Source organism: Ictidomys tridecemlineatus, chromosome 9 (genome assembly GCF_052094955.1).
Source record: "Ictidomys tridecemlineatus isolate mIctTri1 chromosome 9, mIctTri1.hap1, whole genome shotgun sequence".
Taxonomy (NCBI): Eukaryota; Metazoa; Chordata; class Mammalia; order Rodentia; family Sciuridae; genus Ictidomys; species Ictidomys tridecemlineatus.
In genome coordinates, this window is record NC_135485.1 from 81,267,361 (window position 1) to 81,411,539 (window position 144,179).

A 144,179-nucleotide genomic window follows, 5' to 3' on the forward strand; every position below is an offset into this window, starting at 1 on the left:
TCCCCTGAGAACCTCTGGAATCATCTGTGCCTCCTTTCTGTGCTTTCCCCTCCCTTCTAAGGCTTTCAAAGTTGGGTCAGGAGGGGAGGGAGGAAACACAACTGTTTAAAATCCAGTTTTCAATCTCGAGGAGAAGAGGAAACGTCACAGCTATGAGAAGAGGAGACAAGGGAGTCAGGGAGGTGCATCCCTCACGGTGCAGTGAGAACCGACCTCAGGAGGGAAGCTGCAGGGAAAGGCCAGTGTAGACTCTGCTTCCCACTGTCACTGGACCGTCAAGTCACATTTGAACTTTAAAAAGCGGACTTCAGGTCCCGCCTCCTGTGGGTTCTAACATGGCTGGTGTGGGGTGTTCTTGGCACCAGGGTCTTTGAGAGCTCTCCAGGGAGTGGACCCCTGCCGTGGGGACTGAGAACCCCTGTGTCCACCAGGGCCCTCTGTGGGCTGGTGCAGCCTGTAGGAGGTGCCAAATCTGTATTTGGTGGTTGCCATTTTCATGTAGAGACTGACAGTGGTTCCCAAAGGCTATCATTTGGATCTAGAATGTTCCCCAAAGTCCCATATATTAAAGGCTCCATCCTCAGCCTGTGACTCTCTTGGGAGGTAGTGGAATGTTTAAGAGGTGGGGTCCAGTGGGGGATCTTAGGTCATTAAGGGTGTGCCTCTGAAGGGCATGTTGGGACCCTGGTCCCTTCCTGGCTTTCTCTTTCTACTTCCCAGCTGCCTTGAGGTGAGTGCGTAGCTCTACCATGCATTGCCTGCCATGCTGTGCTGCCTCACTACAGGTCTAAAGCAACAGGGTCAATCAAATGTGAACTGGATATGGAAACTCTGAGCCAAATAAACTTTTTCTCTTTATGAATGAGCAACCTCAGGTCTTACAGTGGCAGAAAGCCAACCAATACACCATATGAACTTGAAAAGTATAAAGTGTTGGAATGGGGTGTCTAAGATAGGTCACATTCTTGGGTTGGATGAAAAGAATTTGTTTTCTGGGAAGACACAAATGGCTTTAGTACAAGTAAGCGTGCTTACTACAGTTCATCTGCTGAGAACAACATTTCCCAAGTGAATGGGCAGGAGAAAGAAGTTGCACAGTAACGGGAAGGAGGGAAGTAGGCCCAGAAGGCAGAGTAGAGGAGATTGCAAGTGGAGACAGATGTCAGAAATGTGCCTCCTCTTAAGGCAGGGAAAGCCTCGAGAGCACTTCTGTGGGCTGTCTGGAGCAGGCTTGGTGTTACAGAGCCTGAGCAGATCTTGACAACCAGGGGTGTCCCGATGGCCAGGGGCACTGGAGGGAAACCTGTGCTGGTCTCATTAAGGTCTGTGTCTGGGTGATGTCTCAGGGAGATAACCCCCTGGCCTGGCTCCCAGGGTAGTGGGAGTGGTTTTCCCCATCCTCCCTCTGGAGGGCCTGCGAATGGTCTACCTCAAGCTTGTGAGTGTCAAAGGGCTCCTGTCTCAGGGTCCAGTCATAAGGATGTTAACAGCTTCATTTTTTAAATTTCTTTTCCTGGGTGTCAATCAAATCCAGGCTTTGTACACGCTGAGCACACACTCTACACCAAACCCTGCATCATCTTCTCAAACCAGGAACAGCAGCAACTTTAAAAAGATATTGCTGTAAATACTTTTTTAAAAAGTCAGAATGCTTTGCTGCCCCAGTATGACCTTTCTGAGGTTTAATAGGACTTTATTTTTTTAAACATATATTTATTTTTTTCTTTTTCTTCTTTAGGCATAAAAGACAGTAGAATCTATTTTAACATTTATATAAGGTAAAGAATTTTCTTAAAGTTGATGTGCATGCACTGAAAAAGCTAGAAACAAATCAACTCTTATTGATACAAGATGTTTTTACCTAAAACAGAATTCTAAGAGTATACTGGGAAACTATTTATTGCTCAATATTAAAGATGCTTGATGGAAAAATAATTGATATTAATAGTTTTCTATTAATATTTTATTAGATATGTTAAAGAAAAATGTATAATGTGTCAAAAACATATATAGTGCATCTTAGGTTTTGGTAATGTGCCCTGGTGAAGTGTCCTCCTGCCCTGGAATGCGTGAGACTCCCAAAGCGATCCATTCTTACAGCAGTGAATCCATCTCTAAGGATATGGTTCTGCATCAACTTTTAATTCAAGCATTTCTTTTCTGTTTGGATAATTTTTAACAGCTTTTAACTATGATTTTAAACAGCTTTTTAACTATGATTGACCATCTGCATACAGTTGGCAATCTTTTGACCCTATGAATACGTGATGCATTTTTAAGATTAACTTGCCTGACCAGTAAGAGACACCCATTCAAAACAGGCAGGAAGATGGCTTCTGTTTACAGTGGATAGCTCAGGCAGTCAATTAGCTTATCAGACTATTTTTCTTTCTGAAGTCTATGGAAAGGGCTAAATAGCTGGTCAGTGTGTGTATGTTCTTATCTCATCGATGCAGAATCAGAATGTGAATCATCACACAGGGAGGCAGCAGTCCTGGTCCTAAGGAAAGGCAAACAAAGTCTCTAGAAGCCCCTTTGGCTGGTCGGTATTAGACACTGTTTAAAATCACATCACCCTTAGTGACAAGCAGGAGAATGTGCACGCACGTGTGTATGTGTTTGAGCGCGCGCACATGCTTACCTGCACAAGTCTTCTTTCCCATACCATTTGGAAGCCTGTGGGATATCTATGTCTTCTTTCATCAAGAAGTAATGCACTTTTTTAATCCTACAAAAACACTCATAGGGCCCCAAGATATTTATGTGTGCATGTGTGATATTCTTGTGTGTGTGTGTGTGTGTGTGTGTGTGTGTATAATATACAAAAGAATGTTGAGCTGAGCACATTGGCACACGCCTGTAATCCCAGCACTTGGAGGCTGGGGTAGGAGGATTGCAAGTTCAAAGCCAGCCTCAGCAACTTAGCAAGCCCCTGTCTCAAGGCGGGGGGTGGGGGGTGGGGGGAGGGGGGACTGGGGATGTTGCTGAGTGGTTAAGCTCCCTGAGTTCCGTCGTACCCACCTCCATAAGAATATGTAATGCAACTATGTTTGAATAGAAAAAAAAATGAGTACTATCAGAATGATAAGTTGCTTGTTAAGAAGAATGCAACTCTGTGTCCTGACAGGGGGATAAAGTCCAGAATATATTGGCTGAAATGTGTCCACCATGAGTTACATGAAAGCCTTGTGACTGGTTTTCAGTTCCATGTATGTATAGAGATCTACCTTAAGTAGATTTGGAAGACATGGATAATTCACTTGTCAGATTTCGCCTCAAAAATCCCTTCAATTGGGCTGGGGATGTGGCTCAGGCGGTAGCGCGCTCGCCTGGCATGCGTGCGGCCCGGGTTCGATCCTCAGCACCACATACCAACAAAGATGTTGTGTCCACCGAGAACTAAAAAATAAATATTAAAAAAAAATCCCTTCAATCACCCACCAAGTGGCTTAAATATAATTTGGGGTTTCTATACCTGGGTTTGTGTGCATATACTCATATGTATATTTGGACAGATGCAACCTTTATTGATGTGTAAATATGCCACTTAAGCCATGTACATATTCTGTTCAGTGCTTTCTTATTTTCCTTCCTCAAATGAGAACCTGTATTTGAGTTCTAGAAAATGCAGTGTGCATGTGGCCAGCTCTGCTGCAGGATCCTTGGTCCCAGGGGACCCACCAAGAAAGGCACCTATGGCTCTGCTGATGGTGGCAACCTCTAGGGAGCTGGGCTGGAGGTGGAGGGGCAGGGCTCCCCTTCATGCCTGATGCATTCCAACAAGGAAAAAGCAGTTTAGTTCCTGTGCTGACGTTTTCTCCCTTCCAGAACCTTCTCTTGGAGCTGCCTATGTTTCTGATGCCCAGTACAACAGGAACGTTCCATTCCAAACTTCCCCTCAGGCTATCAGGTAATTTAATCATCTAGCTGTCCCACTTGTCCACCTTAAGTTCTAGAGGTTGAGACAAACCTGGAGGCATTCTTTCTACAGAAACTTTTCAGAGGGGTCTAGGTACGGCACATAATTTGGGTAAAACCCAAGAGTGTTTTGTTCTGCGGTGCTGGGAGCCGACCCAGAGATGAGCCTGTGCTAGGCAAGCGCTCCTCCACGGAGCTGCAGCCCAGACCCTGAGCCTGGTGGTTTGGGTTAAGTTCTAAGAGCACAGTATCCCATGTGCAGGGAGCATCCGGTCAGTTAAGAGCAGATCGGGGGTAATGGACACCACCAGGGCCAGGAGATGGAGTGCCCAAGCTGGACGCACATGGCCACCTTTCTTCCTAGACAGCGTCACCTGGAGTGCAAGGGAGGGCTTCTCTTTTTCCCTTCTGTCACCTCCTAATGCTACCCACACATTCACTCCTTTCCTGGGAATCCAGCCTTTTCTATCTCCCCCTAAAGTTTCAACTAAGACCAAGCCCTTGGCTAGAGTAAGGAAAAACCCTCTCTTACATCAGCGCTCGGTGTCAGGGTCTCCAAAAGCAACAAACACCTCATATGCCCAGACGGCCAAGCAGCAGTGGGGGACTGTTCCACCCTGCAGAGATCTGGCGTGTGGCAGCCACATCTGTCCAGAGTATACCGCGTTGAGACGGGCTGTGCACATTTTCACATTGGACTCAGCTATGCCCACATGGCATTAGGTCACTGTAACTGAGGGTTCACCTTGTCAGTCTCTGGTTCAGAGTGTTCTCTTATTACTGTCACAACAACTCCGTGAAGAAGGTGCTAAAGCTGGCTGGAGACTGTCCACCAAGTGTGCTTTGAGATATGATCATCGTCTTGATGTTTTCTGTTATTGTTTTATAGTTTGAGCTCAAGTAATATCACCCTGCTCCTGAGAACCTAAAGGGCATGTGACCCATCACGAGTCTTATTTATTTATTTGTTTATTTACCTGTTTATTTGGCAGTGCTGGGGATGGAACCCAGGACCTGGTGCATGCTGGGTACTGCTCTACCACTGAGCTGCCGTCCCAGCCCCGGCCCCTGTTCATCTTAGCACAGAAGTTTGAGTGTTATATAACTCCTGCTCAGTGGTTATAACCACCTTTACTGTTTTTCCTCTCCAGACTTTACCATTTTCATAATCACTGGGCCATGCGGATGGCCACGTACTTCTTCATCTGTGTCAACTTCTCTCTTGCCTTGTTTGAGAAACCAGTGCTGTTTCTGCTACCATTCTTGGTAAGCATTAGATAAAAGATGTTCAACCAGACCTTGTCACCAGTGAGTGGGGCCCCTTGCTTCTCCCTTGTTTTCCTCAAATGTCAGCAAATAGGAATTTGACTTTATTTTTTTCTTGCTGGGGCTTCAGAGAATTCTGCTTGTTGGCTGATGTGCCAGTCATAAGGGATTTTGAGGGCAATGGAACTTCAGAATAAGCTGCTGAATTTGTAAAATGAATCAATTTTTAAAACCCGTCAATATGATGTCTCTGGGTAAGGTACAACAAATATATGTTTATTCAGTGCAACGTGTTTGTTTCCTTCAAGAAAATGTTTCCTGATACATATAGGCCAGGAGCCAAAACCTGGAGACTTTCTCAGTTGAGAGAAGCCCGAAACTTTGTGTTTCATTGGAGAGTTTCTGCCTAAATCTCAGAAGCTGGACCTCAATGACACGATCTGATAGTGGGTTTATTGCATAATGTCCCCCATTCCTAAAATGATAGTATGGACCATATCCTGCTGGGCCAAGGGTACTTTTGGCTTCTGCCTTCTATTTGATGATATTTTCCCCTCTCTGCTCCCCCCAGCTCACTCTTGAAAGGCCTTCTGTTCTGCCAGCCATAGTGACATCTGCTGGCGGATATGGGAAGTCACAAATCTGAGGGACCCTCTCAACCAAACCTTGTTAATGCTGCCATTTATCACAGGGGGAGGGGTGCGGGCTCTGGAGGGCTGGGCGTCCTGTCATTTCTCCCATACCCTCTCCCAAGAGAGCAACCATGTCTCAAGCAGCCAGTTCCCACCTTCCATTCGCAGAACTGAAAGTCAGGCAGATGCAAACCCCAGTGCTAGCGTGGGCCCTGGAAAAGAAGCCACCACTCCAGGTGACAATAGACTTGACTGGATGCTTGGGGACTGAAGCAAGCAGTTCTCACCCACCTCTGCTCCCTCCTCATTTTCAGCAGGCCTCTGCCTGCGTTTAGGAGAGAAGTGGAGCTCTGTCCCCCACCTGGCCCCGCTGTCTCAGCGCTGCTTTAAGGGCAAACTTGCAACTAGGTGAGTCCAAAGAGGATTATTCCAATTCAGAGTTTCTTTCCTTCTGAACCAATGCAGGAGATGTCTACTTTGCGTTTCTGAGAAGTTCATGGTGTCCTAAGAACTCCACTTCACTTTGGCTACTCAAAGTGGGTTCGCTTGGTCAGCAGCACCAGCATCCCTGCTCAGAGCTTGTCAGAATCGCTGCCACTCAAAGGTGCTGGAGTTTTACACTGACAGAAGCCACCTTTGAAACAAGCCCCAAGGCCATACATTCACACACCCAAGTTCATGTGCTTGTACTCCACACTGGGTTCCTCACCTTAGCGACCTTGGCCCATTAGGCCAGATCCATCTTAGTCTGCAGAGATCTTCCCCGTGCAGTGTAGACATTCAGCAGCACCCATGGCCTCTACCTGAGTTTTGCACCAGAACCCCTGACTTGTGATAACACAAAAGGTCTCCAGGCATTGTCAAATGACCCAAGGGGAGGGGGAAAGTCACCTGTGTTGAGACCCATCACCTTCATGGTCACCTGGGATCTTGTTACAAACACACATTCTCAGACCCTGCCCCAGATTGGCAAAACCAGGAACTCCAGTGGGGCCCAGGAAACTGGTTAACTCTCTGTGAGACACAGGCACTCTGAGGTGGAAGAGGACTCGGGAAAGGCCCTGCAGTGAATCACTATTTGGTGACAGACCAGTCACAGGGGCCACAGCATGACCAAGAGGTTGCAGGCCGTGGGTGATAAAGAGCCCAAAGCAGTAGCCACCTGGGAGGGTTTGCAGCCAACACTTCCCCCTGTGCTATCTCCATGACCTTGGCCAAGTGACCTGATCTTTCAGTGCCTCAGTTGTCATCTATGGAAAATGGGGACAACCAAAGCACTGTTCCTCTTGCAACTATTGAGGGATGAGGAAGCTTTTATGATAAAGTGCTTAGAAGAGTGCTTGGCTCCAAGACCTTTGGACAAGTCAACTAACTGGTCTTGTCTTCACCATCACTGGCCTGTCTTGCCCCCGACTGTTCCCCTACAAGCCAGCCAGGCATGTGCTTCATTCTCTGCCACATCCTCAGCAGGGAGCTCTGCCTGGCCTGGACCAGGCTCTCAATGAACATTGGTGGAGAAAGGCATTGCAGTGCCCATGATGACATGAGGACACCAGCAGAAGCCCTCTGTCTCAGGGGCTTGAACTTTGCTGTGGATCCTGTATGTTCTGCAAAGGGACCCCAGCTTCCTAGATTCAATTCTATTAGAAGGTGTCCTTGCAAATGTGGCAACTGGGCAAAAGTGAGCTTCTCCATCCGTGTGGATTAGACAGGACCTCAGGTAGATCTACAGGCATGCTGTAACCAACAGTCAATCAACATACGCTTAAAAAATCATGGAAAGACTAAAGATGGGGGTGGGGTGCTTCACAGATGCCAGGTGTATTCTTCCTCTATTTATAGGATTCTTTCTATTCCCCTCCTGAAGTCAGGCATACAATTATCCCCATTTCAGATATGGAAACACTGAGGCCCCAAGAGGTTACAGAACATGCCCAAGGTCATTGTCTAGTAAGCAGTGAAAGTGTTCTTCTCATGCTGGTCTCTGATTCCAAACCCACACCTGCCTTTCTTCCCAGGGCACTTCCTGGTCTTCACACAGGGATTACATGCCTAAAGATTGGGAGGACAATCCTAATTTCAAACTTTCTACCTCACATTATGCTGAAGACAATCCTAAGCAGCAGAGCACGTGTCTTATTTGGTTTAAAAACTCCATCTCTGGTAGTAATGAGACCTCTCTGCCACAGCCCCACCAGACAGCCACCTGGGAAGAAGGCAGAGTGACCACAGGAGTGTGGAGAGAGAGGAAAATATTCAGGAAAGTGAAAAACATAGAAGCAAGAGCTGAATATAGTAGAACAGACAGGACTCGTAGAGAGGGCACAGCTGAGAGGCCTGGAGCAGGGCTGGGGCGAGCCAGCGCATTCCACGGGTATTGATGAAGGTCTGCTGTGTGCCTGGCACTATGCTGAGAAGTAGACACTGCACTGAGCACAGTCTCTGACCTTGCCCTGCTAAAGATCCCAGTCTGGGGATTCAAAGCTGGATGACATTGTCCAGCACTATGCCATTTGTTCACACTCCAGCTGACCTCCAGCCCCCAGCACCATGGCCCATTTGCCTACAGTGAAGGCCAGCAGCAGAATCCTGCCATGGCTGGCAGGAGTGGGTGGAGAACACCCCAGCTCTCTCACCCAGTAAAAGGGCTTCTATTAGTAGCATGATCTACATGAACCTCCAGCACTCCTTATCAGGACTGTGCTTAGTCACTCAGTGACAACAACTGGCTGGTACACCCTGTCTTCCACTTCCTAATCACTTCCTGTTCTAACCTGAAGTTTTCTAGCATCACCTCCCAAGAAAACTACTTGCTAACAAATCTCAATCACAGGGTCCACACACTTTAACCTCAGGGAAGCCAGAGCATGACAGAAGGTTCTAGAAAGGTGTGCAGTGATCCAAGTCTGGCCATTTTACGCCTGTTTTTAGTTCTCCTTGGCTGCTCTGACTGCCCTGATAGGTTTAGGAGAAAAGACAAGCCATATTTTGGCATGTAAAATGCATTCAGGCCAAGTCACTTTCACAGAACCTACCAAGTAGGGGTAGAATCTCATGAAATTTTAAGTACAACAGAATGCCAAATGACTACTCATTCCAGTGAAGACATGCTGCAAATAAGACTTAGAAGACGGGCTGCAAACAAGACTTAGAAAAGTGTCCTCAGAGAAGATTCTATCATTCTGCATTTGCTTCTGAAAGTTGAAGCACACAGTTCTAATGAGCCCAGGAAGGCAAGGTTGATACCCAGTTGAGTTGGCATATGATGTGCCAGAGCTCAGGACTTCAGGGCTGCTGTCTGGTGGTTCCCGGGCTCTTCTGGTCCTCACCTTCACTCAGTGTCTTTTTGTTGGTGATGTAGTTCAGCCAAGGATTACTGGCCCAGAGACTTGTTCAGTATTGCTCAGCAGTAGCAAAACACTGTCACCAGTTGTAGGTAGCCAACTCCAGGTGAGAAACTTGATAGATGTTAATGCTCACAGCTTCAAACCGGCAAGCTGCCCCTCAGTGATCATGCTCTCTAAAATATACACAATGCTAAATTGTGTAGAAGAATTCTATGTCTAGCCAAACCACAGGAGCTCTCAAAAGCCATCCCAATAACATTTAGAGGATTCACTCTCCAAAGCAAGCTTGCCAATGCCTGAGTGCCCACACACTCTATTGGCGCCAACCTCACCTCCTTTTAGAATGCACACATCCACCAAGATATCACTGCCTGTGGTGGTTGAGCGGCCTTTCCAATGGACGAGGTGGATGTGAATGTAACACGTGAATGAATTAGCATTTACCAACAACTGGAAGAAAAAAATCCATTCTCTAAGATATGATGACGGAGCTGCTCTGTGATCTAGACCATGCCCCGCTCTCCTGCATCCTCTCTGTTTGCCTCTGCCTGGATGGACCTCCAACTCATCCCAGAAGGATGTGTCCTTTCTAGTCAGAAGCCCTGTCATGGCTTTCAATTCCAGGCCCTGATTCCTGGTTAACTGCAGCCAGAGGTCGCTTTCAAGGTAGTCTCTTCAGATCCCTTCCCTACCCTAACCACAGTGTGGGCTCTGGCCCCACCCTTACTCTCTACACCACCATTCCACATTATTGTCTTCTTCTCCCTGATTGTGGCCCAGGACTACCCATGACCATGACCAACTGTTGAACCAGTTGCCTCAGAGGGTAGAAATGACCAGAGATTGCTAACTTGAAGATTTCACAGATAGTTAATGAGACATCCTGACTACTCAAATGACATAAGAGGAAGTCAATGAATTCTAACCTCAAGGGCAAATCCTACAGTACACTGGCTGTCAAATTCAGCTACACACAGGAGCCACCTGGGAGCTGTGCATAGTACTGACCGCTGGACCACACACTGGCCCTGGGCTATGGAATGGCTCTGGGCTAAGATGGGACACTGGGGTTTGTAAATTACCAGTTGAGTATAATATAAAGCAAACTTTGAGAACAATGCTTTTTCCCCACATGAAGAACTGTGTGCATACAGATGCAGAATTACACAAATCTGCAGCATAAGTCTCCTTGAGATCCATAGATTAAAAGCACTGCAGTCACCAGCACCCTGGCTAGGAACACCACCAGCCCCCTGGAAGCCTCCTATTTCCACCTTCCCAGGTGATCACAGCCCTGCCATCCAAGCATGGAGGAGTCTTCCCTGCTGAGAGATTTCAGTGTGGAGAATGGAGAGCCCCTCTCTCCTCAGAGTCCCTGCTTTGACAACAAGTGCACTGGAGAAGTTTGAATCAAGTGGGAGGCACATGGGCAGGCTCCCTAGATGAGGCCTTATTGAAGGGAATCTACATTTCCAATGGAACAGATGCTTCAGAGAGAAACTGAGAGTGCCGGCTCTGAGAAGTGGTTCCACTTCATGCAGCTTCCACCAGAAACAAACCTCAATGTGCTTACAGAGAACAAGACCGTTCCTTCAATTGGAAGCTGCCTGCACAAAATGCTTCTGTTCTGCACTTCCAAGCTTTTCTCAGCCAGCACGTTCAGACGACGTTTACACCCAAAGTGCAAATTGTGCTACCCCGAGATCCCCTGGGACATCACCAATATTCACGTGGAACATTGGACGGTTGACAAGATTAATGGCCCAGAGTTTCATTGAAATATTTTTCTCAAATTTTTTGAAAACTCACTGGAAACGAAGGTACCCATGAGCAACAAACTCTGCTTTATACAAGACGCAGAAACTTCTAAGTAAAGCCCGTAACTGCTGGCTCTAAGAAGGATTCCAATTCCTACTAGTTCAACCAAGCCCAAACCCCAATATGCTCTCTAGAAACACTTTTACATCCTGCAATTGAAGCTGTTTGTATACCCTGCTTCTCTTCTGCACTTCACACTCTTCTCATTGAGCACATTCAGAGAACAGTTCAGGCTCAATATCCAAAGTGTGCTAGCAGGAGAGCCCTTGTACCTTGGAGCACTTGCTCAGATAGGAAGTGATAGGACTGATGGGTGGGTCAATACCTCAAAGATTCTTTGGAATCCATTCCTCAAACGGATTCTGAAAACTATCTTGAAGTTGCATGAGCCTGTCTGCAATGACCTCTACTTTATTGAGTGCATAGATGGTTCCAAGTGAAATGGTGCCATCAGCTCTGACAAGAGGTTCTGCTTCCTCCATGTTCAACCAAGGAAAACCTGCCACGTGTTCACTGAGAACAAATCTACTTTGTGCACAAACTTTTTCTGTTTGCCCCCTACAAATGCATCTCAGGATGCACATTCAGAACACATTTCCTGCAAAAGACATGAGAAAGTTTCATTGCAAAAGTCCACTCTGGTCTAGCATCACCAACATTGATTAGGAAATGAATTGCACAAGTTTCATCTTATCCCCTTGGTCTCCTTCTTCTAAAAACTCATTGAAACTGCAGGTACCTGACAGTAACCAACTTGCCATTGACCAAGAGCACAGTTGCTTCCAATGGAAACTGGGCCTGCCAGCTCTCAGAAGCCATTGGATTTAAGGCTACTCCAGCCAGGTACAAAGCTCAATGGGCATGATGAGAAAAAAGTCATTTCCTAATATGAAAGCTGCTTGCCAAAATTCTTCTGTTTTGCACTTCCAAAATATTTTCAGGAAGCACACTCAGAGCACAGTTTCAGCCCATATGCAAAGAGTGCTAGCAAGAGAGCCCTTGGACCTAGGTTCAGCAACTGGAGGAGAACTGTGGGCCCACTGGGAAGAGCAATTCCCCAAGGTTGATTGAAATCCATTGCTCAATTGTTTGTCACAGAATTCACTTGAAATCCAAGTGCCTGCCTGCATTGAACTCGCATTGACCAATTGTACAGATGGTTCAGAGGGAAACTGCCACCTCTGAGAAGCGGTGGTTCTTCACGCTAGTTTAAGTAGTGACAAACCCCAATGTGCTCAACTGAGAACAAAATGAGCTCCTGAATGTTGAAGCTGCTGAGAGACTGCTTTACTTTTGCACTCCCAAACTACTCTCAGCAAGCACATTCAGAGCCGAGGTCAGGCCCAAAATACAATGTTGGCTGGCAAGAGAGTCCTTGCGCCCAGGATCACCAATTTTAAGAAGCCAATGAGGACTGCAGAAAAGATCAATTCCACGAAATTCCATGGAAATCCACTCATCAGACCTTTCTGAAAACACTTAAAAAGAAGGTTTCTGCATGCAAGGAACTCTTGGTGATAGATGGCAATGTTTGCCAAATGCAAACATGCCTACCAGCTCTGAGAAGCCATTCTCATTCACACTGCTTCAACCAGGGAAAAATCTCCATGTGCTCACTGAGAACAAGTTAGCTTGTGCTACTTGAAGCTGCTTCTGCAAACAGCTTCACTTCTGCACTTCTAAACTGTTCTCATCAAGCACATTCAGAGCACAGTTCAGGCATGAAACACAAAGTGTGACAGAAAGAGATCACCAACTTGCAGGAGGAAAGAGGACCAGCTGAGAAGGTCCGTTCTCCAAAGTCTCACTGACATCCATTTGTCACACTTGTTTACAATATACACTTGAAGTGCAGGTGCCCACATGAGTGAACTCTTTTGGATCAACGGCACAAAAGCTTCAATGTGAAAGCATGCCTGTCACCTGTGAGAAACAGTTTTGCTTTCTTCTAGCTTACACAGGAAAAACACCATGTGCCCACTTACAACAAAGTTAGTCCTGCAAGTTGAAACTGCTTGCAGCAAATGGCTTCCATTCCCCACTTGCAGCCATCAGTGATTGACAGATGGCACAGAGGCTTCAATGTGAAACCGTGAATGCCAATCATTACAAGTGCTTCTGACACTCTAGTTCAACCTGGGACAGCCTAAAGTGCTCAACGAGAACACACTTTGTTCCTGCAAGTGGAAGCAGCTTGCACGAACTGCTTCAGTTAGAAAATTCCAAGTTCTCAGCAACCACATCAGAGCACAGTTCTGGCCCAATAGAAAATGGGTCCTACCAAGAGGATCCCGTACCTATGATCACCTTCAAAAGGTAGCTTCCCACCTTCTGTGTGAAAGTGTGTTTCTCCTTGGCTCTTACACTGTTGTGGAGACCACTAGGAGTTCAGCTTTGTGCAGGGTCATGTGACCTGGACTTTTTGCAAGACCTGTACAGCCCTCACACTTGCTCAGATGCTACAGGACTTTTCAGACCAGTCCAGGCAACAGTAGGCATCCATTCATTGTCTGCAGTCTACAGATTCCTAGATGCATGGCATTCATTACCATCAAATGCAGAATTTTCATCAAAAACTAATATATATATATATATATATATATATATCATTCCAATCTGAATCAAGAAAATCAGAAATATCCCCAAATCCAAAGAGTGGATCCCCATTGTGATGCTACCAGTGGAAAATTCCACAGCTGACCTCATGGGATGGTTCACAGTCAAAACACAGCTGCATGAAAAATATTACATGACATGACCTTCCTGCTATGTGAAAAGTGGCATGTGAAGTACACATGCATGTGTTCCTCAGACATGGGTTCATTTGCAAGACACCTTGTGCAATTGAAAATACTCCAAAATGGGAGAAATCAGAACCACGTCTCCAAAGTATTTCAGCAGAGACCAACTCCAGCTGTCTATCTATCTCTCAGTGAGTGTGTGTGCTCTTGTGTGTGTTTGTGTGTCTTTGTTTGTGTTTGTACCATGATAGCTGATACTTCATTGCCCCCATTGGAAAACTGACTCAGATAATGCCATCTGCCAAACTCCTAAAAACCAAAGTTCTTGCTGATAGAATGAAACATTCCTTCCTGTTGGTTTGGATGTGTCCATTAGAAAACACTGCTACATTTAGTATACTCAAATCATCAGAGTAGATCAGGTAACAAAACATATATATTTTAAAATAATAATATATTAATGGAAACAACAAATACAGGATAGCGTAACAACTGTGTTACTAAACAAGGTCAAAGACAATGGCAAACTATAGATTCAAACTTTGAAGCAAATAGTAATCAATGTAAATATTTCTGGGCTGCCTCAGCCCCGCCTAGGCACACAGCAGCAGAATGGTTTTGCAAGCATCCTCAGGAGGGCTGGAGCCTTCTTTGCAGAACGAGAGGGAGGTTGAGGCTGGATCCATTCATCATTCTTTTGGGAGAGGCTCCTTTTCCTCAGCACAAAGTTGGATTTTTTGTGAGGATTCTTGGCATAAAATACGTTGGCCTGCGCTGGAATCCTCAGCTCTGGGGAGAGAGGGGTGTACAAAAAGAAGGTGGCACTCAGGAGGTGCTCCCTAGGACACCCCAACATCTGAGAGCCTGTGCCAGAAAAGGCCAGAGCCACACACCTGAGAGCTCTCCAATTCAGCACCAATACCAACAAGACAGCCTCCACAGTCCTCCCTGAGGAAAAACTAAGCAGAGCACTTCAACAGACCTAATGTCTGTTCCTACCAAAGGCTTTGGACTCCAGAACATCTCAGGTCCTCTTGCATCTGCCAAAGCACACCACTACATTTACATCTGAAATCTCCCACAAAAGGCTCCTGTGCCGTAGATTCAGTCCCCACATGAGCCATCTTCATAGGTGGGTTTGGAGGGAAGCATTGGATGGTGAGTGCTCTAATGTCAACATGAAATTCTCATTCAAGATGAATACACTACTGGGAGGTGGGAGGGACTGGAAGAAAGGTTGAGCATGGTTAGAGGAAGACCTAAACAGGATTGCGCCCTGGGCAACAGTACCTTGTTCCTGTTGGATCCACTGAATCCTCATTCTCCAAGTAGAGGTCCTCCTCCTCCTCTCCATCTTTCTGTCTCTCCCTCTCTGCCACCCTCGTTCTCTCTCTCCCAGTCTATGCCTGTGTGGCAAGGGCTGAGGAGCTCTCCACTGCCACACACTAGAGCTTTATGGACAGCCTCAGTGCACAACCAAAGAGAATGCTATGAAACCCAGAGAAAAGGCCTAGGATTCCTCCTCTGAGTTATTTTCCTCAAGTATGGCCACAGTGAGGACAGGCTGACCAGCACGGATACCACATTAGACCCATGCTTCTGTGTTGGTGGAGCCTGCCTCCATGTGAACCAGGCTTCTGAGAATGGAGGCCACATTCCAAATACTGCCCTACTGAGAACAATGGTTCCAAAGACCAGCAAAGAAACTGCTTCCCTCCAACACGGTGTATGGCCCAGTGGTACCATGACCCAGAGTGGGAAAATACAACAGCCTGCTTCTCCTTCCTCTGAACACCTGTTTCCTGTCACCCTCCTCTAACCTAGAGCCTGTTCTCCATCCCTTCTGGGTTGGATGTGGGGATCTCTGCTATGAATTTCTTAGGCTACCAAGGCCCCACACAGACTTCCTCTTCCATAGACTCTACTAACCTAACAGTAGGTTAAGATAGAAGACAAGTGATCCTAGAACTCATTGGGATGGTGGTCTTCAGTGTACATAGGCTGGGATAATGGCTGCTGTGGTGTTTGGCTCACAAAAACCAACCAACCAACCAATGAAAAAGCACTGGCATTATTATCAGATGAGCTTTGTGGCTACGTGCTCAGGAAGCCCTCATCTGACTTTAGTTAGGGATCACAACCTGGCTATTGTGATCACTCCTTGGCAAGTGGACTCAGGTGCGGAAGACCATGGAATTTATGCAAAAACAAATGATTCAGGCTGTCTCCCAGGCTGTGTTTTCTTCCCAATTTCATCCTGTTACTGCTTGCTAGAATCCTGGCAATGCTCTGCCCAGGAAGTGGATTTCTGGTCACACAGAAGGATTTCAATAGTACTGCTTCAGTCCACAAAATGCCAGTTCCATCTTTAGCCCATGCATTCCCATGTTCCTTTGAAACCACTCCTATCCCAGACCATGAAAGCATACTGCTCCTGGAAAGAGGCTTTCCTCCTCACTCCTCAATGATGTCAGCTTTGTATGCCTGTTCATGTCCAGGGGAGGGTACCTGGTGGGGAGCCGCGATATCCACTGGGGTACACTATTGGACCTCAAGACCTTCCACCAGTAGAAGTGCAGTTGTCTTTGTGCACAAACCCAACACACCTGTTGGAGTGTTCTTGGGGCTCAGAGACTACTCTTTGGTGCTAAGAGTTGACGTGAGTCGACATCCTGACCCTTGCTCTCTGCCATCTGATTGTCTCACTTACTCTGACGGTGAGAGATGATTTGGCCCAGCTCATAATCCTCCGGTTTCTCCTGAGTAAGCAAGTGTAGGTCGAGGGCACTGCGGATGACGACAGGAGCCCTATCCTGGCAGGTCACCTGGAGCAGCATGGGAGACAGGCCTTCAGGAAATGGGCCTTGAAGTGACTACTCAAGGACAGTGGGCAGGGGCATTTTGGAGGCACCTCCACTCTAAATACAAGGGCAACATCCATGACACTACTACCTGAGGCTGACCTCCTGCTCATTGTGTGGGCTCTTCCCATAGGCTACTAGCCCAATCCTTGTACATAGGACTTCCTGGGCTTGCCATTGCTCTTTGTGGAGCTGCACTCCTCTCGAAGTGAAAGGACTCAACTACCTGCATACAGATGCAATCTCATCCCACAAGTTGAGAGGAATGGGACAATAGCCTCCAAGATCCCAGGTCTGCCCGAGGATGCAGGCGGCATTGGGAATGACCTAGTCACAAAACCTAGAGGCTTTGGTCTGGATTGCCAGGGCCAAAAACAGACCCAGGAACATGACCACACACAGGAGTGCTGAAACATAGCCACGAGAGCTCCTGGCCTCCAGAGGTTCAGTGCTGGCTGGGATGTAGGAGGGCATCTCATCCGGCAAGGGTGGTCATTGGGTTACCTGGACATTTAGTGTGCTTGCTCCACATCCATATCGACTCTGCAGAGAGACTCTCTCAGCTCCTTGTTCAAGGAACATGGAGAACCTCACACTGCTGTCCTCCTCCATAGACGTCAGCATCCCATACAAGGGAATCTGCAACCTAGGTCCTATCCTATTCTCATCTGTCACCCATACCTGCCCCTGCCCTTCTGGACTGCATGCTGCCACCTGACACACAGACTCCCTCAGACATGGCAGTGGACAAGCTGCTGCTCTCCTTCATCTCAGCTCCAGCCCTTCACACTGACCTCTCCCTTCTTGATTCCCTTCTGTCCTCCTGATCATCCAGAAGCTCCAAATTCAAGAGGTCATGAGTAGTCCATGGTATTGGACCAGTGTCTGCTCCCCACCCAGGTGTAAGCACCAGGGGACACCCCTGCTCCCAGGCTTACCAAAACAGTCTTGGCCATCTTTGGACTTTGTGTTTCTAAGTGGACACGAATTAAGCAGGTGTCTCCCACCTGCTTGTGGGAAAGCGGCCTGGAGGACTTGCAGGTTGATTCTGAGAACTGTGGGGGATGGAACATCAGCAAACCCAGAAACAGAAAGCCACCCCAGCCTGTCAGTTGGCTCTATGGGCTTCTAGCACATATATCCAGGTGCTCAGGCTTCTTATTTCCCCAGGTGGGAGTGGAATGGCAGCACAAGTACAGCTTGAATAAGGTAGGTGTTTACCTCCTTTGCCTTGACCTGGGGGCGTTTCCTCACGATGAAATATTTTATTCCCTGATTCATGGACAGACACACGAGTGAGTGGTCAGAGACCTGGATTTCTGCAGAGCGAAGTGGAGAGAACTGTTAGGTGGCACTCAAGGATTATACCACAAAACACCCACACCCCCTGAGAGTCTCTGCCAGGCCCACCACACTTTGGTATTTCGGGGCCAAGGCCCACTTTCTCTTGGCTGTGAGTTATCCTGAGCCCACTGTGGATCATGTCTCCCCACTGTCTGATTGTCCTACTTACTCTCATCCTCAGACATCATACTCAGCAGCTCAAAGTTGTCCACATCCTCATGCTGCAACAAATTTTGGTCCAAGGCCCTGCGGATGAGGCTTGTCACCGTCTCCTGACAGGTCACCTGGATCAGGGTGGGACAAATGTCATCAGAGAATGGCTTTTTGAGGAGCTACCCAGAAGACTGTGGTCAAACATTCAGGAGAAATATTAGCTATATATAAAAGGGCACAATCTTGTTATCCTGCTACCCAAGTGTGTCCTCCATATACCCCCTGGGTTCTTGCAATGTGCTACTAGAACAATCCTGGTACAAATATCTGCCTGTACCTGCCATCTCCCCTCCCCCTGGGGAGCCACATTCCACTCAGGTCAAAGGACCAAACTGCCTGTGCACAGACACATTCTCATCACACTGAGATGAGAGCAATGGGCCAGGGATCTGCGCACCAAGTGTGCTCTGGGATGCAGGCTGCCTTTGTGGGTGGAAGAGGCAGATGCACTGAAAATTTTGGTCCTGACTGCCACTACACAAAACAGACTCAGATACAAGAGTGTGCACTTGAGTGCTTCATGACAGCTTTGAGAGGCCCTGGGCTCTGGAAGCTCGGTGCAGGTCTGGTTGTAATGATGTACTTGACTCAGCACTGGCAGTCACTGAACATGTCTCCTCTGCAGCTGGACACCTGCAGCATTAGCGTGTCTACTGCACATCCATAGAAATTCTGCCAAGAACCCCTTTAGCTCCGTATTTACATACATGCAAAGGCTAACATTCCGAAGCTTTGGCATGACCCCCCAGGTGATCCCGACCCCAAATTCCTACACCTAGTCATGCTAAGGAGGTTCTCTTCCCTGCCACCAGGAACACATCCCCTCCTACACATGTGACAAATCACTGCCACCTCCTCTGCTCCAACCTCACTCATTGAGAATACCAAGTTCTAGGCACTGCAGCCTACACCCTGGACATATCTCTGCCTTCATCTGTCCACAGCACTTCCGTCTGCACTTCTGGCCTGCAAAACCCACAATACACAGGCCCACTCACCACTGGAGCTGGGCATGCTGATGCTCTCCCTCCTCAGGTCAAGCCCTTAAGACAGACCTCTCTCTTCTTTATTTCCCACCATAGCCCCAGGGTTGGCTGTGTCTCCTGCCTTCCACTGTGTGGACACCCAGGAGGCAGCCCTGCTGTCGGGCTTACCAGGATGCACTTTGTCTCCCTCAGGCTCTGTCCCTCTAGGAGGACATGAACAAAGTGGCTGTCTTCCACCTGCTCGCTGGAGTGAAGCAGTGAGGAGCTGCTACTGGTGACTTTTCTCATGCAGCACTCATTGCTTTGGGTGGCCTGGGGCAATGATCCTGCAGCCACTGCAGAGCTGCTGCTCACAGCTGCTGGGGTCCTGGATGCCACTGCCACAGAAGGCTCCAAGAACTGTGGGGGATGACAACATCAGCAAAGCCCAGCAACTGCACCCCACCCAGCCTGGCAGTTGGTTCTGTGCGCATTCTACAACATCCATCCAGAACCTGAGGTTCTTGTCCCCTTGGAGGATGTGGAGTGGCACCAGGAGTAAAGACTGAAGAAGGTGGCTGTTTACCTCCTTTGGCTTGACCTTCAACGACTTGCTGGCAGCTGTTTCCCGAAGAAGAAAGTTATAATCCACTCCTCCATCCAGGGCATAATATACTTTCCCATCAGCAGGGATCCTCAGCTCTGGAGAGGCAGGGGCAGAGGCGTGGTAGGTGACACTCAAGGAATATACTCCCCAACATCCCCCACAACTGAGAGCCTCTGCCAGCTCAGGTCTCAGACATAGACCTGAGAGCCCCCGAATCCAGCTACTGTTCCACCAAAGACTCCCCACTGATTCCTCCCTGAGGACCCTCTATGCACAGGAGGTCCACTACAGGAACACCTTTCAAGGAAATAGCCCCTTGTACCCCAGACCCTCTTAGTTCACGTTGGACCCACCAAAGGGAAACAGCTAGACTTTGTATCTGGATTGGTCCCCAAAGACTCATGTGTTGAAGGTTTTCTCCCCACTGCAGCAATGATCACAGGTGGGTTTGGGGAAAAGCACTTGATGGTGGGTGCCTCCACCTTGCTAGTGGATTCATTCACTCATACAGGGCTACACTAATTTGAGGGGTGTGGTTTGGAGGAGTGTTGAGCGTGGGTGGAGGATGTTCACAGCAGGGCTGTGCCATCCAGAGCAATATATTTCTCTTGAGTTCCCTACTTCTGCATTTCCTCCCCATGAGTATAATTCTCATTCACATTTTTAATCAATTTATTGTTATACTTCTTGTTCGGCTTGTGTTTCTCCTTGTTCTTGTTCTTCTTCATCTTCTCCTCATGCTTATTCTAATAGTCATCTTGACCTTCTTATTCATGGTCTCCTCCTTCAACTTATGTTCATTTTTCTCCTCCTCCTTCTCTTCCTCCTCGTCCTCCTCCTCCTAATCCTCCTCCTCGTCCTCCTCCTCCTCCTTCTTCTTTCCTCCCTCCCTCCTCTCTCTCTCTCTCTCTCTCTCTCTCTCTCTCTCTCTCTCTCTCTCTCTCTCTCTCTCTCTCTCTCTCTCTCTCTCTCCAAGAAGGGTTTTCAAGCTGTGAAGGGTTCTATTCTACCACATACTTCTCTCTAGAAATGGCCTCTGGTCCTAAGTGGACTCAGTTTGCAATGAATAGAAAGATTGGAAGCCAGAAATGATTCTTCATTGAACTGCTTTTCTCATGTACTCGTCTAGGTCAGGAAAGGCTGCCAAAGTAGGCACCCTGTGGTTGTCTGTCTTCTTTGACACAAGACAAAGAAGCCTCTCTTCTTGGCCCCTTGTGGATAATAGCTTTGCAATGCCTCCTCAGGCCAAGGAAAGAACACGAAAGGCAGGTCCACAGCCCCTGGGGAACATGAAGAACCTGCAGATTTATGCCCCATCATTACACTTTGTTTTGTGCACAAGTCCCACCATACTCTTCCTGGGCATTGGGTCAATGCACACTGTGTTTTGGCTCCCAGTTATCGTGAGCCCACTGTGACTCACTGCTCCCTACCCTCTGATGGTTCCACTTACTCTGATGGTTCGAGACAATTTGCAGAAGTTCGTAGTTTTCTGGATCCTCCTGCTGGAGCAAGTGTGCATCTAAGGCCCTGCGGATGATGACTGGAGTGCTGTCCTGGCAGGTCACCTGAGCAGGGTTGGAGAAAGCTCATCAGAGAGGGAATTTGGGAGTAGCTACCCAGAGGACAGTGCTCAAGGACAATCAGAGACAAGAGAGCTCTCAACACAAGGGCACCATCTTGTTACCCTGCTACCTGAGGCCTTCATGTGATCATGTGGGGTCTTCCTATGAGCCTCTAGTCCAATCTTGGTACAAGAGTTTGCTTCAACCTGCTATGCCCTACAGGGACAAGGGAATAAGGACCAAAAGGCTTTGTACAGACACACTCTAGTCCCATCAAGATGGGAGGAATGGTCCAGTGGACTTCCATATCCCTGCTCTGGTCTGGGATGCAGCTGCATTTTTGTGTGGACCAGGCACAAACCCTAGGTGCTTTGATCCTGACAGCCAGGGAACAACACACACTAGGACTCTTTAATGATAGGCATGGAAGTTGCTGGGCTCAAGAGTGTCAGTGCTTGCTGGGGTGTCAGGAGGTTTGGACCCAGCAGGTGCAGTGGTTCAACATGGCTCCCCAAGAGGTGGACACCAGAATCTCATGATGGATACTCCACACCCAGGAAAATTCTGCAGAGAGACCCGCTGAATCTCTATTCACATACATGCAAACTAGGACACTAATGGGCCCTCCAAGGGCCCCAGTTGCCTGTGACCCACACCTACCCACCCTAATCATTCTACAATGGCTCCCTTCTCTTCAACCAGCAACATATCCCCTCCCACACACAAGAAAATGACTGACTGCCAACTCCTCTGCTTCAACCTCCACGGTTCAATATACTCCTCCTCAATACCAAAATCAGTAGAGGATGGCCTGTACCCTCGATATTTCTCTGACCTCCTCTGAACCCAGCACTCAATCCTGCACTTCTGACCTGCACACCCCAAAACACGCAGGCCCACTTGCACCCAGACCTGGCATGCTGCTGCTCTCCCGCCTCTCTCTTCCTCACTTTCTGCTCTCCTTCCTGACCTTCCAGAAACTCCAGTTCAAGAAGACAGGCCTAGTCCAAGGTGTTTGCTGTGGACTCGGTCTTCCCCACTGTGGGCTCCCAGGAGATTCCCCTGCTCGAAGACTCACCAGGATGCTCTTATACTGTGTTGTCATTTCATTTTCCAGGTAGACGTGAATGAGACACCTGCCTCTCACCCGCCTGTTGTACTGGGGCCGTTGGGAGTACCCAGTGGAGACCCCTGATGTTCTGGACTCTGGCTCTGCCCCTTCCCAGGGAGAAGGCTCTGGCTCTGGGGTTGGCTTAGGAGCCGTAACAGGAACTGAGCTTGTAGCTAGAGGAGAAAAGATGCCAACATGACTGCCTTGCCCTGACCTTCACACAGACAATACCCCTGCTGCCAGGAAGAACTCAGGCCCTTAGCCCACACAGGACCTCTTTGCAGATTGGGGTCACTTCCTGAATGGACAAAGGCTTATCCTAATTTCCAGCCCAACACCAGGCATACAGACTCCCTGCAGTGGGACAACACTCGGACCTCTCCTCATACACCCTTAGGTACTCACCCTGGTCCGCCTGGCTCTCAGTCGCTGCCTGGCTTGATATGCCATCTTCAGTTGCGGCCAGGAGGTGGTATGCTTGATGCTCCAGGTACAAACCAACCAGCAAGAGCCACATATATGGCAGCAGCTGCTGCAGACTCAGAGAGCCTGGAGGCTGATGGGAAGCCTCGGTGTAGAAGTTAATCCAGGTCCCCAGGAAGGAAGGTGAGGCACTGTGGGGAGGCAGGTGTGGAGTCAGCAAAACCCTGGCCTTGCCTTCGCCTTGGCCTCCAGAGAAAACCTCTGACCCTACACTTCTGAACCATCCCTGGTTCTGAACACACCAGTCCACCTCAGACAAGACACAGTGGCTGTACAAGCAGGGACAGGACAGGTCGCTACAGGCAAAGAACCTTCAATAAAGGAGCGTTAGATCCATGGTATGACCAGCTCTCCCCTCCTCTGGGCAGGCCTGACACTCTTCTTCCTCTTGGCTACGTGCACTCCAACCTGGAATGCACCTTCCGGGAGTGTCTGTCCTCCTGCCCACTCTTCTCAGGGCTCAAGAGACACCTCCACCCCTGGCGTGGGCTGCAATGCTACCTCATTCTCTGTGAGCTCTCACTGAGTCCCCCTGAGTAGCGGTGGACCTCTCTTTTCCCATGAGTGCAGGTCACATCTGTGTCCCTGGGGGAGGACAGGGAGGTGTGGTGTGGAGGGATCCATTGTCCCAGGGGCTTCCCCAGTGGACCATGACTACCTACAACTCCCCGCCTTACCCCTCCTACTGTTGAAGCCCCACACCTTACACTGCAGGCAGAACACAGAATTGGGGAGAGCAATCTTTCCTCAGCCTTCCCAAGTCAAATCACCTTGCAGGTCCCTATTCTGGAAACAGGAGCCCACCCTCTTGACCCCAAGCCCATTCTATGTTGAAGTTGGTCCAGGGGTCCACCACAGTCACTGAAGAGGACAACGTGCAGTTATGCCTCATGGAGTCAGAGATGCAGTCACATGTAGGATATGTACTCATGGCACCTGCGGTTTTAGGCTGACCCCCATGAAAAGGAACACAATGGCAGTCATTTGCACCCCATTTTTCACTGAATTATGAAACGTGACTGGAAACGTGTCTTCACACAGTGGGTGCTTTCTCCATGTTCATCAGTGAATGAGCCCAAACTGCTGATTCCCACATATCTCTGGGGGTGGGAGCTGCCATGTCCAAAGCCCTTGTCCAGCTATGTCCCAGCTAGGACGCTCTGTCCCACTATGTATACTAACATGTCTTTATTAATCCAAAAGTGCTTTTCCCAAGGCCCGAGTTTTGAGACGCCTCTGGCACAGATCTACCTTCTTCACAAAGCCAACATCAACCAGAAAGGCCACCTGGCCTCACTGAGTCCACCTGGGAATGAGCTCAGTGCACACCATTGAGCTGTGGTGCCCAGTGTGTGGGGACTGCTCCACGGACCTCTGTGGATCAGCTGGAGTCAGGATGGTTTCTCTGCCTGAGAGGGAAAGTTTACTCCCCTTGCAAGGCTGTGGCAGGCACCTCCAGGACTTGTCCCATTCGGGGCTGACATTCCGCTATGAGTGTGGTTCTCTATCTATTAGGTATCACAAACCTTTGGGTCCCTGAGAGGTACATGGCAGCCCCAAGACCCAGGCATGAGGGGGCTACACACTTGGGCTTGGTGGTCTGGTGCTTACCTTGGGAACAAGAGATCCAGCACCTGCTGGGTGGGGATGGAATCCCAGGAGATTAACCCCATGTTGCTGCTGAAATGTAGGTTCCTCCCACAAATGACAGGCAGGAGCTCATTCCTAAGCTGGTCCTGCCTGTAAGGTTCAAGGCTCTGTACCCTGAAGGGCTCCTCCGTGTTCTGATCATTTTCACCCTGGGTTGGGACCAAGAATGGTGGGTTCAAAATGGAAATGGTGACAAACAGAAAAATGACTTGTGCCAATACACTAGAGTCAAAGCACAATGGGTCAGTTCCTATCAGTACAAACACACACACACACACACACACACACACACACACACACACACACACACACACAGAGTCAGAATAGGAGTCCTGGGCCATTCATCAGGGATCAGACTAGAGGGCCTGCTGGGCTCACCTGCCCTGTGCTACTCACTGTTACTCTTGAGCTCCTCTGCGACAAGCGCCAGAGGCTCTGGCGTCTAAGTTGAATCCTCATCCAGTGTATCCACAAAAGGCCTAGTTGGCCCCCCTGAGATTCCTGGGAGCCTGAGGCTCGGCATTGTTTGCAAGGACAGGGGAACATCCTTCTCACTCCAGTGTCTCCATCCAAATGAGCTCGGATGGCTTGGTCAGTGAAGTGGGTGCCTGGATACCAGGGTTCCATGTTCTGTTTGATCCATTGTCAAGGCAATGATGTCATTTCCTGTGCCCATACCTGAGCCTCTTTTCACATAATACCACTTTCAAAAGCCCTATGGGCTGCTGATTTCTCCTGCATGCCTACCCATCTCAGGTGCGCATGTGTTCACCAACAACTACCCAAACATCCCCACCAGCATCTGCCCTGCTTGGTGCCACTAGAGTTCCAGCTTGGAGCCTTCAAAAATGCATTCACAACCAGTCCTTCCCTCACAGCAGCTTTTGGATCCTGGTCCCATCATTGTGCAACTCATGGTGTGCCCAGTCTTTTCTGGAAAGTAGGGTAGCATCTAATCTCTAGGGTTTATTGTGTCTATTGGCCCATAACACCCTCTATTCTCTCTGAAACCAGGGATGGGACTCACAGTTGGCTAAAGCACAAATGTAGACATGCGACAATCACAAGAAGGGGAGAGACAAAGAATACACCCTAACTCAATCAGGCCTGTGTCCCACACAGGGACGTGGCCAATGTCCGTCCAATCATGGCTGCAGTTCCCACTCTATACCATGGCAAGTTGGAGGTGACTGAGATGCAGAGGCTGCTCCCCTCTGCCATACAGCTTCCCAAGGCTTCTCCTAATATTTCAAAAGGGCCAAGTGTGTCTAGTGTTGGGGTCTCACAGAGACTCCGAGGTACCACAGCATCCTGCTGCCCAGAACCAGTTCACCCCTCACCTCAAGGGGGCCCAGCCTCTGGATTCATGGGAATTGAAGTGGGTACAGGTGATGGGATATCACCTCCAAGACTGAGTTATGCCAAGTCCATGACCCCTGTCTGCATCCCTGTCTCCAGCACCACTCCCCCCTCTCTCTTTCCTCCTCAGAGCAAACAAATCCATTTAGCAAGTGTGTCCTGTGATAAAGACATGACGGTCACCCATCCTCTCATTACAAAAACACTGAGGCTCAGCCAACATGGATCCTACCAGGAACACAGGCATGAACTCAGACTCTGATCCTCCCAGCCAAGCCTCAGTGGAGCCTGGACTCCCAGCCTCCTGAGTCAAGGAAACAGAGGTGCCTAGCCGAGCCACCTTGGATGCAGCTGCACACAAACTGAACTTATCAATGCCCCTTGCTCTCAGTTGTGAGTAAGAGGGGAGGTGGTGTTTCACAACCCTGGACATCAAGTGCAGTCTCCAGGCTTTGGGGTATGCCCTGGCCTCTCTCTATCTGCCCAGTCCCTCCAACTCACACTGGTCTTTTACCCAACCTCCTCCTACGGCCAAACTCAATTCTGCCTCTCAATTTCTGCTGTCTTCTTCAACACACTGCTCCCCAAAATGAGCAGGGCTGGCTCTCTGTTATCATGCTGGTGTCAGCAGCAATGCCACCCCACTGATATAATTCTGAGTCCCAACCTAGGCACTCCAGCTGTCTTTGCCACACCTGGCCTGTTTGGGCTCTGGCTCTTGCTCTTTTCTTTCATGTGCATGTGTTTTGTGGTTTTGAGTTTCTCCCACTGCAGAACTGCAGCTGTAGCAGGGTAGGGCTCATGAGGGTGACATTCTGAGCCACATTTAATCCCATCAGGACTGTTCACTGGGGTGACTGCTGGAACACAGTGATGAGTGAACACATAGGAGGTGGTTGGACCCACTTTGTCTCTGAGTGGCTTCCTTTCAGAACAGGAATGTAGGGATAGGAGCTCCTGGCGTGGGATGTTTTGGACAAGGCGTGACCATGGGCTCTTTCCAGGCAAAAATAGCTCCACTCAGCATGGAGAGCACTGTCATTCCTGGTGGCTAAGAACAGCCCTGGGCCCCAGAAAGGAACCCACACTCAAGTTTTACGTCTGAGTGTGCATGTCCTCGAGGAAATGAGGTCTCCTGATCCCAGGTGCAAAGGGGTAAGTCCTCTAACTCCAGGGGCCATGAAGGGACATCTGAGTTTCCCTTGTCCTTCTTTCCCTCTCTGAACCCATGGTGTCCTCACACTAACCACAGTAAGGACCCTGGCCTCATTCCCCAGTTGGGATAATTAGGCTCCATAAAGGACAGTCTCTGAGATGCTCAGTGGACCAATACCCTCTGCACAACCCATAACCCTATTCACCCAAGAGGCAAGAGGATTTCTATTCAGGAGAACCAGGAAAGGGAAAGCCTTTCTCAAGGACACAAGGACATTAGTGAGTGAGGGAGTGATTAATGGATGGAGAACTATTTCCACCACCAACTTCCAGGAGCATATATGGCTCTTTGGGCACAGGTCCGTACCCTTTTTTTCCAATCAAGTTTTTCAGAGAAGTGAGGCTGCCTTCTAGATGGCACCTCCACACTAAGGGGGTCTCCTACTTCTTCCACATGTACATATTGGAACGGGCCTCCCACTGTGCATCTGAGAACACTCTGTGGGCATGTGTAGCCTTTCAAGACCCCAGAAACCATGTGGGCACCCCAGCACCAGCAGACCATTTGTGCACATCACAACAATCACCCCAGGTGAGAACTCTCAATTCCACTCTGTACTATGCCCTGCCATCTGTACTGATCAGTCCAACCCCTCTCCTTCCTGTTTCTTGATTATACTACCATGGTTCCCACACATGGATGCCAGGGTGCTTGTGGCCCACCCCAACCATTTGAGTTCCAGGAACAGTGGAATGTGTTTGGGAACTTCTGGATGACAGGAAGTCCCACCCTCCAGGTTTTCATCTTCAATGTAATGAGTGCAGAGGGAGCCAGGAGGTCTCTGTCAGGTAGAGAGAGGTGGGAGCTGATGGAGCCTCAACTAAGTGCCCAGGACTCTGGGTTCAGAGCTGGTGTTATGTGGAATTGTTGAGGGACGTGAAGAAAACCCAGCTCACTGTACGCAGAGACAGCAGATGCCCTCACGTGGTCAGGCTGCTGTGCTTCTCAGAGCCCCAAGATGTTCCACAGGTGTGGAGGTGGGGAACCCACGTGCCAGCCCAGACTGCTCCTGAGCACCTCTACCTAGATTGGAAGCACGTGACTCTGCATCAGAGTCATCACATCAATGTATCCCGGCCCCCCACCCCAAAAGTTCTTTCAGAGACACTGAGGTTCCACTGCTCTGGACTTGCCCTTTTCTCTGGGATTCTGGGGGCCCATTAGTTAGGAGGTCACAACAATTCTCAGCACACAGGCTGAGCCCACTGAGATCCCAGGAGTATCCAGGCATTGCTTCTATTTATAGTCCATCATGTCCCACGACACTGTGGACACGTATTGCACTCACCTAAAGAAACCACCAGGCCCAGGGCCTTCGTGCCACTGGCCTGCAGAGACCTGGAGGAGCAGGCAACCTATAGGCTGCGTGGAACCAAAGACCCTAGATCCTGGGATCTGAGCTGGACACACAGCTCATGTGCACACAGTCACCACTGTCACTGAGAGTGCAATTGAAACACCCGCAGAGTTAGCAGTGGACCTGATATGCCCACGAGTGGGGGTGAACTGCATCCCTTGAAAATGATCATGTCCAGAGAAAGGTAAATTTTGTAGGATTTCACTTATCTCAGATTCTCAATTATCAGGTTCATAAAAAGTAAATACAATGTTTTTTCCTGAGCCTCAAGGGCACTAGAATTCAGCATTGATGGCAAGAGTATGTTCACGTGAGTTCTGGAGATGCATGGTGGTGACGCCTATACACCAACATGAACATGCTTAATGCCACTCAACTGTGTCCTCCAAAATGGTTTAATTACAAAACGGATGTTCGGTGTCAATTACCACAATGTAAACCCTTGGGAGACTGCTGATTGACTTATCTTAGCATAAGTCAATGAATAAAGGTCCTCAGGTGTCAAGCTACAAAATGTGGGATGAGCATGGATGAGGATGGGTGGGAGAATCCTCCCCCTCTAACACAATTAGGGAAGGATGTGCTGCCCTCAAGTGGCTGGGGGCCCTGGGATCCTGCCACAGAGGGGGATTCCAAACCTCACATCCCCTGACCCAGGCCAGAAGACTAGGTAGAGTCCAAGGATCCTGGGGCGGCCAAATGGCAATAAAGGTCAAAAGGAACTAGGGATCTGCCTGGACCCTCAATCCCCTACTCTGAGCAGGGCTGCATGACGAGGCCAGAGGCTATCCACAGCAATCTGCCTTTACAGGAAAACAGGGACTGCAGCCTGCCTCTGGCTCACTGAATCAGGGTGGTCTTTTCATAAAGCAAGTCCACTTCCTCACATTTGACCAGCAGCTCATGCGCTGACAGTACAATGGCTGGCTTGACTCAGGCCCTTAGAAATGAAATAGAAAATTCATAGCAAACCCATCTTTAGCTCTTCCACATCATCAGGGGGTGTGATTCATTTCCATCAACAAAGATGTCTGAAATGATGTCTAAACATGCTGGGGACTCACCTCCGTGTGGAACTTTTCAGGAAAAAGGGGATCAAATCTCATGAAGAAACTCTTCTCTCCTCTAGCCCATGGGCAATGCAAGGAACCTGCATGATACCAGAGGCTCACTCTCTCTTCTCATGTCTTCTGGAAAGGATTCATGAATGCTTCCTTCAAGGTGAAGCAGAAGCCTGCATTCCCAGCTGCACAGAAGTGTTTGAGGGCAGTGTCTCCCTTAAAACCCAAGAAGAAAAACAGGTCATTAAACAGGCACATGGATTAGAGTACATGATCAATGATCCCTCCTCCCTGAAGCCTTCCACATGCCCATCTTCCACATTCACAGAGAAATGCTTGGCCATTCTCAAGACCAGGAGACCATGATGCTCATCACCAGGAAGTCAATAGGAACATGAACAGAGCAGCATGGATTGCAGAAGGTGGCACACCAAGGATCTGCAGCACAGCTGCTAGAACACAAGACCTTAACTTCAGTATTGACTTTCTGCCACCTGCCAAGTATGATGTTAATGTCAAGCACAACATGCAGATATGTAAGTAGTGGGTGACACGGTGCATCCATTCACAGAAGTGGGCAACATCTTCATTGGAACAAGGAAGTATCTTATCCTTACTCATAAAAATCATCACAAAGAATAAAATAGATGCAAGACTTCTCATTTCACTATCATGTAGCTGTTGGAATTCCCTATGAAATAATACCTCCTCCAAAATAAAAAATATCTCAGACATGTGTCAATTATTCAATGGATGACATTTTAAAAACTAGGCCTTTACTTCATATTTATGTATGCTATAGCCCTGCCTAAGGCTTTTTGAGAAAGGAGCACATAGAATTGGATCTTTGAAAATCTCACATTTGCCGATAAATATTACCGACAATGTCAGGCATGGCGAAGTGAAAAGTGGGACTTTGGATACTCAAAGAATGCTATGTTGTGAGATTGGTGTCTCTGACTCATAGACAGCATGTGGTTTCTATGAAAGCTGGTGAGGGAGCAGGAGTAACGAAGCTCATTGAACAGATGACCTCAGGAAATACTGACAGATAGGCCAAACTGGAGAACATGTTCCAGCTAACATTGGTATTTGGGCTCCTGAGCCCAGTCCTGTTTTAAAAAAAGTTGCAGACAGGCAGTGTTCATGTACAAAATGTCTACCATGTAAAAGTGGGTAATTGAAATGTCATCTAGGTACACATCTGATAGAATGGTCTGCCAACCTATGAATTTCATTCTAACAAATAAAAAGAAAAACACAGACATGAGACATGAAGATAAAACCTTGTCTTCACCAGGATGCCTAAAAATAGGTTTTATTTGCCTCATGCAAATAGCTTTCAATAGAACTTCTGATTTCTGAATGAACCCATTCAATTTTATAATTCACAGATCATAAGGTTTTCTTTACAGAATATTCTCTTCTTCTTCTTCTTAAAGCCTCACATAGAAAATGTCTCACAGGACATAGGAGGGGAATGACCCAAAGGATGAGAGAATGGCTGGAACCGTTGTCAAATGTGCCCATGTAGCCTAAAGTTTGAAGGCACCTAATTGTACTCTAAAACAATCATGAACCTATTTGATCCATTAATTAATAAATACCACCACTTTACCACTTGAACCAAATCACAGAAAAATGGAAACAGATGATCAAATTCCTCTTCTCCCATCACCTCCTGGCCCAGAGTCTCCCCAGAGGTGGCTCTGGTCATCTGTTTGTGAGGGAGTCACCCGTGGTCCCCTATCTCTAAGAAAAGAAAATCACCCCAGCTACTGTCCCTAAAGCCAAGTGATGGCTGCGGTTTCCACACTGTGTGGATCTGCAGAGATGCACAGTGCCGCTGGACCAGCCTATGTTCAGGGCTGTGTCTGTGTCCCACAGCTGAGACATGTGGTCCAGGGTCTTCTTTCCACCCACAGGTCCTAAGAACTTGCAGTCAGCACGTGCCTCCTTATTCACTGTGGCCACAGACTTCCTGCCAATGGCCATTGCATTGTACATGTCTTATAATTTAACACAGCATTGAAATGAACTTCCTTCTGGGAGCTTCCCAGGGCACGTCCCAAGACCTGAATTTCTGTGTTGTAGGGAGCATAGCATTCGTGCATTTTTTAAGTTTCATGGATAATGTTAAATGTGCCTCCAAAATGTATGAAAAAAGCTTATCTTCCTATCCCCTTCCAGCACATATTATCAACATCCTTAATTTTTGTAAAAAATAAATAAATGAAATACATCATTTGAGCCTGTGTTCATGTTCTTGCCAGCTGTGTTCCAGTGACCTCCTCCCATGCATAGTGCTCATCTGTGTTTCTCCTCGTGCCTCCTGTTCTACTGGGTTGCCATTTCCTCCCAATCGGTCCCTCTGTTTTGAGAATGTTTGGGGCATATTTCGTTGGAGAGTAGTTTCTAATGTGGATGGTCAATTGAACCATCTTGACAGCTTTGGGTTTTGAGGATTGAAGCCAACCCTCCCCATTTCTAGGCCACAGCCTCTTCTCCTAGATTTCTACCAGTATTCCAGTAAATATTTCATTTAATTTGGTTGGTCTCTGTGTCTGGGTTCAAGACTTAGGTCCTGCACTTGCTAGCAGGGACACTGTGCTTTCTGGTTTGTTGTGTTGGCTTCTTAGGGACACTGTGAGGATCAGGTAGGCAAGGCAGGTAGTAATGTTTTCTACTTCTATGGTACAACTGTATTATACTCTCCATGAGTGAGGTCACAGACCATGTGTCATTGTGTGCCTGCTTCTGTCACTTAGCCTGGAGGCCCCTGGCATAGTTTGTGCTTCAGGACTGGAAGCTCTTTTACGATACAGTTTTGAAGTGGCCATTGGTCGCCTGATGGTACTCCATGGGGTCATCTGAGCCTGGCTTGCATCTGGCTCCTGCAACCAACATCCTGTTTTGCTAGAAACTCCATCGAAAGAGGCTTGGAACTCCTGCTCTCTTGTTCATCTCTGAAGTTCTGCCATTTCTTCTCAGATGGCTCCATCTCCAAACCTTTCAACCCCCTCCCCTGCTCCAGGGCTTTGAAGCGGTTTCTTTGGAAGCTTCTGCACAGGGTTAAGGACAAGTCATTCCTCACATGCTCCTTCAACAGGAGGAAGAGAGGGACCAGAGGGGCCACAGGGAGCAACCTCCTGCTCTGTTCCAGGCAGCCACTTCCAGGCTGGGGCTGTCAGGATGGCTCTGGCTAAGGGGGAAACCCTACCCAAGCCTGGGTCACAGGCTCCCATGCCCCAGGGCAGCTGGTGAGCACTGGTGGAGGGTGGAGGGGAAGGCTTGCACCCCAGGAGTCGGGTCTGGACAGCATTCAGGTGGGAAGAGACCACTGGTCACTAAGGGGATGTGAAGCAGGGGGTGACCGAGGGCAGCCATGGGATCTCCTCTAAAGACCACTGTCGTCCCAGCAGTATAAAGGGACTGAGTGACATTATTACTCTTCCCTGTTTTAATGACAGAGGTGTGGAAGGGATTCCTGAGAGTCACAGAAAACATGGCTCACAGTTTCATTTTGCCATCTAGGAGTGACCTTGGCCGCACTGGTGGCAATTCCCCGGATCTTTGATGAGCCCCCTGGCATCCTCCCAGTGAGTCTTCCCAGGCCCAGTCTCAGGGGCAGACAGCTGCTCTGACTGCTCTCCCTGGACATGAGGATCACATGGGGTTTTGAAATTCTTTTTGTTGCCGCACTGGGCATTGAACCCAGGGCCTTGCACATGCTAGGCAAGTGCTCTACCGCGGAGCTCACCCAGCCCTGAGGGTGACAGGATTGGAGAGCATTTGCTGAGTCTTGGTGAGGTGAATCCCCATAGCCCTGAAGTCAGCACGTTTCTCTACCAGCTGCGTTTGCAGGGTTAAGATCTTAGCTTGAGTTTTGTTTTCCCTTATTTCTTCACTTCTCTCTCTCTCTCTTTTGGTACCAGGGGTTGAATCAAGGGGTGCTTTACCACTGAGCCACATCCCCAGCCCTTTTTAAAATACTTCATTACAGACAGAGTCTCACTGAGTTGCTTAGAGCCTCACTAAATGGCTAAGGTTGGTTTCAAACATGCCATCCTCCAGCCTCAGCCTCCAGAGTTGCTGGGATTACAGGCATGCACCACTGCCCCCCAGCTCTGCACTATTCTTAATCAGAGAACCTGTGGGGCTATGTTTACTAAGTATGAATTGAGTTGCCCTCCAGAGAAAAGAAAAAGTAACAAAGCACTGCTGTGTGGGAAAATCAGGGATGACCCCAGGACAGGGTCAGGTTTCTCTCCAAGGAAACCCCACTGCCAAAAAGGAGCCCCTTGGCCAACGCAGTGGTGCACTCCTGTACTCCCTGCACCTCAGGAGGCTGAGGCAGGAGGATCAAAAATTTCAAAATCAGCCTTAGCAATGGCAAGGCACTAAGCAACTCAGGGAGACCCTGACTCTAATAAAATACAAAATTGGGCTGGGCATGTGGCTCAGTGGTCAAGCACCACTGAGACTAAACACCGGTATCTCCCTCACCCTCAAAAAAAGAGCCTCTGCTAAGGACTTCCATGTTGGCTGAGGCAGCTGCCTGCAGTGGGTGTCCTGCACAATGCAGTCAATCTCCCCAGGCCTGGGCTGTGGGGAGGGGTTGGCCCGGTGACCAGAGGTTAGCCCCCAGCTAATGATCACTTGGTATTGTGGTTTGGATGTCAAATGTCCCCATTGCCCATGTGCTAAAGGCTTGGTCACCAGCCTGTGGCCCTTGGGACATAATGGAAACTTTAGTAGGTGGGGCCTCATGGAAGGGATGAGATCATTAAAAGTGTGACCTTGAGGGGGATATTGGGACCCAGCCCAGTCCTACCCACCCTCTTCCCAGTTACCCAGAGATGAGCAGCCTCCTCTGTCATGTGCTCCAGCTGCCAGGATGTCCTACTGTGCTGCCACAGGCCCAAAGCAACAGGGCTAAGGTGACATGGTCTGAGACCTATGCAGCCATGAGCCAAAAGAAACCCTGTTTCCTTTTAAGGGGATTCTCTCAGATGCTTTGTCACAGCAACAGAAAGCTGACAGCACCCTTGGTCTGTGCCCCTGCTTTATACATAGGGATGCTGAGGGCCCACAGGAAGCCGAGCAGCCCCAGGTCACATGGTCCTGTAAAAACAACTATTATCCATTCATTCACTGACTACGTGGCAGGAGCTGGACTCCAGATCTTAGTGTTTGAAAAAGTTGTGTTTCCTTCCTGCCCCTTAGTCCCTCGCTCTCTCTTTTTGTATGAATCCAAGAAGGACCTTCAGGAGATTTCAATGCCACCCAGTCATCCTAGCCAACTTTGTACTTGAACATGAAGTTCATGGGATGTTTCTGCTTCACATTGTGTTAGTCACTAGTCATCAGAGAGCTCTGTGCTTTCACCTACAGAGTGCCACCCCACTTCCCTGCTGCAAGGGCTCTTCCTGCCAGGTCACCTGCTAAATGGAGGGCACTGCCCAGTGCCCTAGATCTCTCCTGAATGTCCTGTGACCAACCCACTGCAGGCCAGGCAGATATCCACAGAAAAACAGCGAGAGGGTCTGGTGCCCCCTTTAGAAAGCACCCCAGTCCAGGTACTGTTATATAGATGCCCACAGAACATTCCCCAAACCTGCAGCAGCTTGGACTGCATCCAAATGCAACCACAGGCCGAGCACAGTGGCACCTACCTGTGATAGAGTGACTCAGGAGGCTGAGGCAGGAGGATTGTGGGTTTGAGGCCAGGTTTAGCAACTTATTGAGGCACTGTCTTAAGATAAAGAATTAAAAGGGCTGAGGATGTAGCTCAGTGGCAGAGCCCCTGGTCCAATCCCCAGTACCAAGAGGAGGTGGAGATACCAGAGATGGGAACTTCTGAGTTGGGTCAATGGTAACTCCAAGTCCAATAAGACTGAATGCACAGGGGAAGCTTTAACCCGGAAAAGAAAAGGAGGCAGGGAGCTTCAGCTCCAGGTAAAGGACTAGGAATTGAACCCGGGTGCCTTACCACTGAGCACACCCCAATCCTTTTTATTCTTGTTTTGAGAAGGGGTCTTACTACGTTGCTGAGGGTCTCACTAAATCACCAAGGTTGACCTCAAGTGATCCTCCTGCCTGAGCCTCCCGAGAATCTCTGGGATTACAGGCATGCACCACCATGCCCAGCAGGAAAGGAACTTTTATCAGTGCAGCCACAAGGGGAAGGCAAGGGGACCCACATCCTTCACCTGTCTTCAGGGAGTGACAATGACTTGGAGCTTTTATAGAAAGGGGAATGAGGGCAAGGGCTTGGGCTTTGCACAGCTGCCAAAGCAGGTGGTCCTGACCAGGTGAGGTCTGTCCATCATCCCAGGATTGGCCAGGTGGGGCCTTGTCAGGAAAGCTGTGCCACCTGCTTTGGCTCTCAGATGCACATCAATCAGACCTTGTTCCTGGGACATGAAACAGACTGCATGGGGGCGGGGGTCTGGATTCTGAATTAACAGCAACTTCCTTCTGCTGCAACCCCCAAGCCCACCTGAGGAGCCAGGAAAGCTAAGATGGGTCCCGCCCTTCCTCAGGCCTGGGCACAGGCCATCTGCCTAGGCATTTTCTGTGTTTTTCCCATTTTTGCTTTTCTTCAGGCCAAGAAAGTTCACGTATGTAGATCACTTGGGTTTTGTTTCTATAAACTGTAACCACTTCTGTGGGTCAGGGGCTTCTTCCAAGCCTTCTGGCTGCTTCTCCCCAGTTTGATCAACGTTCTTTATTTTTTCCTTTTTCTTTCTTTCTTTTTTTTTTTTTTTTTGCCTGTTCCTTGTGCTGGTGGGCACTGATGCAGCCAGCAGGGTCCAGTAACAAATCCAAGGTGACTCAGGCAAAGGGGATGGATGGGCCATATATTGAGGCAGAGATGCTGCCCTTCTAATTCTGCCTTTAGCCATCCATTGGACGTCTGCGGGTAGAGGTGGAGGGCTGGAGTCCTCCTTACAAACTCCCCACGACTCAAGTCAGCAAACACTGAAAGCCCTGTCGCCCTCAGGGACAGGGCCCCAGACAGTTCCTTGGTGCTTCCCAAAGACGGCCAAGGGAGAAGTCACTTGGGGCCCGACTCCAGGAGGATCACCAAGGGGCGGGACAGGGGGACTTCAGGTAAAAAGCTGCAGCCAGCTCGCCCTAGGACCCCAGCCCTCACCAGTCCCACTGCGTTCCTGGACAGAAAGGTTTCCTCGAGCATCCTCACTGGGTGTCCCTGCAGCAGGGCCCCAAGATTGCCCTGGAAAGGGATCTGTCAGGTGGGAGCGACTGATTGCCCTGATAGATGCTGCTCAGCCCCAGTATCCCCTTCTCTAGGCTCGGCAGAGTCCCCTGAACCTGCAATGTGCCCAGATGTTCCTGGCCTGCAGCCCTGGCTCTGAACCAGCCTCGTGGAACACTGGGTGCACAGTGGAGGCCTGTGTGGAGTGTCCTCCTCCCAGTGCGCACCTCCTACTCATCCCTTGGCACATCTGCAACCCTCTTTACTCCCGGGACCCCTCAACTTTCTTTCCAAAGGCCTTGGAACCCCAGGCAGGGCTTCTCCCCTTTATCCCCAAAGGATTAATGCATGAGGGAAGGGACCTGCATCTGGGGGCAGAGAGACCTCGCTTTAGCATCATGTTGCCTACGTGGTACTTACACCCCTGAAGATCTCGCCCAGCATTTGAAGCAGGATCGATTTAGCCATGCAGCAGGTAAGCACTGCTAAGCTCAAAACATTGCATGGACAGGAAAGAGATTTCTTCTGCAATCAATTTCTACAACATAGTCTTCAGTAAAGGAACAGACCACTTGGGGGCTTCTCTGTCCCCTGTTGGTTGTAGCTAATTTCAAAAAACAGTTTCAATGAAGGGCAGCAACCTGCACATTTCAAGCACACTCTGCTGAGTTCCAATACTATGCATCAGCTGTGAGGGCACCACAATCAATAAAAACAACATGTCTATTACCCCAAAAGTTTCCTCCTTCCTCTCTGAAATCCCTTCACACCTCCACCATCCCTCCTCACATCTCCAGGTGACCCCTGATCTGCTTTTTGTTACTATATACTTTCTAGAAGTTTCAATAAACGGAATCATACTGCATGTTTTATTTTTTTTTTAAATCTGGCTTCTTTCAACATAATTATTTTGAGCATCATCAATGTTAAGTGTCAGTAGCTTACCCTTTCCTATTTTTGAGTGATCAACTGTCTCTTAAGGTGGGCCTGGGGAGTCTGCATCCACTCACCTGCTGATAGACATCTACACTGTTTCCAGTTCTTGTCTATAAACAAAGCTGCTATGAAAATGTGTATACTAGTCTTGGGAAAGGCAGGTTGAAATTGATGGATTTCTGGAGGCTCAGTAGGCAAGTTGAATATTGAAAACTCCAGGGAGGGAACCCAGTGGGCAGAGCTTGTTCTGCAGAGTAAAGTCCTGAGTTTAACCCCCAGCAACAACAAAAACAAAAAAAAAAAAAAAAGAAAAGAAAAAGAAAAGAAAAAAGAAAGAAAGAAAGAAACAGAAAAAAGAAAAAGAAAAACTCAGAACCACCGCCAGATCACAGGGGCCCTCCACCTTTGTGGGTTTCACCTGCAGGAGTTCAGTGTTTCCACTGAGACTGTCTCCAGGTTCCTCATGTTTCTGGACCTTTCTGACATATGCCAGAGCATTCTGTTACTAACAAGGCTGCCCTCTAGAGAAACTGCTTTATCAGAGTCTGAACAACTGGGATTCACCAGAGCCTGTGCCACCTGGGGGAAGGCAGGCACCCAGCTCCAGCACCCTGAGTCCTGCTGTTCCACCTAAGAGGGCAACAGGGAGAAGCACTGGGGACATTCCCAGCCCAGGATGCAGGCTCAGGAGACAGGGACCCACTGGAGGGGCCACAGAAAGGTTGCCTCCCACTCCTGGACACTCCCCAAGGCCTATTTCCAGGAGCTCCCTTCCCCAGTGCTAGAGTTACAAGGCAGACTAAAAGGCAAAGGCCTGAGAGAGGAGCAAGCACGGACACTAGACTCCCACCAGGAGGGATGCTGGGACCCTCAGACCAGGAACCCCTCAAACAACCACGACTAACCTGCCAAGGGCTCTCATGGAAAGACAGAGAACAGGCACCAGCAGAGGGGACAAGGCAGAAAGAGATGGAGACACAAAATGCTGGGACACAAATGAGAAACAGCTTTGATAAGCTCATTAACATACTGGACTCCACTGAGCAAAGAATGTCTCAGCTTCCAAAACAGGAAAGCAAAGCAAGATAGGGAGAGGGAGAGGGAGAAGATGGAGAGGGAGAGGAAGAGGAAGATGAGGGAGACAGGGAGAAGGAGACAGGGAGAGGGAGATGGAGAGGGAGAGGGAGATAAAGAGGGAGAGGGAGAGAGAGAGAGAGGGAGAGAAGGAGGAAGCAACAAGGGAGAGGGAGACAGGGAGAGGGAAAGGGAGACATGGAGAGGAGTGGGGGAGGAGAAGGGAGAGGGAGAGGGAGGGGGGAGATGGAGAGGGAAAGGGGGAGAGGGAGAGGGAGAGGGAGAGAGGCTGAGGGGGAGGGAGACAGGGAGAGAAAGAACCAACATCTAAGAACTGTGGGAAGATAAGAGGTGTCATGTAGACAAGATGGGAATCCAAGGAAGAGAAGAGGAGAACTTCCAAAATTAGTACCAAATCAAAGTGGCTCAGAGAACTTCAAGCAGAAAAAACAACAAAAGAACTCCATCCAGCCTCAGCCTCCAGGAATCCAAACTGCAGCACCAAGAGAAAGCCAAGCCAACACCAAAACAGAACCACCATCAAACACACACACCCTAAAGGGGCCAGAGGAAGAAGCCCGCCCTCTGGGAACAGAGACACAATATATCCAACTGCTCAGAAAGTATTTAAGGAAGAGCATGGAGCAAAACACTTAGAAGTGTTGAGGTGGAAGCCCCCCAACCTACAGCTATGTCCTGAAAACTCAGCCTTCAGAGTGAAGAGAAATAGAGACTCTCAGACACACCACGGAGGGACTGTGTCACCAGGAAGCTGCTTGGCAAGAAATGCTAAAAGAAGTCCTTTAAAGACAAGGACCATGATCCCGGCCAGAAAGAGACTGACATAAAAAAGAAAAACAACTTAATTTTTCTTGGATAAGTTTGTTCAGAACAAAATTAACAAATGTCCTCGATGAGAACTGTATACCTGCATGTCAGATGACAGTGTGACGCGGGGTGGCAAAAGCACCAGGAATGCTTTGTTGCTGTGAGGTACTGACACCAGTCTCGACCCAGCAGTGTCATCTGAAAGTGGACCTGGGTTAGTTGTCAGTATACACTGCAACCACTAAAAAAGGTTTTTAAAAAGAAGTATAACAGGTGTGCTGAGAAATGTGAGTAGATGGAATCAAAAGGCAGGAAAAGAAGAGACAGACAAAAACAGACACAAAGAACCAGGGCAATTACACAGAACGGTACCAAGCACAGTAGATGCTATTTCAACTGGATCAATAATCACATTATACGTCAGGGGCCTAAACGTACCAATTATCAGAGATTATCAGACACCTTTGGTGTCTAGAAGTCCACTTAAAATATTCAGTAGTACCCCCACCCAGGGATACATCCCGAGACTCCCAGTGGATGCCTGAGCTGCAGATGGCACTGAGCCCTATATACACTGTTTTCCCCTATATCTACATTCTTATGACTGTTATAAATTAGGCACAGGAGGAGATTGACAATGGAAACTAATAGTAAAATAGAATAATTTTAACATAATTCAATAAACTTCCCACCATCGCTCCCCTTAAGCTTTAAGTAAAATCAGGGGTATGTGAGTGTCAGCACTGATACTGCAACAGTCCATCTGATAACCAAGATGGCTACCAAGAGTGAGTAACAGGCAGGGAGCGTATACAGTGTTGACACACTGGACAAAGGGACAATTCATACCTCAGGGGGACAGTGCGAGACTTCATAGCATTACACACAATGAAATATAATTTAAAACTTAGGAAATTTTTTTATTTCTGGAATTTTCCTCTTAACAGTTTGGGACTGCAGTTGACCACAAGTACCTGAAACCTTGGCGAGCTGAACCGTGGGTAGGAGGGGACCACCGTAGATTAAGAGTGACGTGTTGAAGAGGGAAACACGGGGCCAACTCTAGTGAAGGAAAGCAGTAGTCACTGTATGAAGCTCAGACTATATTAACAAAGTGCAAGGAAAACTGCCAATCATATAGAGGGACACCACCTGAATGATGATGGGACAGTTCTCCAAGATGTACCATCCTCAGGGAGCACGCACTGCATGGCAGAACATTAAAATACTTGAGAACTGTGAGGAGAGGTGGGTGGACGCCATGACCAAAGCTGGAGACGGGACCAGCCTGCTGCCAGAAGTGTACAGACCCTGAAGGGGAACACCAGGAGGACATAGTTAAGCTCAACAGGACACAGCACAGTGCGCTGACAGGATGTGCACAGGTGTTCAGAGGGCTTGCACTTACTGCGGTTGAGGAACGGCTGGTTTGAACTTCCCAGGCTTCTCTTTGGGGCCGCCTGTTCCTTGTTCCCCTTCTCCTCTTTTCCTGCCTTCTCTTGGATTGAGGGTTTTTTGAGTTTGTTCTGTGGTGCTGGGGATAAAACCCATAGCTTCCCACATCGATGCAAGCAATCCACCACTGAGCTGGGTCCCAAGCCTTTTTTTTTCCCCCAAGAAAATTGTTTCTTTAAAAGCTTTAAAAACAAATAATGCTGTTTTGCAAATATGACTTTGCTTAACGAGGGCCACCAACTTACAGCACTGTGATGTCAGGAACACAGAGTGTGCAGGGAAACTAACTAATGCTGCTACAGTTGGGAGATTGGCTGCTGTTGCTGACTGAAGTGTGGGTGACACACATTGGGACTTGTGACCCATCAGATCAGCGTAGTTAATGGTCACCCAACTCCCTGCACAGGCTTGGATCTAATCACATATTCTGCCTGGATAGACATTTCAGCCTCTTTTGTATATAAAAGACACACACATACTCTCTCTCTCTCTCTCTCTCTCTCACACACACACACACACATACACACACACACACACACACACACACACACTCTCACACACACACACACTCACACATACATGTATGTTCTGTCATACAAACATGTAAAATTGTCTGCAAGGGCACACATTAAATAAACAAGTATTACGCGCCTCAGGCAATCCTATTCACTATAAATACATACACATTTTTTTTGCATTTTGTTTTGTTTGTACCAAATTTCTACATTATCTAGCAACTTGCAAAAGATCACAGTTTCTTTTTTTCTGATACAAAATGTCTCTAAAGACTTGTTATGTTTAGACTTTAATCAAAGGATATGTATAATCAACAAATCAAGAGCATTGTATGTTTGCCTAGCCCTTTCTGAGACAGGGTCCTGCTAAGTTGCTGAGGCTGGCCTTGAACTTGCGAACCTCCTGCACAGCTTCCTGAGCAGCTAGGATTATAGGTGTGTGCCACTGCACAAGCACAATGAGTTATTTTTAAGATTGAACCTCATTCTCTTTGCTGGCTTAATAGCTACAGCTCTGTGTCACGCTAGTGACTCCTTTACAATAGGGTTTAAGTGCACATCTTTACCTTAACCAGTCCATCTTCAAATGACCCCTTGCAAGAACCACATGACAGCATATTTCCAGGACTCCTGCCTGGTCTCTGTGTTGTTATCATACATTGCACATTTACATGTGTAAAAAAAATGTTGGCATTAATTGTGCTTTAACTACTCTATTGTCTTAAAGACAATAAACTGGGGGACTGTGACAAGGGCCTACCTGGGTAGGCAGAGGACTGGAGGAGGATGGGGGCAGAGAAAGTATTCAAAGAAACAGGAAATGATCATCTGCCAACGGAGGAGGAACATGGTGGGTCACACCCCTTACAGGGGTCTGTGTCCACAATACTAAAGCATCTTTACAACTCAATGATAAAAACACAAATAACTCAATTTTTCAAATGGGCAAAAAGAGGTGAAGAGACATTTCTCCAGACACCACACAAGCGGTGTCAAGCGTGTGACAAGAGGTTCCTGCTGCTGGCACTTGATGTGCAACTTGGAACAATGAGGCACTTCCTGCCACCAGGGCAGCCTGGGCCCTGCTGGAGGTGGGTGCAGCTATGAGGGACAGGGCAGGAGGTCACCTCCCAGGGATGGGTCAGCCCGAGCGGGTGTCGGGCACAGCCACCACAGCCCTTCATGTCCCTGTGCACATTACCCCTGGGTGGGTCTTTTCCTGTCTCCCTGCTCCATTTGCTTTTGCTGGTTTCATGGAGTATTTAAAGTAGTCTTGAACTGAGGTCAGTACATAATGTCCCTGTCACACTGCCTGGCACAGATCACGTGATCAATAAATCAAAACTAGAATTATTTATTTGTAAATAAAGAAGGTTGAAATTACCTCAAAAAGAAAAAAAGAGGTGACACAGCAAGATGTGACGGGGGAGTCCCAGGCGCCTAGGGCAGCAGGCATGGTGTTGCAGTGGGGGAGCCAGGTGGCAGGAAGGTCAGGTGGAGGCCCTCTTGAGACCTGACCAAATAGAGCGCTTCATTCCCTGTGCAGCCTTCACCTCTTCCCAGTCCAGCCTGATGTCGGGAACCTCCTCTTCTGGCTCAGGATCCTTCCTCAAGGCCCCCCGGGTGGAGGCGACCAGGATGGGCAGGGGGCCACATTCCTCCCGGAATTCCACCACATGGAGACCCTTCTTGTCGGCCAGCTGTTGGTGGGTTTCCTGGGCAAGACCAAAGTGAGAACAGCAGTTAGGTCTCCGAGGGTCCCTGTGGCTATAGGAGTGAGAGGCACCACCACAGGGGTGGGGTGGGGGTGGGGGTGCAGTACCCACCAGAGAGCTTGGGGGAAAGAGCAGTGCCAGCTGATTCTGGGTGGTTAAACCACAGTGCTGTCACAGGGGGATGCCTCAGCCCACCTTCCCACCCCAAACTGGGGTACACCAGGCCTCGCCTTCCAAACTCCCTAAGCACGTGCCTGCTGGGCCAAGCACCAAGCCTGAACCTGGTGGAGCCCTGAGATCTAACAACCAAATCACAGGAGGTCCAGGGGGGAAAGGACATCAAGGACCCCATGGGTGCTCAACCCTGGAAACACTATGGGACAAAACACCTGACTTCTTCAACACAACAGCAGCAAGGGGGGAAGAGAGAGGGACAGACCAAGAGAGACTTAAAAGACACAGGAGAAACTATAGAAGTGCTGACATCTTCTCAACTGGATTGAATCAATCAACGGGATTGAATCAAACTGTGTAAAAAAAAAAAATGTTTTTAAATCGGACGAATGGATAGATTTGAATGAACAGATTCGATACTTGATAATACTGAGTCATGATATTTAGGAATGGTAAGGGTACCATGACATTTTTTTTCCCCAGAGCTGGGGATCAAACCTGGGCCTTAAGTGTTCCTAGCAAGCGCTCTACCATAGAAGTAAATGGATCCTTTAGATCCTCTAAAGGATCAGAATCAGAAACCTGAGAAGTGGTTTCTGATTCTGATCCTTTAGAAATACACTGAAATATTTACGAATGAAATAAAATGGCACCTGAGATTTGGTTCAAAACGACTCGGTGAGGTGATGTTGAGAAACGAGATTAGCTCTGGTTGGGCAGCAGAGCCCTGGGGTCACTGCAGCAGGTGGCCGTGGGAGCCCCTAGGAGACCCTCAGCACCTTGGTCTGCAGCACAGCCAGACCTGCTCAAACCCCAGGGAAGGTTACCTGGCGGGAGAGCCCATGGAAGAGGCCCCGGGTGAGGTTGAGCATGTTGACGGACCCAGAGACCTTGACATACATGTCCTTGATGCCAATGAGCCGGCAGATGGTAATGATGGCCCTGTGGCAGCGCAGGCCGTATCCTAGGAGACAGGAAATGGACTGAGCACCTGCCAGCATGCTGTCTTTCGTGTGGCTCTGGGTTTAGGGAATGACATTTTGGCTTCACCACCCCCAGCTGGTGTGACTTCTAGGACGACATTTATTCAATGGTATGTACAAAAATTAAACAGAACATCTACCTTAAACGTAGTGGGGGGGAAACCAGGATATTACTTACATTAAAACTTAAGTGCCTGAAAACTCTTGGCCCTCTGCCCAGGCCAGCTCCCGTGTCCATGCCTGTTTACCATCAAGGGAGACGCCTGTCCTCACCCTCCTAGACCACTCAGCTGCCCTGGCAGCGACACCACTTCCCTCTCCTGGGAACACCTTCTGGCCTAAGTGGCAGCGTCTCCTGAATTGGTGGCTCCTGGAGTGCTTTCTCACCTCCCTGATGGCCTTCAGTGCTGGGGTGGTCTCCTCCCCTCTAGCCACGTGCCCTGCTCTTGGCCACCGGCAATTCCTCCTCCAGAAGAGCTTCAAAAACACAAGCCAGGGCTGGGACTATAGAGCAGAGCGCTTGCCCGGCATGTGTGAGGCACTGGGTTTGATCCTCAGCAAATCAAGGCTCCAGGGCACAACCTCTCACTGGCCATTGCTCTCTGAATTAAACAAAGACATCTGCAGGATCTTCCCCCCACAATATCATTATCACACACACACACAAACACACACACACACACACACACACACACACACACACCGTGCCTGACCCCACTTACTGCACTGTGCTCACATGGCCTGTGCACGAGGGCACACTGCACCTGGGGCATGCACCAGCCTGGAACGTTCTCCCAGACCTGCCCCTCTGCTCCTCTTCCTTCAGGATCTCACTCACACTGCCCCTGCTCAGAGGCCACCTCTGGCCACCCTGATGAAGGTGGCCCTCCTCCTCCTCTTGACAGCACTGAGGAAGGCACAAGGCAGTAGCTCAGTTGCTTAGGGCCTCACTAAGTTGCTGAGGCTGGCCTGGAACTTGCAATCCTCCTATCTCAGCCTTCTGAGTGTCACTGGGATTACAGGTGTGCACCACTGCGCCCAGCTCCTGACCTGAACTCCTGAGATTTAAAAAACTACAGTCAAATGAAACAGGTTCTTACTACAGAACTGCAAGCAAAATGCAAATCCAAATGTTTAAGAATTCTGCACCAAGAGTGCACTGGGTGTGACTGTCCCCATAACCAACACTGCCTGTGGCCTGTCCACAAGACAAGAAAGGCCATTTCTGCTCACCCAGTGCCTCAATGAATAGAGATCATAGAAGTTCAACAGTACTCAATGGTGAGGGGCTGGGGGAGCTCCGTGACAGCGCGTGCTTCACAGGTGTGGGGCTCTGGTTTAATCCCCAGCACCAAATAACAAGCCTAACACCACGACACTTGTAGAGGAACAGCACGTGACTGGCAGGAAGGAACACCGTCCAGCTGGGTGAAGTCTCCAGGAGGAACCATGTGTTCACTCATCCAACCCAACCACCACCACCTGCTCCGCCAGCCTCAGCCACTCCTGGAACAGGCCTGGGCCTGTGCAGACCGACTTGGCTTCTTCCCCAGGAGCCTGCCTTCCTCAGCCTAATTCAGGCCTTCCATCTGTCACTCTCAGGATGAGTTCAAGGAGAGGCGAACAACCCCAGGGGGGAGGGTGGGACTGTGGTGGTTTCTCTGCTTCATGTTCAACAGAGAGTCAGAGCTTTCCAGTTACCTCTGGGCTGTTTCTTCATCTTGATGTGTGTCCTCTTATAGATGTCATGGAATACTGGGGGGTAAAGCAGACACAGGAGGGTCAGGCATGTGGCTTTAATGTTTGCAAAAGCCACAGAGCACTGGGTGCTGCCCTAAGCAGCCAGCCCACAGGACACACAGACGCTGACCCCACTCATTCTCCTGCCACCCCCCCCCCCCCAGGCCAGGCTGTTTCCTCATTTTGCACATTTGTAAGAATGCAGTCAGAGCAACACAAAGACACCCACTGGGCATGTCACAGACACACCACGACACAGTGGCATTCTGCAAATCTTACAAGGAAAGACCCACACTCACTTGTATGGTCTTCATACCGCTCTATGTAATGCAAATAGTGGATGGCTTTATTCTTTGCCTGAAGAAAAGAAGGAACAAATTCTCCTAAATCTCTCGCTGGGTTTCAAAACTATTTTATAAAGTATTTTATTATAAAAAATTCCACCTATGCACCTTAAAAGATAAGGACTTAGCCACAATATCATTATCACACGTACACTGACGATTCCTTCGTGATACGTGACTGTGTGCCTGCAGTGCCCCCATGTGAACACAGAGCTTTTCATCTTCTACTAAATGTTAACAAAGAAAAACATGCACGTACTTTCCTGAAAGCATCCACCCGCTCAGTGGCCTTCCCAATGGCAAAACCTTCAAAAGAAAAAGCAAAACTTATGAAAAGGAAAGCTACTCTGATCCAGCCTGTGCCTCTCCCCAGCTCCCAGTTTGGGCTCTACAGCATTTCACGCCCTTCTTTCAACTGCCCACAGAACACCTGCTCTGCACAACCAGCCATGAAGAAAGCCAGAGATGTGCTCATCTGTTCTGAGGCATTCTACAGACTTGACATTTAGATACATAACATGACCTTTTATAAATCTCTAATAAAATGAAATATACTCAATTTTTAAAATTAAGTATGCTCTATATTTATAAAAGGCAAATGTTTTGGGGCACTTGTGCAAAGAGATTAAAATGACCAGAAGGGATGGGGAAAAATACATTGTTATAGAGTAAAACTATGATTTCAGTAAAATTTCAATTTTAATTAACCAGAAAAATAAACCTAATAGTTTCCAATTTGTAAATGCTTTACCCTAAGAAATGAGGTTTATCACAAGTTGCAGAAATGCTTCCATCATTTGCTGCCACCATTTATTATTTAATTTGAAAAAAGTACTTTGTTTTAAAATTATACACAGGAAAATAAAATAGGCAAGACATCTGAGGCCTGGGATAAAAAGGGCTCAAATTCCACTTCCTAGTTTAAACAGAACAAAGTAAACCATGGAAGTCCTAGAGGGAAATATGAGTGGACTTACTCATAATCTTCAAAAGGAGACTTTCTAAGCAAAACACAAACCAGAAGTGACCTAGGACTGATAAATTTGCTATGTTAAGGTTTAAAACTTCTGTGGATTTTAAAGCTTTGATGTGGAAAAAAATTCAAAACTAAGTCAAAATATGATAGACGAAAAAGGCTCATGTCCTTAACTTACAAGAAGCTAATCCCAATCAATAAAGACAAGAAAACCACCCAATTAAAAAAATAGGCAAAGCACCTGAACTGACAGATGTCCAAAGTGAAAGCGCAACGGCCAATGAACACGCAAAATGGCGTCGGCACTCTCCTAACTTAGAAAGTACAGGTCTAAACTAGGAGAGACTTTTCAGGGATCATACTGACAATCAGTAAAGTCTGATACTACTCAGGGCAAGGATGGGTGGTACAGAGGGACATAAACTGATGCAACCTTTGAGGAGGAGATCTGGCAATACTTGACATTTACACCCAGTGCGGCAGCAATTTCAAGACATTTCTCCTATTTCTATATTTCCAAAAGTTCAACAAACTCCACGTACAAAAAGGTCAATGTTATTGTTGTTGTTTGTAATAAATGATACAAATTTGGAAACAATAGGGATTGGGTCAAAAATCATGTCTATGCACACACTGGAACACTATGAAACCAATACCAGAAATCTGCTTATGCTAACAGAAGACCTCTGAGGGCAAAACCAAGCAAGAAGAGCAAGGTGCAAATTCATGGCTATAATAAGATCTCTGCTAAGCTTTTTATAAAAAGGTAAAGGGAGGTAACATGGACACAAAATTTCAGAAAAGATATTTTTGAAAAGAGACAACAGTAACTGCTAACCATGGTCTCTTACAGCAACGCACTATCATGTCTTTTGCTTTTGCTTTGAAATTTTCAAAAGGAAGCAACTAACAGTTTTTCAGTTCTATGTGAACACATTTCAAAAACAAGATGTTCAGTAGGGAAACTTTAAAAGTCTAAAGAAGAAAATTTAAATGACTGACAAACCTGCTAACCCAAGTGAACACTTATCAGTCAGTGTATAGTCTTCTAGTTTTTTTCCTTGCATATAAATGACTTTAAAAAGAAATCATCATTACATGACAAATTTTTAACAAAAATTACTTATTGTGTAAGTAATTTTTCACAATTCTTTAATGGCTATAGAATATTACTTTGGAGGCCTGTGGTTGTGGCTCAGAGGGAGAGCACTCGCCTGGCATGCGTGAGGCACTGGGTTTGATCCTTAGCACCACATAAAAAATAAAGATCTTGTGTCCACCTATAACTAAAAATAAATATTAAAAAAAAGAATATTATATTGGACAGCTATCCTGTAACCAGGCCCGACTGAACTTGTTCTAATTTTTCACTATTATGCACCATACAATAGTGTCTTAAGCCCTTTAAAATACCCAGTCCTCAGATGTAGGCCTTAAGAGCTTTTCTTTCTTTCTCTGAGAAGCTTCGTGGTTTACCACCAGGTTTGTGAGCCCAGACCTCTAGACGGCTCTATTAGTAGAAAAAGTGAGACTGGCAGCAGGGCCCTGGCTTCCAGCCGGGCAGCCAGGCCTCTTTGTGTCCAGCGTCACCCCACTCACCTGCAGCTCCCTGCCCATTCCCCACAGCCACCAGGACACGGACTGATCTCTTCCTTCCCTCTTTGGCTGTCATATTGAAAACATTTCTGACCTAAAAGACAAAATGCTTCATCAATAGGACAGCTGAAGAAAACTCTGAGGTAGAGGACGAGGACCTGCTGGCTCAGCCACACAAGGCTTGGTGCAGGACCCAGCACCTCCTCCAGTCTGCAGGTACAAATGCAAACTTCCCAAACAAACCTTCCCTCTGGAGCATTTCGGCAACACAATGGAAATAAGACTTTCTCTTCCTATTTCATTGGGTTATTAGGAGAGTTAACTAAGATAATCTTTAAAGGAATTTACAACTACACAACTCAATATACCCCATCTTAATAAATGTACACAGGAAAGAAAACACTATGGATTAAACTTTGAAATACTTTAACACTGATTATAAGACAAATTCCAGTATCAAAGGTACTAAAATATCTTAGAAATGATGAAATGCAACGTAAGGAAAAAACTTCGCAGGACTGGATTGCTATGTTAAGGATCAGGCTTAAACAAGAATACAGAATTTGGAAACACCTATTCATTATAAACTTCAGGAAAATCTCCCATTTTTTCAGCCTATTTTAAAGGCCAGGAATTATGAAACTATTAACTAAACTGCTTAAATGACAGTTGTCCCCTTTCCTTTCTAGGAAGAAGTTTAAGGAAAAGAGAGGCTGAGGCCACACTTTTGAATGATCTTATAGGAAACAACCTACATATGAAAGACTCTTTCAGTGGGATTAACTTTCAAAAGCTATGAACTGGGGTGTGTGTAGGGGCCCACGCCTGTAATCCATGTGACTCAGGAGACTGAAGCTGGAAGAAGGCAAAGTCAAGGCCAGTCTGGGCAACTTAGCGAGACCCTTCTCAAAATAAAAAGTAAAAAGGGCTGGGGATGTGGTTTGGTGGCAGAGTGCTTGCCTAGCAATGCACAAAGCCCTGGGTTCAATCTCTAGAATTGGGGTGGGGGGAATAACACACAATGGGATACCAACATAAAATACTTGTAAACATATTTTAAAAATTCCATAATATAACTGATATTGAAGAAATAATGTACATATTCAGAGAGGCTTTGTCACAAATTTGATATATAAATTATTCCACAATTTGGGGAGGTACTGGGAATTGAACTCAGGGCACTTGACCACTGAGCCACATCCCCATCCCTTTTTTGTATTTTATTTAGAGACAGGGTCTCACTGAGTTGCTTAGGGCCTTGCTTTTGCTGAGGCTGTTGAACTCACAATCCTCCCTCCTTAGCCTCCCAAACTACTGGGATTTCAGCTGTGCACCACTGCGCCCGGCTCTGTTCCACATTATGAAACACTGATTAAATGCACAGTGCCAGCTCCAAGGAACACTGGCCATCAGAGAACCACCCTGGAAGGGTGGTTCAAGCACACCTGATACAGGATCTGTGAGCAGCCCAGAGACCACTGCCCTAGTCAAACTGGACACTGGCCATAACCTGAGGCTTTCTGCCCCTGCCCCTGCTCCTCTCAACCTGTTCTCTGATTGTGTCCTAGATACAACTGGTGTACAGCTCCACAAGAGGCCACCAGATAGCACACTCTAGCTCCAGGAAGAAGGAACTTAACATAATCTCCAAATTCTGCTCCTGAATTTGCCCCTCACAAACCTCAATTTCATAGTCCCCACAAACCAAGGCAGCAGTGGGGACCACCAACATGAAGGAACTGAACTTCAAATTGTGTTAATTCCTCCCTGAACCTGAGTCTGTGTCCGAGAGATCACTGTGACCACAGCTTTGCTCAGCTCCTCCTGCCCACCCGTCCCTGGCAACCTCTCCAGAGGACCCTGGGAGTTGAGCTCGGCAGGCCTACCTCGAGTATCCTGGTATCAAAGTCCTCATAGGTCTCTACAAGGAGAGAAGAGAAAGCACACAGATAAGAGCATCCAAGCTGCTCACGTGTGACAGCCTTTCCCAGGTGCCCTCAGACTTCTAATGGGAAGAACCTGAGCTCTCTGGTGCCGCTCTCCAGGCTGCGCCCCAGTTCCCATCATCCACGGGGACTGCCTGGCCTGACTTCACGAGCTCAGCCACGGCTCTCTGACCACAGCCTCCCCCTCTCCAGCTCCCTGCTGCCGGCTCCCGAGGCACAGGTTCCTGGAGCGCCGACACCTCCAGAGCCTTCGTCGCTGCTTTCCCATCTGGTCTCCTGGGCTCTTCACAGCCTCTCTCACCAAAGTCCCTCAAAGACACCAAAGTCCCTCACTCCTCATAGATCTCGCCAACGTCCTCAATCCCTACACTTTTGTCTCTACCGCCCTCTCCAGGCCAGAACCCAGGCAGCTGTGTGGTCACAAGTGGCCTGCTGCTGCTGCCGGGAGAGATCAGAGCCTGGCTTATGCTGACCACTCTCAACTGCGGGTCTGACCCGCTCGGGAACTCTCGGCTCCTCAGCTTTCAGTTCTCTTAATTCAGCCTCTGCTCACCACCACAGCTGTTTCCAACACTCCCCAATTCTCTTGCTTTTACTTATTACAGAAAATCTCAATTACATAATAAAATAGGAGAGCAGAATAAAAGCTTCTGTACCCAGCAGTCGGCTTTGAAAGCGGTCAGCTCAAGAGTCAATCTTCTTTCCTGGACACTGCCAGGGTCCCACCCACTGGGTGATAGTGAAGCCAGTGCCAAGTGCCACCTTCTCATCAAGAAATATTCTGGTGGCCATGTTCACCAATGCCACTATCTGGCTTGATGACTCCTGACCAAAGCTACCAGATACCAGGTGACCTCCCCGCCTTTCCACCCCCATTGCATAGGCTCACCCAAATCTGCACCCTGCCCCTGCTGGCTAACAGCAGCCTGTCTGTCTAAACTCTGGATCTGGATACTGGGGCAGGTCCTCTCCCTCCCAGACCTCCACCCTCCTGCACGCTCGCCCCATCCTCTCCAGCCCAACCGTTCCTCTACTTTGAGCCAAACTCCTGTTTGCTTCCTCCTCTCCCACTCACTGGCAAGAGCAAGATTTTTCAGGTGAATCTGCCTTTGTGGGGAGGGGGAGGCTTTGTTTTCTAATTCAGCCTAAGTGTAGTCAGTTTTTGTTTCATGTTTGCTTTTACGAAGGCTTAGTGACAGCTCTCTGGGGTCTCTCAACTCTGCTGTTAAACAGCACTCCAAGCCTGAGGCCACGTGTTTGGGAAACACTGTGCCCTACAGATCTATAATGCACACCACCATGTATAAGGTACCTGCTAAGGCACTGGGACCCAGGGCTTTCCAACCAGGCCTCCACTACCTCCATTGGGACCAGGGTCCGGGGGACCGAGACTGAGGCCACCCCATGTGTTCCCGCTCCAGCCTCGCTCCCGCTTCACTTTCATCCTCCGCTTCCGGTCCCACTCTTCCCTCTGCTGGAGCATGTCAGCCGCCACCTGCTCCTGCTCCTCCTTGCTCCTCTGGGCAATAGTCTGCACGGCTCCATTTCTCATGAGAGGGGCATTTAGACCCGGCCACAAGAAGCCGGAGCGTCCTAAAGGGTAAAGATTTAGGTAAGTGACAACTTCTAAAAGGTGCTCACTCTTCATGTTGCTAAGATGCCAGGGAACGCGTGTACAGACACCAGCATAGTATTGTGGAGTTGGAGCTGATGCGATCACTTGGCAGGTGACCTGGCACTGTCACAGTTTTATGCACATCTACCCTACAGGCATGTGACCGCATTTTCACTTTTACCAAGAGAAACACTCGTGAGGCCTGTGAGCGCTAAGATGTCTGCTGAAACACGACCTGTAACGCACGTAAGCCGAGTCGGCAACAGAGGAACGGCTGAACGCACAGCCAGCAGGTGCCATATCCTGCACAAAATCAAAAGCCGTTGCTCTCAGGCTGGGGATGTGGCTCTCAAGCAGTAGTGTGCTTGCCTGGCATGCGTGCGGCGCAGGGTTTAATCCTCAGCACCACATACAAATAAAGATGTTGTGTCCACCAAAAACTAAAAAATAAAATATTAAATTCTCTCTCTCTCTCTCTCTCTTAAAAACAAAAAACCAAAAAAACGTTGCTCTCCAGGTTCTGATGTGGAATGATTTCTAAGACATGTTATTATTATTACTTTTGGTTCTGGAAATTGAACCCAGTGGCGTTCTACCACTGAGCCACATCCCCAACCCTTTTTATTTATTTTGAGACAGGGTCTCACTAAATTCTTGAGGCGGGCCTTGAAACTTGTCATCCTCCTGCCTCAGCTTCCCCAGTCGCTGGGTTTAAGGGGTTTGCCACCATGTCCAGCCCTGAGTCCTCTTATTGGGTTAAAAAAAAAAAAAGCAGATTATACAATTGCATGTACCATATAGTATAATTATCTTTTTCTTTTCTTTTCTTTTTAAAGACGATATCTATTTCTTTTAGGGAATTTATACAAAAGCGCGCACCAGCACACACAAAAACAACTGAAGGAAATACCAATCAATATGAGACCAGTGGCCCCTCAGGGGAGACAATGGGAATGTGGACGGCAGAAAGGACATCAGGGGCTTTTAGTTTTCTCTACAATCTGCGTTTTTACTGAGAAGGTATGCATACGATTTTTATAATTTGAAAAAATAAATTATAGCCAGACACAGTGGTGCATGTGAGCAGTCCCAGCTAGGTGGGAGGCTGAGACAGGAGGGAGGTTTTAACCTGCAAGTTCAAGACCAGCCTGGCAAGACCAGATGGCAAGACCTGTCTCAATAATAATAATAATAATAATAATAATAATAATAATAATAATAATAATAATTACTATTATTATTAACATTATTAAAAATAAATAACAAATGCTTAAAAACTAAAACAAGATACAAGTAGTGAAAGCACCCAAGCAGATGTGCAATCTTAGAAGTGCAGCACAAGGTGCTTCCTTTATTTCTGAAAGGTTGTTAGTATCAAAAGCGATGAGTCTGCACAACAGTAAAAATAAGCCAATTCAAGTTCACCCATCCTATTTTTGCATTCAAAAGCACAAGTATAAACAATCACATCAGCACGTGAAGGACCAAGGCCAAGTGCGGCCCACCAGCTGATTTGTAAATAAAGTTTTACTGGAACACAGCTGGGCCTGTCCAACCATGCGCTGTCCAGGGCAGTTTCTGTGTGACAGCAGCCCAGTTGAGTAGCTGCAACAGGCCCGGTGACTACAGATCTGCTCTTGGTCACTGTCTTCTCTGGGCAGGGGGAAGCCTGCCAGCTCTCTGCGAGCTCCACCTGCCTGCACTGGGCTGTGTGCAGCACAGGACCTATCACAGCTGTGCCCCATGGAGTACGTGACACTCTGGGGCAGCTGGTAAGCCCCCTGGTTGGACTCTAAACCATGGATTCTTATGCACTTAATGAGAATGTTTCCAGTTTGCCAAATATCCATAAAATCGGGGGAAAACACTTTAAAAGCACATAGACTCTTTTTAGAACAAAGTTTGCCACTGGGCCCCCCCAGGCCTCCCTCAGACCCAGCTTGCTTCCTATTTCTCCCCTTCCCAAGATCATTAGTTTCCCACCCCAAGTTCAGGACCAAATCTGAAAACTGTCAAAACAACCAAACACGTTTACCTTCACCAATGACCTGACCCCTGTTCAGATCCTTCCTTCTCTTTTTTTTGCTTCTTTTGCCTCTTCCTTTTCTTGCCCCAGCACCAGTCTCTGCTAAAGCACCTTTCCAGAGCTCATCTGCTGTCACTGTAAGGAAACGGGGTTTTTAAAAACTCTGTAGTTGTAAAGCAAAGATCTACACTCTCCTAAGAATAAGAAAGGCCAGAAAGCCCAGCTTCATCCATGTCACTGAGGTAATGAAAATAAAATAAAATCATACAGTGAACATAAAACATGATTACATTTGGAAAACACAAGAGGAGACAATTCCACTTTTTTTCCACAAAAGATGGCTAACATTAAATCCCAGTAAGTCCCTGACCAGTAAGTAGACTTGCTTCCCTGATGTATGCCAATCACAACTCAGGTCTCAGTAGTGACGTCTCTTGAACGTCTCCAAATGATATGTCCTAGCAAAGGCCCAGCTAAAAACAGTAAGGGCCTTCTTGGTGTGACTCTAAATCAGCAGGGTATCTGGGGCACAGTTCAATACTTCTAGGCCTTGGGTGCCCCAAATGAGGGGCTCAGATAAACTAGTGCTCTCCAAATACAGGTGTAGCACATGAGATAATTCTAGTTACATTTTTAGTTTAATAATCACTAAAATGTTAATTCATTTATGACAGAAGAAAAATTAAGATAGGAAAGCACCCCTACTTTCCTGTTGCAGGAGGTGGAAGTGTGTGCCAGTCTACCTACATTTAGTGAAGAAGCTGTAGGGTCTGTACTGCTGGCCTGACCGGCTGGTGGGAGGAGAGATACAGCACTGTGTCTGTAGCGCATGGCTCAAGCTGGTGAAGCGTCGGCTGTCTCTGGTTCCCTGCAGTGACAAAGGGCCTACAGAGAGATGAAACAAAACCAAGTTAGATGCTCCCTGGCTGTGGAGCTGCCAACACCAAATAACTGTGACTTGATAAAAATAAGTCACTAAAAATTCTAATCTTTTAAGAATCATATTTTGAGGACAATTGTTATTTCAAAAATAAAAACAAACTTTTAGGAATGAAAGCCACCTAAATGCCCATCCTAGAGAGGTCATGGTTCATTTCCACAGTGGATGTCCCAGTCTCAAGAAAGCTCTGTACAGCCAGGGTTTCTGCCCTGCATTATCCAGCCCAAGCTCCTGGGCTGCTCTGGGCAAATGGCGCCCTCTGCTGTATGCAGCTGGGCAGTGGACAGATGAGGAAAGACCTTCAAGTGAAACTGTTCAGAAGAACAAGACTCAATGTGTAGAGGGTACCCTGCCCTTTATGTTCAAAACACAGGGAAGCAGGGAAGGCATGCTGTAGACAACTCCAGAAGATCACGCAAGAAACTGAGGAGCGGCTGCCTCTGTGGAAGAAAACAGGGGCATTTAAGGCTGGATGTGAAAGACCCGCATTTTTGTATTTTGAGAGATTTTTTTTTTTTTAACCACATGCATCTATTACTTGAGAAAAGGTTTTAGAACAGCCATGTCTGAGAGGAAGCCATCTGACCAGTCCCAGGGATGGCGATTTCACGTGAGGAAGAAGGCAGAGGTGACAGGAACAGGTGGTGATGAAGGAGTGGGACAGTGCTGGCAAGATCAGTGCATGCACAGATTCTTGAGCTCTGTGCTTCACTAGAGAAGTGACAGGATTAAAACAGCCCTGGAGGGAAAGTGGCCTTTAGGGTATTGGCTTGATAAACAGAAAACAAAAACCTGACAACAGCTGTTTTCAAGTCTGAGTGAAGCCATGCAGAGGACAGTAACTGCAGATTCATCAGCAGCATCAACCATGACTCACAGGACCAGAGAAAGAAAGCGGGTAAGGACAGGGAGAGTGACATCTAAGGGTGGTAGGAAGCCATCAAAATAGTTCCACTGAATACAGAGACCCAAACACAAAGGGATAATCTTTGATTACTGGACAGCACTTAATACGACCATTTTGTTTCAAATGTAGGCCTATGAGATACATTTGCCAATGCCACAAGCTACTGGATGACTGGATGAGATTTCAACACTAATTTCGATTCCAGATGATTTGCTCACCTGTGGGGAGGGAGATCGCACCTAGCACACAGATGTCCTCTAGACCTGTAGCCCACCTGATGAACTACCAAATAAAATGTAGCCAGAAAACATTGGGTCTTCATTTTTTTTTAAGTTGTTGATGGATCTTTATTTATTTATATGTGGTGCTGAGGATCAAACCTAGTGCCTCACATGCTAGGCAAGCACTCTGCTACTGAGCTACAACCCCAGCCCTGGGTCTTCATTGTTTAACAAACCAGAACTTTATCATTACAAATCTCATTCTGCTATATACAGCCTTTCTTGTAAACACCTTCATCTTCAACACATATCTAATATTAAAACATTTCATCTTGCTCTGTTCAGCATTATAATCTTTAATGTAGTTCAAGAAGTGTAAAAATTATTAACAGATTTTTTTTGAAAGACTGAAATATCACTCATAGCTAATAATGTACCCAGCCTAAAAGAAACCAAATGTCAAAAAAAAAAAAAAAAAAAAAGAAATCAACTTTAGAATTTAGAAATAGCCACTTGTTTTTTGTTTGTTTGTTTTAATGGGAGGCAAGGAAGAACTGGGGATTGAACCCAGGGCTTTGTACACATTAGAAATAGTCACTTTTTCTGGGTGCATGGCACATGGCTGTAATCCCAGTGACTCAGGAGACTGAGGCAAAGGATTGCAAGTTCGAAGCCAGCCTTAGCAACTTAGCAAGAACCTGTTTCAAAATAAAACATAGGTCTGGGGATATAGTCAGTTGGTAGAGTGCTTACCTTGCATGCACAAGGCCCTGGATTCAATCCCCAGCACCATAAAAACAAATAAACAAAGAAAAAATATATAAAAAGGGCTGGTTATGTGGCTTAGTGATAGGGTGCCCCTCAGTTCAATCCTCAGTACCACCAAAACAACAGTCAATTTTCATGCACACTTGTATAAATGGTTTTGCTTACATTGTGTTACGATTTTTTTTTAATATTTTATTTACATTTTAGTTTTCGGCAGACACAACATCTTTGTTTGTATGTGGTGCTGAGGATTGAACCCGGGCCGCACCCATGCCAGGGGAGTGCGCTACTGCTGGAGCCACATCCCCAGCCCCGTGTTATGATTTTTTAAAGAAGAAAGTTCAGTAGTTCAGGCTGAGTCACTGAAGCTCACTTACAGATCACAATCCACCTCACTTATCAACTCTGTTCTGATCCTTTGAGTTCTTATTAAGTTTAGGTCATGAGACCCCAGACTCAGGAAGCAACAACCCTGCAGCCTAAAGTGGGATAGGCCAGAGCCCCTCAGGTAGGGACGGAGAGGCCCCCAGGGTTCTACCTCAGCACACATCAAGTTCTACACCAAGAACTCCTTCCTTCTCACTTGGGTCTCTTCTAGGAAAACTGGTTGGTGAGAGATTTTAGAAAATTTATTACTATGTTTCTGACTGATTTGTTGAAGCATTTAGAAAAATAGAGTGATAAGGAAAGCAATCAACTTCTTAAAAGTCAGGCAATTATTAATTTCAGGAAAAAATGTAACAGTAGAATACTACCTAGCTCAGCTCTGAATTTGCACATAATTTAATAACAAAAACAATGCCCAGAGATTCAGTCCAAACTCTGCTTCTACCTATACTGGAAGAAAGTAAGGGTAAGGATAGACTGTTTCATCTCCAATTAGCATAACAATGTTGTTTAAAGAAGACTCAACATATTTAGAAATATAACCAGAGGAAGGTGAAAGAATTAGTGTCCCTAGATGATGGGAAGGAGCAGAAAAGAACTAGGAATGAAAGCTCTGAGCCTTTTACGACCTTTTGGAAACTCAATTTTTTTTTTTTTTTTTTTACTTCTGGTGTGGAGCTGGGGATTCAATTGCGGGCCTTGGGCACCCTAGGCAAGGCTCAACTTCTGAGCCGCACCCCCAGCCTGAAAGTTAATATTTTAAGGAACAGCACAGCAACCTGCAGTGAGGACAGCTATCCCTATCAGGCCCTACACCGGCTCAGGTCAGGGCAGTGCCTGGCACATGTTAAGGGGTAAATAAACTGTTTATAAATCAGTGAGTGAATCAACCAAGCAACAAATCAAACTGGTTAATTCACAGTGGGTGTGACAGGTCGTAGGAAATCTGCCATTAGGGAGAAAGCCCTGTCAGCTGGACTTCTCCCAGGATCTCCAAGGCATCTCACAGGTGGGTCTCCAAGAGGAAAAGGCAGGAGACCCACAGGGAAGCCCAGCACTCAGGAGTCCCAGAAGCTCAAGGTGAAAGGGCCAGGCTTCCTTGCACAGCAAGGTTGGCCTGGACTTCCCAGAAGGCAGCTGAAGAGAGGCCCTGCACTATGTCAAGGAAGTCTGTGTCCACAGGAGGGGGCATCACAGCAGCCAGAAAGCTCTGGGACCAGCCCTGCTTCACTGGCTGTGTGATTTCTTTCATTCGTTTTTGGGGGAAGGTACTGGGCATTGAATTCAGGGGTATTTAACCACTGAGCCCCATCCCTAGTCCTTTTTATTTTAAGACAGAGCTGGCCTTGAACTTGCAACCTCCTGCCTCAGCCTCCGAAGTCACTGGGATTACAGGTGTGCACTACTGTGCCTGGCCTGGCTGCATGATCTTGAACAAGTCACTTGGCTTCTCAGAGATTCACCTTATCATCTCTAAAATGCGAATAAGCTCATGAAAGCCAGTGTGAGGGCTGAACAAGGTGACATGTTTCAAGCCTAGTGCACAATACCTACTCAAAAATGGCAACCATTATTTTTTAAAGCCTTGAACTACAACAACTGCAGTCATAAAAAATTTGAAAAATACTTAAGACTGTACAATACCATCATCAAGGACATGCCTTGTCCATTCACATTTTAAAATCTACAGAAACTCTTATTAAATCTTATGAGAACAGATACTTCCCAAATGAATCTTACCATTGCTGAAAGTGGTCTTCAGCGCCCATCAGAAGCTGTTGGAAAGGTGTTCAGGGAAAGCTGCCTGCACCAGAAATGACCTGTCAATTAAAAATAAGTAAATAAATATTTTTTGGTTCCAGTGCGGGGATTGAACCCAGGGCCTGGAGCCTGCAGGCACGCGCTTCACCACTGAGCCACATCCCCTCTTCGTTTTTTGAGACAGGGTCTCTCTAAGTTGCCCAGACTGGTTTCCAACTTGCAATTCTCCTGTCTCAGGCTCCCAAGTTGCTGGGATTACAGATGAAGGCCTCTGCACTCAGCAAAAAGTGGAGTTGTTTTGTGGTGTGGGCAATAGAACCCAGAGCATCACATATGCTGGGCAAGTGCTTTACCACTGAGCTATATCCACAGGCCTCCAACAATAAATAAATAAATTTTAAAGATACATTCCTACATGAAGAGAGACATTTAAAATAATAAGGTGAGCCACCTACTGTGGCACAAACCCGCAACCCAAGATACCAAGGAGGCTAAGGCAGGGGAAGTGCAAATTCAGGCTAAGGCAGGGGAAGTGCAAATTCAGGCTAAGGCAGGGGAAGTGCAAACTCAGGTCTCGAGATATAAAGGGCTGAGGATGTGGCTCTGTAAAGCAAAATAGGGTGCAATGCCCAGTATCCCAAAAATAAATAAAACAGTAACATTCACAAAATAATACCATCTACAGAATTAAAGAACTAAGAGAAGTGGACGAGTGATTTCCAGGCTTAGTGACCACTGGCCAAGTAGCTGCCATCATGCTGCACCTTCTCTTCACCCTCCCATCAACCAGGCTTCATGCTTGGCAGTCACCTTAAAAATCCCTCTGCCGTGGGCCACACCTCTGCTGTGGTCCTGCTGCCACTTCTTTGTTCAGGCCTTAGCATCACTCAGACACAGGTTCAAGGTTTCTTAATGGGTCTCCCACCTCTCCCCTTGTATTTACCACCTTTCTACAGTAAGAGGCTTCATCAATTAACAGCCCTGACATGTCCTTCCCTGGCTTCCTGCTGCCAAGTTACAAATTCTGGGCACAGCCTGCAGGACTGCCACATGGCCCCAGACTTCCACACCAGCCTCCTGCTGCCCCTGCCCCACCCTCCCCATAGCCATCCAAACACACAGTTAGTCTTGAATTCGCTCTCATACACTTTTGTATATGAGATCCTGGATCCACCAGATCCTGGAGGCTCAGCAGCTCTTGTGAAACCTCCACCCTCTGGAGCCCCCACAGCACCAGGCTGACTGTACCTCCCTGTGCAACCCTTCATACAGTGTGGTTCTCCAGAACACACTTAGACAGCATTTGTGGGCAACTGGTTTTTGGCAGAGGGACCATGACCATTCAATAGGGGAAAAGGAATGTGTTCAATAAATGGTGTTGGAATAACAGGGTGTCAACCTATAGAAGAATGAAGTTGGAGCCCTACCTCACACCTTATGTACAACTTAATTCAAAATGGACTAAAGACCTGAAGGTAAGAGCTAAAACTATAAAACTCCTAGAAGAAAAACAGAGGTAAATTATCATGACCTCGGGTCTAGCAATGTTTCTTAAACATAACTCCAAAAGTACAAGTGATAAAAAGAAAAAAAAGAAAAAACCCATAAACCAGACTTTACCAAAATTTAAAACCTGTGTTTCGGGGATGGGGATAAAGCTCAGCTCAGCGGTAGAAGAACCAGCATGCCTGGGTTCAGTCTCTAGCACTACAAAAACAAATAAACAAAAACCTTGTATGCCTCAAAAAAACACTATCAAGCCAGGCTTGGTGGTGCATGCCTATATTCCCAGCAGCTCTAGGGGCTGAGGCAGGAGGATTGTTGAGTTCAAAGCCAGCCTTAGCAAAGCCCTAAGCAACTCAGTGAGACCCTGTCACTACAAATATATATATAAACAAGGGTTGGAAATGTGTCTCAGTGATTAGGCACCCCTGGGATCAATCCTCAGTACAAAAAAAAAAAAAAACACTCACAAACTATTAAGAAAGTTAAAAAACAACATATGGAATAAAATTCTGCAAATCATACATCTGATTAGACACCTTTAGAACTCCTTACAATTCAATAATAAAATGAAAATCCAATTTTAAGAGAGCCAAAACACTTGAACAGACATTTCTCAAAAAAACATGTAAAAATGGCTAATAAGCACATGAAAATACATTCATTATCCATCAGGAAATTGCAAATCAAAATTTCAAATTAATACCATTTCATACTCACTAGGATGGCTATAATCAAAAGAACAGATAATAAGAAATGTTGCTAAAGAAAAATCAAAACCCTCACTGTACCCTCAGGTACTTCGAAAACATTCTGGCCATCCCTCAAGTGTGGAATTACCATTTTATCCAGCAACTCCATTCCCAGGCACATACTCAAGAGAAAAGTAAATAGACACACATGTAAAAACATGGCATGCTGATGTTTACAGCAACATTAGGCATAATAGCCAAAAGATGGAAAACAACTCAAGTGTCCCTCAACTGATGAGCAGATAAAGTGTGGTGATGGACACATTACAATTCATCCCCAAGAAATTCAGGATGACACATGTTACAATAAGGATGAATCTTGATGACCTTGCACTAAATAAGCCAGCCATGTATGCAGTTCTACTTATATGAAATGTCTAGAACAGGAGAGCTAAGAAGAGTGGAAAATAGATCATTGGTGGCTACAGCTAAAAAGCTTCCTTCTTGGAGTGATAAAAATGTTCTAATTAGATTATAATGATAAATGCACAGGTTTGTGCAAATATTGTGCACTTCAAATAGATGAACTGTATGGTATGTGAATTATAGTTCAATAAAGCTGAAAAAAAAACAAAAAAAAATAGTTATACACAAGAAAACAAAAAAGGGGGGGGCGGGGAAACACACTTTGGTGTCAGGAATTTTGGGTGCAAAAACCTATGTCCCTTGCTCAATCTGTGTGGCTCCCTCCACCACCTGTATAAAGAGTGTAATAACAGAATCTACTCCATAAAGGGACTGGGAAGGCAGTGAGGGAAAACGCATGAACAGAGGAAGACAGTGGCTGGCACACAGTTTAGACTCATGAAGGAAGACAGCCTTGAAATAGTAGGAGATGGGGGAAGAAAAATAAAAGGGAAGAGACAATCATAAAGACAAAAGAAAAGAATATTAAGGTCAGATTTTCTGCCAAGATTGCTGGTGAAATTTTTTGCTACAAAATGAGTTACCAAAAAAAAAAAAATGAACCTTGAGGGTTTTAGGGGGCTTTGAGTTCCAGAATTAGAAATGCTGAACTGTGGACTTAACAACAAAATAGGGCAGAGAAGGCAGGCGGCGGCCACGCAGTGGCCCTGGAGCCAACCTTAGGCAACACAGCAGCAGGGCGCCTTCCTAGGGTGCACACAACCCACCAGGGCCCGGGCGGGGGGACAGGAAAGGCGACACTGCGGGCTGACGTCCGAGTCATCCGTCTCTGCACTGAGGCCACCGGCCAGCTGGAATTAAGCTGACGGAGGCCAGTGCTCTCCGACTCCACCTGGACAACCACCATCACCTTCAGAGCCCCGCGGGCGCCTCTCAGCCCCGAACCCGGTGGGCATCACCATGTGACCCCAGGGGTCGCGCCTGCCCGCCCGGAAAGCAAGGCTCGCCAGTTCCCTCCTATTCACCTAAACTAACCGCGAAGAACCGACTGCACTTCACGGTCACGTTACAGCGAAGCGCCCCAACGCCCAGAGAGGTAAGGAACGCGCGCAAGGTCACCCATCGGTCCCGGGCTGGATGGGAGAGCCGTGGGACGCTGCTCACTTCCCTCCGCCCGGACTCCCGCAGGCCCTGGCGACCCCCGGCTCCCGCGCCTCCTTCCCGTGCTCACCGGTCCACACACCGCACAGCGCAGGCAGGGGGCCCGCAGCGTGCACCGCCGCCGCCATGCTGAAGCGCGAGCCGCGCCTCCTCCCTCCGGGGCAGCCGGTCCTTCGCCTGCCGAGAGGCTCCTTGTCAAACCGCGGGCCCCATCCCTCGGCTGGAGGTGCGAGACCCAAGGACCACGCCGTAGCCCATATCGGGTTGGAAGGATTATCCGGATGGGCCACAGGGTAGGTTGGGTCGGGCGTAGCCGCGGACAGCTCCGCGGGGTCCTCGCGCAAGGGCCCGGGGGCGGGGCTGGGGCGGGGCCAGCCCGGGGCGCGGGTCGGCCAGTTGGAGGCGGCCGCTTGTGAGCGCCCGTTAGGTCCGGCTGGCCCAGCGAGCTCTCCAAGGTACCCATGCCCGAGACCCACGAAGTGTAGGGAGGATCCACAGGGTGGATGAGACAGGGTGGAGAGATTGAAACCCGCTCCAGGAAAGCTGTGGAGTTTTGGAGATGAAGTACTTTGCTCGAGTTTCACAGGCATTTCTGCATTTATTCTGATTCCAACGTGTGGGTCACACACGCATATCCCAGGGTTTTCCCGTTCATCTCAGGCTCCGTTTTATGCAGTCTGTTCTTGCACAAATGATGCACAAACCTGCCACAAAGGATGGCAGGAATGTGTTGTGAGAAACGGACTCCTGCTCAGATAGTCTTTAACGATCGATCGGATCAGGGTTAGAATGTTCAGATATACAGAAAAGTAAAAATCGTGGCAGAGCCGACCAAGACCGACATAGTTGGGTTGGGGTTGTGGCTCAGCGGTAGAGCACATGCAAGGCCCTGGGTTCGATCTTCAGCACCATGTAAAAATGAATAAATAAAACAAAGGTATTGTGCCCAACCATAACTAAAAAATAAATATTAAAAAAAAAAAGTGACACAGTTGTTGTGCACTGCTGACCTTTGTGTCTAAGTGAGACAAAAGCCAGTTCAGTATGGACAGCCCAGGTCAGATCGGTGGCAACTTTCTGGTCTGTGTTGTGGTCAAGCCTTCAAATGCTGTAAGGTCACTAGCAAGTTTGTTTTTTATTTTGGTTGGCATGTTGTTTATACCTAAATAATTATACATTTGAAATAATTATACATTCACAGGAAGTTGCAAAATGAGTACAAAAAGATACCCATGCACCATTCACCCAGTTTCCTGAAATGGTAATATTTTACAGAAGTATAATGTGAAAACCAGGAAGTTGGCATTGATGTAACCCACTGAGTTTGTTCAGATTAATCAGTTTTGCATGGACTCATCTGTGAAAGTGTGTGTGTGGAGTTCTATGCAATTTTAGCATAAGTAGACTTAGGTAACCACCACCAGAATCAATGTACAAAACTTCTGTCTCCACAAAGATCCCTCCTTTCAGCTGTAGAGACATTCATCCACCCTCCCACCATCTGGAAGATGGCAACCACCAATCTATTTTTCATATCTATAATTTTGTAAACTTGAGAACATTTAGTTATTACCATCCTCACAAAAGAAGAAACTCATGTGTTGACATAAGATGAATAAAATTTATTTATAGATACCATTCAAATGTAGAGAGGAAAAATTGAAATAAAATATGTATTTCATTAAAGATTAAACTGAAACAAATACAAAAATAAAAAATAAAAAAAAATAAATGGAGTCACATAGTATGTGATTTTTTTTAAAAAAAGAGAGAGTGAGAGAGAGAGGGGGATAGAGAGAGAATTTTTTTAATATTTATTTGTTTTTTCTTAGTTCTCGGCGGACACAACATCTTTGTTTGTATGTGGTGCTGAGGATCGAACCCGGGCCGCACGCACGCCAGGTGAGCGCGCTACCGCTTGAGCCACATCCCCAGCCCCGTGAGTGATGTTTTGAGTTGGCTTTTAGACTGTTGATGTCTATTCAAGTTGGTTTATAGTTTCTTACTTTTATTACTAAGTACTGATTATTACTGCCATTTGTTTAACCATTTGCCCTTTCTAGCATATTTGGCTTGTTCCCAGTTTGGGGCTATTTCAACCAAAGCTATCATAAACAATCATGTACATATTTTAGACATTTAAACTTTAAAAATTGTAGCAAATACATGTAAACTTTACCATCTTAACCATTTTAAGTGTGCAGAACAGTGGCATTAAATAAATTCATATTGTTTTGCTATCATAATCACCTTCTGTTCATAGTATTCATTTCCTCTGTGCTGGGTGTGGTGGCGCACACCTGTAATCCCAGCTGCTTAGGAAGCTAAGGCAGGAGCATCACAAATTCAAGGCCAGCCTTAGCAACTTAATGAGACCCCATCTTGAAATAAAAACAATAAAAAGAGCTAGTGATACGGCTCAGTGGTAGATCACCCCTGGATTCAATCCCTAGCACTGGGGGAAAAATTCTTTACATTTTAAAAAACTGAAATTGTACTTACCAAATGTTAACTCTCCCTCCCTGTCTCTCAGCCCTACCATTCCCCTTTATGCCTCAAGAAGTATGCCTACTCTGAGTACCTCATACAAGTAGAGTCACACAGTATTTCTCCTTTTTCTCCTTGATTTCACTTTAGTAGCATTTGGCAGAATCGTCGTTTAGAGATCAATAACATTTGCATGCACATGCGTGTGCACACACATATAACTCCATATATATGTCATGTATACAGCTGTTGCATATATATAACTCCATCCCTATGGTGTTTATATAGTCACTTGTCAAGGGACAATTGGGTTATTTCCACCTTTTGTCTATTGTGAATAATGCTGCCATGAACATGGGTGGATGAGCATGTCTTTGAGTCCCTGCTTTCAATTCTCTGAAGTGTATACCAACCCCATACCTATTTCTGCATGGGCATAAGATTTCATTTTTCTGGAATATGCCAAGTTCTAAGATTCCTAGATGTATGATCAGTATATGCTCTGTGTTTAAAGAAACTGCCAGCTGGGTGCCATGACACATGCCTGTTATCCCAGTGGCTTGGGAGGCTGAGGCAGGACGATTATGAGTTCAAAGCCAGCTCAGCAACTTAGCAAGGCCCTAAGCAACTCGGTGAGATCCTAGCTCTAAATAAAATATAAAAAAGGGCTGGGGATATGACTCAGTGGTTAAATACCCATGGGTTCAATCCCTGGTACCAAACAACAAACAAAAACCCTGCCAAACTGTTTTTTCAAAGTGGTCTTAGCATTTTATATTCCCATCAGCAACGTGTAAGAGATAGATGCTCTCTGCATGCTCACTAGCATGTAGTATTATCACCATTTCAAAAGCTATTCTAGCAGGTATATAGTGACATCTCCTATGGCTTTAATTTATATTTCCCTAATAGTTAATAACACTGAACTCCTTCCATGTGTGTGTGTTCTTTTCTTAACCATCTATCTGCATATCCTTTTTGGTGAAATGTCTGTTTGTATGTTTTGCTCATTTTCTAGTTGGATTATTTGTTTGTTTGTTTTTCTCTTTTTCCCCCCAGTACTGGGGATTGAACTCAGGACCACACACATGCTAGGCAAGAGCTTAACCACTGAGCTACAGCTCCAACCCTGATGATTTCTTTTACTGTTCAGTTACTGTTCATTTCTTTATTTATTCTAGGCGATACCATTTTCAAATAGAAAATTTGCGAATATTTTCTCACAATCCACAGTTTGTCCTTTCATTCTTTTATCAAGGCCACTTGGCCATTCACCAAGCAACAGGTTTTTATTTTGATAGTCCAGTTTATTAATTTCCCTTCATGCATTGTGCTTCTGGTGTCGTGTCTAAGAACCATATCCCTAATTCATGGTCTAAAGCTTGTCTCCTGTTAATTTATAAAAGTTTTGTAGTTTGGGGCTTTACACTTAAGTCTGTAATCCATTTTATTTTGTTTTGTTTTCTTTTTGTAAGATGTGTGAGGTTGAAGTCGGCTTGCAGAAGTGTTCAGACAAGCTAGTCACTTCCTCCCCCAGGAGCCAGGGGTCCCCTTATCCTCATTTCTACAAAACTGCCTCCCACAGCCACTGCTAGTCCACTCTGCACCCACATGCATCCCCATGTTGCCCAGTGGGACATTCTGTGTCTTCCTTTTTTAAACTGCTGTTGAGCTCATCTGTCATTGTGTGGTCAGCCATCCACATGGTCCTGGAGCCATTTTTAGTGTATTCTCAGAGCTGTGCAACATCATCACTGTCAATTTTAGATCACATTCATCACTCCAAAGAGAAACCCCCATACCCTCTGCCACTCCCCTGATCCCCATCTGCTACCCCAGCCTGAAGCAATAGCTAGTCTACTTTCTATCTCTATAGATCTGCCTCTTCTAGAAAATTCCTATCAATGCAGTCACACATGGTCCATTGTGGCTGGCTTCTTTCACTTAGTATAACATTGTTTCGGTTTACCCATGTTGTCACAGGTATCTGTACTTTCTTACATTTTATGGCTGAGTAACATTCTGTTTGCTTGAATATACTACATCTTATCCATTCGTCAGTTGATGTACATTTGGGTTACTTTTACATTTTGTCCATTATAAATAATGCTGCCATAAACATGCATGTACAACTTTGTGTAAACATGCTTTTGCTCTTTTAGATATGTACCTAAGAGCAGAATTGCTAGGTCACATGGTAACTCTGCCAGACTGTTTTTCAAAGTGGCTGCAATATTTTACAGTCCTACCAGCAGTGCTTAGGATTCTGATTTCTCGCCAATAGTTTTGGAGTTCAAGCATTGCTGTTTTAATCTGGTTGTCTTTTATTATCCAGTTTTATTGGTTCTTTGAATATTTTGGATATAAGCCCCTTATTGGTACATGATTTGTAATTATTTTCTTCCATTCTGTAGGTTTTATTTCCATTTCTTAATAAGTATCCTTTGAAGCACAAAGACTTGAGTTTCAGTTGTGTTTTTCTATTTTATTGCCATTGCTTATGCATTTGGTGTCATGTCTAAGAATTTACTGTCAAATCTGAGGTCGTGAAGATTTGATCCATGTTTTCTTTTAAGAGTTCTTACATTTAGGTCTTTAATCTATTTTGTGTTCATATTGGAGAGATGTGGTCCAACTTTATTCTTGTGCATAGGCCCTCCAAGTGTTACATCATCATTGGTTAAGGGAAGGGAAAAAAAGAAAGAAAAAGATAAGGAGAAGAAAGGAAAGACTATTTTTTCCCTATTGAATGGTCTTGTCACACCTGTTGAAAATTAGCCGTCCATAGACTGTAGGTATACTTCTGAGCTCTCGATTCTATTCCATTGATCTACAACATCTGTACCGCACTATCTTAACTGCTGTTGCTTTGTAATAGGTTTCAAAGTTGTGAAGTATGGGTTTTTCTACTGTGTTATTCTTTTTAAAAGTTATTTTGGCTATTCTTGATATCTAGCAATTCCATGTAAATATTAGAATCAACATGTCAATTTCCGAAAATAATACAGCTGGGATTCTGATAGAGAGTGCTTTACTGTATAGATCAGACATCTTGACAATATCATGTCTTCTGACCATGAACATGGGATGTTTTTCCACTTCTTTTTTATAACTTCTTTAATTTCTTTCAACCAGTGTGTTTAGCTTTCAGAATATAAATATTGCACTTCCTTTTTTATTTTATTCCTAAGTATTTTGTTCTTTTTGGTGACATTATACATGGAATTGTTTTCTCAATTTCATTTTTGGATTTCCTGTTGTGCATGTACAGAAGTAGTAGTGATTTTTGTATATTGATCTTGTTTCTAGCAATGTTGTGGGACTCTTGTATTCTAATAGGTTTTAGTGGATGCTTAGGATTTTCTGTGTACAAAATCATGTCATCTGTGAACAAAGAGGTTTTCACTTTCAGCTAGCTAATTAGCCTCTTAGGACATGTGTTGTTCTCTCCCTCTCACATTTCTTTTTACCACTCTCTTGCTCTGGATCCTGGCATTCTCGAGCTTTTAACAGAAGGGGACACTCACAGTTGTCTTTCCTTAATCACAGAATCTCTGTAGCTCACTTGGATTTATTAGAAGTTCCAATTAAGAAACCTGTCTCATTATTTGTTGATGAATCTTCTCTCAGAACTGAAACTGGAGGTTATCAAGCAGAATACGTGATCACTAATTTGAATTCTCTTTAGAATATAGTCAACCTGAGAGAATGTCAGACCAGATGGCAAAATGTACTGCATTTAGTACACAGAGTTTGTCAACTCACGTGCACTGAGAGTAGGTTTTCGTGGCAGCATCATGTGACTTTAGGATGCTTTGAAAACAAGGAGGGTTTCTTAACCTCTGGGAGAACCCCCATAAAAATGAACAAATTAAGGAACATGTAGATGCAGCTTCCTTCCTTCTTAGAGGAACGGCTATCATCAGGGCTGTGGCCCATGCAAAGTCAGAATGAGAAATGGCACCATGGATGTGAAAGGAAATGCTCTAGCAAGCAGTTATGCCAAAGTAGCAGCCTCAGCCAAAGTTATGCTCCTAAATGGACCCCAAAGAGTAAATCTAGAGTGATTCAAAGAGAGTATTACACATTCTCAACGTGAAGACCCTGGTTCTGAAAAAAGAATAATATTAAAAATTATAACCTTCACTTGGATAATCTCTAGTGCTCCCAAAATGGCTGCTTTCTGGTATCAGATTATTTCAGATGGATATTATCTAAATTTCTCCATGTAGTTGCCCATCATAATACAGACAACTTGGTCACTATCTTAAATTAGTATTGGAGAAGGAACTTTTAAAAGGGAGCTTTTTAACAGATTATTTTCAGGTTATGGATCACATGTCAGCATAATTCTGGAAATCCTGTAAAGGTGGGGCATGGCCAGGAGCCAAAGCCTCCAGGGCCACCCTGCACCCCTTCAGGTGGGTCTTACCCAGCTTCCATTCTTAAAGAGTTGGAATATGTATGCATCAATGTATATCTGTTTTCAGGATGAGCTGAAGCATTTCCTTGCTAAACATGCACAGTCCTTACAACCACTAGCAGCTGCTTGGTTTTTTCCCCCAACCTGAGGCTCCTAACTTTCATATCAAGTGATCAAGGCACATATTTTACAGGAATCATTAGAACTCCATAAGGCATTACCCCATGTTTAAAAATGACACTGTTTTTACCATACATAATCTCCCAGAAAGCTTGAAAGAACCAACATTATTCTTAAATTAAAATGAGCAAATTTTTCAGAAACCCTTGAACTCCTAGCTAAAGGTTTTACTCACAGAATTCCTTATGGCCATAAGATTCACTCATTTGGGACACATCAATTCTTCCCCTGAGAACTGGTACAGTAAGGCCCACTTACTTAGGGGTTTTGCCTCCAATGATAAATCTACACTGCTATTCTCAGGCATGGAAAAGTACTGCAAAGGACTTGGGTCTAGATCCTTCCCACAGCATCTTCCTAAAGACCCTCTTTGTTACATTAAACCACAAGATTTTGTCTATTAAGAGTCACAGGGGAAAGGTCGAACCTCCTTGCAAAGGACCTTTCAAGGAACCACTAACAAAACTATCACTAACTCTGGAATAAGTTATTGACAGCAGCTCTCCCTGGGATACAGATCTGTGTCTTTGTGTTGGCACAGGAAGTGATGGGCTGCTGCATTGCTCTGGATTTCTCATTGGCTTGACGTGGTGGCATCTGCGCTTCTTTCTGAATTTGGATCAATGAACAGGCTAGACGTCACATTAAAGAGAACAATTTGCTCCATTCTTCTGCACGGCTACCATTTCTTATCAGATATTATGAAGATGATATAACAAGATCATGGGCTACGATGTACATGAACAATGGAACATTCCCCATGTGGTGAAGATAGCATCTCTAGTGGTCCCTGAATTGGCCAGCCTCTCTCCAGCAAGAGAATGAGCAGAAGGGGGATCCATAAGCACACAAGCGGAAGATGGCCACACCACTGAGCCACAGGTCTGGCTCACACTTCTTCAGCAACCATCCTGGAAGCCAGAAGGTGACGTGTGCAGCAGTCATCTCAGACATGGCCTGAACTTGGTCAATCACTGCAGCTCCTCTCTCTTTTGCCCCCACTACCAACTCAGGACCAACCATGGAAAGTCACATATCTCCCTGAAGCAGCCACATGAGAAGTCCTGCTCCCAGCTAGGTCAGCCCAGTTTTCCACGTCAACAGCTCTCAACCTGGGGCACACCTGAGCTTCCTTTTATTTTTTTTCCATTGTAAAGGTGTCTCACTCCCTGCATGCATTTGCATGTCTGCTGCAGATAGAGGTGGCTGATGACTTGGTTATAGGAACCTCTGAATCATCTCTGACTGCTCTTATTTGAAAGGCCTTTATTTCCACATGGGCAAAGCCCTTCCTCTTCTAGAGAAGAAAACCAAGTCCCAGAGAAGGTCATTGAGGGGACCTCCAAATGTCTTGGAGTATTTGGCACAGATTCCTGTCCCCCTCTTCTTCCTTAGTAATTGTAGCTGAGCTCACTCCTGCTGTGTTAGACAAAGACTTTGGTTTCCAGTCTCCTCAACAGGGAGTCTATAAGCAGGAGTGATACACTGCAGTTGTTTATTGAGGAATGTCTGTAATCTTCATGTTTGTTACATGTTTGTTGGGGATCGCAAATCAAGATGGCGCCTGGCAGTTTGCCAGGAGGAGTGGTTTGTAAGACAATGCCACCAAGCCATTAAGTCGGTGGGGATTCCTTATTGGCCGACTGTTGTATCTAGATAATGCTAATTGAGTCGAGCTGTGTGTAATCAGTTAGGTATGTATACCTCTGCTGTTCTGCAATAAAGCGGCTCTTACTACCTTGGGTGTCCACTACCTTGAGTTCCAGCTCAGTTCCCACTGAGTTTTCCCGAAATGAAGCAGTTCCCGCTTCAACCTTCAAGATGCTTGTCACCTCCCAGTTATTTGGCCCAGACAGACTGCGGTACATGTTTAATTGAATAATAAGTGAAGAAGGATTTTTGACTGATTTGTTTTAAGGTGGGTGCTATGTAATAAAGTATTTGGCCGATCCTTATTGCTGGTTCCTTGGAATTTCCTGAGCAACAAGAGAGCCCTTGGACCATGCATGATATGCAGAGTGGCAGCCTGGCCTTGCCAGAATTACCAACCAAATGATTCGAGGGTTTGGGCTTTGAGCCATGTCGTATCAGTCCATCCTCTAGGGAAAGGAAGGGGGCTGGTGACTGGGTTCAACTGAGGGGTCAAGGATAGAATCCACTATATCTGTGTAATGAAAGTCCAATTAAAACCCTGGACCCTGATGCTCAGGTGAGCCTCCCTGGTTGGCAGTACTCTGTGTATTGTCACACATAAGTGTGCAGGTAGCCTAATGTGCTCCTGGGAAATGACAGGAGCTTTGCATTTGGAAGTTCCTAGACCTTGCCCAATCTACATCTCTTCCTTAGGCTGGTTCTACTGGGTCTCTTTTAGCTATCATTAAATTTATGATGACAATGTAATATTGTATGGTGGTGCATATCCATGATCCAGTGACTCCAGAGGCTGAGGAAGGAGGTTCTCAAGTTCAAAGGCAGACTCAGCATCTTAGAAAGACCCTAAGCAGCTTAGAGAGATCCTGTCTCTGATAAAAAATAAAAAAGGGTTGGGTTGGGGATGTGACTCAGTGGTTAAGCACACCTGGGTTCAATCCCTGGTACCAAAAACAAGCAACAAAAACATAGCCCTTTGTCCTGAGTTCTGAGAATCATTCTAGTGAGTTATCTAACATACAGGGGTAGTGGGGACCCCTGAATTTGTAGCCAGCTCTCAGAAGTGAAGGTGGTCTGGGGACTCCTCAATCTGTGAGGGCAGCCTTGTAAACTACCATGTTTTTAACCCATGAAGTTTATCCCAATTCTGAGCAGTTGGCATCAGAAACTATTACAGTGCAAAATCTAAAAGCACTCAATTTCTATTACACACACAAAAAAACACACCACACTATCTTAAAGATGAAACTATGCTAATCTATTTCTGAATTTGAAAAACAGGAAGCACCATTACATTTTTCTAAGGAAATGTTTAATTGGCAGTTTTCTAGAAGGAAAGCGTTTCTACTAGTACAAAAATATGAAATCAGCCAGGTGCACTGAGAAAACGTGAGAAAGTCAAATTCTTTTTTCAAAGTAACTCCCAACTGTTGAGAACCCACTGGAAGCTCCCTTCTCAGAGGAAGCATGAGACATGACCTTCAGCAACTGATAAGAGTGGTGAGATGATGAACAGAAAATTACTTAAATGGTTATCACAAGACCAGAGAACCTCTGGAAGGTGTGGTCATTCATTGTGGCTCTCCACACGTTAGAGATTTAGTAATTTACCAAAACATTGAATCATCTCCGTAATTCAGTTTTAGAACCCCCCCCCCCCGTCCCCATAACATTGTGGTCACTCTCATTTGCCATTCTCAGGACACCACTAAATCTCATTTGTCTCTGAAAAATGTCCTTTTCTGGACATTTCCTAAGGATAAAACCATATAATATGGACTCTGATATCTGCCGTCTTTCATTTAGAATAATGTTTTTGAGGTTTTTATTTTTATGACAGCCATATTTTAGTGGTTTTAATCTTAAAAGAAGATTTCATCCCAAAAATTCCAAATCTAGTAGCATGCAGTTGCAATGGGAATTGCTTCTTGCTCACATACAGACTACTTGTGGCCTCACAGAGAAGGTAATATGCTACAGAGAAACAAGGACACAGGGTGTCCTATATCAAGGCCCTTCAGTCTCATCCCCAAACTACAGCTGAACCCACGGGAGGAGGCCAGCCCAGGAAGGTCTGCAGGGCAATGCTCTCTAAAGATCCATCTCCTTAGCCTAATCATGGCTGGGCTAGGTCACTGATGGCTGTCCACCTGCTCAGCCTTGTCACTCTGGCACCTGTGACACCCCTCCCCGTGATCCACAGGATGTGGTGACCAAGGACAGGCACAGTTAAACACTGGCCTCCGCAGGTAGAAGGCACCGGGCAGGCCATTTTCAGCTTCCTTTCAGCTCATGTGGTGGATTTCAAATCTGAAAGGAATTTTCCTCACATTCCTTCAGCTCCCAGGGTTTTTCTCTGGGGTGAAGAATATCGATGTATGCCGAGTTCTGAGTTATACTAGTGGGCTTTCTCAGTTTTACCAAATTCAAAGAGTTGCTCTAGAGGTAGGCACAATGGCATGCACCTGTAGTCCCACACACTGAGGCAGGAGGATTGCTGGAATTCAAGACCAGCATGGGCAAAACAGCAGGATCCCATCTCAAAACAAAAATCTTAATAATACTAACTTCTAGCATGGTAGACTAGGAGCTTGATAGACCCACTTGCCTAAAAGGTGACTGTTCTAAAAATTATCCAGTATAACAAAGAGCAGAAGAGCCAGCAGAGGCTCCCCACATGGTCCACATTCCAGGGTTGTAACCAGCAGGGGGAGCTCTCTGGCTTCTGAAGGGATGGCTCCACCCCCAACACACACAACTCAATGTTCTCTCCAGTATGAATTCTCTGATGTGTAATAAGGGGTGAGCCCTGATGACGGCTTGCCACATCCACACCTCCATCTTTCAAAGGGTATATGGCTTTGGGATTTTTATTTTATTTTGTTTTGATACTGGGGATGGAACCTAGGGCCTCACACATGCTTCATAAACTTTAGGATATTTTAAATATAAGATTTAAAGGGACTTTTTTAGATGGGAATTTTAGGTTAGAAATAAAGTACAAGTGTACTTTAGGTTAATGATTGGTTAGGAGACTTAGAGTCTGGTTACGTAGCTTGGCATTAGTTAATAAGAATATAACATATCTTGGGAAAAATAGTAAATCTTGGGAAAATCTGAAAAATGTAAATTAGTGACGTATTTTATTAATGATTCTGTACTTTTAATAATCACATAACTGAAGGTCATATCCTGGAAAAATGTAAATTAATGTTACATTTTTTGTACCCCCAATCATGGTTAAGGAAATGTCATGTCTCGGCAAAGTTTTAAATTATATAATCAATGACGTATTCTGAATCTATAATGATGAGAAAAATTGTAATAAAAGATGACCCAGAGAAAGCTGCATCTCTCTCTGGAGATTGCTCCAACGGAACGACTCCTGTCTCATCTTTTCGCCGACGCCACTCATCCTTCAGGACTCCCTGGACCCCGCTAGGGCAGGACCCCGGGAAGAATGCATTTGGATTCACTGTACACTATTGCAACACAACTTTTCATTTACCTAATTGGACACGATGTAGCATTGCACCCTATGTTACTCATCCATGTACCTGGGGGAATAATGTCCCTCTCATTCCACCATCTATCCTGCCCCATACATCCTTCCCTCTCCTCCCTCCCATTTGATCAAAATTTCTCCATTTCTCACATTCCCCCCATTTTGGATCAGCATCTAGTTCTTAAGAGAGAACATTCAGCCTCTGGGTTTATGAGATTGGCTAACTTCACTTAGCATGATAGTCTCCAACTCCATTCATTTACCTGCAAATGGTATCATTATATTTTCTTTTAATGCTGAGCATTAGTCCTTTGTGTTTATATAGGACAATGTTTTTGTATCCACAGCAGAACATCTAGGTTGCTTCCACAGTTTAGCTATAGTGAATTGAGTTGCTATAAACATTGGTGTGGCTGCCTTTCTACAGTATGCTGATATTAAGTCCTTTGGGTATAGACCGAGGAGTGGGGTAGTTGGGCCAAATGGTGGTTCTAATCCAAGTTTTCTAAGGAACAATAGAGTTTTGAACTGGCTGTTGGTCACCTGGTGGTACTCCATGGGGTCCTCCAAGCCTGGCTTGCATCTGCCTCCCCCAATCCTCTGGGATGAGCCAGATGCTCAATCGTGTCATCTGCAGTAAATGGCTTTCCTATGTCCTGTTCCTCATCAGCTTGCAGTGCTGGGTCTGCCTGCAAGATGGAACTTAGCAGTGGATGCACAGGCATTGCTCCAATGTCCTGCTACCTCCTGACATGGAAAGAACATCTCAGAGGCTTGTTGTATATCCACCCTCACCCCTGCTTTTCATTTTAATAACTTTATTTATTTATTTATTTATTTATGTGGTGCTGAGGATTGAACCCAGGGCCTTGCACATGTGAGGTGAGTGCTCTATCTCTGAGCCATAACCCCATCCCCTACCTCTGCTTTTGCTATCTCTCATTGAAGTCTTAAGTGATCTCATTCCACTCATTCTAACAAGCCTTTAGACATTCCCCAATTCCAAAACAAGAACTTTTCTCCTCTGATGGATACCCCTCATTCAACACCCACATTTGCAAGTTCCTGCAAAGATAAAAAAATTAGGTGCTATACTAAAATTCTCAGAACAGATGCTCTAGCATTGAAAATGAGACAACTTGGCTACACCACGAACAAGCTCTGCCATTGACTTCCAGACCTTTCCTGCTAGGAAAGGAGGCCAAGTGCTATCCAGATGCAGCTAATAGAATTATCTCTGTTCTCTGGCTTTGATTCTTCAGAATCAAACACACACACATTCTCTCTCTCTCTCTCTCTCTCTCTCTCTCTCTCTCTCTCTCTCTCTCTGAAATACAATTTGGACCACGGCACACATATCAATATGGTAAATACTAATTATTTACAGAAGGTTCTAGACCATGTGTTTGCTTGATGTTATTGTTTTTATTATTTTCTCAAGAGGCTAGGAGCAAAGAGGATCCTGTGGCTGTCCTCCTTAAAATCTTCCATGGCTCTTCCTTTCTGGCAAGTCTCATGAGTTGTACAGCCAGGAAGGGGAATGAATTTGGAGGCCAGAGCTAAGGACAGCCCAGTCTGTGAAATCAGATTTGGTGTTTTCTGGCACAGTTTGGAACACTGACACCTGAGCCCAAAGATCTGTCCAGAGAATCAATTTTGAAAACACTTGTCTTTACACATGAAAGGCATATCTTCATAGAAATATTAAAGGAAGGAAATGTGACTTATAATTACTGCTAAGCATCTGTTAGCAGTTGTGTATACTAATATGGCCCATGAAGAAGGCCAAATTTATGCCCTGTTTCCAAACCTCATACACACACACACACACACACACACACACACAAATTCTAACAATTAAAACATTCATGACACCTATCAAATAATTGTGAAAATGGGTAAAATTATATGTATACAAAAAAATTTCAGAATACACTGCTGTTCAGAGCTTGTCAGAAAGGCTTCCACTCAGAGGTGCTGGAGTTTTGCACTGACAGAAGCCACATTTGAAACAAGCCCCGAGGCCATACCTGAACACACCCAAGCTCATGTGCTTGTACTCCACACTGGGTTCCTCACCTGGGCGCCCTTGGCCCATCAGGCCATATCCTTCTTAGTCTGTAGAGGTTTTCCCCGTGCAGTGTAGACATTCAGCAGCACCCATGGCCTCTATCTGAGTTTTGCACCAGCACCCCTGACTTGTGATAACTCAAAAGGTCTCTAGGCATTGTCAAATGACCTGAGGGGAGGAGGAAAGTCACCTGTGTTGAGACCCATCAGCTTCAGGGTCACCTGGGACCTTGTTACAAACACACATTCTCAGGCCCCGCCCCAGATTGGCAAAACCAGGAACTCCAGTGGGGCCCAGGAAACTGGTTAACTCTCTGTGAGACACAGGCACTCTGAGGTGGAAGAGGACTCGGGAAAGGCCCTGCAGTGAATCACTATTTGGTGACAGACCAGTCACAGGGGCCACAGCATGACCAAGAGGTTGCAGGCCGTGGGGGATAAAGAGCCCAAAGCTGGAGCCACATGGGAGGGTTTGCAGCCAACACTTCCCCCTGTGCTATCTCCATGACCTTGGCCAAGTGACCTGATCTTTCAGTGCCTCAGTTGTCACCTATGGAAAATGGGGACAACCAAAGCACTGTTCCTCCTGCAACTATTGAGGGATGAGGAAGCTTTTATGATAAGGTGCTTAGAAGAGTGCCTGGCTCCAAGACCTTCGGACAAGTCAACTAACTGGTCTTGTCTTCACCATCACTGGCCTGTCTTGCCCCCCACTGTTCCCCTACAAGCCAGCCAGGCATGTGCTTCATTCTCTGCCACATTCTCAGCAGGGAGCCCTGGCCTGGCCTGGACCAGGCTCTCAATGAACATCGGTGGAGAAAGGCATTGCAGTGCCCACGAGGACATGAGGACACCAGCAGAAGCCCTCTGTCTCAGGGGCTTGAACTTTGCTATGGATCCTGTATGTTCTGCAAAGGGACCCCAGCTTCCTAGATCCAATTCTATTAGAAGGTGTCCTTGCAAATGTGGCAACTGGGCAAAATTAGACGGGACCTCAGGTAGATCTACAGGCATGCTGTAACCAACAGTCAATCAACACACGCTTAGAAAATCATGGAGACTAAAGGTGGGGGCGGGGTGCTTCACAGATGCTGTGTGTTTTCTTCCTCTACTTCTAGGATTCTCTCTACCCACCTCCTGAAGTCAGTCATACAACTATCCCCATTTCAGATATGCAAACACTGATGTCCCAAGAGGTTACAGAACATGCCCAAGGTCATTGTCCAGTAAGCAGTGAAAGTGTTCTTCTCATGCTGGCCTCTGATTCCAAACCCATACCTGACTTTCTTCCCAGGGCACTTTCTAGTGTGCACACAGGGATGACATGCCTTAAGATTGGGAGGACAATCCTAATTTCAAAACTTCTACCTCACGTTATGCTGAAGACCATCCTTGGCAGCAGAGCACGTGTCTTATTTGGCTTAAAAACTCCATCTCTGGTAGTAATGAGATCTGTCTGCCACAGCCCCGCCACACAGCCATTTGGGACCACAGGAGTGTGGAGAAAGAGTGACCACAGGAGTGTGAAGAAAGAGGACATAATTCAGGAAAGCGAAAGACGAAGAAGCAAGAGCTGAATATACTAGAACAGACAGGACCAGCAGAGAGAGCCCAGCTGAGAGGCCTAGAGAAGGGCTGGGGCGAGCCAGAGCATTCCAAGGGTATTGATGAAGTTCTGCTGTGTGCCTGGCACTATGCTGAGAAGTAGACGCTGCACTGAGCACAGTCTCTGACCTTGCCCTGCTAAAGATCCCAGTCTGGGGATTCAAAGCTGGATGACATTGTCCAGCACTATGCCATTTCTTCACACCCCAGCTGACCTCCAGCCCCCAGCACCATGGCCCATTTGCCTACAGTGAAGGCCAGCAGCATCTTCCCCTCATGGCTGGCAGGAGTGGGTAAAGAACACCCCAGCTCTCTCACCCTGTAGGAGGGCTTCTATTAGTAGCATGATCTACATGGACCCCCAGCACTCCTTATCAGGACCGTGCTTAGTCACTCAGTGACAACAACTGGCTGGTACACCCTGTCTTCCAGTTCCTAATCACTTTCTGTTCCCACCTGGAGTTTTCTAGCATCACCTCCCAAGAAAACTACTTGCTAACAAATCTGGATCACAGAGTCTCCACACTTTACCTCAGGGAAGCCAGAGCATGAAAGAAGGTTCTAGAAAGATATACAGTGATCCCAGTCTATCTGGCCATTTTGTGCCTGAATTTATAGTACTCCTTGGCTGCTCTGACTGCCCTGATAGGTTTAGGAGAAAAGACAAGCCATATTTTGGGATGTAAAATGCATTCAGGCCGAGTCACTTTCACACAACCTACCAAGTAAGAGTAGAATCTCATGAAATTTTAAGTACAACAGAATGCCAAATGACTACTCATTCCAGTGAAGACATGCTGCAAATAAGACTTAGAACACGTGCTGCAAACAAGACTTAGAAAAGTGTCCTCAGAGAAGATTCTGTCATTCTGCGTTTGTTTCTGAAAGTTGAAGCACACAGTTCTAATGAGCCCAGGAAGAGGTTGATACCCAGTTGAGTTGGCATATGATGTGCCAGAGCTCAGGACTTCAGGGCTGCTGTCAGGTGGTTCCCGGGCTCTTCTGGTCCTCACCTTCACTCAGTGTCTTTTTGTTGGTGATGTAGTTCAGCAATGGATTACTGGCCCAGAGATTTGTTTAGTATTGCTCAGTAGGAGCAAAACACTGTCACCAGTTGTAGGTAGCCAACTCCAGGTGAGAAACTTGATAGATGTTAATGCTCATGGCTTCACACCAGCAACCTGTCCCTCAGTGATCATGCTCTCTAAAATATACACCATGCTAAATTGTGTGGAAGCATTCTAGGTCTAGCCAAACCACATGATCTTTCAAAAACAGCCCAATAACATTTAGAAGATTCACTCTCCAAAGCAAGCTTGCCAATGCCTGAACGCCTACACACTCTATTGGCGCCAACCTCACCTCCTTTTAGAATGCACACATCCACCAAGATACCACTGCCTGTGGTGGTTGAGCGGCCTTTCCAATGGACGAGGTGGATGTGAATGTAACACGAGAATGAATTAGCATTTACCAACAACTGGAAGAAAAAAATCCATTCTCTAAGATATGATGACGGAGCTGCTCTGTGATCTAGACCATCTCCCTCTCCTGCATCCTCTCTCTTTTCCTCTGCCTCGATGGACCTCCAACTGAGCCCAGAAAGATGTGTCCTTTCTAGTCAGAAGCCCTGTCATGGCTTCCATTTCCAGGCCCTGATTCCTGGTTAACTGCAGCCAGAGCTCGCTTTCAAGGTAGTCTCTTCAGATCCCTTCCCTACCCTAACCACAGTGTGGGCTCTGGCCCCACCCTTACTCTCTACACCACCATTCCACATTATGGTCTTCCTGTCCCTCTCTGTGACCCAGGACTGCCCATGACTGACCCCACCCAACAACAAGCTGTTGAACCAGGTGCCATCAAAGGGAAGAAATGACCAGAGATGGCTAACTTGAAGATTTCACAGAATGGTTCATGAGACAAGGAATATCCTGAACCAGTGAAATGACATAAGAGGAAGTCAATGAATCTAACCTCAAGGGCAAATCCTACTGTACACTGGCTCTCAAATTCATCTACACACTGGAGCCACCTGGGAGCTGTGCATAGTACTGACCGCTGGACCACCCAGTGGCCCTGGGCTGATGGAATGGCTCTGGGCTAAGATGGGACACTGGGGTTTGTAAATTACCAGTTGAGTATAATATAAAGCAAACTTTGAGAACATTGCTTTTTTCCCCACATGAAGAACTGTGTGCATACAGATGCAGAAATACACAAATCTGCAGCATAAAGCTCCTTGAGGGCCATAGATTAAATGCACTGCAGTCACCAGCATCCTGGCTAGGAACACCACCAGCCTCCTATTTCCACCTTCCAGGTGATTGCAGCCCTGCCATCCAAGCATGGAGGAGTCCTCCCTGGTGAGAAATTTCAGTGTGCAGAATGGAGAGCCCTCTCTCCTGGGAGTCCCTGCTTTGACAATAAGTGCACTGGAGAAGTTTAAATCAAGTGGGAGGCACATGGGCAGGCTTCCTGGATAAGGCCCTATTGAAAGGAGGATGGGATCTGAGGAGTGGACCAGAGAGAGGAAAGATGGGAAGTACAGCAAGTACATTCAGAGCCGAGGTCAGGCCCAAAATACAATGTTGGCTGACAAGAGAGCCCTTGCACCAGGATCAACAATTTTGAGAAGGCAATGAGGACTGCCTGAAAAGATCAATTCCACAAAATTCCATGGAAACCCACTCATCACACCTTTCTGAAAACACTGGAAATGTAGGTTTCATGCAAGGAACTCTGGGTGACAGATGGCAAAGTTTGCCAAATGCAAACATGCCTACCAGCTCTGAGAAGCCATTCTCATTCACACTGCTGAAAATCCCCATGTGCTCACTGAGAACAAGTTAGCTTGTGCCACTTGAAGCTGCTTCAACAAACAGCTTCACTTCTGCACTTCTAAGCTGTTCTCCTCAAGAACTTTCAGAGCACAGTTCAGGCATGAAACACGAAGGGTGTCAGAAAGAGTTCTCTTGAATCTAGCATCACCAACTTTCAGGGGAAAAGAGGAACAGCTGAGAAGATCAGTTCTCCAAAGTCTCACTGACATCCATTTGTCACATATTTGTTTACAACATTCACTTGAAGTGCAGGTGCCCACATGAGTGAACTGTTTTTTTTATCAATGGCACAGAGGCTTCAATGTGTAAGCATGCCTGTCACCTGTAAGAAGCAGTTTTGAATTCTTCTAGGTCCACAGAAAAAAAAATAGCATGTGCTCACTTACAACAAAGTTAATCAACAAAGCAAATTGAAACTGCTTGCAGCAAACAGCTTCCATTCTCCCATTCCCCAGCTATTTTCAGCAATCACATCCAGAGTCCAATTCCAGATCTTCAAATATTTCTGTGTGTTCTGTCTTGTATCTGGTTACCAACCCTAGGCCTGTTGCATCAATAGCTTCCAGACGGGGCGGGACATCTAATCTTCTTTTCTTTTACAGAGATAGAGGTATTTTGTGGACTTGCATTGTATATAACTGTACTTGACTCCACATAGCATTCACTTTTCTCAGGTCCTCCAGGGTGTCTTTGCCTCCAAGTGATGCTTCTCATGAATGGCACCTTCCTCATGACTTGTACAGTCAGAACTTTAGCATCCATGTACCACTGGTCTTTAGTGATCCTTTCTTTCCAATCTAGAGGAACATACCTTTTACCTGTTCACCTCTTTCAGAAGGGAGGAACTTGAAAACAGGCCTGATTCCATTTCTTGCTTTGCAAATTCTCCTTTTCAAGTGCTGGGGTGTGAGTGGTAGTGTGATAGCTTTGTGATACATTTGTGCACAATCAATGAACAGCAGACTCTTTGATCTCTTCAGAATTTCCTCCCTGTCTCCTAGGTTACCCATTTTGCAGATTCTGTCCTTTGAAGCAATTTTTGTATAAAGGAACCAATTGCTCTTTCTGAAAACATACATTCCCATGAGTTGTTTCCAATCTCAGGTTCTTCAGTTATTTGTGCACATAACTGGAATTATACTTTGAATTAAATCAAGTGTTCCTCTTTGGAATTTCTGACACTATAAATAATACATTGAGACTTTTTTTATGTATTCCTGGCCAAAAACCAAGCAAGTTCCCCCTCCACCACCTCCACCACCACCACCACTACCAATTTTATTTGCTTTTGAATTTTTTCATGCTATTTTATTTATTCTTTCTTTATTTCTCTCCTTCCTTCCTTCCTTCCTTCCTTCCTTCCTTCCTTCCTTCCTTCCTTCCTTCCTTCCTTCCTTCCACCTTGCTGGATCTGGTTAGCATAGGCAAATGAACTAGGGCTTTTTTCAACTATCGCCTTTAATGGTCTTTTGAGAATCAGCCTAACCCAGCCAAGACATTGCATTTTATGCACAATACTTTTGCAATACTTTCCATCTAAACTAGATTTTAAATTTGCATCATATTGTTTAGTCTTTTCAGAATAAATGTACACAATGTAATTTTAAGTGATTTTTTAAAAACGATGAGTAAAAGTCAGAGATAGCTAAACTAAAAACTATATTTTTTCTCATATCTACTGTCTAACAACTGTGCTACTGACATCTGAGTGTAAGTCTCCTATTCTTTAAACAAGCATGATAAAAATCTGCTGCTGTAGGAACAATGCTTTTGTTTGTTTCTCTGCTTTATGCTAGGGTGCTGTTACATTTTGGAATTAATAAAATATATCACAGTTTATTATAAGTACTTTTAGCCTTCAGTAGTGAGCTCTTTAGTTGACACTATCAGATCTGGACCTCATGCTGTGGCAAAAATGTTTTCCTTTTCTTTCACATAAAGTTCTTGAAAAAAGTTAATATTCATCTCACCCTTAAATAAGTGTCTTTGAAGCTTGATTTCCAAAGATCTTTGAATTTTTCTGTTTTCAAAAATATTACATCCAGGGGGTAGATTGCCATGGTTTTCTCAAGTTAAGTCCCAAGCATGCTTATGTAAAAGGGAACTTCATTAATAAAATGGACAAGATTTGTCAGAGGAAATGATCGCTGCAGAAACATAGATACAAATGTGTCACTGCACCTGTGTATCAGAGAACATTGGACCTTTGTGGGGGGTTTTTTGGGGGCAGAATAGGGATATGGCTTATTTTCCCCTAGAAACTGTAATGAATATATAAAAAGAACAAATACAATAAAATATTGTAACTGCACTGAAATTGGAGATCTGAGCTCTCATTTTTTGCAACCTCTCTGAACTCTCTGAAGCCTTGTTGTCTTTCATTATGGAAATATGACAATAGAATAGACTTGCCATTCCCCAAAACAGTTCATGAACACAAATATCATGAAATTATTACATTTTTTCCTTTCAATCTAAAATTACTGGGCTCTTACCCATAACTAACAAATCTGGCAACCCTTTTTCATGAATTTCTCTTGGCCAATAATTGTCTTACCAAACAGAAACAGTCAATTTTCAAACAGTGAACAGGTACAATTGATTTAACGTTGCAGAAAAACATGAATTCACAACTTTTATCAAATATCAGAATATAGAGTATGTTTAAGTACAAAAATGGACACAAATAGAACTGTATATGTACAGAAAAGTGAGATTAGAGAAGTTGCACCAATCTAGGTAGGAAAAATGGGATTTGAAAAGCCACATTATTACTAGCAGATTCTGCAAATCTCTACATCTTATCCCTTTGCCTGAGATGATAAAGATTGGTGATGTGAAGGATGGACTGTGCTCTCCAGCTCAGACACCTTTCATCCTGTAAAGCTGACTGTCTGTATCAATCTAGTGTTTCCTTCTACAAGAAATGAATATTAAATAATTGAATGTGATCACCATTCATTGGAAATTTGGACACATTAGTAATCCTGGATTTAAACAGGGCTCTGATGGGCATGGGGGAGTCATATCTCAGGCTCTTGATTACCCATTGCTCTTCACTAGGTGGATATTGCTCCGGAACTCACAGTTATCTGTCCAACCAGGCCTCCTGCTCTCAAGACAGCAGACAGATGAGCTTTGTATTTAGTCTTCAGTCAAAACACACTTCCATTCAAGTTTTGTTTTTACCTCTTTTAATTGAATTTATTGAACCTTTCTTGAACAGGTCTGGGTGTTTAGAAATCCATAGACAAAACAAAGCCATGGTCCCTGAGCTTATGAAACTGAAAGAAGAAACAGAACAAAGGAAGCACATATGGATGTCCACATTTCTCACTGTCCACTGTGAAGCACATTTCTCAATCTCCACAGTGAGAAAAGAGTGAATAAATTAGGCTGTACAGGTTTATGAAGAACACAGGAATTAATAGTGGTTAGAACAATCTAGAAAGTCTGTATGAAGAGGGCCAGAGATATAGCTCAGTTGGTAGAGTGTTTGCCTCTGAGACAAAAAGTCTGGGTTCAATCCCCAATACCACAACAAAAAAAAAGAAAAGAAAAGAAAAGAAAGTGTGTCAACCTCTCACAAGCAGGAGCTAAGCTTTTGACATAGGCTTGCAACACTCTAGCAAGGCAGCCTCACCAGGTTCTTATCACTCTTACCCACCCCTGCCATAGTGCATCGCCCAGCTGTAGTGTGCTGTTCCTTTTCCTCTGACCTTCAATTTTCTATAAGGTATAAAAAATCTATATGATCTTTTGTATTTATATTTAAGCCATTTTTCTTTTTACATAGTTCTTTGATCAAACATTGTTCAAGGATTAGTTTCCTTTCAAGACTTCTTTCTAACATTGGATAGGTTCTCAAGTTTTAGATGATTTATCATAACCTTAATTTCTAATAGACTTTCATACTTATTTCTCCAACCAATACGTACATTTAATCATTATAACTTTAAAAACACAAAAAGGAACTAAAAACAAGAAAAGTGGATACCTGAGCATTTTCATGTCCCTTCTCTGCCAGGCCTGAAGTCTAGTTATGTTGACCTCACTATGGCAGAGTAATCAACTCACGCATACAGTTCATTCTATTCTTCATCCTCATTTCAAAATGGTCCAATATTTTATTGTACTTTTGAAACTACAAGTTCCAGGTCATTGCTCTTTTTCTCATGAAACAGATGCTGATCTAAAGGATGTTTGTGATCCTATTATTCTTATCCAGATTGATGTTGTAGCTTTCTTAATTGCAGTTGAGTCTCAAAGTGTAGTATTTATTATTTATGTTATTTTTTAGTTTAACATCTTCTATGCCTTTTTGCATTAGATAACTTCCGGGATTCATATTTTTTTATAACACCAAGCCAGTTGTTCTTTGAGTGACTCTTGCTGGATCCTCATATGGAGACAGAGCATCTGTCATGTGTCTCCTTTTACAAGAAAACTAGTACCAGTCATGATGACTTTACTCCCATGACCTAATTACCTGTGAAAAGCCCAACTCCAAGAGCCGTCACTTGGGAATTATGGCTTTGACAAATGAATTTTCTGGGGACATGATATTTAGTCCACAGCAGCAGGCATTTAGTAAACCAATTCTGAATTGGATGGAAGACAATAATAACCTGTTGATATAAATTGCACCAATTTCCACTGAGAAGAAAACAATTAAAATAATTTGGGAGGATATAGACATAACCCTATTTCTGCTTTGAATTGTGTGTGTGTGTGTGTGTGTGTGTGTGTGTGTGTGTGTGTGTCATTCGTGCTAGAAAAAGGATGAATTTGTCAAAATCAAAGGTCAGTTTTAAAATAAAATCAAACAATCTCACTTCCCTCAGGCAAAACAGAGCAAACAAGACAAGGACCTCTGAAACTCTGAAAACAATATTCTCCTTGAGTTCCCTGAAGAAGGTGGAAGTCCAACAGTGCAGCCTCCTTGTTCTGATTGCTCCTTTTTGCAGCTCCAGCTGAACCTCCACCTCAAGTTCAGATTCCTGGAACCAATGGAAGGAACCATTGCATTATATTCAAGATCTCATCAGTGGAAGTCAAAGTTCAAGGTACTTTATTGAAGCCATGGCATTAAGAAAGTAAGCATTGTGATAGTTATTCTGAACTTGGAATGAAAATAAATAATAAGACATAGACACTTTGCTTCAATGATGGGGGCCCAGATATGGCCTGGTATTTTTACTAGTGCTATATCTCAAGAGTTCATATAAATCAATTTGCAGAGGCATTATTTATTTCTCTTTCCAAGACAATTTGCCAGAATGAGGTCAGAAAGAAAGATTAATATTACAGCTAATACTGCAGCAAGAATAAAACTGTTTTACAATTAGGATCAGATCTTAAAGAGGCAGGCATTTTTGCTTTGCCAGAAAATATTAACTGATGAACCTTGCAGATTCTAAGTGTGTCCAGTGTCAGTGCAGAAAAATGTCTCAGGTAGAGGCTTTGGGTTCAAACTCTTAGAATAATTCCCTTAAAGTTTCTGATCCTGAGTCAAATATCTTCTGAAAACAGAAAAACATCATGGGATTGTGTGAGAATTAAAATAAAGAACGGGTGGATAAAGAAATTTACAATGAAATACAATTCAATCACAAGTAAACATAAAATGTCATCATTTGTGACAACCTAGATGGACCTGGAGGACTGTATGTTTCAGGAAACAAGCCAGGTCCAGAAAGACAACTGTCACATGATCACATTCGCATGTGAATTCTAGTAGTTTCATAGAAATTGTGAGTAGGATAGCAATTACCAGAGGCTGGGCAGAGTGTGGGGGAGAGGAGTGTGAGGACATTGGACAGAGGTACAATGTTATGCTTAGCAGGAATAAGTTCTGGTATCATGGATACACAGGGTGACAATAGTTAAGAAGAATGAGAGGGATTTCAGTGTACTCACCATCAAGATACAATAAAAATTTCAGGTGATGGATATGCTAATTACCATAAGTTGATCATTACCCAATATATCCATGAATTAAAACATCACATTTACCTCATAAATGTGTTTCAATATTACATCAATCAAAATTAATTCATACAAAATGAAAGTAGGTGGGTGGTAGAGTCCCTCTAAGAGTAGCTCTTTAACAAAGAGCAGGTGTTTGATAAATAGCTTCTATGATAAAAGATGGACTCCACTCCTTATAAGCTTTCTTGCCTAAGGAATCAAACACAGGTCTAAGTGGAAACTTGTACTGTGCTTTTATATTTTAAAGCTTATGAACTTTTTTCTCATATTATTAAAAAAACTCCACAGATAAACAGAGTATGTATTATTTTCTTCTTATACTTCAGAGAAATAAACTGAGTCACAGAATTGTGTGATACACTGGAAAGATTATAAAACTTAAAATGAGGAAGTTTAATGAAATTCCTAATAGAGCCACTAACTGTGGTATGGCCCCCAGCATTTTAGCCCTCCTGTGTGAAAGGTAAATATGCTGACCTAGATGTTCACCATGGTCTGAAAAATTCTATCTGTGATAGAGCTCAGGCAGAGAAAAAATTATAAACTGAATTTGGGATTATGTAGTTATTAAATAGTACGGTTTTCCTCACTTGATCATATTGCTCTTTTTGCAGTTATTTGCAGCATCTATCCCCTGTTTTATATGATGAAATTAAAATTCACTTGCCCTTTAAAATCCAACTGCTAAATGTGCGTGTCTTACAGTAAATGTTGCTGAACTACCAATGATTTGTTGTAACTCTATGGGGGACACACATAAATCAAAAACACATTCAGAGCTCTGTCCAAATTATAAATTCAATAACTTGGATGCAAATTATAAATCAAAAGACTACTGTGCAACTGTCAATCAATTGAAATAGATTAATAACCTCAACTTGAGTGATTTGATGAACTACAGAAGTTATGGGAACTGCAAGATTTCAGCTCTAATTTGAGAATTTTTCTAGGGCTGGAAACTCAGTACACTACATCTGTACACTTGGTAATAAGAACAAGAAAATTTACAGGACACACACCTTGAGCTTGGATAGGGTTTCATTTTGTTTTCACAACTGCCCTCTCCAGTAGATACTCTTGTCATTATAATCATTTTATAGACGAGAGACTGCCTATCAGAGAGGTAAAACAGTTTTCCTCATGTGGCATACTGATGAACTTTAGAGAGGATTCAAACCACGTGGGGAGTCTTCTCTGATGTAGATCTCTTAACCACTGCACTAAACAAATCCAGGTATGATGGATTTGTTTTAATTATGAACAGTTTAATTTTCTTGCTCAAATGAATTCTTTCTTATTAGGATTCTTCAGTCCATCTGTGTAGTTTTCATGACTTAACAGAACCACAAGTTCATGAAAATTAAAAGTAGATGCTCTGCATTTTCTTTAAAAAACTGATTTCATATTACTTATCCACTACCTGCACTTTCCTCTTCTGGAGATGCAGGAGACCGCCAGCCAAGTCATGGGATTTGCTGAGGGTTAAAAGGAAAAATAATACTATGCTAACAGCTCAATCTTTAGTTTCCCTTAGATCATTTAGTAGATTACAAATGCAATTTTACAAGCTCAGGTGAGTTGAGTACCTCCTGCAAGATATGCTCTCTTGTAACTCTCCAGATATACACTATCTTTCTAAGTCTCAAAACTTACAAGAAGATAGTTCTCATTAGCATTTAGACTTTAGTAGTCAAGAGTTCTGTGGAGTTGAGTGGCTTGAACACACATGGCCTGTCTTACAGAAATGTGATTTTACTGACCTCATATTCCAGCTTGTGAGAGAAAAAAATGCAATACCTCAAACTCTTGACTTCCCAAAGAAAGTATGCTTCACAAAGACCTACAACCTCTCTCCACACTGCAGGAACTTTAGACATTCTGTCTAACCCACTGGCCAGTCAGTCCTTTTGCAGTCATAACCTGCCCAAGACCATTGTCTGTGGATAGAGGGGAGGAGAAGCAGAGATCTGGGCTCACTCAGCACCTCACACATTACAATCAGTATCAGTGGTTTGATCCTTGTGTAGCAGCAGCAGAAACAGCAGCAGCAGCCATGCTTGGGATATTTATCTGCAGCCAGTAAATCTTGGAACACCTCAGGTAGCCTATCGCCTGACCTCAGAATCCTGTGGAGACCTCACAAACCACAGGCTCTAAAATCACATGGCGGCCACTTAAAAAGTAGCTGGGTGTATCCTAGTTACCTTAGGAGACTGTGGAACATGGTAAAGGTGAAGAGAAAATGCTGGTTATCACAAAGAATGCTGAATGCTAGCAAACAAATCCATCCAAAGAATAAAGGGAAAGGAACACAAGCCATAAAGAGAGCTGAGATATTCCCCACACTTCCCACACACCAAGGTAATGTCATTTCTGCCACTTCTGTTGTGATTCTTAGGAAATGAGCCTAATTGTGGAGATTGTTTCTCTCATTCCATCTGCACAAAGATGAGGTACAGAGTCTAAGCCACCTTATGAGACAGCATGACCTGAGATAAGTAAACTGATCCAGGCAGATCCAACTTCAGAGTTCCTTTCAGCAAGGCACAGGTGTATAACATGACAGTCTTAAGATCCTAGAAAAGCAGTCAGAAGTCACCTAGGGCAAATGAAAGGAAGTGGGCTTTCTCATTACTGACTTCTAGCTCCAATCTTTGTAAAAATATCTCATATAATATAATATAATGATCTATTTGTACAACTAAAAGAATAATTATTTTCATGGTTGGTTAGGAAATAGAAAATCACCCTGACCTCTTGAGGTAACTACTACTGTGAATTTAATGCTAATAATTTCCTAAAACTTTTTTATTTTTAATTTAAGGGAAAATTACACAGAATTAAATTTGCTGCCTTAATAAGTATAAATATATGATTCAGGAGTATTGAGCATGTTTACATTGCTATGAAATTCATCTAACAGAACTCCCAGTCAAAAGTCAAACTCTATACCCATTCCACACAACTCTCCAGCACTCCTCCATCTGGGGTCACCACAATCTGCATTCAGTTTCTAGAAATTTGACTGCTATAAGTTCCTCATGTAAGAAATAGTGAAATCAGTGTACTTTTTTTCTTTTTGTGATTGGTTTATGTCACTTAGTGAGTGTCTCCAAGGTTTATCTATTCTGCACCCTATTCAGAGTTTCTTTTTATAAAGTGGTTTTAGCAGCATTAGTGGTTTGATCCTTGTGTAGCAGCAGCAGAAACAGCAGCAGCAGCCATGCTTAGCATATTTATCTGCAGCCAGTAAATCTTGGAAATTAGTTTTGTTTTTTTTTTAACTGCTATCACCAAAAGAACAATTAAAAGAAGAAAAGTTTATTTTGGGGCCCACGGTTTCAGAGGCCTCATTACTCAGGGCTGAAGGTGTGGCAGAAAAGTGTGGTGGAGGAAAGCAGTTCAGAACACCAAACTAGGCAGCAGAGAGCAGCACCACCACTCTTCAAGAACAAAATATGTACTCTGAAGGAATGCCCCCAATGACCTTCCAATGACCACCAATGATCCTCCTCCAGCCATATCCTACCTGCCAGTTAACAACTCAGTTAGTCCTTGTCAAGGGCCTAATAAGCTGATTAGATTAAGACTCTCATAGCCCAATCATTTCACTCTGAATTTTCTTATTTTCTCTCACAAATGAGCTTTTGAGGGACACCCAATATCTAAACCATAAATAAACAATTCACTTTACTGTGAATGAAAATATTTCTAAATAATATATTATTTATTTATGCATCTTTTGCTAATTATAGTTTGAGTTGCATCTGTGCTTGCTGATAGAGCGGATTTATACTGTTAGATTGAATTCCACAGTATAATACTAACTACTCATGGAGGACATTGACTTCTTTCAACTTCTTACTAATATGGACATGCTAATTTTAACATGTTTTTCATACCTGCCTTGACATATTGTCAAGAGGTGAGATAAAATGTTGATTTAAAATAATTTTATCTGTTTCTTTTTACTTTTATAATACTATTATTTGGCATTAATCACAAATTGCACAGGTTCAACTTTGGTTCCTTTTAATGACCACTTGACTTTGAGGAACATATACAACTTTTCTCAGTTGGAAGTTGCTCTTCTATGAAAGAAATAATACTATGGCAATTCTGATGATCAAGTGAGTTAATATACCTATTGTTACATAATAGTGTTTTATATTTGTCTCTCATATTTTATTAATTTATTCGTACTTAGGATCTTACCCAGGACACTTTACCACTCAGCCACATCCCCAGACATTTTTAACTTTTTTTTTTTAATTTGAGACAGGATCTTGCTAAGTTGCTTAGTGTCTCACTAAATATCTGAGGCTATCCTTAAATTTGCAATCCTCCTGCTTCAGCCTTCAGAGTCACCAGGATTACAAGTGTGTACCATTTTAACTTTTTTATTCTTGGTGGTGTTAAATGAGTTAGTATTTATATATATATATATATTTTATATATATATATATTATATAAATATATATATAATTATTTATTGAAAAGCTATTATTTTCTCATGAATGGGACATGCCATCCAGTTCTGTCACAAATTATTTCTGGACTTTTATTATGTGATATATTTCTCTACTTGCTAAACTGTATCAAAATTCTCTTTATCTTTCCCCTCAATTATATCATATCATCTCTGTTATGAGTGTCTCTTAAAAGTTTTGTAATCTCTTATAAAAATCCACTAGATACTGCTTATTCTATAAGCATGTCTTGGGTACCTGACCCTTGACTACATACATCTGAGCAGCTATCCATTTCCAGTCCCCCCACCATGTTCCCTCAGAAACAGAAACAAAAATGATGGTACATTAAATAAAATCTGTTGTATCTGCAGAAGAGTTTGGGGAGAATTACTCTCCTTATGATAGAGGATATTCTAATCCTTGATGTTCCATGTTTCTTAATTTGTTAAGGTCTTTTAAGTGTCATAGCATAAAATTTAATAGTTTCCACTAGGGAATCAACATCTATTACTATATTTTTGATGGTTTACTCTGGTAGATGTTGTGAAAAATTGTTTTAAAAGAAATTGCATTAATTTACACTCTTCCTGCAACATATAAGTTCCAGTTGCTCTACATCCTTACTAATACTTGGTATTTCAGGTTATTTTAGTTGAGTTATTTCTGTTTGCTAAGCTCTATTTATAACTCTTTTTTAAGGCATTTTTTTTTACTATAGCCAATCAACAGGTAGAAGATAGAAATTTGATCCTCAATTATTAATTACATTTCAGTAGGTACAATAACGTAGGCTATGAAGGGGGAATAAAAAATGTTCAAGGTACTGTTTTGACTGACTCTCTCTCTCTCTCTCTCTCTCTCTCTCTCTCTCTCTCTCTCTCTCTCTCTCTCTCTCCTCTCTCTCCCTCCCTCCCTCTCCCATCACCTCTCTATCACACATCACCCCACACATATATATCTATATATTCCCACTTGAAAATGGTATAAATTATATAACTACTTGTTAATTGCTGCAATTCGAATACCAAACAAAAGCCCAGCTGCAACATAGACTAAATGCCGAGATATCAATTTCAATTAATGTGTAATTTCCAACTATCAGAAAGAGACTACCTAGAAGTATAGAGTATAAAAGAAATGTTTGAGGATTGTACAGCCTCTCTTCTAGGACTAAGACTGCAAGTTAGGAAACTAGAGATAAATACATTTTTACTCTGACAAATACCAAAGGAAACAAGAATTACAAAAAAGTTGTAAAAATGAAAACTGCAATTGTATGAGCTCAACTTAAGGAAAAAAAATTAAGTTTTGCTCTTAGGAATCCTATAAGAATAAATAAAAATATGGTATTTAGTTGATTCTAAAAGCAAGATAATCTCAATGAGTGTTATGTTTTTTTATGTTGAAAAAAATATCAGAAAATTGTTACATTGTCTTATAAAAGTCAACACATTAATTGAGTGATTGACTTTAAGTGGAAAATAATTTCATTTGGTTTAAATGAAGTTTTGCAAGTAAAGGTCAGTTCCTGGCACACAGTTGGAATCTTCACTGAATAAATACTAGAATAAATGAATAGAAAGATAAAAAAATGAATTTTTCTGTCAATGAGTGACGAATAAATAAGTGCATAATAGAAGGGTGTAGGGTCATAGTTCTGCAGGGGTCCATTGCACTGTAAGTCAACTACTAATTACCCTCTTTTCCCGGAATGGCTTCTCAAAAAATTTTTTATCATGAACTGTCTCATTCTTATAGAGATCTTTTGGAGACAAAATTGAATTTTCCTTACTCTCCAACAATATAAAGGTAATGTGTCCTCAGCAAAATGACAGCTTTTTGTACAGACATTCATAAGAGATTTGAGCTCCTTTAACTGAGGGGTCCTCATCTGTGGGGCACACCCTCTGTAAGTGTTATAATCCTGGTACCTCCACATTGGTTTTGCAAATACAAACATTATGCTCATGCTGCTCACTCTGCTGTGGGCAAGAAATTTCTCTTACCCACATGTCCATGTCTTCCACCCGAATCCCTGTAACTTTGGAAGATGAGCATATAAGCTTACATACAGCATAAAATTTGACTTTTTCTGACATAGGTAAACCTGAAGAACTATATTAAGAGTTTTTGGTGACCTTTGAGACATTGTGCTGAAATTAGCATTTAAATTAATTTTAATGGAAAATAATTACCTTGACAAAAGTGGGTTTTGTAGTGGTTTGAGATATCATGTATCATTTTGTCAGTATGAACATAAAACACCAAGAGACTATATTCTTGGAAATGAGGAAACTTGGATTCTGAACCATAAGTCTATCCTTTTAATTCTACCTCCCTGAGCTTCAGTGTCATCACTTGTAAAATGGGTCAATAGATGTCTTCTAAGTTATTATTTAGAAATAAACTTCATCTTTTCTTGTGCTCTACTGCAACATTCAGACATCTCCTGTGTTATGCTAAAGTCAAGTATTGGTATTTCTAGTGTAGGCACTGATACAAACAACACACAAGAAACCATTCAATAAGACACTTTCACCAGTAAAAGAAAAAAAAATCTCTCATTTTAATTAAATTTATGCTCATGGCTCATCTAGAATGTTGCTCATTTCCTTACAGAAATGGAGAAAAAAATCCTCACCAAATACACTACCTTCTTCTTTCTCTACTAAGAATGTATAGCTAATTAGATATAACTCTATATTTATCATCCTCTTAATTTATAAATATCTATAAAATGATCTTTTACCAGACATCTATTCAATCAATAAGACTTTGGCTACAAGAAATGTATAAATTAAGAAAAACTGTTGAATTGTCTAAAGTTTCTATTTCTAAAGATTTCCTGTATATAATATTACCCTGAAGTAGACATAAGATAAATGATTACAAATCTCTCTCATTTCTCTCGACTTTTTTCTCTCTCCTTCTAAAATTTTTGAGAGAATAAAATAAAAAGTCAGAAAATGTATTTACAATATTTCCTGAGAAAAGAAATGTAAATCATTTACACAAATTTATCCCCTGAAAATACAGCCTGCTGTTGCCCTTTTGGGACAAAGTCTACTTTAGTTATTTATTAGTATTTATTAGTATTCTTCAACATTTCCCTTCTGGGCATTTTATCCGAAAAGATACAAATGCTAACTCTACAAATCGAACACTGTACAGACAACACTTTTTGCTCCATCTAAATATATTTGTCACTTTGTACAGAAGCTGTAATCTCAGAAAAAGGACACAGCAAGATTCCACAAATGTTAGTCCTTCATAGATGATTGCTCATAAATGAAGGCTATTTTAAAATGCTTTATGCATGAGTGTAACTTCAGACCACTTGACTTCTCTCACAGGAAAAAAACAAATGGTGACAGAGACGAAGTAAGGAATTAGTGTGTCCATAGCATGGACAAAACTGAGGAATTAAAATGTTTAATCATATTGATTTAACATTCCACATTGCATACATGTATTGAGTTATCATAATGTCATCCATAAATGTGCACTAACATTATGACTTAAAAATAACTAAGAAATGGGATGGTTCACTTGTAATTCAGGTAACTATGGATTTACCATTATTCCAGTACATCTTATAAACATTCATTATCCACTTTTTAAAAGTTTGTATTTCACTTCTGCCTTTTTTTACTTCAACTTCTGCCAGAATAAATCCCTGGATACCAGAATACCATCAGCATTACATGTGTATAAGTGTCTGTACATGTATGAGCAAAATAGAGAAGAGTATATAAAATTTATGTCTGGAGATTCCATGCTGGATAGAATTACATGTCATTGATAAATTTTATAAAACATGCATTATACCATCCTGTGTCTGATAAATCCACAGTGTATGGGAAAATCAGAAACAAATGACAATACAGTGGCATAAAAGTAGATTCCTAAAGATAACACTCTTAGGTCCATAGTAACATGATCACAACTGTGCATGCAGCAGGATTTCAAGCACGAACAAGACTTCTTGCTTCTGAGTGTCCAGTAGACCTTAATAGAAAGGCTGACACTCAGCTGATGTTGAGGGATTTAAAGAATCAAAAAGATTTTAGCACTTAGGTGATCAATACATATTTTCTAGTAAATTAATATATAGTGAAGAAGAGAATGAATGAAAGACAACACAAAAGGAAATAATAAATGGCATATGTGCTATATTTTTCCCCTTTCCCTTGTTTGATTTCATTGAATCCTTTTCTAAGTACATCACACTGGTTTCTATATAACATATTGATAATGCATTGTCTGAGAGTTTTCAGGACCATAAGTCTCCAATTTACAGATTATATGAACAACAGGAAACCATCTTAGTACATTTCTCATATGAATATTTTTGACAAAAACTTAAATTATATTTCAAAAGTAACTGCAAAACAAAAATCTGATTGTTTCAAAGATAGAGGTAATTCATTATACCTGCTTTGCCTTCTGACCTCTAGGTACTATTGGGGCTTATTTGAAGAGGCGTGGGGTGGATTATTTGTTGCTCCTGATACACAGGGTAGACACTATGGCCAGAAAATAAAGCATCTATTCCATGCCTTATATGTTCAGCTAAGGAAACCAGGATGAATCACTTAAGCTCAGAAAGTGGACATATTCTTCTGGGATGGACCATTGATTAACCAAGGTCCCTGAGTATCTTGTGGTGTCTTGCTGGAAGGATTTTTTTTATCATCTTCTGTGATTTGAACAGTATTGCTATTCTATTTACAGAAGAAAGAAAGATGATTCCGAAGAAGAGGGAAAGTGTCAACCATTGAAGGAATCTGAGCAGTATGACCAGAATGGAGAAACCTAGAGACATAGAAGGATGGAAATCTAATCACTAAACTATCTGCCATAAACCCGCTGGAGGTCATTGCTGATTAGATAATTTGATATGAAATATGCTTGAATAAAAATGGTGAAAGAATAAATTAATTCATACTCTCACAACTCTAGATATTAGATACATTGTAATGGAATAAAAAAGGTAAGTAAGTGACTCTCCCTTTCCTAGAATGAGGAGTTATTCTACAAGAAAAAAAATCACATTCTTTGTTTTCATAAGGCTGTAATGATAAGAGAATATATCTGCAAATGTTAAAGAAGATAGAAGGAATAAACATTCCATACCACTTCACCAATAGGTTAGAAGCAGAAATTGAGTGATAGTTTAATTAAATCAATAACAAACAACATCAGGCTTTTACTAGCTTACAGTTTTATGATTCAATTAAGAACTAGAAACTGAATTCATAGATAACCAAGGCAGGTTTGCAATTAGGATTAGTGTAGCCCATCAAGTAGAGTTAAATATTCTAAAATATGTAGTGAGAAAACTTCCAAATGCAATAACACTATTAATGGAGATGTAGTTGAATTTTAGAATCACAATCAAATGTCATTTTGGAAAGTGAATCTAAATGTGTTTAGAATTGATTTGGTTTACCTCAACTTGGTTGTGAATTGGTTCTCTAATTTATTCTATGTATTTTGCAAATAATTAAACCTTTTTCTAAATTCTTCCAACCTAAAACATTTACTAAATTTTGAAGTCTAGAGGGGAAATTGCAAAAGGATGAGGTAAACATCATTTTTAAATCTGAGTTCAGTTGAATGTCTTATTTAGAGATGGAAAATAAAAAATCATAAAGCCATCTGTCTCAATTAGCACTACTTCAGCAAGTAAATAAAATAAAAATAAGCAAAAAAGTAAACTTTATATGAGGGGAAAATATATACTCAATTGGATTCTATGGATCAACAACAATGATTTATGGTCTATTAAGGTACTTGTTTTACTGTAGGAATGAAGGATCCTACAATTTTGAAATGAGGTTTTAAAGCAGGAAAACTTTAGGTTTATATCAGTGCTTATTTGAAACCAAATAGGATAACATTAACTATATGATAATTAGGCAGTTGTTGATATGAAATAATTAGTAGAGTGCTCAAAATCCCTCTTCTTTTAAATATTGCGGCCTTTTACTAATGCTAAAGTAATTTCTTCTTATCCACAGTTTTATGTTCTTTGGTTTCAGTTACCCAGTGTCAGATGCAGTCTAAAAATATTAAACAGAAAATTCCATAAAGAATCATGTTTTAAATTGTTCATCATTCTGAGAAGCAAGATGGAATCTCACACTGTCCTCTCCATTCCACTGGAGTGTGAATCATCCTTTTATGCAGGGTACTCACACTGTAATTCTACCTTCATGTTAGTCACTTAGTAGCTATCTATGTTATCACATCATCTTTCAAGGTATTATAGCACTTGTGCTCAAGTAACAGTTATTTTGTATGATTATGCCTCCAAACTACAAGTGTAGTGATGATGGCAATTTGGATATGCAAAGCAGAAACTATAAATTTCTTTACAGTTTTCCTTTAACTGAACAGGTGATTTTTTTTAACTTAATGAAAAAAAGAAGTAAATCATTTGATCTACAGTTAAAATAAATCTTCCATAGATGAAAGTGGAAAAATAAATCTGTGCTAGTTTTTTCTAACCTACCTCCAAGTACAAAAGTTAAGGCCACCATTTGTGATAGTTATTTGTTAAGATAGAAGAGACATTGGATTTCTCTATGCATGCATGTTTAAGAAAATATAGTGGAGGTAGAGTTTGGTACTAACTGTTTTCAGGCATCCACCAGGGGTCTCATAATGTGCAATAGCATATCTATCCAGAATAACATACTTAGATTATTTCAAATCCAAGTATGGGTGAACATGATGATTTACACTTAAAGTTGTTTTAATTTTGGAAGTCATCAAATAAGCAAGATGAAGTCATAAACCAAATAATGCCAGTGAGTGAATGTTTCAGCACTGCCTGCACTATACCCCACAGAAGTGCACCTGGATTTTGTGATCTTGTTAGGTTTCTGTGCATGTGGATGGTCACAGAACTATGGGCTCACTGCTTCTCCCTTCAGCACACCAACTACAGAAGCAACTCAGCCATTACAATAGCAATTCTACATAGAGTTGTGTTCCCATAACAGAGATTCCCTCTGCAAGATAATCAGATCAGCTTAAAACACATTGAGCTCACAGAAATGATAGCTAACTAAATGAAAAAAATTTCGGTGTGAAGTTGAAGAAGTTCTATGAGTTCTTGAACCTCAAATTCTTCATCTGCACAACAAGGAACTTTAAAAAAGTTGCTGCTGAATTAAATGAGTTGATGTTTGGAAAGCAAATGAAGAAGAGCTGGGCTTAGACAGGCATCCTCTGACCATGCATGCACAAGTGGCTGTGACAAATATCACAGTGATGGTGGTAAAGATTTCTCCTTATAGGGTGGAAAAAATAAATTTGTCTGCATTTTTCTGCATTTCTATCCCTGAAAAGCAAAAAAGAATCTCTGATATTCTAGGAATACTATCTTCAGAGATTATGTTTGAGGTCACACAAATCTCAGGTTTGGGCAATGACTTATGAAGCCCATTATCAAACAGTTCTGTCAGTTACTGACACTGGAGTTTTATGTACCAATAATCAGTGACAACCATTACTACAAAAGTCAAGTCTCCTGTAAAATGTCTTATGCTTCCCTAATGCCATGTTTCTCTTTTGTGACTTTCTTTTTCCTTCAAGCCAATTTCAAATATGCATTTAACTTCATTTCACTTTTATGAAAATATATGATTGAGAGAATAGAATATGCCATGATAAGCCCAAGGCTTAAACTCCCTTAAGACATTTTCAGGTCATATTCTATAATCTCTCCTCCTCCACTCCCTGCGTTGGATTTGAAAAGGCAGCAGCTGAAGAAAAACTTTGCATATTTCAAATTTGGCTGGGAGCCAGCCCTCTCTGCTACTTAGAGGTTGCTGTGAAGTTGGCAATTTATTTATTCCAGCATAGACACAAGTGTAGCAGTTCTATTGTTCCTGTTGATAGCTAACAGGCTCTAGTATTTATTTGTTTAACTTAGCATGTTCAAATTTTATAAAGTGATTTTCTTTCAACAAAACAAATAAAAAACAAAATTCCATAAGGATTTTATCTAATCTTGTGTTTTCAACTTTACCTTTACAATGATGCCTGTCAAACAGACATTTGCATTTCTGTTTTTTCCCAAGGATGAGATATTTATTTTCATTATCAGGTAGAATATATCTAAGGTTACTGTCATCACAGAAATAGTGTAGATAAAAATGGCAATAATAATTATTATCATTAGAAATATGACTATTTACTTATTCACTAACCTACCACTTAGCTGGCACTTATGGTGTCTTTATATGTATTTTCTGATTTACTTCCTGATGAGTATAATTAATGATATTTATTGCTGTCTTAGGTTTCTAAAATGACATTCAGATATATTGAGTCATTCTGGAAATCTACAGGTGAACAATATTTGCACTACCTCTAAATTGATGTTTTACGTCCCATAATCCTCTGTTCCTATTAAAAACATAACATCTGTTGCAATTTATAGTTCCCAGGTTTGAATATGTATTTTATTTTTATATTCCTATCAAGTTTCACCTTTTCTTTCCATCAGCACTTCCCTCATCTTGGGGAAAGTCTTTATTATGTCTATATTATTCATACCCCAAATATTTCTTCATTTATTTTCCCCTTTTACTCTGAAGATTAAAAAGGGGAGGCAACTGGAAGAAGAAGAAGGAGGTATAGGAGGAGGAGGACAAGGAGGACAAGGAGCACACACTCACACACTCACTGATACACAGGGAGCATGTCCACCAATCCTCCAGCCTCAGAGTTATGTTGGGCTTCTTGCTATCTTCAAGTCACTATGGACTTTCACGGCTCCCTTGCCCTCTGCAGGCATTCCTCCTAGCCAGAGTATCCTTCTTCAGCCCCTTCCTCATTGACAATAACTATGCTGCACCTCAGCTCTATGGTGCTCCTCCATGCAAAAACTCAGCTGTCTGCCCTCTAAAACAAGGTTCACTTCTTCCCTGGGTTCCACACCCTTGTGACATACCCTTTGTTTCACAGGTCACATGGTACCATCATTTGTCTGCTTATTTACCTATTATGTAGATCAGTGGATGGTACAAATCCAACTTTACATAACATTCTTACATGCATTGAATTAAGAAGAATCACTAGAGAGCTGGATATTCTCCTGACTTTTCTAATTTTCGATTTTGGAAAAATGCTATTAACCGGCATGTGGACTTGGGGTATTAATTCATCACCTTCCTCGGAGCTGAGGTTTGCACGAGATTATTATTCACCTTGCCTTTTAGCTTAATATCCCATGATTCTATGAACTAGTAATTTGAAATATTTTCTCAATAGGTCATTATCCAGAGAAAAAGAGTTACATTGAATATTTTTTATCTTAAGAATATATATCTGTGTTCTATCCTGTCATTTACTTTTTGCTTCATCTCTATTATATGCCACCTCTTCCACTTTGCTCTGGGCATTCATTGTAAAATGTTAGGATAGTCACAAAAATGCCGAAAAGAAACACATTTTGCCCGTGGTTAGTAATAAGAATCTATTAGTGCTTTATCATCCTGGTAGACAAGTATACACAGGCAGTGAATGAAATGTTGAGCCAGTTCTAGCATTCGTCATCTGGAACGGCTAAGGAAATATTGCATATTTAACTTAATCCACAATACAGTAAATCAGCAATCTATGAATCCCTAACATTATTCTAACTCACTATTGGATCCAAATGATTATTTATAAAATACACAAGCATGGCTGATAAATAGAAAACATTTTCTGGTTTGGAAAATGGTCTGGCTAACTTGGAAATATTTAATTTCTGATTTGGGCAATCTTTTAATTCTATTTAACCTTAATATTCCTTAAATTTTCTCAATATTATTATAACGAAGTGGCTATAAGAATATAGTATATATATTTTGAGTTCAGAGGTATAACTGAGAGGCTCAAAATACTGGTACACTTAATATTGCAGAGATTAGCTTTCCCTCATCTAAAAAGCCAGTGCCCTGGCAACTAAGGCAACACAAAGGTGCCGTAGCTGTCATTAGAGACCAGAGTCTTCTCTCAAATTGCTTTGCCAAACTCACCTTGAACTTTCAATTTATAGTCCAAGATGTCTGCTTTGGCTCTCCCTGGCTAATTTGCATTGCTGCCAGTGGGAAAAGAGATAAAAGGAATGTGCTGGAAATAACCCTTAACTTTAAAGTCATCACCCAGTAGTTGCAAAACCACATCCTAATAGCTTGAATTTGCTGGGCATGTGGCTGTACCTTTCCCAAAGGGAAGTAGATAAATGTAGTTAATATAGCCCTGAATCCAACTTGTATTCAGATATTCTATTACCAAAGGAAGAAAGAGATAATGGAGAGTAGATGAGGGTTGTAGCCAAAAGCATGCATCAATAAAACACAAGAATTTCACCACCTGAACAGAGATTGAGTAATATAGATTACATTGCAATTAGCATAAAAATTTCAAATCAAAAAACATTTTAAAGAGCCATTTTAAAAATATATTTGTAAGCAATATTTTTCAAAGATTATCAAAGTGATTAATAATCACTACAATAGTAGGAATAGAAAAATATTAAAAAATGATTTTTTTATTTTCAATATTGACCAGTGCCTTCCCTCCAGAAAAAATGTAGGAAGATTTAGCCAGGCGGCAGAAACCCATTATGGACATAGCCTGTGGAAGTTCTGTACAGTTCTTTGTGCAGCATTATCAGTGTGAAAAGGCTAGCAAAGTTAAGTTACTTGGCAGGGCCAGGTTTCATGATACACAGAAGTGAATACAAACAGTGATACCACTAATAATGACTCAAGCAGAATACTGAGAATAGGAATATATCACCAAGTTTTTAAATGGAGAAGATTTGAATATAGACTGAATGAGAGACTAGGAAAAGCATATTATTTAATATGAATATCCATTGTGCTAGCCTGTTTTGTTACTATAATGAAACACCAAATGCAGGCTAACTTTATAAAGAAAAGAGGTTTATTTATCTTAAAGTTTTGGAAGCTGAAAGTGCACACAGCATGGTATAATTTCTGGCTATGATACTCCTTGGTTGTGTCACCTCATGGTGGATGGCAATGGCAGAATTACATGTGGGAAGAACAGATCTCATCTTGAAGCAGGAAGTTAGCCATTTGGGGATGGGGTCAGGTTCAGGATTGCTAACAACCCAGTCTTGGAGAACTCACTCCAGGAGACCAGTATTTCTTGTATAGTCCCCAATGAACTAAGGAACTTCCAGTAGGCCCATATTTTAAAAGTCACATTGGCTTTTATCTTACCACACAGGAGACCAAGATTCCAACCCAAGAAGCTTTGGGGGACATACTTATACCATAGCAGTCTTTCCCTGACCTCTTTGGTTTATGACAATCACACAATAAAAATGCACTCACTCCAACCCCAATAATCCTAAAGTCATAGCTTTTTCATCATCACTGATAAATCCCTGTTCAAAGTCCCCTTTGAGGATCAAAGTAAATTCCTACATTTTAAGCTGTGGAAAAAAACATTTAAAGTTACATAATATTAAGATGCAATGGCAGAAATGGCCAGTGTACACATTACTCTTTCAAAGGGAAAAATGGGGTAATTAGAAAGGAGTGAGTGACCCAAAATGAGATCAAAGCCTGAGCAGATATTAAATCCTCAATCTCCAACTGCCATGTGTGTGAATGTGGTAGTGAGGGATGGGCCTCCAAGACCTTAGGGAGTCCTCTCCCCATGGCTTTTCTGGTCACTGTGATTGCTCACTGAGTCTGCGTCCTGGTGACAGGTGCCTTCCTGGAAAGCTGTAGCATGTGCTCTTCAATCTATCATTTTGGCATCTTCCACTGTAGGTTTATTAACTCAGATACATGAGGCATGACCTTATTGAGGGTTTCGCAGGCATCCCAACCCTGTGGTAAACCTCTGCTTGGCCTCCCAGGGCCTCCTTTGAAACCTTGGTGGAAGCCAGCATGGTGCCATAACTTCCTCATTCAGTGCACTTGCAGAACTAGCAACATACGAATGTCACCAAAGTCTGCCATTGACCCTGGACCTTCTTCAATCATAGCTGTGGCCACAGAACACTTTCACACACACACACACACACACACACACACACACACACACACACACACACGAATAGAATCCCATCCCAAGGTGGCCCTAGAAAGCAGATCTGGGCTCTTCCTGAAATAAGCATCCTGTAGAAGCACCTGAGTCTGACGGAATAAGAGAGCACTTGGGGATTCTAAGAGGCCCTTGGGTTTTTTTTTTCCTTTTCTGGATACAAGGCAACTATCAACTTCTACCCACACAAATCTCTTCAGCAAGCAGTGCTCCACTGTATCCTTCCTGAACACACGTTTGTCTGCTTCTTCTTGTTGAAATCTTTCTACTTTATTCCCAAGTGTCACTGTAAACCCAATGAAAAGTTGGCAATAATATCCAAGACACAGGCTGAAACCTAATTGATATAGACATTTCTGCCACTGAATAATACAACAAATGAGATGAAAAATTCAGTAGAAAGCTTCAATAGCAGACTCAAATGAGCAAAGAAAGAATAAGCAACCTCAAAAACAAATCATTTAAAGTAACCCAGCCAGAGGAATGGGATGAATGGGACACTATTGAAGGAACACATTAATGTATTTGAGAAAGAGAAAAAAACAGAGGCTTTTTTTGGTGGGGCTAGGGGAGGTGTTACCATGGATTGAATTCAGGGGCACTCAACCTATGAGCGCACCCCCAGCCCTTTTTTATATTTTTATTTAGAGAAGGGTTCTCACTGAGTTGCTAAATCCCTTGCTTTTGATGAGACTGGCTTTGAAATCCTGATGCTCCTACCTCAGCCTCCTGAGCTGTGGGGATTACAAGGGCTTATTTTTTTAAAAATTGAAAATTTTCAATTCTGGAGAGGAAAAGGGACATCCAAATTCATCAAGTCCAAAAGACCTCAAACAGATATAATGTAAAGAGGGCTACATGAAGACATGTTGCAATTAAATTCCAAAATGTACAGACAAAGAGATAATTTGCCAAGAATTGGGATGAAAGTGATTTGTTACATAAAAAAGAACCATCACAACTCTGTCAACTGATTTTACAACCAGAACTTACAAAGGAGGAAAGATTTGGGTGAATATACAAAGTATTTTTAAAAATTCTACAAGCCACAAATATTATACTTGAAAAAGCTGCTTCTTAAAAGTAAAGGAGAGATGGGGGGGAAAAGTCTATAAATCTAAAATGAGGTAGTTTGTCACCACAAGACCTACTAAAGGAAGTTACTAAAGGACACCAAAGGGTAAAGTGAAAGCATATATAAAAACATATTTTAAAAAGCATGTAAAATACAGAATGATATGACTGTGATGGTGATGCACCAATCACTTTTAATTCTTTATAAATTTAAGAGAAAAAGTACTAAGTATAACTATAGAAATTAAGTAAATTCTAATATCAGTAATGGGAGACATGAAGTAAAAATGTAGAATTTATACTAATAATGTTATTATCAACTACATTTAAATTTTATAAAATTTTGAAACACAAAGAAAAAAGCCCTATAGAAAATACAAAAATCTGAAGAGAAAATAAACTACTTTACAACAAAAATAAACGTTTTAAAAAAGAAGATTGCAAGAAAAGAAGAAAATAATAATTGAAGTACAAAACATACAGAAAAAGTGGCAATTATATCCTTACATGTGAATAATGAAGGGTAACTATATTAAATTCATAAATCAAAAGACATTAAACAATATCAAAATGTATACCATTTATAAATCTAAAAGGTTAGATTTGAGACTATGCATAGACTGAATGTAAAAAGATAGAAAAATGATTTTCTTCACCAATGGCAACAAAATGAGAGAAAGATGGCTATCCTTACAGAAAAAAGGGTGGACTTTAAGTCTACAATTGTCATAAGAGACAAAAATACAAGACATGATGCTACAGAGTGAATTTGACTGAAAACTAGCACACTCACCATTGTGTTCCTATTCCCCTGTAGCTACTGTTTCTATAAACACGCATCTAGCCAACATCAGAGCACTTAAAAATATAATGTTAAAATTGACATAGGAGAAGGGAGAAACAGCCACATGGCTTTGTGCTATGCAAGAAAATTTCAGTCAACAACACATGACATTTACACTGGGGCCTAGGGAGCAATAATGGAGATAAAGAATTCCTATCCCCTGGTACTATCAGAGCCACTGTAACATTGTGAAAAATGTGGCAATTCACTGCAAACAAACCTGCTGTGTCACCAGCCATACACAATACAGCACATATGCTCATACACAGTGCAAACTACTTGATGACTATAATACATGACTGGGCTAGCTTAGGTGTATACCATTAGTCTATATTTATTATTATTTTAAAGGTACTCCTTCTACTTGTAAATTAATTAACCATAAAATAATATGCTGCATAATGCCTGCAGCCATCTGGAACATCTTGTGTTCACACTCTTAATTGCATAATTTTCCCTTATGATTGATTTAATTTTGTGTTAATTTGTTCATCATAGATTCAGTGGCAATAGGAGATATATATATATAAAATATCAAATGCACATGGAACCTTGCCCAGTGTAGCTTATGCATTATGCTATACAACAAAGGAACAAACTTAGGAAGACTGAAGTCATTTCAAGTATCTTTTCAAACTACAGTGAAATAAAATCTAGAAATCAGTAACAAAAGAAAAATAAAGAACTTCACATAGAGATGAAAAATTAAACACATACTATTAAACAACAATTGGGCAAAATAACACATCAAAAAATTAGGAAATATCTCTAGATAAATGAAAAGCAAAATGAAATACACAGAAGAACATACTACAGCAAAATAAAAAATAAACGGGAATTGTATCACAACAAACATCTGCATTTACAGAGAAGAAAGATCTCCAATGAGCATTTCACATTACCCTTCAATGAATGAGAAATAGAACAAACTGAATCAAAGGTAGCAGAAGAAAGAATTTGTTCAATATTAGAAGAGAAAAATATGAAATGCAGAACAGAAAAACTGTAAAAAAATTTACTAAACTAAGATTTGGGTCTTTGAAATTTGAAATACAAAATAAGATCTGGAAATACAAAATAAAAAATAAAACTGAGCTAGAATAACCAAGAAAAGGAGAGAAGATTCATGTAAAGAAAATAAGGAAGACACTCTAAATGATGTTACAAAAATCTAACACATTGTAAGAACAATAATAGTAGCATGCCAAATCACTGAACAATTTAAAATAAATAACACATATGACCTACAAATACTAAATCAAGGAGAAATAGAAATAAAAATGAATAAAATAAATAAAATACATAATATATGAAAGTAATAAATAATAATATTGAATCACTAATAAAAACTAGCTGAAAACTGAAAGTAATAAATAATAATATTGAATCACTAATAAAAAATTTCCAACAAAGAAAAATTCCAGGTTCAGATGGCTTCACAGGCAAATTTTCCATAACATTAAAGAATAATTAATGCCAATGTTCCTTAAATTCTTACCAAAAACTTCAAAAAGGGAACATTTACAAACTGTCTGTCACCTTCCAATACAAAAACCAGTCAAAGGCAACACAGGAAAATTAAACTACAGCTCAATATCATTGATAAGAAATACATAAAATACTAGTGATGAAATATTATCAAACAGAATTTGATAACATTTTTAAAGGATTATAGACAATAACCAAGAGAGTCCCACCTATGGGATGCAAAGATGTTTTAATATATGCAAATAAATCAAAGTTACCACATTAACAGAACAAAATTAATATGGTCATCTCAATGGATGCTGATGTATCACTTGACGAAATTCTATACTTTCATGAAAAACTCAACCATTTGTTGTGAAAGAAACTTAACACTACAAAGGCCTTTTATGAAAAAGGTAGGACTAATTCTCCAATGGAGAAATACTGAAAGATTTTCCTTTAAGGTCTGGAACAATACAAAGACAGTCAACCTCAACACATCTTAACCTAGTGCTAGTTGTCCTAACCAGAGCAAATTGGTAAGAAAAAGAAATAAGAGACTTGAAAACCTCAAAAGAGAAATAACAATTGTATCATCTTTCAAATTTCATTCCTTTATAGGTAGAAAATCTACCCCCATTCAGAAAAAAAAGAAAAGAAAAAAACAGTTTCCAGAAATTTTTTGCTAATTTTTCCCAAGATCTTTATATTTTAGTATTAATTTAAATTAAACCTGATTTAAATTATATTTTAACCAATTGATTTCTGTAGTTATGAAAACTCAATAGTTTGTACTTTGACCATGCTGAAAACTTTCTCTTAATTGGAATTTTTCAAATTCATTTGTCTTGATTTTTTATCAGTGACCACATATCTTCAAAAATGAGAGAGTTTCCATTACTGAAATTTTATTTGTTCTCTTTCTTTCACTTCCATTGCTGGGACTCATTAGAACTACAGCATGATGAACAGGAATTTACTGAATTATATGTACATATATATTCATATATTATGTATTTTATTTATTTTTATTCATGTATAATGAGTTTCTCATTATCTAAATGTAAACGTGTATATATAATTAATATACACAGACATATTAAATATCCTGCTCACCCTAATCCTCTTCCAGTTTTTAAATCATTTTTCTTTTATGAGTCTTCTTAGAAATTTGTCTACAATTTTTTCAAATCTTCTCTTCTGTTTTTTAATGTCTGTATATAATTTACTAAAGAAACAATAAACCTTTATTTTCATAAACTTTAACATCCTAATCTCATTTCAAATCATTTCAGTCCATTTTTTCTCACCAAATTCCCCTTTTGAATCTGAGTTCTTTATTGTTTTAGCAGTCTCCAATTTGCTGAATATAATTTCTTTTTTTTTATTGGTTGTTCACAACATTACAAAGCTCTTGACATATCATACTTCGAACAATAGTTTCAAGTGAGTTATGAACTCCCATTTTTACCCCAAATACAGATTGCAGAATCACATAGGTTACACATTCACATTTTTACATAATGCCATACTAGTGACTGATGTATTCTGCTACCTTTCCTATCCTCTACTATCCCCCTCCCCCCATCTTCTCTTTCTATCCCATCTACTGTAATTCATTTCTCTCCTTATTTTTCTTCCAATTCCCCTCACAACCTCTTTTATGTAGTTTTTTATAACAATGAGGGTCTCTTTCCATTTCCATGCAATTCCACTTTTCTCTCTCTTTCCCTCCCATCTCGTGCCTCTGTTTAATGTCAATCTTTTCTTCCTGCTCTTCCTCCCTACTCTATTCTTAGTTGCTCTCATTATATCAAAGAAGACATTTGGTATTTGTTTTTTAGGTATTGGCTAGCTTCACTGAGCATAATCTGCTCTAATGCCATCCATTTCCCTGCAAATTCCATGATTTTGTCATTTTTTAGTGCTGCATAATACTCCATAGTGTATAAATGCCACATTTTTTTAATCCATTCATCCATTGAAGGGCATCTGGGTTGGTTCCACAGTCTAGCTATTGTGAATTGTGCTGCTGTGAACATCGATGTGGCAGTATCCCTGTAGTACGCTCTTTTAAGGTCTTCAGGGAATAGACCAAGAAGGGCAATAACTGGGTCAAATGGTGGTTCCATTCCTAGCTTTCCCAGGAATCTCCATACTGCTTTCCAAATTGGCCGAACCAATTTGCAGTCCCACCAGCACAATTTGCTGAATATAATTTCAATCTTTTATTTTCACATTTCTGGAACAAATACCAGGGTTTAGCACATGTGTTTGATTGCCCTCTTCTCGATTCTTTTTCTTCAGTTGTCTTTATTACTTCTCATTTCTTTTTTTCTGTTTCCTACTCTTGTTGCTTTACTAACTGTGTTAGTTTGTCTTGGGAGTCAAGTTTGAGACACCTTCTCTTCTCTTTTAATATCTGTTTCCTTGGTTTCATCAACTAGCTCAACAAGAGTAAATACCATATTATCGCCCTTCACATACAAACTTGTATGTCTAGCACAAGTTTCTGTCTCTAACCCAAGTCCTATTCTTCCAACTGCTTAAATAATCTCCTCCACCTACACACACATGCACACACACACACACCCATACATACACACAATCTGAAACAAAATGTATCCAAAGCTGAGCTCTTGACTTTGTCTACATGACCTACCCTTTATTTTATTTGCTTTTTATCTGATGGCAACTCTTTCTATCTAGATTCTTAAGTTCACAATCATGAGCCATACTTTCCCTTGCACCATGACACAAGCATGTTGACTAGTTTCAAAGTATATCAAGATGCAAACCTTTTTCATTATTTCTAGCACGGTTATCTCTGCTGAGGTCCAATGATAATTTATTTCAATCATGCAATGCCATCCCAATGCATGTCACAGTGATACTTCATTTTCTCCTGTGGTTTCTTCACAGTAAAATCTGAATGTGAATGTGTCAAAGTAGTGTTATAAAGGTATATGTCAAATTTTGTTAAAGTCCATGTCAAGAATCTTATTTTCCTCTTACAAAGCTCTGCAACCTGTACCCATTTAACTTCAGGAAAAGCTAGAGAATTTAAAAAGGACCTACATGATCCTCTGTAATAAGGTCTTGCTCATTTCACTCCATACTGATTGTATTAATGCTGTTGCTACAGATTTTCAATCATCATACAATAGAGTTATTCAGAATATCTCCTCAACTTCTAAATTACTTTCAAATGCTTGCTTAATTATTATTTTTGTTTTAGAAATCTTGTGCTACAATCTGACTTAATATTTCATTCTCACCCTACTCCTTGGAAAATTTTGATCCTCTAGTTATCCTCTTACCTTTAGATAATTGATGGCTAATTTGCTTTTTTCTATATGGAGAGAATCTTTTCTGCATGACAATAAGTCTTTGAAATATGATAAGCTTTGCTTCATACCTCAGTATGTGGTCAATTTTCAGAAATGTTCTTTCATGCTTAAAATGTACTCTGCTGTTGATGAATGGAATTTATAGTTATCTACTAGATCAAATTGGTTAATTGCATTATTAAAGTATTTTGTATCCTTAGTGATTTTTTTCTGCTTAATTTATCAATTACGAAGAGAAGCACATTAAAAAATCTCCTGCCCAAATGTTGCATTTGTCCATTTTCCCTGTAATTCTATGCCTTTTAAAATGTATTTTGAAGCTAATATTAGGTACAGGTAAGTTTCTAGTTCTTATATCTTTTAATTTGTTGAAGCTTTATCAGGATATGTAGAAATATCCTTTATTTCTAGAAATGTTATTCCCTTTGAGGACACAGTAATGTTTATTGATGTGAAATCTAATCCCTTTGCCTTCTAGTTTTCTTATTGATCCAGCTAAATGGAGGCACCAGATAGATCCAAGGGAAGTGGGAGTGTTTTTTGACCATAGGTCAAACTTCTGCAAAAGGTTGTCTTCTACAGTTGCATGCTTTCTTTTGACTCCTTTCTCTTTAGGAGAAGTGTTGGTAATGATCCCCATACCCACCAACCACATCGGTAAGTGTGAACTTCTTCATATTTCATTGTTACTTTTCCTGAATATCTTTGTAAATTAGTTCATGAATAAGCTGTTCTTCAATTACATGGATTGAGTGAAAGTAGTTTATCTATTTTATGATATATAAGAAATGATATATAAGAAATTTCACAGAATATTTTCCAATTTATATAAAGGGTCACAAGTTTCCCAGCAGGAATAAACTGCCACACTACCTGCTGTACACAGCTACTTCCAAATCTTGAGATGTTATCTAAAACACACTGTTTATATGTATCAGTGTTGGAATCATTTTGGGTGCATTTGATGATAAGTAAGACAAAATCCACATAATTATAACTTGAGTTTCTTAGAATCACAGTTCTTGAATACATATTTTGAAAAGAAACACATTTTCCTAGAAAATTTTCTAGTATTAAGGTACACATGCATCCATTTATCTAAACCAATTAAAAAATTACAGATATACATGGTACATGCACTACACATACACTTTCTACTATGTACTCTTTTTTTTCAAAAAAAAATTCTAGTTGCCCATTATTTTAGTCAGCTTTATTTCTCTACTATGATCAAAATATAAAATAAGAATAATTTTAGAGGAGGAAAAATTTATTTGAGAGCTCACAATTTCAGAAGTCTAAGTGCATAGCCATCTTCCATTGCTTAGGGTTCAAGGTGAAGCAGAATAACATGGAAGAAGAGTGTGGTTGAGGGAGGCAGCTCAAGATATCTCTCTAGGAAGCAGAGAGAAACTCAGCTCAGCTCACCAAATATATACCCCAAAGGCACACCCCCCAGCACCCACCACCTCATTGTTCCACTCACAACCTTGAATTTGGAAAATTTTCTGACTGAAACCCTAAGGACAAAGCCACTCCTAGATGCAAAGGTGCTCAGAAGAAATGAATGGCTAATAATAGGACACAGAGAAAAGCAGTATTTGAGAAAGACATAAAATTAGCAGGTATAGTAGTTACCAAAAAAAAAATGAAGTTTCATCTTCGATGATGTGATGTCAAAGCTAGTTCTTTAAAAGGTTGACTTATCAGAAATTCCTCTTAGCAATACCTGTTTTTCTGTGTGATTTGGGGGGTTGAAGTGAAGCAACAATATAATAAAATATTGTAAATTATATAAGTACTGAAAAAGTGAGACACTTTTTTGTGCATTTTACCAAAAAAAAAGAAAAGAAAACAAACCCAGATGCAGAAAAATGGAACTAGACCTTAATCTCTCATCTGTTACAAAAAGCAACTCCAAATGGATTAAAGATATAAATGTAAGAACTGAAACTATAAAACTACAGAACAAAACACCATGGAAATGCTTCAGGACACTGAAATTAGCAAGGATGTTTTCAGGAAACAAAAGCAAAAGTAAACAAAATGGTCTTGTATCAAACAAAAATCTTTTGTATAAAAAAGGAGCCATCGACAACATGAAGAGACAGCCTTCAGATGGGGCAAAATATTTTCCAACTTTACATCTGATGAAGGGTTGGTATCCAGAGTATATAAGGAACTCCAGAGGCTCAATAGCAAAATATATCAAAACAAGAAAAAAAATCTTATTTAAAAATGAATGGTATACATAAATAGATATTTCTTAAAAAATATACAAATGGCCAAAGGTATATGAAAAAAATTGCTTCACATCATTCATCATTAGGGAAATGCAAATCAAGACCACAATGAAACATCACAACACTCTATTAAGAAGAACTATTACCAAAAAGTCAAAAATTAATAAATTCTGGTGAGCTTGTGGAAGAAAAAAGAAATCTTTGCATGTTATCAGTGGGAATGTTACCAGAAAACAGTATGGAAGTTACTAAAAAGTGAAAACACAACTACCATATGATCCAGCAATCTCATTCCTGGGTATCTTTACAAAGAAAATAAAATTAGTATGTCGAAGAGAAAACTTCCCTTTCATATGCACTGATACACCAAGCAAAACAGCCAAGAAATGGCCACATGTTTATAGACTAATAAATGGACATAGAAAAGGTGGTTCATATACACAATGGAACACTATTCAGCAATAAAAGATGAAATCCCGTCATTTGCAACAACATGTGTGTAAGTGGAGATCATTCTGCTACGTGAAATAAGTCATGCATTGAAATGCAAGTTAAGCATGATGTCACTCATATGAGGAGTTTAAGAAGTTGAGGTAACAGAAGTTGAGAGTAGAATGACAGTACCAGAGGCCAGGAATGGATAAAGCTTGATCAATGGATATTAAATTATAGTTAGTAGCAAGAACTTATTCTTTTTTAAGGGTGGTGATTCAAATTGCATTAGCTTTATTTTTTTTATTTGTTGTTTCCATTTGTTGTTTTTAGATATACATGATACTAGAGAGTGTATTTTGACATACTATACATATATGGAATGCAATCCATTTCAATTAGGATCCCATTCTTGTGGTTGTAGATGATGTAGAGTTACACTAGTAGTGTATTCATATATGAGCACAGGAAGGTTATGTCCAAATCATTTTACTGTCTTTCCTATTCCCAAACCTTTCCCTTCCCTTAATTTCCCTTTACCTAATCCAATGAACTGCTATACTTCCCCTCCCTACTCTCCTTTGTTTTAGTTAAACACCCATATATCAGAGAAAATATTTGACCTTTGTTTTTTTGGGACCAGCAAATACCATAATTTCACTCTTTTTATGGCTGAGTAGTATTCCATTCTGTATATATAACACATTTCCTTTCTCCATTCATCTTTTTTTTTTTGATACTGGGGAGTGAATCCAGGGACACTCAAACACTGATCCACATCCCCAGATTTTTTTTTTTTATAAACAGAGAGAAACTGATTTACTAAGGGACTTACTAAGTTGCTGAGGCTGGCTTTGACCTCATGATTCTCCTGCCTCAGTTTCTGGAGCCTCTTGGATTACAGCTATGCACCACCTCACCTGGTGTCCACATAGGTTGGTTCCATAGCTTGGCTACTGGGAATTGAGAAGTAGCAAGAAGTTCTAATGTGATTGCCTGATGGAGCAACTATGGATAACAATAATGTGCTGCACATTTCAAAAACCTAGAAGAAATTATTTTGAAAATTTTCACCATAACATAATGAAAAATGTTTGAGGAGATAATTACATTTAACCTGACTTAAATATCACACAGCATCTCCATGTATCAAAACATTACATGATGTCCATTGATACGTACAAGTCTTTATGATTTTATTCATCAGTTAAAATCCTTTTTAAAGGAAAAAGAACAGGGAACTCATTTTAAAAACTTGTGGTGTATGTATGCTTCAGAAAAATAACCAGTAATAACAAAGAAAGAGGCAATTCTTGTATATATCTTTCTAAGAACTTTTGCTAATTAGTGGGAGCCAGGCACAATGGAATGCACAAGTTAATTTACACAAACTGCACAGTGTCCCAACAGAAATTAGACAAATTATTGTCTCCATAATAAGTAGAAAATTGGCTGGGAAGAGCACAGGGAAATGTCCTGGTTTAATGGAGCTGTAATAAATACCAAGCGGAATACTAATTACAAAAGTCATATACTTTGGTCTCTTAAACAATGCAAATCAGAGCTGTGTGTTTTACTGTAGATATGCCTAATTTAAAAATTGTTTGATTAAAATCCAAGATAATATTCTTTCTAAGTTTGCTTATGTAGCAGACATGTCTATTAAAATGTCTTAAAATTCATATTCTCCAGAGGATATGTGTTGGACAAGTTCTTTGATAAAGAAATAAAAATGATCAAATTAAGTGATTTTGATAAAACTACTCTCAGTATTATATGTGGTGGTAAGATTTATTGGAAATGACTTTGGCATAGCATTGAAGTAATTTTATTTGTCTTGGTCCTACTATTAATCTTCACAAATTATTTAAACACTATGGCTTTAATTTTCATTTCTGTGAAATGAGTTGCTGTACCACTTATCAATACACTTTCTCTCAGGTTTTTATTAAACCTTTATTGCTTCTTTGCAAAAATAAAGATATGTCTTCTAGATATTTCTTCTCAGATGGATGGTGCAATATTAATTAGAGTATTCTATGGGACACCAAAAAGGAAGGTATTTTTGTCTCACTGTGCTTGCACACTTTTCAAAACAGGCTCCTGTAGCATGAGATGTCCTCAACATCTGGCTCCTGCAATAAGTAGGTCCTCCATTGTTCAGGTTCTGTATCACAGAGTGTGTAAGAGGACCCAGAACCCAACACCTTGTTCAGGCACACACTCAGATGATGAAGTGGAGTGGAGCAGGTGAAGGTGATTCACTGCCTTCAACCAACTTCAAAGCACTTCTCTCTGGAGCAGAGAGAGGCAGAATTTCAGCAATTTCCATATGTACAGAATACGAGTGATGTCCATGTCAACTGGTTTACCATGTCCATGCTGTGTCAGCTGAGATCTTGGTTTCATCCATGGATGAAACCATGATTTTCTTTTTCTTGGATAATGTATTGTTTTTCTATTGTTTTGTTATAAAATTACCACAAATTGAGCAACTTAAAACAACAGCATTTATTATCTCACAGTTTCCATGGGTCAGAAGTCTGGGAATAGTTTAACTAGGTCCTTCACTTAGTATCTCACAAGGTTACAACTGATATGTTGGGCAGGTTGTAATTCTTTCTGTAGCTCAAGTCCCTCTTCCAAGCTCTTGCAGTTGGAACAAATTAATATTTCTGTGAGCCTATACTCTTATTTATGTTAATCTTCTCCAATTTCTTTTTAATAAAAGAATTGCCAGACAACTTAGGAAAGAGTTGTGCTTCCTAATCTCAGTTAAATATTTTGCAATAGAGTGATGTATCCTTAAGTTCCTCATATAAGTAAGACATGTTTTCTCAAGGTGGTATTAAAATGGCTGTATGTGATACTTTAAATCATTTTATTGTTTATTAATTAAAATAAATTAGGAAAAATGAGAAGGATTATAGTAAACACACTATAGTTCACTTGTGTGTGTGTGTGTGTGTGTGTGTGTGTGTGTGTGTGTGTGTGTTTGTTTGGTATTGAGCATTGAATCCAGAGGATCTCTACACTCTATCACTCTATCATTAAGATACATCCCAGCATTTTTTTTTTTTTGAGACAGACAGGGCCTTAGTAAATTGCTGAGGCTGGCCTCAAATTTACACTTCTACCCAAGCCTTCTGAGTTTCTAGGATTACAGATGTACACCACCATGCTGGCTATTTAATTTAAAAAATTTAAAGAACAACAACAAAAAAAATCATATTCCAAATACAGTACAATCCAGCATTCAAGGAGTTTTCTAGAACTTTCAGGATTCTAAGGCCTTCATTAACACTCTAATAATGACAATCACAGAGAACACCTGTTCCACAAGTTCCCCAAAATATAAGAATCTTGTGTACATTTAAATGTGGACTAGTTTTAATGTCCTGGAAATAAAAGAACATTCTAGATCCAGAAAGAAAGGACATAGAAAGGTCATTTTGAAATTTTTAAACAATGAAGAGAAATAAGAGAAAACAGAAAGCATAAAATAACTGTGGAGTTAAAAATAGTAAATTGATTTTATGGAAAATCATATTTTTGCAATTTATTCCAAATAAAATACCCTATTGTTTGTGATAGCAGGACACATTAAATCCTGGGCTTGTGAAAAACATAGATATGTGATTAGCCTAGATAATTCTGATGGAAGCATAGAAAATTAGTTGATTAGTTGCCAAAAATAACATTTTAGTATGAATTTTATTCAGGTAAGCAAGCACAGTGTATCAAAAAATGTAATGTGTTAAAGGTGTGTTAAGTTTCTAGAGTGATCTCCAGTAATTTCTGTCTCTTGCTGTTCATTACCTGGTATCATCTTCTCCCCATGAGTGTGCAGTTCTTGCCAATTCACCTCTTTTTTGTTTGTTTGTTTTATTTTGTTTTTCAGTGTTTTATTTATTTATTTTTTACCTTTTTGATTTGTTTTAATTCAGTTACAAAGAAAAATAAAGTTATGGCATTTGCCAATATGGATGGAGTTGGAGAATATCATGCTAAGTGAAATAAGCCAATTGCCAATTCACTTTTTAATAACCAGAACCATGCAGAAATGGCAGGGTATCTATTGTAAGACATGATCATCAAAAAGTTGAAGATTTCATCCACTTTTTCTCTCTCAGTTCTGATAATAGGGGAAGTAGCTGTTCACATGGGAAATAACTAGTGTCTTTAGTCCTATAGTCCTGAGTCAGGAGACAGTCCTGCCTGTACCCACAGGAGTGGACCCTTCCCTGGGTGAGACCTGAGTGACCACAGCATGGCTGATACCTTGATGGCCATCCTGAGCAAGACCTTGAGCAGAGAAAACTAGTTAAGCCATGTCAAGATCCCAATGTGCAGAAACTCAAGACATCCAAAATGTCTTGAGTTGTTTTAAACACCTAAGATTCTGAGTAATTTAATGAAGAATTAGAAAGGTAATACAAAACAGATATATCAGAATGGGAAACAAAGGAAGATGGATATAAATTTGAATAGTTGATTCAGATTTACAAAAAGAATATTACAGGACTGACAATTTCCATATTTCAAATAAGCAGCAAGTCCCTGAGAGTGAATTTACTGTTCATTCTAGATTGTTTTTTTTTTACAAATTTCAAAATCAACACTTCCAAAGGTGTTTTCAGTGCATGTATTTTGGATGATAATGACTAAAATATTTGATCACAAGACTGATTTTAACTCTGCTCCTTTTTTCTAGAGAATTTAAAAAAATACAAATCGAATATGGACAGTTAGAATTGTCAGCATTATGTGAGTGAATATAATCCTTACAACTAATAATGAGAATCAGCCCCAGAGTAGGGACAAACAACTTCAGAAGAGGATTGAACCACATGAAAGGAAATGTACCAGTGAAGGCAAAATTCAATAATGAATACTTCATTCCTTCATTTAAAATTGTTGGAAAGCCCTCAGAAGAGACTTGAGCCATGACAGGACACACAAATGGAGAACACTCTTCCCACAAATTTGTAAGTATTCTTTAGTGCTTGTTCATTCTTTAACAAATTCACTGCTATCAATAAGTGGACCAATCTATCAGCTTATGGATTAGAAAATGGTCAATTGTAAGTACATAAAATAAATCAATAAGCATGTTAAAGATAAATAGAATTATAAGTAGAAATATAGTAAAGTTTTGAATAGGTAAAGCAATTAAGATAAACCTTAAAAACTCCTCTCCAATTGAAAAGAACATTAATGGATATTAATACTCTGGGTGGTAGGAAAGGGTATTGAACAAATAATTTCAAGATATCTATTGTATAGCACAGTGAGTATAATTAACAATGTATTGTAGTCTTGAAATTATGTGAAGAGAATAAAGTTGTTGTCACCACAAAAAAACATATAAGTTTTAAAGGTAAAGCATATGTTGACTAGTTATATTTTTGTCATTCCAAAATATGTGTGTATGTATTTTAAAACAATATGTTGTCCATAGTAAATTTAAAATAACCTCCCTACTCTTCTTACTCAGGACTCAATAACTCTGTTTAGTTTTTGTTTGTTATTAAGTTAGGAGTACTCATATGATGCACTTTACTCATATGATGCACTTTGGCCAATGAATGATATCTGCTACTTTCAGGTAAGTTCTGTTTTTGCTACCAGAAATGTAGATAAATCCTCGAGAATGACAATTATAAATTGAAGAGGACCTCATAACAATAGGAAAGAAGCTTTGGAACTTGAATTATTACTCAGAAGACAAACACCATCCAAATATGAAAGACACAAATGATGAAGGATACTCCTCCTACAAATTTTAAAATTTGGAATAGGACTTGAGCAATTAGAGTAGTATCACTGTTTTTCTTTGTTTGTTTGTTTTTGAATGTATCTGGCATGGTGGGTAGCATTTAGCAATTCTGGTTAATATACTTGTCAGGATTTCTGAGAATCTTTTCTGGAGGAAAACACAGATGAGGGAGCAAGAACATGGGAATGTGCACACTCTGCTGCTGAAGGGGTATGAATTGCTACATCTGGGTTTTTATTTTCAACAAGCAAATTATTCCTATGTGACAACAATATTCAACATTCACTTTTTCTCAGGGATTATGATTACATTGACCTTTTAAAGAGATCATCCACATCTTTTTGTTAACTGGAGTGAGAGGTATAATCTGTGACTATGAAACACAATTAAATACAGTCCTTCAACTTCATTAGACTGTGCTCAAAACAACTGAAAATCTAGTTAAAGGATCAGCTTGGAACAGAGCACTGTGGCATAAAATGAAACACAAAGGATTTTCCATAAGTCAATTAATGATGAATGGCAGTACATTGCATTTTAAGGAAATTTCTAATAAGATATATGGATCAATGCTTGGCCAAATGTTGTTGAGCAGCATTTGTAATTAACTGGGACATGAATTAATGATTAGATTAATGACTCTTACAGGTATTGTTAATTTGGGAAGAAAAGAGGCAACTAGAAATCAATACACAAAATATATAGAAAACAGATTAGTGGCTACGTAACAATAGATAGAGAATCATTTTTTAAATGGGAGGCAGGCTATTCTGTTTTGATACTGATAATGTTTAATTTTCTACATAGATTCAACATATTTCAGCAATAATTCAGTTTATTTATAAAAGTCGATCATGGTTATTGTTGAGATAATGCACTGGTGTATTTGAGATGATTTGAAAATCACTCTAGTCTTTGAATCTAGAAAACTTATAAAGTTCCTTGACTACTCTTATGGTTTATAATTTCCTAGTTTCTTTTACTCTGCTGTTCCCTATCTTCTTTTCACACTTAATGGTCTTTCAATTCTAAGTAATTATAACTACACACATCTGCATATTCAAGTTTACAAGAACTGTACTAAAAACAGTCTTGGGAGGAGAACCTAGTTATCTAGTGCTTATTCTCATGAGTGAGATAATGGAACTCTGCAACACAAATCTTAAACTTCTCTATTTAATAATAGTTTCTAGATGTGATTTTTCAGATAAATGAAGCAGTCTCAAATTCCTTATGGCTTCTAAGCCCACGTTTTCCTTTGCACTTCTAGGCTGTTATATTCCCTGCAATTTCAGAAGACTAACATGTTGTGGAAAATAAATAAAGAAAGAAAGAGAGAGAGAGAGAGAGAGAGAGAGAGAGAGAGAGAGAGAGAGAGAGAGAGAGAGAGAGAAAGCGAGAGAGAAAGAGCGAGAGAAAGAAAGAAAGAAAGAAAGAAAGAAAGAAAAAAGAAAGAAAGAAAGAAAGAAAGAAAGAAAGAAAGAAAGAAAGAAAGAAAGAAAGAAAGAAAGAAAGAAAGAAAGAAAAGAGGGAGGGAGAGTAGCAAGGAAGGAAGGAGAAAAATTAGCTTTAGGGAACACAAAATGTGCAGGTTCTCCCCCAATAAAGTTATGACAATATGTAATTCAGGTTTCTCCCTTACAAACCTTTTGCAATTCTTACTGATTCATTTATTTTACTATGGTCCATAATAAGCAGGAAAAACTGGGGAATCAAAAATAGTACTTATCTGACATCTTTTTATAAACTGAGACTACTTAGCTCTCAAGAAGTATATGAGCCATAGGAACATATTGGTTAATTGAATAATTTCTTTAAACTTACTTCAAGGAGTACTTAGCCTGTTATCTGGGGGTTCCAAATCCACAGTTTCCACTAGCCATGGATTGTAAATATTTGAAATAAAACCAACTTTGTCTGTTCTGAACTTGTAGAGATTTTTTTTGTCATTATTAACTAAACAAAGAACCATATACAGTATTTATATTGTTGAGGCTAAGTTGCCCTTATCCAATATACTTAAAACTAGAAGAATTTTAAATTTTGGAATTTTTTAGATTTTGGAATATTTGCATATATATAATGAGATATTTGGGCCATGAAACCCAAGTCTAAACATGAAATTAATGGAAGTCATATACAGCTTATGCATAAAGCTGAAAATACAACATTTTAGTGTATTTGTTTTTAGTCTATAACTAAGCCCATTGAATCAAGTATGGAATTACCCAACTGTGGTGTTATGTTAGGGCTTAAAACATTTCTGATCTTGGAGTTTTATGGATTTCAAATTTTGGATTAGGAGTGTTCAAATTGTATTGGTAATCTAAAAATACTTGAAATGAATGTATGTGTATAGGCGAAATGCAAATAACATACCATGTATATGGAGAGAACACAAGTATTCCTGGACTGTGTAAGCTACATGTATCTTATAACCTGTGCTCTGAAGACTCAGAGATGGTATTAAATAATATTAATGCTTTAATTCTACTTTCTTCAAGTGTACATCCTCCAAAAATGTACAATGTGTAAGCTGTTGCTCTGTGTTAATAAGGTCATACTTGTCTAGATCAATTTACGTTTGAAAAATGACATGTTTCTGATATAAAAATACAAATAAATTTCTCAAGGAACATTAGCATGAACATGAAAAACAATGAGTATTTTTAAAATTCCTAATGCTCAGACCCAGTTTCTTGCTCTTTTAAAGTTCATACAGTATTTGAATTCAATATTCTCAAAAGTTTGAGAATCTTTGTTTTCTCTTAAGTTAATAAGGATTGAATTTGTCCTAATCATTTGCATCAAGGTCCAAAATTAATTTAATGTAATGTATTTTAGGAATGCCTGTAGTTGCGGTAAAAACACACATTCTAGAATTCTGTTTTTAAATTATCCCAGTATAATAAATAAGGCATACCTACTCCAGGGTTTTATTCCCACAATGTTGCTTCTCTTCCTCATCTATGTTTAATCCATATGAATGTCCTAAGCATGTGCCTCATTTCAGTTTTGCTCAAATCCCTACCCCATTTGGTACAATTATACCCCAGCTTAATTCCAATCTTACTTATTTATACACTGTCATTTCCTTTTTCTTTATTAATGCCACAAGAGGTTTTTCAAGTTCATTAATGTGTCTTTTCAAACAACCAATTTCATGTGAGTTAATCTTCCCAATTGCTCTTTGTTTACCTACATTATTCTTATTTCACTATTATTTCCTGAGACAACTTTGATTTTTTTCAATTGTTCCATTTCTTCTTTAATAACAAGTATACTTTTCAGCTTTTATTCTTTTCTACAATAAGTAGCAAGGTTATAATTTTCCTGCTATAGCTTTATTTCCCAAGCTTTATATGTAATGTTTTTTCCTAATCTTCCATTTCCTAGGAGTTCTAATTTTCTAAGATTTCTTCTTATCTTCTTTTATATAATTTAATAACTGTTGGGGTTTGTAGTGTCCAAATGTATGATGTTTTTAAGGAGGCTATTTTTATAATTTTCTTCTCATTATTTCTCATCTAATATGATGGCCAGAGAATATAGTTTCTTATGGTAACAATGTGGGTAGCAATCTTTAGAAATCTTTTACTTTATGACCAGGTATGTTATCAATTATATATTCATAGTAGTTAAGTAGTGCTTGCAAAGTGTTTCTCTTCATTTGTGGTACAGAATATTATATAAATACATATTATTTAATCAGGGTTATTAACTATATAGTTTTTAAAATTTTTATTTTCTTAAATTTCCTTTATTCTTGTTCTATGCTTAAAAGCTGGTAATAAATTATCACTACTGTTATGCGTTTAGGTATGAGGTGTCCCTCAAAAGCTCATGTACAAGACAATGCAAGAAAGTTTAGAGGTGAAATGACTGGGTTAAAAGAGAGCCTTAACCCAGTGAATTAATTCCCTGATTGATAGGGATTTACTGGGTGGTAACTATAGGAGGGGAGAATATGGCTGGAGGAGGTGGGTCATTGAGAGTGTGCCTTTAGGGTTTATTTTTGTCCTTGACGAGAGGAATATAGCTCATTCTCTGCTTTCTGGTGCCATGTCCCTCGATGTTTTGTTCTACCATGCTGTGTCCACCATGATGTTCTGCCTCACATAGCAATGGAGTAGGCAGTCTATGGACTGAGACTGTGGGAACTGGGAGCCCCCTCAATAAATGTTTTCCTCTAAAATTGTTTTTCTCAAGTCTTTTGGACATGGTGATGAAAAGCTGACTAAAATAACTATTATTTTTGTAAATTTATGTTTGTAATACTCCCATTTTTATATACTTTGAGATTATATGGTTACTTACATGTACTGTATTTGAAATGATTGTGATTTCATGAAGAATTAAACTTTTTCCAGTGTATAAGGACTCTTACTATATGGAAATGTATTGACCCTCATGATGTTTGTTTTTCTTTGTATCCATAACACGTTGCTTCTGTTTAATAAATGCACTGTATACTGTTTTTTCCACTTTCATGTCAGACTTTGTGAATCCTCACTATGCAGTTTTGATTGGTTAAATGCCAAGAGCTGCTCTTTTTTTCCATTTATGATTCTATCCCAGTCTTTTAACTGGAGTTTAGTATATACTTGCACTTACTTGGACTGATTGTGCATTTAGGCTATTTCTATCATTCTGGTTTTTGTTTGCTTGAGTGATTTTATTTTTATTTATGATTTTATATTTTTCTCTTCTACTGTTTTTCTCTTCTACTTTCAAGGTGATATTTCTATTCTTTTTGATGTTAATTATAAAAAACAAACAGTATTTTCCAAAATTATTAATATATTTACCCTTTGTTAGGTCCTTGGAAGATTCAAAATTTTTAAAGTACCCAGAATTTTTGATCTACATCATAATTTCTTTAAATTTAAAAAGATAGGAAAGGATATGCAAGATTCATACAGTTGTTACTTGTATTCACTTACATTTACTAATTTTAATCTTTACTCAGCAATTTCTAGCCTGTTTACTGTTTTATTATTCATTATTTACTTGTTTTGTTTCTCAATCTCTTTATGGATCCTTTACAAATGTTCCTGACCACTTTTTGGAATCTTTTTTTAATTTTTCAAGAAATTTTAATTCATACATAAAACTAAAAAAATCTGCATATTAATAGGACATGACAATATTTCAATGTATATATTCATTGTACCATTCTTAAATCAGGCTAAGCAGATGTATCTCATAAAATATTTTTCATTTCTGTATGGTGAAATCTTTGAAAATTCTTTCTTCTATTTTAAAAAATGTACAGCACATTATTAGTATATGCAGGCATTCTACTCTGCAGTAGCAAACCAAACCTTCTTCTCCTGACTGTAATGTTGTAGCCACTGATGGATTTCGCATGTCCCCTTCATTTTCTCCAACTCTGGTGGTCATCATTCTACTCTTATCCACAATGTGATCAACCTTCTTAGATTCCATATGTGACATTGCATGGTACTTCTTTTCTATGCCTGGCTTACTTTACTTTATGTAAAAATGATCACCAGTTCCATCTGTGTTGCTGAAAATTTTGTTCTTTTTATGGATGAATAGAGTTCCACTATGTATAAGTATCACTTTAAAAATAATTACTCATCTGTTGATGGATACTTAGATGGTCTCCATTTCTTGACTATGGTTGAATAGTGCTGTATTAAACAAGGGGGTGCAGAATGTCTCAATGAATTGATATCATTTCCTTTTGTATGTACCAGACACTAAGACAACTCAGTATTTCTAGTTTTAAGTTTTTGAGGAATCTCCATGTTGTGTTCCATACTAGCTATACTAATTTTATTTCCACCAACAAAGTCCAAGTTTGCCCTTTCTTTACATTCTCATCAACATTTGTTCTCTTGAGCATTTCTTGCTAAACCATTTTTATGGGAGTGAAGTGATATCTCTTTGTGGTATTGATTTCAATTTTTCTGATGATTAGTTTCATAAAGTTGTTGGACATTTATATGTCTGCTTTTGAGACATGCCTGTTGCTCACTGTTTTAAATCCCTGGTTATTTGGTTTTTGGTATTTAGTTTTGGAGTTTCTTATATTCTAGACATCAACCCCTTGTCAGATGTGTAGTATGCAAATGTTCTCTCTAATTGTGGAGTAGTCTCTACACTGATGATAATTTCCTTTGGAAAGAATTATTTCCTTTCCTTTGTAAAAGATTTCTGATTGTCTATTTTTGCTTTTGTTTTATTTAATTGTTTTGATTTTGAAAAAAAAATCTTTGCCCATTTCAAAGTCCTGAAGAATTTGCCCTATATTTCCAATAACTTCATAATTTTAAGCCTTATATTAGTATATTTACATTAGTATATTTAAGCTTATTTCTATAATTGGTATAAGTAGGCATATGGTTTTATTCTTCCACCTGTAAGTACCTAAATTTCCTACTAACATTTATTGAAAAAAGTTCTTAGTTACAGACAAGAAATGGTAAATTCATAACCAATTTGGCCATACTTCATCTTCAAATAGCTTCTCCACTCATTATATCAAGGTTTTCTAGATCCTTCTGGGGGAGCAACAGGGTGGAGTGCTCTATTCCATTTTAAGTGAGAATGGTACGTTTTGCCCATAATTTTTAAATGTAAAGGAACCTAATTTGTGGCTTTCCAAAATTTCATAGAAAATACATATGTAATAAGAGCACCTTCCTTGTGATTCATTGTACTGTCTTGCAGTAGAAGAAGTCATCAAGATCTGGCTGGTGGAATGCAGTTCACAGTAAATATAGCATGAGAGATGACAGCTAGTTTGATACTGTGTGAGAATGAATGAAAAGAAAGATACCTTATGATAGGACAAAGAAAGTGGGGAATCATCCAATACATCTGAATGGTGTTTAGCTTAACTATAATATTTTTGCAATAAAATTTTATAATCCCAAATTAAGATGTAACAAAACTAGACATGTTCAAAAGGAAATTGTCACTACAAAAAGACTAGATTTGTCTTTTTAAAAAGGGATATGAAAGGTTAGGAGAAATTATCACACTTACTTTAGAGCATATTTACTCACTATATCTTCAAAAATACAATATTGCAATTCCTCATTCAAATCTAGGAGCATATTTTTCTAGAGACAAAGATGATACACATGTCAGTATTGCAAAACTAAAATAGTATATGGGGACTTGACTCACTAATAATGGACATAGGTGAGTTGAGATAGAGGCTGTGTCCTTCATACAGCCACCATGACAATCCTGATGCTCTTCAGACACCTTAGTCATCTGGTGTACGCCCCTGGTCTCTCCTGGCTCTTCTGCTATATATTTTCCTCTTATGCTTTTTCCTTTTCTCTGTGAAACACCATGAATGTTATCAGGAGAAGATGTCTACACAATCTAGATGTATGTCCATGCTTATTCCATTTTTATCTGTGAGCCTTAAAATTGTATAACTCCTTCTCTGTGACATTGTCAGAAAAATTTCAACACCTGTCACTCTTCACACACAGTGGCAGGAGATAAATTCCAATAATATTTTTGTTCTGTATACAGTCCCCAAAGTGAAAAACCTTTGACTCATATTTTTCTGTACGTGCCATTAACTGGGGGATTTTCAGAGTTCTTGTTCCCAGTGCATGTCACAGTTCTTTATCACATTTTCCTAACTTCTATAAGACTACTGACATTTATTTTCATTGCAGAACAACAATCACCAGTCTGGCACCTCTGAATCACATGGACATTTATTCAGAGTTCAGATTAAGTGTCTTTAAACCTGATAATCAAAATTTATTAGAAAACATTTTTTTTATCTATAGAGATGATAACCTCCACTGCTCATATAATACTTTTTTTCTGAGCTACCTTGACTTCTTAGTTGTGGTCAGGAGCAATAGACAGATTTCCTAACTGAAGCTCATTCAGCTCTAGTTTCTACTCTTAAGGTCACCAGTGTGCTGGCACTATAGAGAATTTTATCTTTCAGAGGGATCTACCACAGTACTTATAAGGAAAAGACATATAAAATCATTGGCTATGTGGCAAAATATATCAAAACCACATTTTTTAAATATTTAAAGTAATACCAATGCTAAGATGAGTAGACACAATTTCTCCCATTCATACTAAAAAAAATTCAGAAAATCAATCTATCTATCTGAAATATACAACATACAACAGCTCTGAAAGGTGGCAAGAAAAAGACAGATGGCTAAGGACTTCAGCTCTTAGAAATTCTATCCTGAGGTTTCCTATTGCCTCATGAATCTCACACTGGATGCTAGAGAAGAAAGGAATCCAATTTGTCAATGGAGCCAACAAGGCATTAAAAAAGTCTTCTGTTCCCTGCCAAAGGACAATGTTTTTAAAATAACCACCCTATTCCAGCAAACACCACGGAAAAGATGCAACCTCATCACTAACCCCATGGGTAAGAGGTTGGTGGGAAACCCCTCTCAGTGCTATGGTTTGGATATGGCTTGGGCTTGTCCACCCAAGAGTCCATGTGTTGGAAAGTTAGTCTCCTATGGCAATATAAGAGGTGGTTTTTAAGAGGTGGAGCATAGAGGGAGTTCTTGGGTCACTGGGGACATTGCCTTAAAAGAGACCATGGGACCCTAGTCTCTCTCTTTGGCTTCTCTCACTCCTCATTGTACATTGCCACCACTCACCATAAAACCTTTGCCAGTCAGTGAGGTAAACAAGTCTCTGTTCTTTACAAAGTTACCCTTCTTAATGAAAAATGGACTTATACACTTGGTGTCCACCGCTACCCCACTCCTTCAATCCCACTGGTAGGGGTTTAAAAAAGACTAGTGAAGAGCTTGGAGTTTCATCCTTACCAGTCAGTATTCAATCCTGCCCTGCCCTGTGCTGTCAAGGAGGCCATGTAGGATTCCTGGGCTTCCATTTCCACCCAGCAGTAATGAGACACCCCTGCCTTTTCCTGCCACAGGCAAAGGAGATTAAAAAGGGAGATGGAAATCTCACCACCCTCCAAAGGTAACAGACCATGCCCTGCTCACTATGTTGTGAGTGGGGGAAACTTGGGGAGCAAGAACAAGGTGCTTATGTCCTGCCAACCAGGTGGCATCAGTGGAGAACCTGAGAAGTCTCATCTCTGATCCACAGAAACAAACATCCACCATCTAACTGGGGATATCAAAGGATCAAGGAAAATTAAACAAGAATTTCATCCTCATTTTCATAACTGGGCAGGGCCTCACCTTCTTCATGGTGTCAGTAGAGGCTGCTACAATAAGATATTGGCATATTATTCAGTCTTATAGAATAAATTCCAAAATTTCCAGGATATAATTATAAACCATTATACCAAGAACAAGAAAAACTTCAATTTGAATTATAACAGGTAAATCACTAGTCATTCAAACCAAGATGGCTCAGCTGCAGAGTTTTTCTCATAAGGATTCAAAGTAGCCATCATAAAACATTTTAAATAAGCAAATATTAACTTGATTAAAAGAAACAAACAAACAAAAAAACACAGGAGATCAAAAGTCATAGGAAGCAATTATAAGACATTAAAAAAGAACAAAATGGGAATTTTAAAACTTAAAATGTGAAACTGAACATTTAAAAAAAGAAACAAATTCAACATCAGGCTTAATTATCTATCAGAGAAGACAAGAAAGAATTAATGAAGTTAAAGACAAACAATAAAACTATCTGATCTAAACAATAGAGAGAAAACAGACTCAAAAAACTGCACAGGACTTCAGAGACCTAACAAAAGACCTAAAAAAAGGAGAAGGAGAATGAACAATAATAATTTTTGTTATTATTAAAACATAATAAAATTATTATTAGTTATTAGCAGTAATATTTATATTATTTGAATAAATAGCTGAAAATTTCTAAAAACAAGTAGAATAAAACAATTTCATTAGAGATTGATAAAATATAAAAGTTTTTTACTCTATCACTATATAACTGATAAATTTATGAATCTAATTAATAGATTATATAACTGAAAAATTTATGAATCTAATTAATATAAGTAGATACAACAGAACAGTAGATTAGTGAATGTGATACATGTCAATAGAAAATAACAGGATTAAAATACAGAGAGAAAATTAAATCTGGACAATTATTTAAAAATGCATAAAATACCTATAAAATGCAATAGGGATTTCTAACATAGGTATAAGTAGAGTCCCAAAAGGATAAGAGAGAAAGAATAGGGTTGGAGTAATATTGAAGGCATAATGGTTGACACTGCTCTAAAATTAACAAAGAACATTGTGCCAAGAAACCAAGAAACTTCATAACACTAAAGTGAAAGAATGAAAATAAAGCAACTTGATTCATTGTAGAAAAAATTCTGAAAACCAAAATCAAATAGAAAAACATCTTAATGATGTTAAGGAATAAAATAGAAATATTATCATTTAGGGAATAATAAGGCAGATCTAACCATGTGCAATACAACTAAACAGCTTAAAGGAAAATATTTAGCTCCAAACACATAAACCTTAAAATTTAAAGCTTTGAATATAAATTATCTAACTCAGGAAACTAGAAAAGAAAAAGAAAGTGAAGCAGAAATCAAAGAAAAAGAAAAATAAGTGTATGCAAAGAAAAAATAGCAAAAGCAAAAATTGTTCTTTGAAAAAGTAGAAACAATTGATTAAAATATTACAATTGATTAAAATATATACAATTTAGGACAAAAGAAAGTAAAACCAAATCTCCAGTAACAAGAATTAAGAAGACAAATAAAAACAGAAATGATACATATTAAAATATTGAAAAGCAAACTCTGAGAACATCTTTTATGAATATATTTAAAAATCTAGAGTAAAAGTACATTTTTTCCATAGATCATGTTTTAACAAATGTGATAGAAAAGGAAAAAAATTATGAGTCTGGTGTCTATTAAAAATAAAATCCAAAGACTGTGTCACTCAGTGTTAGAGCTTATCAGGTGCAATACTATAAATAAAATAAATAAATCCACAATTTAAAAAAATACCAGAATGCAAACTCTAATCCTGATGAATTTATTGGTAAATTCTTCTTAATATTTTTAATGACAAAATTAAATAAATATAGACAAATGCTTAAAAACAGAACTTATTAAACTTGCTGATTTTATATTTAAAATGGAAAAACAGAATAATCTCCATTGTACTTTCTGGGACAGAGACATGAAAAATCATACTAGAGTGCTGGAAATAGCTATTAGGTTCCTTCTTGAGGGTCACATGAGTCAAAACAAATATATGCAAATAAATGCCAAGTCATTTTGTTTATTTTTACCTAGTATTGTTTTTAAGTACAATATATTAATTAAACAATTATTTTAAATAGAAAAAATTACAAAGTATTTGTGGTCATATGACAAGTAGAAAAAAAATGCAATAATATTTGAAGAAAATCTAGCATGTCTAAATGTCCCTAAAATATACTTATACACACACGGGCCCACACACACACACACACACACACAGATAATAATGGCTCAACACAATCCATTCTATTTCAAGGCAAGTTCTAACAAATTAAACAAATAATAAGACTTTCCGACTACTTTTTTAGACTACGGAAGAAAGAAAAACTTCCCCAAATTTGTTTGCTTGGGCTGCCATAACAAAATTCCATAGTCTTATACAGAATCTTATTTCCTTGAAGTTGGGGAGTCTGGAAAGCCCAAGGTTAAGGTGCCATCATGGTGTTTTGAATGAGAACTCTGCTGTCTCTTCTTTAAAAGACAATCCTAGCATTTTAGGGCCCATCCTGATGACCTCTTTAACTTAAGTACCTCTTTATGGGTCCTACTTCCAAATATAGTTACACAGGGTATCACATAGGAACTTGGGGAAACACAATTTAGTTCATAGCACTCCACAATGCACTTCTATGAGGCTAGTTTTATCTGGCCACAAGTATGAGAATACTGAGAGAAAAAATAGAACAAATAGTTAATATTATGAATAAACACACTAAAATTCTGTGCAGAAGTATTAGCAAACAAAATATATTAAAGTATAAAACATAAAAATCCTTCTTAAATTCAATCATAAAAAATTCTACAAACCTACATAAGTGTAAAAACATATACTAAGAATTAAAAGAGAATTAAACAAATGGAATAACAGGTTCAGATAAAAGAATCTTTTAATAGAATGAAATAATAATTTGTGATTTTATAGAGATCTTAATACTTTACGGTAACTGCTTGAAACATAGTTACCAAAAAAACAAACAAATGAAATACTACATAGTAAATACTTAGATTGAAACAATAAATAATTTGCATTAAAGTCAATAAAAAGTTAAGTTGGGTCCTGGGGTTGTGGCTCGGCGGTAGAGTGCTCATCTCACACTCATGGGACCCTGAGTTCGATCCTCAGAACCACATAAAAAATAATAAATAAATGAAATAAAGGTATTGTGAATAAACATTTTTTTAAAAAGTCAAATTGTTCACTACCACCATCTCTATGTTATAGAAAAGATCCTGGTATCTACAGTAAAAAAGAATTAAAAATATAATGAATGCCAATTATCAAACAAAACTGTCTTTATATATTTCTACAATTGATATGTTAAAATAAGATAACAGCAAGATTTATGGAGATGAGAAAATTCAAAAGTTAAAAACACTTTTGTTAATAAAATATTTTAAAACTCCCAAATTTTAAACATACCATTTAAAGTACATTTTAAATTACTGTAAGTATAAAAATTCATCTAGCTTTATATTACTATTGGGTACTTTTCAATATGTAATATTGTAATGGGAAAAATGCAAATAATTGCAAAATATTCCTTTGTAAGTGCAAAATTGTACAACTTAATTGAAAGGCATAACCTAAGAGTGCCATGATCAGGCATCAGGCAATCAAAACTTTAAGCACATTCATTCTTGTTAAAATTCCCATCTTGAAGATAAATTAGTGGTGCCATTTGCTTTGCCTTATATTTCATCCTAGAAGTTCCATGAAATAAAATAAGTACCCAACATTATACAAGCTCCATCAGGTTTCATGATCCTTGATGTCTCCCAACTTTGAGGAGTCCACAGCAACTTACACTCAGGTCTTTAAACCAACACCACCTCCATTGTCCATATACTTCCCCCTACCACAGACCATATACCTCCTCTCCAGACCTAATCTGTGATATATTATGCCACAACTGTATCAGATTTTCTCTAAATTTCATTTTGTCTGGCTTATCTCAAAAAAGAAAAGAAAAACCTTTATAACATTAATGACTTCCTTCTTACTGATCTTTTTAACTATGAAATATGGCACTGATATATATAATTCCACATTCCTGAAATTCTCTGATTTATTGAACTCAGAAAGATGCAACCTAGTGTGAAAGACAAAGTGGGTTTCACTAACACTCTCTTGGACCAGCCACAGACAGAATACTTTAGGTCTTCTAAGGGAAAACAACATGTTAAAAAAATAAACTAGAGACTTACTTTACCCTGTTGAAAATAAAAGAAGAAACTTTTCTCTCCTTCCTTTTCTAGAGCACATACTGTAAAAGTTGTCTATGTGAATGAATAAATATAAATCCTTTAAAAAGAAAAATAAGCTCCCTGGAAGCTTTAAGTCTTGAAGTATTTTTTTCAAGGGCCTGCTAAGCATTTCTTTGAAATGTGTTCATCAAGGAACATGGTGCCTGTCCTCCTATTTCTGCATAGGGTAAGAATCTAACCTAAGAGTGGAACTTAGGTGGAGCCTAGCTTAACAGCCTAACAGCTAAAAGCATATGCTTTGCTCCAAATTCAAAATTCTTTCCTGTCACAAAGAAATGAGAACTTTGTTTTTCCTTTAGAAAAAGGAAATAAGCTAACACAGATGCCTGCCTCCACCTATCAAGTAAATTTAGGATAAGCGATCTGACAAAAGGTGCTGTCAAGTCCTCCTACTCGAGTACTCCTTATTGTTACATCCTGAGAATATGCATGAAATGAATGGCATCCAGTTGGTTATATAACAGATTTAGTTCTGTCTTTGCAGTCTTTGTGGAATGCCTGTGATATTGCTATGCATCACATTCTGGTTTAATGCTTATTTAATAATTAATTGTTTCTCTCTCTTCTATCTATGTGGATAGATGTTCTCTTCTTTTCTTTCTTTTTGGTACCAGAGAATGAACCCATGTGCTCACATCCCTCACATAACCATTGAGCCACATTTTTATATTTTTATTTAGAGACAGGGTCTTGCTAAGTTGCTTAGGGCCTCCCTAAGTTGTGGAGGCTGGCTTTGAACTTGCAATCCTCCTGCCTTAACCTCCTGAGCCATTAAGGGTTACAGGCTTGCACCACTTCACCCAGCCCAAGTTGCTGCCTCTAACTGGATACACTAGAGAAAAAAAAAATATATGTAGTCAAGATCATGAACATCTGGGTTTAGCACATGTACTTATTATGGTCATAAACATTTGCTTGTGAGCATGTACCCACTTATGTAACCTGTTGGAAATGTGTCTTCTCTGTTTGTCCTGCATATACAAAAGGGCTATGGAAGGACTCAGGGGGGGATAAATGCAACTGGATGGAGTTAACGGGGCTGGAGGTATAGTGGGCAGGCAGGTGCCACCTTGAATAAGGCATGTCTACTATCCCAACTGTACTTTACATCTCCTTCCACCTGCTGCAGTCCTGAATCTGTTTCCCAACATCTGAGGTTCCACATGAAACATCTCATAGGACTATACACCTAATTGAGAGAGATAGACCAAGTAATTGTCCTTGACTAATCAACCATGTAGCAGAAATAAAGGATAGAAAAAGAATATGGGAGTATCTGGGTCATGTTCATTGCTATGGAAAATGGATCATTCATAGATATAAAAATTACCCAGAAAACTCTAAGTGTCCAATTTGTAGTATAGTAAATATTCATAGGGAGAAATAATGAGTGGTTATTTTTCTACACTGTTTTCATTTCTATATAATCCTCTTGGAAGCTATCTCACACTTAACTTAGCAATAAGCTCTGGACTGCTCCTCAGTCCTCAATAAGCGAAATCTCATCTTTTCCTTCTTTCTAGAGTGTCAGTCTGGCAATAATTATCTTGAAGGTCACTGTATATCTCAAACATGCAAATGTATCTCTCTGCTTCCTGCAACCCCAAATAATTGGTATGGAAATTAATAAAGACCACCTAAATGAAAACAGGAATTAGCTATTCTTTCAGAGCTTCCTCAGGGAATCAGCCACCATTACCTGTGTTGAGCAGAGGGAAAGGAAAATGTGACAGCTTTTTAGTGGAGAAGAGAGAAGGTTTCAGCTCTTCCCTGTCTGGAAGTCTTAGGCATGGGGTTTATGGAGGCAGGTCACAAGCAGAGCATGTTGTGTTTGGTTTGGGGAGCAAATTTGACTTTTTTTTTTGGTTTGTCCCAGGATGAATGCAGGGACAAAAAGTTGGGGCTTATTGCTGCAGAGGATGTGGTTTGCCTTTCCTGGGCTGGTTCACAGTTTGGGATCAGAGTCTGTTCTAGTTCCTAGGATGGCCACTTTGTTTGAACCTTCAATCTCTGTCTGGTCACACCTGAGCTCACTTTTCATCGCTAGTGTGAGCCCATGGACACCCTCCAAAGTAAGATTGGTGTTGCCTTAACCTGCAAACAACATCCCAGATCCTCATTGCTTTGTTTCAGCCATTCCCTTTCCCCACAACTCTCCACCATCTTCCACAACTATTCACCTCCTGTTTGATTCTTAGAAACCAACTCTTGACTCACAATGTCAGTAGCTCCCCTTCACTCATCCATTAAACATGAACTGTCCCTTCTCTAAACTCCTTGAGTTCTGACTACACTTCCCTTATCATTCTACTTCAGAACAAGAACAACAAAATCTTGCCTTGTTAAACTTTATGTTTTGCTTCTTTTTTATCTCTTTTTTAAAAAAATATAATTTTTTATTTTAATTAGGTTACTCATTTTTATATCTTTGGAGAGCAGGGTTCAAGTCTTAAAGGTCCTTTGTGAAATCATGGAATGATGAAAATACAGACTTTCAATCATAAGGGTCAGAATCTAAACACTGGCCCTGTCATGTGTTAGCTCCTAAAAGTTACACATTGAGTCTTTTATCCTAATATATAAAATGGGAAATATGAATGAAAGCTCACTAGGTGGCAAGAATTGGAGAAAATACACGCCGATGGTATTGTCAACCAAGAATCACCTTGACTCCCTTTTTACTTTCATATCATTATGTACCATAAAAATAATGCTTGTAGCGGATCAGAGGAAGCCTGAATGCTGATGATTTAGACATCATAGTTTGCATCCTGGCCATCTAGAAACTAATGTTAAGTGTTAAATAATAATGATCATTGTCCTTGTCTCTCTCAATTAAGAAGGCATCTGATATAGACTTGAATCTACAGAAAATATTATTTGTTGAGGAAATGACTCTTTAAATGTTAGAAATAATAACAGTTCAGAATTCCATTGGGCTTTACAACCACTAGTTTTAAATTTATACATATTTTAAAGGATTTTGGAAAAAATAGAGAGAAAAAAAAAAACCTGTTTTATTTCTAACAATACAGTGTATTCCGTTCATAAATATTTGCTTCAGAGCTCTGGGTCTAGGTTTGTTGTGAGAGTGAATTTATTTCCATTGAAAATCTATTTTTAAATCTAGCAGAAATAGAGAACCCAATCTTGTAAAACAACATATAAGATAAATGTCATTGATTGACATTATGATAAGATTCCTGAATTCTCTTTATACTGTTCTAACTTTACGAGGAAGGGTTCTTTTCAGTTTTACTGACAGTGAAAAATACCATTTTGAAAGCACTGAAAACTCACTTCCATTTTGCAAGCAATGGAGATTTGGAGTTTTTATGTTTTAAAAGTAGCTTATCTGATTTACATTTGTAACCACTCAGGGGTTTTGTCTAAACATAAGACAACAATATTCTCTCTGAATCAGTGACAAAACTTGTCACAAAAACAGCACCCACTTATAAGCTATCTAAACTACCAGAAAAAAATATAAACTCCTGATCTTTTTGAAGTAAAAGCAAGAGGAAAACTAAGAAACACTGTTTTTGTTCTTGTTTTTTTTTTTACTGTACACGTCAGGTGTATATAAAATGTGTTTTATGGTTTTCAGGGGATCTTCATAGCATTAATAGTATAAATTTCTCTTTCAGATTATCATATAGTACTCTGTCTCAATTTTTAAAAAGCATTACTGTTAAGTTGGTATTAAAATACATTAGTATAGGGGCTGAGCTGTGGATCAGTGGCAGAGTACTTGCCTAGCACATGTGAGGCACTAGGTTCCATCCTCAGCATCAGATACAAAAATAAGCAAATAAAATAAGGGTATGCTGTCCATCTACAGCTACAAAAAAATTAAAAATGTATTAGGATAATTGATAGTAATTTATATATTTCATGTAGAAAGTGCACCTGAGAAGTTTTGTTTATAAAACTCTGAATGAAAGGAAAAATTAACTATAATGTTTGTTTGAAATGAATGGTATTGTTAAGTGTGCTCCCAAGTTAATATAAAATTAATTTTACTTATAGGCTTCGTGGGCTTTTCTATTTCTCTCCTTTGGTACTGGATTGAAACTACAGGCACTTTACCATTGAGCCACATACCCAACCAATACTTTTAAATGTTTATTTTCAGACAGGGACTCACTAAGTTACTTAGAGCCAGCTAAGTTACCAAGGTTGATCTTGAATTTATGATACTCCTGCCTCAGCCTCCTGGGTCACTGGAATTACAGACACATGCCACTGCACCTGGCCTATTTATGAACTTTTAAAAATATTTTAATTGGGCTAGTTTTGTCAAATTTGATAAGGTAACAGAAAAATAAGTCATATTTCTTATTTTCTACAGCATGTCTACTATTTCATTCACTTTGTGAGATACATATACATTTATTTATGTTGTTATCTTCTTACCTGGTATGCAGACAGGGATTCAGACAATAAACATCAACATCATACATGATTTAAAAAATTATCTGTGGGGTCATTTATATCATGCTGTTGTATAGAATTGAATAATGAATCCCTAAAGATGTCCATGTCCTAATCCCAGAACCCGTGAACTCAGTATCTTACATTCAAAATAACTTTTTAGATACAAAAAAAAATTATCTTGTGAAAAGGGGATTATCATGGTTTATCCAAATGGGCTTGCAAGCACCTTTAGTTGCAAGCTTCTTTGTAAGAGGATCCAGGAGTACAGAGAAAACAGAAGAAGCTATATACTGTTGGCTTCAAAAAGGCAAAAAGGGGTCACAAGCCAAAGTACAAGTATGGCCTCAAGAAGCTGGAAAAGACAGAGAAATGCATTCTTTATGGACTCCAGAGAAACGCAGCCCTGCCAGCACCTTGAGTTTAGACCATACCTCTGAACCTATGCATAATTAGTAGGTTTTAGGTTTGTGGTTCTTTGTTACAGCAACCATAGAAAATGAACACAGTGATCTGAACATTTTATTTTTTTTAAATTTTGTTTCCATAGTTTATGAATTATTTTTGAATGCATGTCTTCATCAGAGTGTATGCTTTTAAAAAGCAAACATTGAAAAACCTACCTTGATAAATATTTATTCATTGGAAAAAGATGGGATTGTTTTATAATATTTTACTTTTTTCTTCTATTTCAGAACTTATGTTAAAAATAATTTTTATATACCATGAAGCTACAACATAAATCTCACTAGCATAGGTTAGTTGACAAGTGTTTGCTCTGAAATAGTGAGGTCTACATTTGAATTCAGGGCTCATTTCAATGTCAGATGTCAAACATTGGACTATAATAATTAATCCCTTAATGTCTCCATTCTTATGTCAAATAGGGATAACATTCTTTAGGATGTTTTAAGAATTAAATAATATAAGTAATGAGGGTTTTTAAAGAGTGCTTTCTGTATAGTGGGAGCTCAGTAAATTGCAAGTATATGATGATTTTGGTGATGATAATTAGTAACAAGAAGCCCACCATCAAAGTCTTTATAAATAATCCATTTAAAGATTTTTGGAATCCAATGTGTAGACATAACTTTAATGGAAGTACATAAATGGCAGGAGGCAGTCCAACTTCCAGTTGGAGTGAAGGTGATGGAAGGAGGGTTGTGAGGGTGGTAAAGCCAGAAGCAGAGGCCAAGGACTGCTGAGCTCCTTCAAATCAAAGAAAAATGAGCTCATATTTACTGAGGGTAGAAATGAAACTATCTTAATAATTTTATATAAAGCATTTCATCAATTAAGATCAGCTTTTTAAAGCTATTAAAAATGTATTTGAGAAGTAAGCTTTCATTTAAGTTATTTTATCTCCTTTTTGAAAAACAATATGTAACTTTAGCTGTTTTATTTGAAATAATTCTCAAAATAGGATTAATTGAACTTTAAAATTTATTATTCCAAACAACCTGTTAATATTTTTCCAATAGTCACTTAGTGATTGCAGCACATTGTAAAAATGCAAATAACTAGCCCAGGATCCTGCAGACATTTTCCTCCTTTCCATTCTTTCCCTACACATGCCACAGAACCTTGTGCTTGAATCAGTGGAGTTTTCAATAAGCAATTTTCATTTTCATTTTCATTTTTTCCAAAGTGTTTGGTATAAAAAAATGTAACAGAAACTGGACTTAGATTGCATACTCTAAAGATTTTAACCCAACTCTCATTTCTGATCTTACAAAACACTTAAAGCTCAAACTCTGTTAAGCATCTCTGTCAGAGATTTTCTTTCAAAAGGAAATTAGGAGTAATCAATCATGATAGCCTGAGGGAGTTTCCAATGAAAAGAGTTATTTGAATACCTGCCTTCAAGGTTTCACCTCTTAATTTCTTATGAATATGTATTTCTCTTTTCATAAAATAAAAAGTGTAAGAAGAAACAAAAGCATTGACAGTACAAACCTTTAATGCACACTGTCTTTAAAAGGGCTCTGCTCATTTTGACCTTATATTTATGAAAACCTTAACCAAATGTATATTGATTAGCTACCAGAATTTATTTTTTCTTTGTTTTTCTACTTTAATTCTATGTTTTTAATTATATTAGTACCATTGAAAATCAAAACTAGTAAAGTAGTAGTTAATTTTTAACTCTAATGCAGTTGTACAATAGATATGGATTAAAGAAAATCAAAAGAGCACATTAAATGTCTTTCATATTAAAACATTTCCTCTCTAGAGAACAAATCTCCTAATGGCAGTGTGGGCAGATTCTGTAAGTTCCTAAACAGTTTCAATTATTGACAGTCTGATAGTGTTTAAAACTCTGATTGTCCTATGTGATTTTTGTAATTCTCCTCATCCTAGGAGAGAAAGAGGTGTGTTCTCATCTGTCACTCCTGATGCAGACAGAGTACTCAGGGTGCCAAGAGGAGACACTACTCACTACCTCTTCTAGGTTTATATTGTTACAGTATATTGGGTGATTAAGAATTTTTATAATATGCTATGCTTACAAACATTATTTCTATTTTTCAATATACGAAAACAAAAAAAATCTTTAGTAGACTATGGAGGTATGATTCTTTTTGTAAATCATTTACTATGAAAATTAAGCAGTAAATGTGCCTGTAATCCCAGCCTCTCAGGAAGCTGAGGCAGGAGGATCTTGCCTTAAGGAACTAAGTAACTCAGTAAGACCCTGTCCCTAAATCAAATAATCAAATACAAAATAGGACTGGGGAGGTGACTCAGTGGTCCAGTGCCCATGAGTTCAATCCCTGTAACCAAAAAAAGAAAGAAAATTAAAGAGTAGAATGCAGGGGTGGGGAACTGAGTAAAGAGGAAAAAGAATTTCAGAAATATAAGTGAAGAAGTAACAGTGATACTTGCAGTACCAATGCCCAATATTATGGTTTCTTGTTTTTCTTTTTGCAGTGCTAAGGATTGAACCCAGGGCCTCATGCATGCTGGAAGTTCCCCAGTCCCTACAGTACATCCAATGATGATATAATGACTGTTGTTTGGATTATAATGGACTAAATAAAGTCCTTCTTTAGTCCTTATGTGCGAGGGTTCTGTTAGTATAACAAGCTACCTGAGATAATCAACTTAAAAGAGAAAAGGTTTCTTTTAGCTCACAGTTTTGGAGGTTGTAGCAGATAGTCATCAACTCACTGCTTTTGTACTTGATTGAACACACTGTCAATTCATGGCTGAGGAGAAGCAAAGAGAGAGAGAAAGACATGGGAATGCCAAAATATCCTTTGAAGGCATAGTCCCAACAACAGGAAACCTCCCACTAGGCCCGCCTTCTTCCAACAGTACCAAGCAGAGGACCACACCTTTAGCACACTAATATTTCCATTTCCCAAATACAGCAGTCGCCAAGTTTGAATCTCATTGAAAGACACACCAAGGAGTCAGGAAGATGGAAAACTGTTTGCTAATAATTCCCTCTCAATCAGAGTACCTTCTCATCCATACATAAAACAAAATTCTGTGGTCTGTGCAAAATTCTGTGACCTAGCACAGCCTTTGCCTGCAGCAGATCACATATCAGGACACATCCTCAGGGAAGATGGCTGACAGAAAGAGAAAAGAGAGAGTTAAACTTATGGGACACTCACCAATCTAATCAAAGAGAGGGCAATGGTAGAGAATAAACGGGATTATTGATCAAGTTCATGTTTGTCAAACTGGATCCTCCCTGGAATCACCCGGGGATCCTTACAAAATATTAGTGCCTGGGTCTTTTCCCCAGGGACTTGGATTTAATTTTCATGATTTTTTCTTCATCTATGCATCTCTAATTTTTAAAGTAAAAAATCCTATTACAGTGGGTATCATGAGCTTAATTTAGTGTTGCTAGTGAATACCACTTACAAATTTAGTATCACATTTAATTGTAAGCATGATCATCATTGTTTCAAGATTGAGAGGGAGGATGCATAAGTAATTAACGTGAAAAGATAAAATTAGTATAGTTTTTCATACTCAATACCAGGCTAGGTTCCATCTGTGATGTCATGCACCTCTATCCTGTTGTGTACCTCAGGGATTCTTTTGGCTCCACTGATGAGGTCCTGGGATTTGAGGGCACATCATGGAGTGAACATTGAACATTTAGTTACTAGCATTTCTCCATTTCAATCTAATACAGGAGAGTGAAGACCTGAAAAGCTGTGAACATAGCAGGAATACAGAGGAGGGAAAGATGAGAGCAGGGAGCATAAAACAAGATGGCAGATAACAGATCAAAGCAACAGAATTAAAAATAATTATGAATTTCTAGGAAACAAAGGAGTTTGTTTTTCATAGAAAAATTATGACTACTTGCAAAAATATAAAACTATAGTAACTCTACATAGACACTTACATACATAATCATTTCCCTCTCTTCCCTTACTGATTTGCCTTAAGTATAAAGATGGTTAAAAATGTCATTATATTTTTAATATTTGGGGCAACACAGTAAAATATCCATTTGTACTGTGAACAAAGGGAAGCTCCATGGCTCTTATCATGCTCAAACTCCATGTCTTACAGAGCTGCCTCTATCTTACTTACACTTTTGAGGAAAATAACCTTGCAAACTCTCCAAGATGTAATGGATGGAGTTTGCTTTTTTCTCTTTTTGGGTAAAGAATGTATCATTTCCATGAAAGATAGTTAAACTATCTCCAGTGGATGTGTGCCACTGATATTGCCTGTAGTTTTAATATGGTTAGAGTGTCTGTATGGGTTCTGAATGACCAAATTTGGGTAGACAGTGGTGTGCCATGTTGGAGTCTCCAGTAACAAGCCCCAAACTTCAGAATAATTTGCAATTGTTCATTAGGTATTTTTTCTTGAGATGAACATCTTTGAAAAAGATGAGAGTAAGCAGGCCTGGCCAGAGGGAGATGAAAACGGCAATACAGTCTCAGAAGCCTCAGGATTTCTGAAATGGAAGGAGTGAGAAGTTGGAGAAAGGAGGTCAGGTCTTTAGACCCTCTCATTTACCAATCAGGGATACAAGATGACCTTGAAATGGTGTATGACCTTGTACAGCCCCTCCAGCTGTAACCATGACAAGATGTCTGAGAACACAGAACTTATGCCAGCCACACCCCTCAGCAGCTGGGCAGGTAACTCCCTCATTTCAAAAGAAGCCTCTGGTGCCACAGAGCAGCATTTGCCAGGGGGTCTCCAGGAGTTATTCTGAATAGTATTCCATTTTCATTTTACCAGCCAGCATTCACTACCACCCTTTGCAGTGATCTGTCTGCATCACAGAGGCTGGGGGTATAGGACCCCTATTTCCCAGAATTTATTACCAGCCAGATCCCAGATCAGATGTTACCAACAAGAAGCCTGGTATGAGGGTTTCTAGACAGAAGATCAGTAGAGACAATTACTACTTTTCTGCAAGCCCTTGCAACATCTTTCCTGGCTCTTCCTCAACAGATAGCTCAGATCATCAATGATGTGGATCTCACAACAATAATGCTGGACTGGACCATCTTACTTTCCAACACTTTTTTTATATAAAAATGTAATATCCTGTATTAAAACATCTGAAGTACTTTCTGTTTTCCAGTCACCATTACTGATATATTTGTTGATTATATGATGCATTTGTACATGTTGCTGAAAAGCCTATGTACTCCAAAATCATGGGACAAAAAAGGTTAGGAGCTGACCAATCACAACCTAAACAACTTTGTAAACATTCTGCTAACAACAGAATCATAGCAATGCTCATACAAGTATTTTTCCTAATTTAAAAAAATATGCTAAGTTTGTAACAAAATAATTTTAAAGCAAAGGGCAATGTGTAAAATAATTGAAGAAACCAATGGAACATGCCCTTGTCAAAGGACATGGCCAGGAGCCAAGAGGAGCTCAGTCTTGCATGGTACAATTTCTCTACATTCAGTATATTTGCTATCAGTTGGCACCATTCCTTGGAAACAAAACATCAATATACAACAATAACACACAAACTGATTTGACTTCTAAGGTACAATGACATTATTACCCTCATTTTCACCACACATGTACTAATTTATATTAGAGAAACACGTGTTGTAGCAAAACCTAACATTGTCCTTTTCGGTACTTTATACCTAAGCAATGTACTCTGTATGGTGTTCCTGATGACCTGGCAAATCATTGGCTCGACCTGTGTTATGTCTTTTACAAAAGTCCTATGATGCCTTTCTGTGAATTTTGTAGATGAGAAAGGCAAAGTCAATAAAAAATAATTATTTACTCATTTGACTTGCATTAATACTTTCTAATTGATCTCATTCTATATACTCTTGCCCAAAGGCTAACCCTTAGTCTCTTCTCTA

At 41.3% G+C, this 144,179-nt stretch overlaps 1 protein-coding gene, 1 long non-coding RNA gene and 1 pseudogene across 5 annotated transcripts; 1 reads left to right on the forward strand and 2 right to left on the reverse strand.

Moving 5' to 3' along the window:
• Positions 1 to 14,140: 14,140 nt before the first annotated feature.
• Positions 14,141 to 39,668, reverse strand: LOC144366840 (uncharacterized). The gene is made up of 14 exons (XM_078021688.1): positions 35,359 to 39,668; positions 24,918 to 35,269; positions 24,483 to 24,670; positions 23,373 to 23,456; positions 22,794 to 23,002; positions 22,356 to 22,561; positions 21,166 to 21,280; positions 19,692 to 19,807; positions 19,295 to 19,525; positions 18,097 to 18,211; positions 17,805 to 17,902; positions 17,522 to 17,638; positions 16,433 to 16,547; positions 14,141 to 14,511 (listed from the first exon to the last, which is right to left on the reverse strand). Exons 2-14 carry the CDS (start codon positions 25,146 to 25,148, stop codon positions 14,306 to 14,308), a joined length of 2,031 nt encoding a protein of 676 aa, XP_077877814.1. The 5' UTR covers positions 25,149 to 35,269; positions 35,359 to 39,668; the 3' UTR covers positions 14,141 to 14,305.
• A 3,214-nt stretch (positions 39,669 to 42,882) lies between these two features.
• LOC144366841 (small ribosomal subunit protein uS5m-like) lies at positions 42,883 to 63,568 on the reverse strand (annotated as a pseudogene). Its single transcript, XR_013425983.1, has 12 exons — positions 63,496 to 63,568; positions 59,623 to 59,702; positions 55,407 to 55,544; positions 54,669 to 54,794; positions 52,378 to 52,611; positions 50,959 to 50,993; positions 49,076 to 49,166; positions 46,760 to 46,806; positions 46,456 to 46,513; positions 46,118 to 46,171; positions 44,261 to 44,397; positions 42,883 to 43,259 (listed from the first exon to the last, which is right to left on the reverse strand). The product of XR_013425983.1 is annotated as a small ribosomal subunit protein uS5m-like (transcript).
• Positions 62,593 to 97,585, forward strand: LOC144366842 (uncharacterized). Of its 3 annotated transcripts, XR_013425986.1 has the most exons (5): positions 62,593 to 63,360; positions 63,453 to 63,718; positions 65,258 to 65,327; positions 87,030 to 87,251; positions 97,383 to 97,585. It is a non-coding gene; the product is annotated as an uncharacterized LOC144366842 (long non-coding RNA). The 3 variants fall into 3 exon arrangements; XR_013425985.1 differs by lacking the exons at positions 62,593 to 63,360; positions 63,453 to 63,718 and adding an exon at positions 63,763 to 63,880 and having other exon boundaries at positions 87,030 to 87,281; XR_013425984.1 differs by lacking the exons at positions 62,593 to 63,360; positions 63,453 to 63,718 and adding an exon at positions 63,763 to 63,880.
• The last annotated feature ends 46,594 nt before the right edge of the window (positions 97,586 to 144,179 follow it).

Excerpts from the sequence above, each read along its gene's own strand:
- LOC144366840 (XM_078021688.1), bottom strand. The coding sequence starts at position 25,148 with ATGGAACCCTGGTATCCAGGCACCCACTTCACTGACCAAGCCATCCGA. Across the intron at positions 23,457-24,482 it reads CTGGATCTCTTGTTCCCAAG|GGACACAGATGTGACCTGCA; the intron begins GTAAGCACCAGA and ends GTCCTCCCCCAG. Across the intron at positions 16,548-17,521 it reads AGATGGCCAAGACTGTTTTG|GTGACCTGCCAGGATAGGGC; the intron begins GTAAGCCTGGGA and ends ATGCTGCTCCAG.